This window comes from Enhydra lutris, unplaced genomic scaffold (assembly GCF_002288905.1).
Source record: "Enhydra lutris kenyoni isolate GAN:26980312 unplaced genomic scaffold, ASM228890v2 scaffoldscaffold6, whole genome shotgun sequence".
NCBI classification, from domain to species: Eukaryota; Metazoa; Chordata; class Mammalia; order Carnivora; family Mustelidae; genus Enhydra; species Enhydra lutris.
The window spans coordinates 23,472,169-23,615,227 of record NW_019154090.1 but is presented as its reverse complement, the minus strand read 5'-3'; the positions used below and the strand labels follow the sequence as shown (position 1 = coordinate 23,615,227).

At 46.6% G+C, this 143,059-nt stretch overlaps 3 protein-coding genes and 1 pseudogene across 3 annotated transcripts in view; 2 read left to right on the top strand and 2 right to left on the bottom strand.

Moving 5' to 3' along the window:
• The window catches only part of LOC111141336 (glutathione synthetase), a 29,806-nt gene extending 13,353 nt beyond the window's left edge, over positions 1-16,453 (bottom strand). Inside the window, exons 1-6 of the mRNA XM_022493800.1 lie at positions 16,399-16,453; positions 13,082-13,216; positions 6,636-6,781; positions 3,720-3,795; positions 3,298-3,437; positions 2,501-2,617 (exon numbers count right to left, since the gene is read on the bottom strand). Of these exons, the coding sequence (XP_022349508.1) occupies positions 2,501-2,617; positions 3,298-3,437; positions 3,720-3,795; positions 6,636-6,781; positions 13,082-13,210 (608 nt within the window). The 5' untranslated portion in view covers positions 13,211-13,216; positions 16,399-16,453. The remainder of the gene's footprint in view (positions 1-2,500; positions 2,618-3,297; positions 3,438-3,719; positions 3,796-6,635; positions 6,782-13,081; positions 13,217-16,398) is intronic.
• Positions 16,454-33,466: 17,013 nt separating this feature from the next.
• LOC111141650 (myosin heavy chain 7B) lies at positions 33,467-59,141 on the top strand. The gene is made up of 42 exons (XM_022494369.1): positions 33,467-33,507; positions 35,878-35,978; positions 37,239-37,345; positions 37,519-37,662; positions 38,052-38,208; positions 38,511-38,538; positions 39,592-39,688; positions 41,946-41,969; positions 42,149-42,241; positions 42,364-42,427; positions 43,405-43,503; positions 44,020-44,123; positions 44,239-44,377; positions 44,664-44,782; positions 44,874-45,023; positions 45,157-45,327; positions 46,639-46,818; positions 46,927-47,059; positions 47,146-47,222; positions 47,649-47,736; positions 47,937-48,054; positions 49,849-49,972; positions 50,062-50,198; positions 50,996-51,251; positions 52,234-52,476; positions 53,094-53,270; positions 53,358-53,503; positions 53,805-53,895; positions 53,982-54,371; positions 55,013-55,139; positions 55,232-55,350; positions 55,442-55,638; positions 55,764-56,113; positions 56,281-56,405; positions 56,516-56,631; positions 57,090-57,486; positions 57,569-57,694; positions 57,793-57,963; positions 58,069-58,173; positions 58,262-58,357; positions 58,783-58,920; positions 59,006-59,141. Exons 1-42 carry the CDS (start codon positions 33,473-33,475, stop codon positions 59,015-59,017), a joined length of 5,871 nt encoding a protein of 1,956 aa, XP_022350077.1. The 5' UTR covers positions 33,467-33,472; the 3' UTR covers positions 59,018-59,141.
• Positions 59,142-59,214: 73 nt separating this feature from the next.
• On the bottom strand, positions 59,215-129,893 carry LOC111141651 (transient receptor potential cation channel subfamily C member 4 associated protein). The gene is made up of 19 exons (XM_022494370.1): positions 129,729-129,893; positions 115,184-115,312; positions 112,274-112,390; positions 105,601-105,658; positions 103,203-103,258; positions 100,727-100,855; positions 94,539-94,746; positions 86,980-87,165; positions 76,405-76,547; positions 71,250-71,381; positions 69,239-69,297; positions 66,933-67,034; positions 65,743-65,826; positions 64,584-64,674; positions 63,367-63,507; positions 62,313-62,421; positions 61,400-61,512; positions 60,282-60,488; positions 59,215-60,141 (listed from the first exon to the last, which is right to left on the bottom strand). Exons 1-19 carry the CDS (start codon positions 129,891-129,893, stop codon positions 60,004-60,006), a joined length of 2,367 nt encoding a protein of 788 aa, XP_022350078.1. The 3' UTR covers positions 59,215-60,003.
• On the top strand, positions 104,129-104,790 carry LOC111141460 (annotated as a pseudogene).
• Positions 129,894-143,059: the final 13,166 nt, after the last annotated feature.

Genomic DNA, 143,059 nt, shown 5'->3' with positions numbered 1-143,059 from the left:
AACATTTGGGCACTTTCCAGAATTTGGTTATTACTGATAATGCTGCTATAAACATTGGGGTGCATTTATCTCTTTGAATCAGTATTTTTCTGTCATGTGGGTAAATACCTAGTAGTGCAATTGCTGGGTCATACGGTAGTTCTATTTTTGACTTTTGGAGGAACCTCCATTCTATTTTCCAGAGTGGCTGCACCAGTTTGCATTCCCACAAATAGTGCAAGAGGGTTCCCCTTTCTCTGCATCCTTGCCAATATCTGTTGTTTCCTGTGTTAATTTTAGCCATTCTGACAGGTATGAAGTGATATGTCATTATAGTTTGATTTGTATTTCTGTGATGATGACTGATGTTGAACATCTTTTCATGTGTCTGTTGGCCATCTGAATATCTTCTTTGCAAAAATGTCTGTTCACATCTTCTGCCCATTTTAACTGGATTATTTGTTTTCTGGGTGTTGAGTTATCTAAGTTCTTTATATATTTTGGATACTAACCCTTTATCAGATATGTTATTTACAAGTATCTTCTCCCATTCCAAAGGTTGCGCCTTTTAGTTTTGTTGATTGTTTCCTCTGCTGTGCAGAAGTTTTTTTTATCTTGATGAAGTCCCAACAGTTCATTTTTGCTTTTGTTTCCCTTGCCTCAGGCAACGTGACTACTAAGAAGTTGTTACATCTGAGGTTAAAGAGGTTGCTGTCTGTGTCCTCCTCGAGGATTTTGATGGTTTCCTGTCTCACAGTCAGGTCCTTCATCCATTTTGAATTTATTTTTGTCAATGGTGTAAGAAAGAGGTCCAGTTTCATTCTTCTGCATGTTGCTGTCCAATTTTCTCCACACCATTTATTGAAGAGACTGTTCCATTTCTTACCAAGTTTTTTCATAGCATTTTTCAAAGCCATGCTTTCATTGAATGGTCACTTCCACCCTTTTAGGTATTGTGATTATCATCCCCATTTTACAAATGAGGAAACCGCTGCTCGGAGAAAAGAATGGACTTAGTGAAGGTCACATGCTGGGTGAGCAGGAGTGCCTATCTGACTTTCAAAATGAGAGAAGCCAGTCCCGGCTCAGGCGCCCACAGCTCCTATGCACCAGAGCCCAGCTCTGGGCACATGAGTCTTTGCATGTCATTGACAGCCTAGTCGGAGAAACCCTCTGCAGCATCTGTCCGTTAGCAGTTCCCCGGCTGACCCTTCCTGGCTTCCGTCTCTTAAAATACAACTTGGCTAAGAGCTCTACTTGACAAAGTATTCATCTGATGCCTTCTCAATACTCAGAGTCCAACGTGTCTGGAGTCTCAGCGAGGCTTAGCAAGCCCAGAGAGGCTCTCTCAGAGGCAATAAAGTGATTAAGAATGAAGATTCTAGGGGCGCCTGGGTGGCTCAGTGGGTTAAAGCCTCTGCCTTCGGCTCAGGTCATGATCCCAGGGTCCTGGGATCGAGCCCCACATCGGGCTCTCTGCTCTGCAGGAGCCTGCTTCCTCCTCTCGCTCTCTGCCTGCCTCTCTGCCTACTTGTGATCTCGGTCTGTCAAATAAATAAATAAAATCTTAAAAAAAAAAAAAAGAATGAAGATTCTAGAGGCAGTAGACTCTGGGCTCTACCATCAACCCGCCATTTGACCTTGAACAATTCATTTCACTTCTCTGAACCCATTTCCTCATCTGTAAAATGGGAGATGGGTGGTATCTATCTCCAAGTGTTCGACAGGGCGATCTAATGAGATCATCCGTGTAAAGTACTTAGCACAAAGTGTGGCACTAGGAAGTGCTCATTAAGGGTTAACTATTAAAGCTATGTAAACATTGCAACAACTGTTGGTACAGTGGCCCCTCATTTATCCAGAAGTCACTTACCTGGCATCCTTATACACCTGGAACATGGCTGAGAAATAGGAAGGAAGCAAAAAATGCCTCTAAGCAGCTAAAACAGACACAACAGAATCCCTAAATCAAACCTTATGCATTTACTCATCAAAGAGGCTCTCACGCTCAGTAGACACTACATAACAAACCAGACACCTGCTTTCCCAAAACTCAGCAAATCAGAAAGGAGGTCTAGGGACAGGAAGCACACTGACAGCAGTATGAAATAAGAGCTGAGAGTAGAGAAATAGAAAATCTGTGAAGAAAAGGAACAGGAGCATAAAACCTAACAGTTGGGACCATTAGTGCAGGAAAGGGCCTCCCACACCTCTCTGAGTCTAGGTAGCTTCTCTGCCTTCTGTTACATCAAGGTTCAATAATTAACAGATACTACAGTCACTGACAGATAATGAGGACCTCTAGCCAACAAGAGAAGATTCAATTATAGTCTGCATCTCTTATTTAAGAAGAAAGCCCCCAAACCCCATTAAAACAATCTTGGCACTTGAAGGTGTAAGCTTCTATTTCCTGAAAAAAAAATCCCTTCTTTCCTAATGATGTTGGGCAAAGAAGCAGTTGCTGCAGCCATGAATACTGAATCTAAAGCAGGATTCTATGGCCACTTTTTGTCCCCCTTACTTGGCTGAACCATAGAGCTCCCAGGCTTTGGCGATCCCCAGGGCCAGTCCCTTGCTGGGATTATTGGAGAGGATCTTGGCAGCTTCTTTGGTCTTACTCAGGACATTGAGAACATGTCTGTTGGAAGAGAGACGTTTGTTCAGTAATTGGATGGATCTGGAAGACCGCTCTGCCGGTGACTCACAGACACTGATAGGAACACCACTTTTGAGAATTAGCTGAACCCTAAGAATGCATCTTATCACCGTGCTCAGGCTGGAATATACTGGGACACTCACACTCTGGCCCTGTGCACGTGCCCACAGCCCTGAGACCCTGTGTTCCTACTCTATACCAGCCTCTCATTGGGCTGGGACTCCTTTCCCTGAGCCCCAGGTGCTTGCTATCTGGAATCTGGCTGCAGACCATCTGGAATCACAGCAACATGGAGCATCACTGCTGGCCAGAAGTGGCTGCTGCTAGGGTCCCGCCTTCCAATGGGAAGTCACTGATCCCTCTCTACCACAGATCCTGAACTCTTTTCAGGCCTTCAAAGCTCCTTCTCACCTCAGATACTATTTCCTCAGCCTGGAATACTACCATGTACAATGAGGGGGCAGGACTAGATATATCACGAGGTCCCTTCTCTCCTTGACTTACTAAGACCTAATTACAAGTAGAAACTGCGTGAGGGGAAACACATGGCCCAGGTCCCAAGAAGGCACGGTCAGAATTGGAGATCCCTGCCCCCGCCTGTAATAGTAGGCCTACCAGGCTTTCACCCCACCATTGTGCCCAGTATTGCCCAAGGGACCCACCGGTGCACAGCTGGGGTGCGGGAGGCCAGGCCCCCAAAGCTGGCAGAGATGGTGTTGATTTCAATCTGTTTCAGGGCTGCGGAGCCATCTGCATTGCGCTGGAACATGTAGTCTGAACGATTCAGGCCCAGGAACACAGTCTGTGGGGGAAAACTGAAGGCTGAGTACATTTGCCCAGGGCCTGACTGAGGGCCTAACCCTGGAACAGACAGGTAACATGAATTCCACGTAGAGATCAGAGTTGCTGGCTAATGTTCCAAAACCCAGTGGAATCATTCTTATGGTCATCCCAAGATTGGTCACTGATGTACAAACCCAGTGGGGACCAATGACAGGCAGATTCCCCTGAGCTCAGGCCAAATTCTTCTGGTCAAAAAAGGGAGGGACACGTCCTGCATTGGGGTAGGATGGGGACTGGTTACCTGGGCAATGCCCTCTTTCAGGACTTGCTTGTGGATGTCGAAGAGATGAGCGGTGAAATTGTCCCTCTTGATGGTGCTGGAGAACGAAATAGAGCATTATCTAGGCTATATGGGACCATAAAGGTCAAGTAGTTCCACTCTTGTCTATTGCCTCGTGAATTTCTGGGTCTACTGACCCAAACTTGTACACCCACATCAACCCGGTAGAGAACAGTGGTTTAGAACCCAGCTGGAGAGCCAGATGAGCTGGGTTCAAATTCCAGCTCCACCACTCACTACTAGCAAATTTCTGGGTCTCAGTTTGCCCATCTATGAAAGATGAAAGTGAAAAATTAACAAGAAAATAATTACAGAGTTGTGGTGAAGGGTAAATGAGCTGTGACAGGTACAGAACTGAGCCTAGTGTCTGGCCCCAAAAGAAACTAAAAATGGAAGGTGATAAAACCATTCCATCTTTGAATAGGGCAGATAGTTGGTTAGCCTTCTGGCTGACCTAACATTAAGTCTCCTCATAGCTTCTCCTGCATTCTGGGACCTCCAAGGACAAGTCTTCTCCATCTCTTACACAGCAACTCTCAGAGATTAAAAGACAGCAGTTAGGCCTTGTGCCCCAAAGGTTCTTCTGATACATGCTAAATATCCTATTTTTTTTTTTTCCTTCAGCAGGTCCCCATATAATATGACTTCCTCAGGGTGGCCTTCCCTGTCTGGATCAGATTCCCCTGCTGTGTGCTCTCAGAGCACTGTGGACCTCTCCTTTATAGCACAGATTAGGTTGTAATTTTCCATTTGATTTCTGTGACGACCGGTGTCATTCCTCCTATTTGACTATAAACACGAGGGAAGAGCTAGCTCTGCCTGCGTCTGTCTGTGCCAGCTAATCATCATGGCTCAGTGTGCTGCTGGGACATGTGACACAATGTAGGAGCCCATCTAGTATGGTTTTTTCTGGAACCTCAGGAAGAGACACCCACCAGTAACCAACACCACACTTGTTTGTCAAGACTCAGGGCAGTCTCTGCATGCCTGCTCAAGCCTGACTCACGGGCTCACCTTGTTACAGGGACCCCACTGAGCCCATGTAGCTCAGGCCTGCCCTGCAGTTCCTCTGTTCCCCAGCCAGTTCTCTCCCAAGGGTTCTTTCCAACCCTTGATGAGGACAGCCCCCAGCTGGGCTTCAACCTCCAGGAAAAGTTAAGATACATTATCCCTTTTCTGAAGAGATGTTCCCCTTCAAGCCCAGACCCTATGCTGCAATTTGAGCATGTGTAATCCTGGAGCTCTATACCCTTACAAGCTAGGATTTGTGTGTGTTTCAGAGACAGGGAAATAGGGAATTCAGGGTTGCAGAGAAGGACAGCAGAGAAGGTCTCCATTATCATTACGTCTTTAGGGCAAAGGTCCTAAATCAGGCTGCTCGTAAACCCCACAATCCAGAATCACAGGTACAAAAGCCAGGCTCACCCCGAAAAAGATCTGGGGGGAAGGTGGTGGTAGGGTTTGTACATTCATAACTCACGGTTTGTTTGTTCTTCTTAACTCATTGGGTTTTTAGCTCCAAGACAATGGTTTTCAAACCTCTTACCATTAAGATCCCTTCTCATGTTCACCCTCACACCAATGGGCACTTTTTTTTTTTTTTAAGGAGAGAGAGCACGAGCAGGGGGTGAGCCTCAGAGGGAGGAGAGAAAGAATCTTAAGCAGACTCCATGCTCAGTGTGGAGCTCAACCTGGGGCTTGATCTCACAACCCCGAGATCATGACCTGAACCAAAATCAAGAGTTGGACGCTCAAATGACTGAGCCACGAAGGTGCCCCCACAATGTGCACATTTTTAAAAGATTTTGTTTCTGGGGCACCTGGCTGGCTCAGTCGGTGGAGCATACAACTCTTGATGTTAGGGCTATGAGTTTGAGCCCCACATTGGATATAGAGATTAGTTAAAAATAAAATCTTTTAAAAAAATTTCTCTGTAGGGGCGCCTGGGTGGCTCAGTGGGTTAAAGCCTCTGCCTTCGGCTCAGGTCATGATCTCAGAGTCCTGGGATCGAGCCCCACATCGGGATCTCTGCTCAGCAGGGAGCCTGCTTCCTCCTCTCTCTCTGCCTGCCTCTCTGCCTACTTGTGATCTCTCTCTGTCAAATAAATAAAATAAAAATCTTTAAAAAAAATTGTCTGTAATGAAATAAATTGTTTTCTTTTGGAAAATTAATCAGACATGCAGGTATGTATGTCTAGTCTTTCTCTCTACATATATACACATACATATACACAAATACACATACGTATATGTATTTAATTCTAAAATAAAGAATTTAATTCTAAAGTAATTTCCCTTGCCTCAGGGTCTGAAGAGAAAAAAAGGATCAAGGGAGAAGAGACAGAGAGGGGTGGGTGGGATGAGCCATTCAGGGGTTCTACAGCCTCAGTGCCCTGGGTGTGGTCCAGTCTATACCCCATCTCTTCCAGAGATAAGGGGCCTGAGGTAGCAAGAAAGAGTCAATGCTTAGGAAAAGAAGTAGGAAATCTGACTTCACGCCTAATAATCTTCTCTGTCCTTTGTTTTCTCTAAAACTGCACTGACCTTCCCTAATTCCAAATAGAACTCTGGATCAGAGAATCACGGAATGTCAGTGTTGGAAGGGATCTTAGATGTGGGCCCACCTCCCCACTTCACAGATGAAGAAATCGAGGCCCAGAGAAAGAAGGGGACTTTCTTGAGGCCATGTAAGTGAGGATTAGAGCCAGGATTAGAAGCCAGACCTCCCGACTTCTAGTCTACTATTTTTTGTTCTTCTGGGAATGTCTGTCCCCCACCCAGCCAAGTCAGCTGCCAGAGCAACACCTCATGGCTCCCCAGTCTTCTGGTCCCCTGGTTCCAGCAGTTCCCAGCCCTTAAGGCCCCAGAACCCAGTACCTGGAGAGCGTCTGTTCCAGAAAGGCAGCATTCTGGCTGACAGCATCCACCAGTGCGTTGAAGTCCATCTGCACGGCATAGGCCTGCTCCAGCAGGGCACTGGGGACCAGTGAGGGGAAGAGCGTGAATGGGGCATAGCTTACCACCTGATGGGAGAGAAAGAGTGGGCGGGGGAAGAACACCCGTGAATGGGTTGTCTTCCTGCAAACACAACCCCACGGAAAGTGCGGCCAGCATTTATGGAGGACACACAAACTGCAAAATAGCAGTTCCCTCCAGGAAGAGAGGGAGCAAACAGCATGATGAAGGGGTATAAAGGGAAGTTTTAGACTCTGTAATATTTCATCTCTTTACATTAAAAAAGAGTGGGAAGCAAAACATCAAAAAACAAAGACAAAAAAATAAATAAGAAATCACTGAGCACTTACTGGGTGCAAGGCGCTGTTTTAAATAACCTTACATGGATATATCATTTATCTCTGTGAGGCAGACATTAGCATTATCTATTCTTAATAAATAGACATGGGAGTTGAGTCTCAGAAAGATTGAGTAACATACCCAAAATGATATAATGTGCCATGTATTACACGGCACTAAGATTTGAACTACGGTGGTTGATAAACAACACACACATATACTCACAGCTCCCGGCGAGCTGATTATCTAAACCCAGGACCCTCTTCATGCCAGGAGCTCATGCCCCAGTCCCCTTGGCTTCTGGTTGGGGGAGAGAGACAGTCCTGCTGGTAAGGGGTGCAGCAGAAGTGAACTCCGGCCCCCAGAGTAGAAGTTAGGAGTGGTTTCCCCCAGGGTTGGAGATGGTGACTCACGTTGCCAAGCCGGGAGTTAAGCTTGGACTTGGGCAGAACCGAGAAACCCAAATGCCATCTGGAACACTATTTCTAGAAGGGCTAGTGCCTTCTGAGATTCACAACAACAAATGAACTGGAATTTGGGTAAGAGATGATAAGATGACTTTATGACTTATTTTATGAAGCATTCCCGAGTTTAACCGGAGTTAATATCCATTTGCCATTATGGTAGTACAAGTGTATGGCATTAGAACGTGGCACGATATATTTATTTAAAAATATTATTTTGAACAGATAATACAAACACATGATACAAAAGTCAAAAGAGACAGAAGGATACACAGTAAAAAGTATATCTCACTCCCGCCCTGGCCCCAGTGACTCAGTTCTCCCCAGAGGCAAGTGGTATACTAGTGTCTCCCATATCCTTTAGACTATATGTATACATTCGTATTTTGCCTTTTTCTATACACACAGAGGCACATGAGATATATATATATATACACACACACATATATGTGTATATATATAATGTCATATTATATATTATTATCTATTATATAATATTTACATATTATATATAAAGATATATTGATATATAAAATACATATCTATATATATATCATTCTGTCCTTTGCTTTATAAATATTTCAGGGTCATTTCCATATATGTTCAAATAAAGAACTCTCATTCTTTTTAATGGCTGTACAGTATTCCATTGGATAGAAATCAATTTATTGAATCTAGCTTTCTATTATGAACATTTAGGTGGTTTCCTTCCCCCACCCCTTTATAATCAATGCTTCAACCAATATCCTAGAATATATATTCTAGTTCTTTTGTGTGTGAGAAAGTCCATAAATTGTAAATTTAAAAGGTGGAAATAGCAGGTAATGAGGATAAATCCACTTAAAATTTTGGTAGATAATTCCCAAATTGCCCTACTCAGAATCTCAGAAGACAAAACTGAGGAAGGATATTTGTGACAGGAAGGTTTTTTCTAGCTTGAAGCTCTTATGTGTTAGACTGGGAATTACTGCAGACTACAGGAGGGATGATCTCATACCCTGAGTACATGCGTGACGACTATAGGGTGTTTCCTAGGTTTTGTTTGCTATTTTAAAAGATTTTATTTTTTTTTTATTTGAGAGAGAGAGAGAGCAAGAGTGGGTTGGAGGGGCAGAGGAGGAGAAGCAGACTCCCCCCTGAGCAGGAAGCCTGACATGGGGCTCGATCTCAGGACCCAGAGATCATGACCCTGAGTCAAAGGCAGACACCCAGCCAACTGAGCCACCCAGGCGCCCAGTTTCCTTAGCTTTAAAACTCAGAACTCTGCCTCTTCCAACAGGCCTTATTTGGCCTGAAAAAACTCTCGAAATATTTTTTTCTAATAAGAGTTCCCTCTGGGGTGCCTGGGTGGTTCAGTAGGGTTAAGTGTGCAACTCTTGGTTTGGGCTCAGGTCATAATCTCAGGGTTGTGAGATCAAGCCCCGCGTCAGGCTCTGTACTGGGTATGGAGCCTGCTTAAGATTCTCCTTCTCGGGACGCCTGGGTGGCTCAGTCGATTAAGCCACTGCCTTCGGCTCAGGTCATGATTCCAGGATCCTGGGATCAAGTCCTGCATCGGGCTCCTTGCTCAGCAGGGAGCCATCTTCTCTCTCCCACTCCCTCTGCTTGTGTGCTCTCTCTCTCTCTGACAAATAAATAACATCTTAAAAAAAAAAAAAAAGATTCTCCTTCTCTCTCAGTCTCTCCAGCTCATGCCCACACTCCTTCTAAAAAACCAGACTTTCCTCTTCCTCTGTCCCCATGACTCATCATGCCCACTTGAATTTGGGATCAATGGTATAGAGCTATTTCCTGCTGTGCATAGGCCAAAGGCTAAAACAGTATTTTCATTTTTTATAGAGACACAGACACTGGGTAATAGTCCTCTGCTGTAGTAAGGATAGCTATAGCACATGCATGACAAGAAACACTCCACTTCAGAGTCAGAGAAACAAAAAGAGTGATGGGAAGAAGAGCTCCCATCTCACCTAAGGGGCCAGAACTCCACACTCACCTCTTGGTGCCATGTAGCAAAGTGGGCAGGGTTGTCGGGGGATCTGACTTTTCCAGATAAGCTGGATATCTAGTGTTTTGTTTGTTTTTAAATTTCATAATAAAAAAAAAAAAACAAACCCAAAAACCAAATCAGTAGCTCTGACTTTTTAAAGACACTCTGGTGAAAAAACTGTTAATAATGCTTGCCTCTGGGGAGGGAAACAGTGGCTAAAGGAAGATTTATTCTACACTGAATACCTTTTAAATTTTGTACCCTGTTCACGTGCTTTTTAAAAAAATTTTTTTAATTGGGACGCCTGGGTGGCTCAGTGGGTTAAAGCCTCTGCCTTCAGCTCAGGTCATGTTCCCAGGGTCCTGGGATCGAGCCCCACATCGGGCTCTCTGCTTGGCGGGGAGCCTGCTTCCTCCTCTCTCCCTCTCTGCCTGCCTCTCTGCCTACTTGTGATCTCTATCTGTCAAAGAAATAAATAAAATCTTTAAAAAAAATTTTTTTAATTAACTCCCTAAATCTGCAGGAGCCTACTATTCAGTCCGCACAGGGCAAGTGTGTCACCCCAATCTATAGGATAAAGTTCACGTTCCTCTTCCACCAGTATCAAAAGCCTCTGCGTTATCTGACTTTGGACTGTCTTCTGTCGCACTCTTGAACATTTTTTGCTTTTTCCTAATTTGGGGCCTCTGCCATGCTGGGTTGTTTTTTTTTTTTTGATGTTTTTATTTATTTTAAGGAGGCTCCATGCCCAACGTGGGGCTTGAACTCACAACCCTGAGATCAAGAGTCACATACCCTACTGACTAAGTCAGCCAAGCATGCCTCTGCTATGCTGTTCTCTTCCCCTTTATTATTTTTTAAAGATTTTATTTATTTATTTGAGAGAGAGAAAGACAGCATGGACACACGAGCATCAGTGGGGGTGAAGGGCAGAAGGAGAGAAAGGAGAAGCAGGCTCTCCACTGAGCAGGGAGCCTGATGCAGGCCTTGATCCCAGAACCCTGGGATCATGACTGGAGTGGAAGGCAGATGCCCAACCAACTGAGCCACCCAGGCACCCCACCTCCATTTATTTTTTAAGATCTAGATCCGTTCAAATACAAATAAGGAGTTGCTCCATTTTCTAGGTGTCCCATACAATTTCTTGAGAGGGGCAGTAAAGAATGGAAGGTCAGAGCATGGACTCAGGAGGTAAACTCTTTGGGTTTCAATTCTGGCTTTGCCAATTACCCCACCATTCACGTGACCTCGGGCCAGTTACTTAACTTCTGTGGGCCTTGGTTTCCTCATCTCTATTGTGGTGAGACTTAAATGAGTTAGTGATTCCTAAGTGTTCAGAATAGTGCCTGGCACGTCGTAAATTCTCAATAAATGATAGCTAATGTTGTGCAGCAGGCTATCTATACTTCCTCATAGAACTGACATTACTTAATGTTGTTTTCTGGCACATTCTCCAACTAGACCATGCATTTCAGAGGCCAGGGCCTCTGTGTCCTCAGTGCCTAGAATGGTCTGGCATAGAACAGGCACCTGGTAAAGATCTGGAATGAAATCTCTCCCTCTCTTTCACACACACACACTCTCTCTCTCTCTCTCTCTCTCACACACACACACATTTCCTGTCTTTTTTCTCTGAATTGGGACTCTTGCTGAGGCCTGTGCCTCTTCTAGGTTCCATTAACTTCTAAAAGACCAAGTGTCAGACCTTTACACAATACCTACTGAATAGAAAAAAAAATCTTGGAAGGGAAAATGCTCAATTCTGGGTTCAGACAAGCAGTTCCCATAATGTACGGTTCACAAACCAAGCAATTATATTCCTAAAGCCAGAGGCAGACCTTCCACAGTATGAACCTACCTTAGGTGACAGCCATTCTCATTCACTGAGGCCTCACTAAACATTTACAGAGTCTGGACTCTCCACCAGACCCTTAACTAGGTTCTGGGCACACACAAGAAAAAAAGAATGTGACTTGGTAAAGAAAGATGGTGGCAGCTCTCTGATTACTAACAGGGACTGTCATAGGGCATACTACTAAGTAAAAAGAAAAAAGCAAGTCACCAAAGAGCTTGTCTAGGACACTTCTTTGTGTAAAAAGTGGGAAAAAGAAATACATACATTTTTTGTTATAAGTAAATTATATGAAGGAATAAATAAGAATCTGCCTTCAGATAGAACAGGTGGTTAGGGAATGTGGGAGGGAGGGTTAAACTGTAAACTCTGCCCTTTGAACCATGAAAATGTCTTACCTAGTCACAATTAAAGATTTTTTTTTTTAAAGGATGAGACCTTTAAAAGATGTGGTTTGGACTCAACATTTCTACTTTTATGTATCAACCCTAGAGAAGCTCTCATCAAGATACCCAGTAGCCGTGTATGCTGTTCCTGGAGTGCTGTTTACAATCACAAAACATTAGGAATCACCTAAACAGCCATCAACAGAGAAAAGTTGAACTGTGATCCATCCACACCTAGAACACCATGTATTAGAACGAAGCTAATCCTATTGGAGGGAGTTGCAAAGAGTCTAAAACAGATCATTAAATGAAAAACAAAATCCCAGGGTGCCTGGATGGCTTCATTGGTTAAGCGACTGTCTTTGGTTTAGGTCATGATCCGGGAGTTCAAGGATCGAGTCCCTCATCAGGCTCCTCTCAGTGGGGAGTCTGCTTCTCCCTCTAAGCCTTACCCCTCTCGTGCTCTCTCTCTTTCTCTCTCAAATAAATAAAAAAAATGTTACAGTCACCTGGGTGGCTCAGTTGGTTGAGCGTCTGCCTTTGGCTCAGGTCATGATCCCAGGGTCCTGGCATCGAGTCCCACAATAGGCTCCTTGTTCAATGGGGAGCCTGCTTCTCCCTCTGCCTGCCGCTTCCCCTACTTCTGCTCTCTCTCTCTCTCTAACAAATAAAAAACAGAAATCTTCAAAAAAATAAAAAACACATCAAACAGTAATTTGCATAATCTATATGATCCAATTTGTTTTTTAGAAAACCATGTATTTTGGGGCACCCAACTCTTGATCTGGGAATTGTGGGTTTGAGCCCTGCATGGGGTATAGAGGTTATTAAAAAAAAAAAATAAGAAACTTAAAAAAGAAAGGCACACACAAAAAAAGAAAGGCACGTCATTTCTCTATATACACAAATATGTATATAAATGCACAGAGAGGAATATACACAAACCAATTGTAGAGCTATACCCCCACACTGTGATTAGAGGGTCTTACAAAATAATAGTTCACTGGGCAAAGTGCTTCATGTAAATGATCTTATTGTATTACCAACTTAATGAGGCAGGTCCCATTATTATCCCTTTTTTGTTATTTGAAGAAACCACAGCTGAGAGAGGGTACGTATCTTGCCCAAGTCACACTTGAAACCCCAGACTTAAATTGATTACCCTGGCAGGTTACTTTTTACATATATTTAGAGATCAACTGTGTTACTGAAAAAAATTAAACAAAGGAAAAGCGATTTCTTGAACAGAAAGGGGCTGCCTTTAGCCGTCAGGGACCAGATAATGAGCTTTAGGCTCCAGAGCGGTGTGGTCGGGCTGTGGGGAGGAGTCAGGGGCTTACATCAGAGGAGCTGGGCTCCTGTGAGGTTCTCAGCAACACTCCCTCCGCCAGGGCCCGGTCCACAGCCTGCCGCGCCAGCTCCTCCAGCTGCTGTTCATCTTGCAAGAGGCTCCCCCAGCCGGTGGCCATCCCAACCTGCAGCAGGAGGAGAGGGGAAGGCTTGGGGATAGATGCCCGGGGCCCCAGCCACCAGTGAAACCTGCGGTGTGGTACAAGGGAGTGAACACTGGATGGCAGCTCTTAACTTGCATGAGTGCAGAATGCAAAGCTTGACAGAGTACTTCCACGGTCGCTCTCTCTTTTGGTTCCTAACACAAGGACAGCATGATTCTCACAGTAAGTGGAATCTCTGAGAGGTGAAATGACTTGTCCAAGGTAATGGCTAGTAAAACCTGCATTTGAACCCAGGTCTCAGGACTCCTAGCCCAGTGCTTTTCATTGGAGAAAGAGGCACTAATGTCATATGTGATTGGGGCAAGTTCCTTCCCCTTGTAGCTGCAGATTCCCTACCTGTGCAACAAGGCGTAAGCGTATGGAGTAGACTAGTGGTTTCCAAACCTGGCTGAATATTCTGGGGAGCCTGGTAAAGAATACGAATTCCTGGGCCTCACTCAGAGATTCTCACGCAAGAGGTTTGAGGGGAGGGAAGGTTTTTTGTTTTGTTTTTGTTTTGTAGCTCTGTATTTTTAACAAATTTAAAACCATGCAATAGATTATTAATTTCCCATCTGGGGCACCTAGGTGGCTCAGTCAGTAAAGTATCTGATTCTTGATCTCAGCCAGATCTTGATTTAAAGCCCTGCATTGGGTTCCATGCTGGGAAAGGAGCCTACTTTTACAAAAAAAAAAAAAAAAATTTTTTTTTTTCAAATTTTCCCTTCTAGCTCACAACCCATGTTGGCAGATCTCAAATGGGAGGGGTGGGTAGGAGAAACCCTTTGTAGAATACTATGAAATGCAGCTACGGTGAACTCCTCCCTCATATAACCAGAAGCAAACTCACTAGCTGGACATGACTACATTGCTTGTACGGACATCTATCATCACAGCACCAAGACAAAATATTTTTGAGAAATCACATTAGCAGGATAGAAACAACGAAAAGCCAAGTGCCCAATATAATAGCAGGAGGAGTCCAACAGGCTGTCCAGAGACATACGGGTATGAACCAATTTATCCTTGATACTCACTGATTTTGCAGTAGGCCTCAAGGATTTAAGATCTGAATAAAAATCTGGAAACACCGGTCACTCATTCATTTTGTTTTGCCCTATTGTTACTGGATTTTAGGAAAAAAACATGGCTATCCAGCTCAGTGGGCCCCAAAAAGGGAGCTAGAGAACAAGGAACCTCCATCACATTTAGCTCCACCTCCCCCTCCCTATAGCAGAAGAGGCGCTAAACCAATTATGAAAGTCTGTTGGCCTCAGCACAACATTTCAAAAGAAAATGACTACGTGATTTCAAGAGGGTCCTGACAACAGAGATAAGGGCAGTCATAGAGTCATAATAAAGCTCTGGGTTCAGTCAGATCTGGGTTTGAGCCCATAATAATACCACTTCCTGCATAAATAAGGTCGCCATGTGGATTAAATGAGAAAAAAAAAAATCTGTGTGTAGTTCCTTAGCAGGGTTTGGAGCTCTAAACATGGGAACTTCTTTTTTGGCTTTACCTACTTTACAGGTGGAAAACTTGTCAGGAGGTCACACGGCAGGCTGGTGGCAGAGCTGGGACAAGAACCTATGATTCTGGCATTAGAGCAACAGAACCCTCCATTAGCCCCCATCTCTTCACAACTCTGGGATTCCAACATCTCTGCTTGCCATTGGGTTCTTGTTTACTTGGTAAACACTGAACAGCGTCTAATGCCAGGCCCTAGACTAGGTACTGAGGACACAGAGAGATAAGACATAAAGATAACCACTAAGGGGGCGCCTGGGTGGCTCAGTGGGTTAAGCCTCTGCCTTTGGCTCAGGTCATGATCCCAGTGTCCTGGGATCAAGCCCTGCATCGGGCATCGGGCATCGGGCTCTCTGCTTGACTGGGAGTGCTCGGCGGGGAGCCTGCTTCCCGTCACCCTCTCTCTCTGCCTGCCTCTCTGCCTGCTTGTGATCTCTGTCTGACAAATAAATAAATAAATAAATAAATAAATAATCTTAAAATATAACCACCAAGTAAAGTACTGATTGGGCCCTTTGTTTTTCTCATTCTACAGTCTCAACCTTGGGGCTTTATTTGTTTTGCTGAGGACACTCTAATCTATTCCTTCACACTGGTGATTTCCTGACCTCCAAACTGTCATGACCTACTGCTGACTGGGAGACTCTGCAGAACCAGAATAGAATTTGTTGTTGTCTCCCCACATATCTGCTCCTCCTCTGATGAATCCTACCCAAGCACTCAAGCCTATACATACTTCTCTCCCAAATCGCAGTCTCCCCAAATTCTGTAGTTTCTATTAAATATAGAATGCTTTGAATTCCTTGATTTCTCTCCACCTCCGAGGTCAGGAGCCTCGTTCCGCCTACCATCATCTCTTCCCTGGACACTAAATAGACTCAGACTGAGGTTAATTTCACTGACCAGGATACACCTGCGTCTCTCCTGCTCCCAGGCTAGGCATGTGCTGCAGGCTTCTCTTTTTGGAACACTCCCCACCACTCTTGACTATATCCTTCATGACTCAGTGTCAGAAGCTGTCCCTGCTTTCCACCCAGGGCTTCTACAAACCACTAGTTTCCCCTGTACCATAGGAATAGTTGTGTGTCTTAATCACTTCTCTACGTGCCCGCCTACTACTGTATTCAGTGAATGTGAAATGAATGAATGATGAATGAATGACAGACTGTGACCAGATCAACAAAAGTCTTAAAACGCCCACGGGAAAATTCAGTCGGACTTTATCCCGAGGGCGAGGCCAGTGCCTGCGTGAGGCCTGGGGCAACTTCACCCGTCTGCTGCCCAGGCTTGCCCCAACTTCACGGGCCCGTTCGCTCCCCCACACCAGACAAAGTTTGGTTCTAATCGCTCCCAGGTCCCTCCTTTTTTTTTTTTTTTTAAACTCCGTCTCTGGCTCACCAGTACCCTGTCTCCGACACCGGCCCGATCGGGAGTAAGAAGATCTGGGAAATCTGGGATCAACACGCACCAGCCCAACCCCCTCAATGGACACCAGTTTCCCCTTCCCCACGATGAGTTTGAGTTGCAACATCTCTCTGCCTTCAGGGTTCCAATCATTGGCCAGACCCCTCCCTCACATCTATCCTCCCTAGGAAACGTGGCCCTTGCCGGCCGCCGTTGCCGCTCCCCAACCTACTAGTTCGCCGTCGTGCCAGCCGCGGTACTCAAGCCCCTCGCGTAGTCACCCGTGGTCCAGGGGGCGGGGCCTCAGTGCGACCCAATGCGCATGCGCGGGTCGCTCCAGTAAGGGGCGGGTGGGGAAGGATAAAGAACAGGGTGGGGGAGGAGACCGGTGCCTATGGAGCTGGACGGCGGCCGGGAAGGATCAGTCCGTGTGAGGGCAGCCTTGGCTTTAGGGGTTCATCGTCTGGAGCCAGACGGACAGGACCTTGGGAAGGAGGGCCGGAATCACGCTGTGTCGGCCCGGAGTTAAGGGTTTGCAGAGCTTGTAGGGCGTCAGAGCTGGTGAAGTCCATTGTAAGATGGGAAAACTGATACCCAGAATGGGACAGTCACTACCTCGGGGACGCACTGTGGGGGTAGGTGTGATAAGGGCGGTCCAGAGAGGGGCAGAGACCCGCGCAGGGTAACTTAGAACGTTCTAGTCTGAGCCAGTGTTGGAACCCAGGCTTCTGTTTTCCACGCAGCTGAGTCCCAGAAAAGACCACCTGATTTCTCGAACCTCAGGAAAACTGCCGGAGAAGCGGTAGAGACCAAAAAAAGCATTTTCATTTTTCCAGCAATTTAAAAAAATATTTTAAGTATTCTCTATACCAAACGTGGGGCCACTGGCTCTACTAAATGAGCCGTCCAGGTGCCCCTTTTCCAGCAATTTTTAAGTTGGGAATGTTTGAGGGTGACGCAGTGTTTCTCAAAATGTCTAAGATGATTTGTGTCAGTATCTAGGGCAATTTTTTTTTGAGAATGCAGATTCTTGATTCCTTATTTCCACCTTAGCTCTTGGCAGCCCTCCAGTTCTTTTAACTGTTCCTTCTTTCTGGGTTATGACAGGATCTTCTCGATGTGAAGCACCTCATATGAATTTTAATTAAAGTAACCTGAATTTATCAGTCTAGGCTCGGGGAAGTTAACCATGACTAAGAGAGTCATGCTTTCACAGCTTTCACATCTGATGAAGAAGGTAGACTGGTAAACAGTGCTTTTCTGGGGAATCAGGGAAGGCTTTGGGGGGTTTAAGGGGTAGGTAGGACTGTGTAAGCAGTCAAAGAAGTAAGTGTGGAGGTAAGAGTCAGGAACGGGGACCGTGTTCCAAGTAGTAAGAACAGAAATAGCAAAGGCAAATAATTCTTAGCGTGGCTACTCTTTTTAGAGACCTTGAGGAGTTTGGTACAGATACTGAGGAGGGCCTGGGGGTTGAGCAGGCTTAGGAGCTCAGCCTTGGAGAGGGAGTCTTGGATTCCACATTAAAGAGGTTGGCATATGTCCAGTGAGTGATGGGGAGCTGTCTAAGGGTTTTGAGCCGGGGAAAGATAGGGTCTATCTTATGTGTTAGCTGCTATCTTATGTGTTAGGTGCTGGCTACAGCGTGGCAAATGGTTTGGAAGCCCAGAGCGCATGCTCAGAGGGCATTAAGGTGTGAGACAGTGGCAGAAGAGGTGGAGAGGAGGGGACAGATTAAAGAAATGTTCAGGAGGGAAAACTACAAATGATCATAAATCAGTGGCCTAACCCAGGGGCCAGGATGTTTCCAACCCTTTAAATATAGCTTGTACATTCTCTGTCTACAGGACAGACGGAGTCCTCCATCTTTTTGGCGGGAGGGGAACAATAGGTAGTCTGGTTATGGGCACAACAGTGTTTCCGTGATGTCCTTCCTTTGTCTGCTTTTGTGCCTGGGGGACAGTCTGAAGCAGTGGTTACTGTAATAGGCCCCAAGTGGCAGAAGAACTCTGTGTTAACCAGGAACCAAGGAAACTATTTCTAGTGGAGCATGAAATTAAAAGTCAAAAAATCATGACCCAGGGTTCCCTGTACAGGTTCCCCACCTCCAGGATGGGTGCCAAATGACGAGTATCAGGTGTCTATTGGTGAGACTTGGGGAAGATCCCAGACCTTAACAGCCATTTGGTTGAGTCCCCTCACAGTGTGGCAGGTAAGGTGTCTTTCTTCCCATTTTGTAGATGTCACAGCTGAGCCTCAGAAGTTCTGTGACTTGTTCAAGGGGACTCAGTTTGTGGTGCAGCTGGGAGTGAGGGGCTCTTGGCCAAGGGTCTTTCAAGCGAGGCTTTGTCTTTCCTGCTCCCTCTGCCTTGATGCTTTGCCCCTAAATCTTGGCATAACTTGTTCCTTCTTGTCGTTCACATGTTTCCTCCTCAGATGCCATCCTCTCCCCTTCAGTATCACATTCTATGTATTTTCTTCATAGCACTTATGAGTATGTGAAATTATTAGTTTTGTCTGTTTCCATCTTGTGAGTTCCATGAGAACAGGCACAGTGTCTGTCTTGTCTACCACTTTACCACCAACACCTGGGATGATAATCTGCCCGAGTAGATGTTCAGTAACATTTGCTCAGTGATAGAAATCAGCTGGGGAGAGGAATGCAGGGGAAATCAACATTTGGAAAGCTTAGGATGTTTCAGGTACTTTTCATAAACTACTTCATTTAATCCCCTCACAGCCTTTTAAGGTAGGTACTGTATCTCCTTTGGGTAGGTAAGAAACCTTGCCAAATGAGGTCAAGTCAGTGGTTTGTTACTTTTGAGGTGATAGACTCCTTTGAATCTACATTAGACACAAGTTTTTTGCAAACCATATGGAGGAATTCACAGACCTCCCTGGGCCCACTTGGGGGTCCCAGATCAAGGGACCCAGGGTTAGGGAACTTGCCCAAGGTTTCTCTGGCCTCACGCCTTTGCTAGTTCCCCACTCCATGGCAAAGATAGATTCCACTGAGTGGACTACAGGGAGTCTGCTGAAGATTCTGGAGCAGAGGGAGATTATGATGCAGTGAGCCTCTGATGTGTCAGACCCGGGTTCAAATCCTGACTCCGAAACTGGCCATGTGACTATGGACAAGGCTTCTCACCTCTCTGAATCCTACTGCCCTCACATTGAAAATGGAATCTGTTTTTTCCCCCCTAACTATAACAAATCTTTATTCATCTGTGTCGGGTACTTGGTTAATGGCTTTACAGTAGTTGTCTCTCTTTTTACCACACCCCTGTGACATCAGTACTGTTATCTCCATTTTATAGCTGAGGATTTGCAGGCTTGCAGAAGTGTGCTGACTTGCCAGAGATCACCCCGCTTCCCACTGTCAGCCACTGTGCTCCCACATGGGCATCTGGGGAGGTACCATGAGCTCAGGCTTCCCGAAGTTGCCTTTAAGTATCTGCTCTTGGGGTTTGTGGGAACATTTGAATATTCAGATGTTCCCACAAACCCCAAGAGCAGATACTTAGGTAAGAGGACCAGGAGGTCCTAGCTAGCAGTGCGCATGGAGGCTAGTCCCTTTGATTTGTATGTGTCTCCCCAACCCCTGGTGCAGGCCTCTCGCCAAGCCTTTACTGGGTCTCTTGATTGGGACAGCTCTGTCATCCCGGGGTCTGCAAGTGCCCGTGGTCTGCATCTGTGCACGTGGCTGCTGTCTCTTTTTAGCAGTGACCTCACCTGCCTGGTATTGTTGTTCATGAGGCTGTCTCCCCACCTGGCTGGGGGCCATCGCCTGGCCATTGAGTGGAATTCCTCTGTCTTCTAGCCTCCTAGCACAGGCCTGGCCCAGCAGTGCTGCTCAGGAAATGCCTGTGGAATCACAGTGAGGGCTCTCCCATGTGTTGGGGATTTACTGTGTGCCAGGCCTGTCCCAGACACTTTATATGTGTTATCTCATTTACACCCCCACCATAATCCTGGGAGGGAGAAGTTACTGAGAAGAAATAGAGACTCAGCTGGGCTTTGCGTTAGGCCCACTTGTGATGATTGATGGCACCAGGGCTGACTCCAGGCCTGTACTCTCATCGTGCATAAGGAATTCTTGAAACTCTGGGCTGATAAAGGGAAGACACACTCCTCCGCCCCCAGTACCCTCAGAGACGTTTTACTAACAAACTTCTAGTCCAGCTCTCATTTCATCTACAAGGAGGGACGCCTGGCTGGCTCGGTTGGTACAGCATGTACCTTTTGATTTCAGGGTTGTGAGTTCAAGCCCCACATTGGGTGTAGAGATTTTTTTTTTTTTAAGGTTTTATTCATTTATTTGAGAGAGAGCATGCGCAGTGGGAGAAGCAGACTCCACCTTGAGCAGGGAGCCCTACAATGACGATGCAGGGCCTCACCCCAGGACCCTGAGATCTTAACCTGAAGCTGAAGCCAGATGCTTAACCAACTGAGCCACCCAGGCACCCTGGGAATAGAAGTTACTTTAAAAACATAAAATAATCCATGAAGAGACAAGCCCAGAAAGGAGAGATGACTTATAGCCCCTCTTTTCCATTTACTTCTTATCCATTTACTTTTGGGCAGGATGGGATCTGATTTTACCCACCACTGTAATACCCAGGTAGACCCATGCCTGGTCCAGGTTGATGCTCAGTAAATACTTATAAATTTTATTTATTATGAAAACATCAGGAAGGGTATAAAGATTAGTATAACAAACACCCATATTCCCACCACCCAGTTTGCAAAATAAAACATTGCTAATACAGCTGAAGGCCTCATGTGCCCCTGCGCAATTGCACTTTCCCAGGGATAAAGAGTCTCCTAAATTCGGTATTTATTATTTCTACGTAATTTTTTATTGAGGTATAATTCATGGGCTATAAAATCTAACCTTTTTAAAGTGTACAGTTAAGTGGTTTTTAATATAATCACAAGATGGCGCAACCAGTACCACTCTCTAATTCCAGAACTTTTCCATCATCCGGAAAGAAACCTACATTGGGCACTCTCCCAATCTCCTCTCCAGCCCCTGGCAGTCACTAATTTTGCTTCGTGTTTCTATGGATTTGCCTATTCTGGACATTTAATATAAATGGACTCCTGTATGTGGCCTTTTGTGTCTGGCTTCTGTCACTTAAGCCTTATGTTTTCAAGGTTTATCCATGTGCCAGTATTTCATTCCTTTCATGCCTGCACAGTATTCCGTTGTGTGGAGACATTGCATTATGTTCCTCTGTCAGTGGACATTTGGGTTGTTTCTACTTTTTGTTATTATAAATAATGCTGCTGTGGACCTCTGTATACGAGTTTTTGTGTGGATGTATTTAATTCTCTCAGGAATAAACCTCAGTGTGGACTTGCTGGCTCACAGGGTAATTCTGCATTTAACTTTTGGAGGCGCTGCCAGACTGGTTTCCGAAGGGGCTGCACTATTTTACATTCCCACCAGCAATGTCTGAGACTTCCAATTTTTACATCCTTACCTCTTGTTCTTATCTGCCTGTTTGATTACACCATCCCAGTGGGTGTGAAACAGCATCATGTTGTGGTTTCAACTTGTGTTTGCCTAATGACTGATGAGTTGAGCAGTGCTTCTCGGCTGTTTGTATTTTTCTTTGTCTATTCCCGTCTTTGTTTTTTAAATATTTTTATTTATTTATTTGACATAGATATTACAAGTAGGCAGAGAGGCAAGCAGAGAGAGGAAGGGAAGCAGGCTCCCTGCTGAGAAGAGATCCCAACACGGGGCTCGATCCTGGGACCCCGACATCATGACCTGAGCCAAGGCAGAGGCTTTAACCCACTGAGCCACCCAGGCGCCCCCTATTCCTGTCTTTTACCTTTTTTTTTTTCTTTTTAACTTAAAAAATGTATCCTAGGGGCCCCTGGGTGGCTCAGTGGGTTAAAACTTCTGCCTTTGGCTCAGGTCATGATCCCAGGGTCCTGGGATCAAGCCCCGCATCGGGCTCTCTGCTCAGCGGGGAGCCCGCTTCCTCCTCTCTCTCTGACTGCCTCTCTGCCTACTTGTGATCTCTGTCTCTGTCAAATAAATAAATGAAATCTTTAAAAAATGTATCCTAGCTAAGTGTACATAAAATTTGCCATTTTAACCATTTAAGGGCACATGTCGTTGGCATTAAGTACGTTCACATTGTTGTAGAAGTATCACCGCCATCTGTCTCTGGAACTATTTTAGCTTTCCCACTGAAACTGTATCCCTTAAACAATAATTCCCCATTCTCCACTTCCAGCCAGCCCTTGGCAACCACCATTCTACTCCCAGACTACTCATTGACTCCGTTTCTCTTTCAATTCATGAAAGAGAGGGTCCACTTTAAAATTAGATTGTCTTTTTATTGTTGAGTTGTAAGAAATCTTTATATATTCTGGACATTAGACCCTTATCAGGTACATGATTTGAAGTTGTTTCTCCCATTCTATGGGTCATCTTTTCGATTTCTTGATAGTGTCCTTTGAAGAATAAACATTTTTACTTTTGAGGAAGTCTGAATCATCTGTTTTTTCTTTGGTTGCTTGTGGTCTGGGTGTCACATCTAAGAAACTCACCTAATGCAAAACCATGATTTATACCTATGTCTTCTTAGAGTTTTATAGTTTTCACTCTTACATGTAGGTCTTTGATTCGTTTTTAGTTAATTTTTGTATATGGTGTGATGTAGGTCCTTCCTATGCATTCTTTTTTTTTTTTTTTTGAGATTTTATTTATTTATTTGACAGACAGAGATCACAAGTAGGCAGAGAGGCAGGCAGAGAGAAGCGGGGGGAAGCAGGCTGCCGCCAAGCAGAGAGCCCGATGCGGGGCTCGATCCCAACACCCTGGAATCATGACCCGAGCCGAAGGCAGAGGATTTAACCCACTGAGCCACCCAGGCGCCCCCTTCCTATGCATTCTTAATCCTCTTACTAGGTGTGTGTTTCTAAATACTTGATGCTATTTTTCCTGTTTTTTGGACTTTAGCAACATTGTATATGCTTTTTTAAAAGATTTTATTTATTTGACAGAGAGAGACACAGAAAGAGAGGGAACACAGGCAGTGGGGGGCGAGCAGGGGGAATGGGAAAGGGAGAAGCAGGCTCCCCGATGAGCAGGGAGCCCAATGCGGGGCTGGATCCCAGGACCCTGGGATCATGACCTGAGCCAAAGGCTGACTGAGCCATTGTATATATTCTTGTGCAGCTTGTTTTCTCATTCAGCCTTAGGTTGGGAGTGTCATCCATGTTGATAAGGGTAACTAGCTCATTCATTTTCATTGCTCTATAGGTTCACTGCATAAAAGCCACATCTCATTACCTTCTCTCCTGTAAATGGTCTGTTGGGTTGTCTCTAGTATTTTATGATTACAAATGGTAAACTAATATGTGCCTCCGTGTGCAGTGTGTTGAAGGTCACAAGCATATTCAGGTTTCCTAGATAATATAAAATATCTCTTTTACATGGTTTTATAAATTTGCACATCTGCCAGCAGTATATTAGAATTGCTGGATTGTTGGATTAGAATTACATCCTCACTAAGGCTGAGTATTGTCAGGCTTTTTTGTTTTTACCAGCCTAGTGGGTGTGGCGTGATACTTCATCGGAGATTCCCGGATTAATAGCAAAGTGTATTTTTCAGTAAATAGTTACATGGTTGCATGGGCAGGTGTGTGAAAGCAGAATGGATGCAGGTCTTTGAGGAATGACCCTTGTGACTCTAGCTTGTGGCTAGAATGGTGGCAGGGCTCTAGGTCTCCACTGTGCGGGCTGTTCATGGGAAGACTCTGGAGCTAGGAGGTGTTGGGTGAGACTGAAAACTCTGTATATGGGAAAAGATGTTTGTCACCTTGACACCAGGGATGGGACCCTCTCTCCAGGAGGAGGCTATCGTCTTCCAGCTCCCCAAACTTTCCCCAAGAAGGGAAGGAGCTGGAGAGAGAGAAGCCAGGAGGGAGTTATGTAAGAATGAGAATGGGGTCCCACAGTCTTGGGAATGACCCTTTTTTGAGAACCTTCTCTTTGTCTTTATATTGGTGGTATGTATCTCTCCTGTTTATTCTACTGAGTTTGGGGGTGATGATAAGGATAGTAAAAAGAAGAGTAATGATTGTATATTATATCCTTATTATGCGTGAGGCCTTGTGCTTTTTTTAAGTGAGTATTGTCTCATTTAATTCCAGTGGAGTAGGTGCTGTTATTATTCCTACTTCACAGAAGATGACAAGGCATCAAAGAGACAGAGTAACTGAGGGCTTTCACTCCAGCCGTCTCGCTGCAGAACTTGTAAGCACTATCCTGTATTGTTAGCCAGGCTCAGCTAAACCCAGGAGAACAAATCAAGGAGAGGTTTGCCCAAGCTTGGATGGGTGAGAGACACAGTCATGGTGTGAAGGGGGAAGCCAGGGCAGAGTGAGACGCCCCTGGAGAAGATGGCTCTTGAGAGGCTGGTGCCCCCACCCAGTGGACACAGTCCCTCTGGCAGGCCCCTCTTCTGTGCCAAGTTCTATACTGACTGCTGGGGCTGCAAAGTGGGATCTGCCCATCTCCAGGTCTCAAGAAGTCCCTAGACAGATGAACAAGAATTTGGAGGATGGGGGTGGCCTGGCACTTCAGACTGAGGGCGGTCCAGATATCTTACAACAGGTGAACTGTTTTTTTGTTTTTTAAGATTTTATTTATTTATTTGACACAGAGAGAGAGATCACAAGTGGGCAGAGAAGCAGGCAGAGATAGAGAGGGAAGCAGGCTCCCCATTGAGCAGAGAGCCCAATGCAGGGATCGATCCCAGGACCCTGAGATCATGACCTGAGCCAAAGGCAGAGGCTTAACCCACTGAGCCACCCAGGCACCCCACAACAGGTGGAAGTTTAAACAAACTATGGTACATCCATAATACAGACTACTGTCGGTAACAAAAAGGAACAAATTATTAATGTCAGCAACAACTTGGATTAGTCTCCAGGGAATTATGCTGAGTGAAAAAAGTCAGTCTTAAAAAGTTAGGTACTTTTTGATTTCATTTTTATAATTTTTTTAAAAAGATTTTTATTTATTTGACAGAAAGAGCACAAGCAAGCGGAGCGGCAGGCAGAAGGGGAGAGAGAAGCAGACTTCCCACTGAGCAGGGAGCCCGATGCAGGACTCGATCCCAGGACCCTGGGATCATGACCTGAGCCGAAGGCAGACGCCCAGCTGACTGAGCCACCCAGGTGCCCCCATTTTTATAACATTTTTGAATTGGTGATTTTATTTTATTATATATTTAAAACAAATTTATATATATTTTATTATATATAAAAATATAATATTTTAAATAATAATAAAATAATATTTTAATATATATTATATAATATATAATGTATAATGTATATTTATATATAATAAATATTTATATTTAATATATATTTTATTATATATTTAAAATAAATAAATATTATATATTTATTTATTTTAAAGGCTTTATTTATTTGACAGACAGAGATCACAAGTAGGCAGAGAAGCAGGCAGAGGGAGAGGGAGAAGCAGGCTCCCCACTGAGCAGAGAGTCCGATGTGGGGCTCGATCCCAGGACTCTGGGATCATGACCTGAGCCGAAGGTAGAGGCTTTAACCCACTGAGCTACCCAGGCGCCCCAGATTTGGCGATTTTAGAATTGGAGAATGGATTGGCTCTTGCCAGGGTTAAGGAGGACAGTGTAGTTATAAAAGGATAATACCTTTTTGTTGTTGGAATTTTTCAGAATATTGACTGTGGTGGTGGGTTCGTGAAACTACACAGGTGATAAAATTGTATATGACTGAATGCATGCACGTGCGCATGCGCGCGCACACACACACACACACACACACACACACACACACACACACACAAACAGGTATACGTCAAACTGGGAAAACTTGAATAAGCTTGGGGGATTGTATCAGTATCAGTACAGGCGATCGCTCTATTATTTCTTATAATTGCTTTTGAGTATGTAATTTAAGTCCCAAAGCATTGGCAGGACCGTAGAGATGTTTGTAACGACAGCATTTTCAACGCATATTAAAAATTCCAGAGGCCACGTGCACGGAGGCCTCTTGCCCTTATGTTAGCCAAGTCCAGCTCCACGGAGAGATGGCCAGTATACTCTGGAGATGTGAAGGAGTGCGCGGGGATCCTAAACACCTCAGGAGACCCAGGGTCGACCCACTGAGTTGGTTTCTGAGTTTAACTCTCTCTGCCCTTCACCTCCTGAGCTGACCCACCATGATTATAAGGGCAAGGGTAAAGCCGTGCCCACCCCTATTTCCCCCTCCTCCTCCCCTCCCCCTTCCCCCTCTAATTGGTCTTTTGAGAAGGACAGATGTTCTTTCCTCATTTTCTACTCCACCAGGTGGGGCTAAGTGCCCCTCCCCTGGGATGCCCTGTGCCAATTGTTAGTAACTGTCTGTGCCTCCTCCATGCCTGTCTGCTCTACTAGACAGACTCCTGACTCTTATTTTTGTTTGTTTGTTTGTTTGTTTATTTGACTGAGATCACAAGTAGGCAGAGAGAGAGAGAGGCAGAGGGAGAGAGGGGCAAGCAGGCTCCCCGCCAAGCAGAGAGCCCCATGTAGGCCAGATCTTGGACCCTAAGATCATGACCCAAGCTGAAAGCCGAGGCTTAACCCACTGAGCCACCCAGGCGCCCAACTCCCGGCTCTGAGAGGCAAGACCAGAACCAGTCCCAGTCTTGGGCAGGGCGGGGTGGGGGGTTGCAGGGGAGCATCAGAGAATGTTAGTTGTACTCAACTAAATGGGAAGCTGACCCTGGCTGAGATAAGCTTGTTCTGATCCTGAGATCCTAGCAGGGGCCTGGGCTGTGGCACAGGAATTTGGGGGTGGCATGGCTATGGTCTTATGAGATCCTGGGACTTTGTTTCCACATGGTGGTCCCTCTAGGATATCTCTCCGAGAATGCTGGCTGCCTTGGGCCCTGCTTCAGATTCCATTCCCAGAGTGGCAGACCCAAGGCTTACCACCCCAGCATACCCATAGTTGCAGAGCTCCCATGTTCACATTGTTCTGTCCTCTAAGCATGGGGTGAGCCCTTCGGTTTGTTGATTTCTCTCAGCAACATTCAAGGCAGGTAGTCTTCCTCTATCCATTTTGCAGAGAAGGAACCCAAGCTCAGATAGGTTAAGTAACTTGCTCAGGGTCACTTAGCTCGTGAATGGCAGAGCAAGGACTTGAGGCAGGCCTGATGTGTGCCAGTCTAGCCCCTGCAGGTGCAGAGCTGTGAAAGCATTCCTGCTCTTATGGAGCTAATGATAAAGTCACCAGACATCTAGATGTGCTCAGCTATGCCAGTCACAGGCCAAACTCGTCATGTACATTCTGTTGTCGGCTCTGCATAACAACCACATAAAATAAGATTATGCCCATTTTATGACGGAAATTGAAGCTTCAAGAGGAAAAGCAGGTAGACATATAGCAAGTAGAAGCAGACCTGGACAGCTGGATTCCAGAGCCGCTGCTATCAGACCCTCTTGTGCCGTCTCTTCCCCAGACCTATTTTTGGCTTTTTCCCTCCTCCATTCACTGGCTCTCCCAGGCCCCCCCTCCCCCACCCCACTATCATTTCTGCCCTCCCTTCACCCGAACCCTCCTGTCTAGCCTGTGTCCATAGACCCCACCCCTTTCAGTCATAGTCTAAGCATAGTTTGGACCCTGGGTTTGGGCCCCAGTATCTATCCTAGGGGGATACCCTGCACTCTGGCCCTTCCTGTTCTACCCAGCTGCCTGGCAACAGAAGTCCTGGAGGGACTGCCCAGTCCCCTTCCTCACCTGTGGTGGCCAGGAGATGAGCGGCCCGAGTGGTGCAGAGGGTAGGGCGGCGGGAGGCCCGCACCTGGCAGGGAGGCCCACACACCCCACAGGGGATGGGGGCGGCACTGGGCGGTTCTGGAAGCTGATATGAGCAGCAACAGCTGCTGGCATTATCTGGCATCTAAGAATAGCCTGGGTTGAAGAGTTGGGGGCTGGGGCCAGGGAAGAGGGCAGGGGCCTTTTTCCACCGCCCCTTCCATCTCTGCTGCTGCTTGGCCTAGAAACTGGGAAGCCTCCCTCTGGTCTACTTTTTGTTCTGGGATGGTTTGCATGGATGCGTCTTGCCTGCTATTGGGCTGGGGAAATGAGGGTGTCCAGAGACTCAGACACAGGGCTGAGGGCAACAAGCCCGCACCCTGAGGACCGGCCCTGACCCAGGCCCTCCCCACTGCAGAGAATAGGAGCTTTGCTTTTTCAAGGATCCTGTTGGAAGTGACCCTTATTCATGTAGCAAATCCTTAAGAAATAGGCAACATATACTCATTCAGAACTCAAAGGTATAAAAGGGTAAACAAGGAAAAAAAAATCAGTCTCTCCTTGCCTGAGCCCTCAGCCACTTCTTTCCTTCTCCAGAGGCAACTGCACTTGCCAGCAAAGGTGGTCCCACCATAGGAAGGCCCGAAAATACATGACTCTCCTCTTCCCCCTTTTTGACGTGAGTGATAGCACATCCCATCCATTCTTCTCCTCACTTTTTTCCACTTAATGGTATGTCTTGGAAATAACTAATTCATTGAGTCTTTGCTCAGTGGCATGCACTGTTCTAAGCACTTCAGATGTTCAGGCTCAAAGAATCCTGTGTGGCAGGTGCTTTTTTTAAAAACAAATTCCCGTTGTTACAAGTTTGAATAGTTTCCCAAGACTTCCTAGCTGGTAACTGGCTGAGCCAGGATTCAATCCCAGGCAGCCTGACTTTAAGTAAAGTGTTCTTACTACCCAGTATTGCCTCATACCCTTGAATCCTGTCACTACATAGCACACCCTCACTCTTCCTAAAGGCCAAGGTAAGAAATGGACATTGCACACCTGCCGTGGCCCATTTAGGGCTGGGAGACAGCAGTGAATAAAAAAGACGAGGTCTCTGCCCTTCTGGAACAGGCAGCCGTGCTCACGAGTGTCCGTCCCCCAGAGCAGGAAGAGGGAAACACACCTGTCATGCACACCCACATCCCCACGTACAGGTCCGCTGTTTGCACACACTCTTCTCCCTTACCCACAGGTCCTTTACTCACACAGCCTCTGAGCGGCAGGTGGAACGTGGAGGTCCAGACAGAGGTAGCTACTCACAAGAGATCACGACGTGGCCCTCGTGAGTCTCACTCATCCCCTGCCCCCTGGGATCCATTTCAGCAAGGCTGGTGGGGGGAGTGCCTGTAATCCAGGCCCTAGCGCTTGTTTGAAGTTGGGAACAATTGAAGGGCAAAGGAGCTATAGATAGCCCCACAGCTGCTGTCACCTGTTGCAGCCTGGGCACTGGGCCCCAGCATTGTCTACATGGGGGCACTCTACCAGCGAGGGCCCAGAGTGGGTGGGAGGTTGGCCCAGTCCGGCTCAGTTCTAGAGAGACTGAGTCAGAGGCCAAGACAAAGAAATAAGAGTCTCAGAAGACAGAGAAAGACAGGGTGATACAGAAGGACCAAGACCCTTGAGAGCTACAACAGACTCCCACCAAATGCTGACAACACTGAGACTGATGGGGAGTGTGGACAGAGACGGAGAACTATCCAGACAGTGAGGGCCTAAGGCAATGATTGAACTCAGGGATGTGGCAGATCAGAGCCCCAGACCACTTCAGTCCAGCACAGGGCTTTCTGTCCATCCCTTTATCTCTAGGAGCCTACTCATGTACACTTGTCTCTGCAACAGCTGTACCCCAGATTCTTTGAGGGCAGTCTGAGGTTCTCTTGGGAGTGATCTGGGAGGCTCCTGGGGTCTCGAAAGGGAGAGTTTGGGCTGCTGGGTCTAGTCCTAGCTCTCATTCACTATGTGACTTGGACAAGGATCTGTCTCTTCCTCTGTGCCTCAGTTTCCCTAGCTGTTCAATGTGAGAGTTGGTTTGCGTGATCACTAAAGTGTCCTTTCATCCTCTGATGTCTGTTAGGACATTTCCCCTCACGTGTCTTACCTCCCTCCCTCTTGGTGCAGCTAAAGCCACAGTCCCCTCCTTTGTTTGCCCTTTGTGAGGATGGGGGACAGCTGGTCCCCCTCCACCTCCCCCACCAGTAACCTTTTAGCCCTAAATCCACGCTGAGGCATCTCTCCTCCGGATAAACAGCCCTGATGCCTTTTGGCAGCCCTCATCCTATTTTCTGCTCAAGCATCAGAGCCGGGGCCCACTCGGGCCCTCTGCAGCTGCCCAGGGCCCCAGGAAGGGGACAAGCCTTGGACAAGCAGGGGCACCCTAGGCCCCTCTTTAGGGCCTCACCACTTCGCGTTTGGACCATTATGGCAGCCGCCTCCTAAGTCAGTCTTCCTGCCACCGGTGTCGCCCCTTCAGTCCATCCTCCGCACCAGCTGCCACAGGGATCTTGTGGACACATAAATCTGACCACACTGTCAGATGTCCTTGCTCAGAGTTCTTTGATGAGAAACACAAAATACAAATGCCTTGATGGCTTCCCAGCTCCTGCAGGAGTAAGTGCCAAACCCTGATCTGGGTTCTGAAGCCCTTCACAGTCTAGTCCCATCTGCTCCATCCGGTAGGCCCTCCCTGTGGGGCTGCCCTGGCCTTGGAGTCTGGGTTCCTGTTCTGCATCCCCTCTCCCCTGCCTTCGGTGACCTCCTCTCACCCGGACGGCCAGGGCCTCCTTACTGCTTCCAGTCCATTCTCCAGACGGCGGCAGGGGCAGTCAGCGCTCAGCCTCCAACCACTTCCTCTCCCGTCCGGACACTTTCTGTTGTACTTGCTGGAAGGTTCAGAGTCCCTTCCAAGTCCTAGACGACTCTCAGCAACCCAGCCCCTGACTACCTGTGTCACCTCACCTTATAAAACCCTCCCCCGTCCCTGCTCCAGGGACCCTAGCGTGGTGTCAGGGCCTCAAATGCACCAAGTCGTTTTCCACCTCACGGCTTTTGTAGTAACTGTTCCTTCTGCTCAGAATATTCCTCCTCTGGCTCTTTCCAGTCCTCAGGTCTCACCTTGAATGTCCCCTCTTCAGAGACCCTCCCTGACCAACCTGAATCGCGTACCCCCCAACTCTCGCACCGAGTTACTGTGGGCCCTACATAGCATGTGTCAGGATCCTTAATTCCCTTGGAAACCATTGCTTGTTTATCGCCGGCTGCTCTGTGAGGGAAGGGGGCCTTGTTGTCATGGCCCTCTCCTTGCCCGACTGGGTGTCAGACTTGCCCTTGTCCTTCAGACTCCTCCATTCTGACACCTCCTCTGGGTGTGTTTTCTTTCCTGGACAATGAAGATTGTGTTCCCGTCCTAGACACAGTGAAGCTGCCAGACGCGTGTCGTATTGGCTGAAGTAGCATTTTAACCCAGTCTTTTGATATCTTTATCAAAGAAGGACTTCTAGGCACTGAGCTATGTTGGTGACAGATGCATTTCTGACGGGGATGGGTCCCAAATCACATCCTCTCGGTCTCCGTATCTGCCCTTGCTTTTCCTAACACTCCGCACCCCCAGTGGCTAGAAGAACAGAAGCCAGAGAGGCCCGAGGTCCGATGTCCCTTTTGGGCTTTGCCCTATCAGCTCATCGCTCATGGAAATCTTCCCCAAACAGCCCCGGCTCAGTAGCTACCTCCAGTTCTGGCTGCTACTGAGCTGTGAGCTCCAGGACTCTTGGCAACTGCTGTTTGAGACCTTTGATAGAAACTGGGGACAGGGACGCCTGGGCGGCTCAGTTGGTTGGATGACTGCCTTCGGCTCAGGTCACGATCCTGGAGTCCCGGGATCGAGTCCCGCATCGGGCTCCCAGCTCCACGGGGAGTCTGCTTCTCCCTCTGACCTTCTCCTCACTCATGCTCTCTCTCACTGCCTCTCTCTCAATAAATAAAATCTTTAAAAAAAAAAAAGAAACTGGGGACAACTGGACCCCCAATGTCCAGCTTGGCCCCAGCTCCCCTATATCCCAAGACTGTGTATCCCTATCTTTGGCCACTTTGCTCTCTACCCTGGGTCTTGCCCTTCCTTTCCAACTCTGTTCCTAGCCAGGCCCAAGGTCCCCTGGCTCTGCTGTAGGATTGTAGGTAGGGGACTTCCAGCATTGTCACCTTGAAGGCAGCAATAGGCCCTCAGCCTAGGGAAATCGGAGCCGCCTAGGTCTGGGGGCCTAGGAGCACTGAGGCTGGAGTACCTCCTTGACAGTCCTTCCTAGCACTATCAGCACCTTAATGAAGTCCCTTGAGAACTGTGGTTCTCAGAGTGATTTCTCGGGAGAGTCCCTACAGCTCAGGTGGCTGGACATACTGAACGCCAGGCTGTGGGTGCCCCAGCGGCCCCCATGCGGTCCTCACCATGACTGCTTTCTCCTTTGCTGGCTTCTGCGGAGGAGGGGGGCCACGGGTAGAGCACTAACCGTGGGAGTGGGGTGTCTGTGGTGGGGGGTGGGTAGAGCACTAACCTTGGGGGTGGGGTCCCAGAGTCTGGGCCAGGCTCCCTCTGTCCCCATCAGGGCCTCCGTGGCTTCAGCTCAGCTGAGGGTCTAGACGGGATGATTTCCCTCTCAGCCTTGATGCTCGTGATTTTTCATGCCCTGCTGTCTTTAATTGGAGGGGGGAAAAAAAGCGGAGGTGAGGGGGATATAAAAGATATAGGAAAGTACCGAGAACAATTAACAAAGCATTGTACGCATTTTGTCGTATTTGCCTCCAGTCTTCTGCCCCTGGATTCTAGCACTTCAGTGTTCTAGTGACCCCAGTTTTAACACTCCAGGATTGTAAACCAAGGTGCACACATGTCTTGGCTCGGTACTCCTAATCTTGGGAAGCAAAGGCAGGAAGAAGGACTTTGGACTGTCTACACTAGCTACTCCGTGGGTGGGTTAGTTGGGATGAGAAGGTGATTATGAAGAGATGAAGCTTCCGGCGGTTCTAGAATCCTAGGGTCCTAAAGTCGGAGCAGCTGAGGTTACCCAGTCCAAAGCTGCAAGCCCTATGCCCCCTGTGCATGGTTCCTCACTGCTGTCGGCAGGGTCATTTTCTTCTTGGCAACCTCCTCCATTGCTGACTGGCTCCAAGGTTGCGAAAACCCCTTTCTGTGTGTGTATCCCAACTGCTGTCTTGTAACCACCCCATGGGCCTGCTTTGAGTCCACCACAAACCACACAGGCTCCCTCTGCTCCCAAACAGCTCTTCACTTACAGAAGTTCAGTTGCATATTTACGTCCTTGCAGATCGTGGCAGTTGGTGCCTCTCTCAGGTGCATCCTGGATCTCCCCAGTGCTTTGTCATTTTTGTCCGTGCGTCATCTCAGTAGAAGCAGACTTACGGAGCAATGCCAGACCCATTTCTTCTGGATGGTTTCTCAGCCCCAGGTGTATACACCGAGCAGGTAATTCTAGAATTCAGACCCACATCGTATTTGGTATAAGCTAGGCTCATTAGAGGTTCTGATTCTCCAGGCTAATTCGATTGCTCGGGCCCGAGGAAAGAAACCTTCTGTCTGAGCATCTCCGAACAGCGAGCAGGGTTTCCCCACCTCCTGAGCTTCCTATAAATTGCTCAAGCATAGCCCCTTTGCCTCTGACCCTGTGAGAGTAAAACCCTATAATCTTAAACTGTCCATCAAGTTCAGTTCTTATACTCATTCAGCAAAGATTTATTGACTTTCTTCTATGGGCAGATGCTCCGTAAGGTACTGGGGGACATAGATGAAGCTCTTGCCCTTTGGTTGGCAAAAAGACTGGGAAACAGTCTAAACGTCACCCAAAGGAGACCTGTATCATTTCATAACATGGAGAAGTCTCCGTAGGATATGTTCCAGAACGGGTCTGGGCGTTTTTAATTTTAACAGATACTGCCAAATCTGGCCATGCATTTTAAACATACTTTGCCTGTAACACACAAGCAATAAAATACGTAAGTCTTAAATGCACAGCTCTATTAGTTTCACAGGGTGAACGTATCCGTGTACCACCAGCCCCCCACTGCTGTGCTCAGTCTATAGTGTTTCCTGCATTCCAGAGGCTTCTCTTGTGCCTCATCCCTTCATTATTCTCCCCCAAAGGACCCCTCTTCCACTTTTGTCATCCTACATTAGTTTCACCAGCTTTGAACTACATACGGTGGAAAATGTATCTTTGAAATGATTTCTATATATTTTATTTTTTTTAAGATTTTATTTATTTATTGGACAGACAGAGATCACAAGTAGGCAGAGAGGCAGGCAGAGAGAGAGAGGAGGAAGCAGGCTCCCCGCTAAGCAGAGAGCCCAACGCAGGGCTCCATCCCAGGACCCTGGGATCATGACCTGAGCCGAAGGCAGAGGCTTTAACCCACTGAGCCACCCAGGCGCCCCATTTTCTATATATTTTATAGAGTATAGATATGTCCATGTATTTGGAATCGGTGGCCAGTTGGTATGGAGGATTTCTCTGTGGGAGATTTCTCTGTGGGAGCTCAGACATTGGACTCCTGGCTCCGCACCTGTGTGTTTCTACATGTTCACTGTCTCAGGTTCCAGGATCCTTTGATTCTCTGACTCTGAAATTCTGTGGTGTCACCAGGGCCTGAATGGGGTGATGGACAGGAGAGCCTGGAAGTGGCCTGGTGTATCCTGAAGCCCATCTAAAGCAGACTGAATGCCAGTGTGCTCAACCCTTGTTGAGAGTAGGGTGCGGGAGGGGGCCGAGAGTGAGAACTTGGTGTCCTGGGAATCTTGAATGTCTCCTAAGTGTTCTGATTTCCTCATTTTGCTTTCTCTTTAACCAAATTATTCCTTCATGCTTGTGGTCCCTGGTCTAGTTTTCTTCATGTGTGATTTCCCCTGGGGACCCCAGGGAGATGGGGTTAGAGGTGGGGAAGAAAGAGACCGCATCCCATATTGGAGATGGATGTCTCACTTTCTCTGCTTCTCTTTTTGCTCAGGTCTCTGCTGTGGCTTATCTGTGAGACTTGCCCATGATTTCTTTTCTCTGGGCCTCAGTTTCTCTGGATGTATCAAGAGGGTTGTGCCAAATAGTCCCAAAAGGCATTTTCTGGTTTCCTCTCTGAGTCTCCTTGCTCTCTGTTTCTGGGGATATGAGTCTTTTTCTGGGTGGATCAGACTCCCTGTGACTCAGTTTCTCTCTTTGAGCTCCTCAGTTCTCTCAGATGTCTCATGGCTTTGTCCCTGCCCCTTTGGTCTCTGAATCCCAGCCTCCCTATCACTTAGTAAGAGTGTTTCTCTCCGCCTTTGTGATCCCATGACAATGGGAGGTAAAAATAGCCCAGGGGCTGTGCTGGTAGAGATAAAAGGGAATTTGCCTTTTGTGTCCTGTGGCCAGGCTGGGGGGGCTGTGACACGTGGAGATTGCTGACATAGCTCTCCTCCGCTGACCTTGACAGTGGCAATAAAAGGGGTGGCGCAGCTCCCAGCCCTCACCGTGGTGCTGAGGTGGGTGATCAGGGCTGAAGTTGGAACCAAGGGGTGAGGGTCCCCATGGGTGGGCACGAGTCTCTGTATCTGTGGGAAAGGATGCTCTGGTGTTTGAGTGTGTGTGTGTGTGTGTGTGTGTGTGTGTGTGTGTTGGGGGCTCACCAGGGAGGCTGAGGTGGGGACCCCAGGGGAATCGCTGAGTATTAGGCCTTTTGGTTTTGAATCATGTCCCAGTTTGGGGCCCCGGGGCCCTTAGTTCCTCCGTTGCTGCCATCTTCCAGTGTCTGAGGCCTTGGACTGCCTTGAACCTCCAAAATTTTTAGTCCCTTGTCCTCCACCTCTCAGTGCTACCGCCATGATGGATGTCAGTGAACTTGGGGAGTCTGCCCGCTACCTCCGCCAGGGCTACCAGGACCTGATGAAGGTGCACACTGTCCCATGGGATGGTAAGTGGAGGCAGGAGAGCACAGCTGCAGTGTAGCCCTTACGAACTCAGACCGGGAGTGGGGAGGGGTGGTGGCACTGAGCTCAGGGCTGAAGGAGCACTCTGGCATGACCGCTTTAGCCCTGGCCCTTTGCCTCAGAGTCCAGGGTCCTAAGGCTACATTCTCAGAGACCCTGTGTACATCACGGCATGTTTGTGAGCAAGCCTCAGTTTGCTTCTCTGTAAAATGGGACAGTATTCCCTGTCTCCCGGAGCAGCCGGCTGTGGCTGGAGCCCTAGGCCTCCAAGATGAGAGCGATTGTTATGTATGTAGGCTGGTGTCCATAAAACCTGTGCTTTTTTAACCTGAGTTATTTTTAGTGCTTTCCATAGAGCCAAAGACAGGAATAAAGACTACTATTTATGACTTGGTTTGCTCATAGGACAATAATAAGAATAGGCAATGTGTACCAAGTGCTTATTTTATGTCATGCTGAGTGGATGACTTCCCATGCATCATCTCAACAACCTGGGGAGGGTGGGGACCAGGGCCAAAGCCAGCTTCATGGGCGTGCAACCTCTGCCGCTGAAGGGTCTCCTGCTTGATTTAACACTCTGGAATTACCATCTTGAAATTCGTAATAATTTTTTCAACAAGGGACCTGCATTTTAACACCAGGGCCTGCAAGTTATGTAGCTGGTCCTGACTAAGGCACTTGGCTAGAAGTAGGACAGGGAACAGAATCTCGCGGTCTGCAATCTCAGTCCATGCCTTTAACCACCATGACATAGGGGCTCCCTGAAGCTTGGGGACCAGCTGGCCAGGCAAGACACGGAATTAGGAGAAGTGGGCTTGAGTTTTCAGCAAACCGGGGGAGGAAGAACCGAGAATTATGTTCCTGACGTTGAGGGCTGCTCCATATGGGACCTCAGGAGATGCCCGTAACATTTTGCCTTGGAGGGAACAGACCCAGAGAGAAAGGGATTTTCCCAAGGTCGCAGGGCAGATAAGGCAAAAACAGGAATCTGAACCCAAGTGGGTGGTAAGGGACTGTTAACTCAGTCAGGGAAGCCCTCTGAAGAGATCCGGATAGACTCTCCCTGCTCTACCCTTCCAGGATCCTGGGTGTGGAAGGATCTTCTCTGTGTATTCCCTGCATCCTGGCAGAGGGGCTCATGGGAGGGGCATAGCTCTATTGACATGGCTTGGGAACTGCAGCTGGGCCTCCAGCCCCAGATGTGCCTCAGCCTTCTCAAGCCCCAGTGTTCTCCCCCCAACCAGGGAAGAAGAGGGTCTGGGTACCGGATGAACAGGATGCCTATGTGGAGGCCGAGATCAAGTCGGAGGCTACTGGGGGCAGAGTCAGCGTGGAGACCAAAGACCAGAAGGTTTGGCTCCCCTCTTTTGGGATTAGCTTCTCTGTCTCCTGGGGTGCAGCTACCGCACTGAATGAAAGGAGGTGGAGGGGTGCACAGGGGTGAGAGGCTGAGGTTAGTCGGCTCCTGCCGGTCTGCTACCCCACCCTGTGTTAAGGCCTCCCACGATATGGCCTCCTGGACAGATGCTGATGGTGCGCGAAGCAGAGTTGCAGCCCATGAACCCGCCCCGCTTCGACTTGTTGGAGGACATGGCCATGATGACGCACCTCAACGAGGCAGCAGTGCTGCACAACCTGCGCCAGCGTTACGCTCGCTGGATGATCTACGTGAGCCATGGTCCAGGCTGCGGGCGGCGGGGGTGGGGCCACAGAAGTAGGGGCGGGGCTAGGGGGAGAGCCCTTGCGCTGTGGGGACTGGGCCACGGGGAAGGGGCGGGGCTAAGGGTAGGACAGGGTGATGTCATGGCCCTGGGGAGGCGGGGCCCCAGGCAGGGGCGGGGCCAGAGGGGGTTCGGCTCCTGGAGTGCAGGGGCGGAGCAGGAGCTAGAGGCTTGGCGTGGCAATGTGGAGGTGGGGCCTCGGGCTGCGGGCCGGAGTGAGGGCTGGGGCGGGCACCGGTTGGGGCATATTGCAGGGGCCAGGGAAGGTTTCTTGAGGGCTGGGGCCGGAGGGTAGGAACTTGGCCTTCAATAACCCACCTTACATTCTCTCCTCAGACGTACTCGGGCCTCTTCTGTGTCACCATCAACCCCTACAAATGGCTCCCGGTGTACACGGCCTCCGTGGTGGCTGCTTACAAGGGAAAGCGCCGCTCGGAGGCCCCACCCCACATATATGCAGTGGCAGATAACGCCTACAATGACATGCTGCGCAGTAAGCCGCTTGGACTCCTCTCCCTCACCCAAGACCTCTACCCCCAATCCAGGGAGGCCCCTGTAAAGGACCCCTTCCCCTCCACGTGTACTGCTTCCCTTTTGATGCTGCTGGACACGCCCAGCATAGCGTTCTGTCTTTCCAAGTGGGAGCTGGGCACAGTCTGGATGATCGCACTTGGTCCTTCCCTTTTTAGCCCTGGGTGGTGGAGGGCCTGCCCCAGTGCCATGGATATGCAGTGTTGCACCTGTGACTGGTTCCCTACCTTGGCTAACTTCTCTATCTCCTACCCTTTCCTCCAGACCGAGAGAACCAGTCCATGCTGATCACGTGAGTGTGGGGCTCTGGGGGTGTGGTGGGAAGTGCTGGCAACCTGGCAGGAGGGGAGTGGAACTAAAATAATTTCCCAGGGTTGATTTCCAAAGCACTTAGGGCAGGGCCTCTACCACCTGGAGCTGGTATCCAAGCTAAATTAGAGCATTTTCTCTGTCCCCTTTCTGGGCAGATGCATTATGGGGTGGTGGACAGGGAAGGGATACCCAAGCACCAGAGTGATCACCAGCCCTGATACTCCCTCCCCACCAGGACCTGGAATTGCCCCTGCCCCCCTTGATCGAAAATTTTGAAAAATTACGGTTCTGGCTTGATGGGAGGGAGGAGATGACTTTCCCTTTCCTCCTTACAGTCTCTTTACCTCTAAATCTTATTTTGATTTTTCATTTGCACCTATGAGAAAGTGGTAGAATTCGTACATGCCGAGTTCATGCCAAGCCAGTATGAACATTGTGTGTGTGTGTGCATGCAGCCTGGTGGTTAAAAGCAAGACCTGTAAAACCAGAAGGATCTGGGTTCAAGTTCTCACACATCCATTTCGTGCTGGTACCCTTGGGCCCCTGAGTCCCATCAGTAAAAGCTGAACAATCCTACCTACCTACCATGCAGAGCTATAAGGAGTTGGGCAGTTAACGTATGTGCCTGGCACACAGCGCAGACATTTACATAACTTCCCTGAGTCCTATTTCCTTACCCATAAAATAGGGGCTGTGATGGTGCCTGCTTTACAGAGTTTCTAAGGCTTCAACGAGCCAGTGCAGGTAAAGCACTTGGCCCAGTGTCTGGCACCGACGTTAGGGCTCAGTAGACAGTGGCATCATCATGTGTGTTCTCATCTCCCACGGGTGTTCTGCCCTGACTTGCTTTATAAATCCTTAGCACCTCCAAGGGTTGATCTGTCCCTGGAGGGTCTTGAGTGGGGTTCCTGAGTTGGGAGCTGGGTGGGGCGAAGTAGAGCGTGGCCCTGATTGTGGGGTGGGGTATTGGGGGGGGTGAGGGGAATTTGAGTGGTCAGATGGGCTTTGGTGACTCATGTTTGTGTCGTCTAAGCGGAGAGTCGGGGGCCGGTAAGACGGTTAACACCAAGCGGGTCATTCAGTACTTTGCCATCGTCGCTGCCCTGGGAGACGGGCCGGGCAAGAAGGCCGTAAGACTCGCCCACACGGGTGCCGCATCCCACTCTCCCCACTGCTTCTCACTGTTTCTCTTTTCTTTTTCTTTTTTTTTTTTCTTTAATTCCTTTTTAGAAAGTTGATCCCCCAGAGCCTCCAGCCCTGCCTGAGCCTCCCACCCCGGTGGCAGACTCTGGCCTGAGCAAGGCTTGACCAAGAGAGAGGCTGTGATCGCCTCTTCCACACCGTGGGACCCAATTCTGGGCCTGCCTCAGTGGCCCCATCTGTAACACAGAGGGGCAGGACCACAGCTGTTCCTAAACTGTTTATGTAATTTTCCCTTCCCTTCTTATTTTTGAAAGTTTACCAAATAGGCAGCTTTTAACTCCGAGGTGGTTGTTTTCTTGGTTTTCATGCACCAAAGACCGTAACCTGCTGTCAATCAAAAAGCAGGCTTATGGAGTCTAACCAGAGCCAGGGCCACTTGGCAGTCCCTACAGCCAGGGTCAGGGGGTGGTTTCTCACCCTGTGATTTCTGTATGGATTTTTGAAATTTCTGAAATAATGGGGGACCAATGTTTTGTTTTATTTTTGTTTTCCGGGTATAACATTCATTCTTGGCCTCCAGGGCCAGCTGTTCAGAGCTCTGTGTGTGCTCCTCCACCCCCAAAACGGGCTGCCTTTTCTTTCCAGAAGCCCAAGGCCACCTCCTACTCAGCACCCACTCCTGGTCCTGTTAAGCCTTGCTTTATTCTGGGGCATTTTTCTTTCTTCTTTTTCTTTTTTCTTTTTTTTTTTTTTTCCATTTAAAGTTGTTTCTCTTTTTACCTTTTCCTTTTTCCCCCCATTTGATTTTCTTGCTTTTGTTTTTTTGTTTTTCCTTTCAGTTTTGTTTTTTATTTTTGTTGTTGTGGTGGTGGTTGTTTTTGTTGTTTTGTTTTTGCTGTTGACTTTTTGGTGCTCTTTGCTCCTTCCCTCCCCCACCCTGTTTTTGAACCCCCCACCCCACAGTGTCTCTGAGGATGCTGCAGAAAGTTGGGGCTTGGTCCAGTAACGGAAGGGAGGGCAGGGAGAGGCCAGAGCTGGCAGGGGTGCAGCTGGGAAGGGGGGGGCAGAAAGGTGCTGTGCAAGGTGGTATGTGGGGCTGTCAGGCAAGGGAGTTCGTGGGAAGACAGGCTGGCTCACGGGGTCCATGGATGCTGGAACTTAAGAAGCTTTATCAATCCCCTTCCCTTGGCCCCAGATTTGACCACATCTGCCATAGAGAGCCCTGTTCAAAAGGCCCTGAATGTGAGTGTGGGGGGCGGAGCTCGGAAGGAGGGGTTCTTGCCGCTTCCCTCCAGCCTTGGTTCCCCCAGCAGTGTCTTTGGGGGGATTTTTAAGTCTTGGGCTCCCTGGAGGTGAGTGACTAGCCAGAGTCCCTTGGCTGGCTGGCACCTGGCATTCCAGAGTCCGCCCCTTCCTTCCTCTCCCTTTCTTCCCAGACTGCAGGGAGCCAGGGTGGGGAAGGGAAGGAAGGGGACATGGGCAGAAGACAAGATTGAGGCTGGGAGAGGAAGGGAGGGAGATCCCCTCAATTCAGCAGGTCCCTCTAGATGAGAGGTGCGGTGGATGTGGTGTCCTGGGAGACAGGATGCCTGGACTCAGTTCCTGCCCTGCCCCTCACTCACTGTGTGGCCTGGAGGTCATTTCCCTGCTCTGAGTCTTAGTTTCCTCATTTGCGAATTAGGGCTAATAATATGCACCTGCCAGGGCCATCTTGTCTAATAATCTACGGGCAATTAATTGCGTGATGGGATGCAGCTCGTCACAGGACAAAGGAGAAGTGTGAGGAGGGCTCTTACCGAGAGAGGTGAGGGGTGAGAAGGTTCCAGCCAGAATGGGGCTCCTCTAGCCTCAGAGCACAGGGAATCCTTCCTGGAAAGGGGCGTTTGAGCTGGACTCTGAAGGGGAGGAGATTTTAGTCAGGAAGCCCTTGGGCTTTGGGGCAGGGGCTGCTTCTTGGAGTGGAAAATGAAGGGATATGGAAGCGGCCAGAAACAGAGCTCGGGGAGGGGAAGGGCTGCGAGCAGGAGACCCTGAGACACAGCCCCTTGCCTCAGGCCGCTGATCAGGGCCAGGCTTGTTCCCACTTTCTAGCATTTCTCCTTCTAACAGTGCTGACAGGGTTGGGGAGGGGCGTGGGGGTTACACGCTGGGGTGACTAATGTTCACTGTCCCACTAACCACTGCCGCCCCCGTCCACCAGCCCGCTGAGACTGCATACTTTCTCATGTTGTCTTCTCTCTGCAGCAATTTCCGGCCACGAAGACTGGGGTAAGTATAGGGCCAGGGTCAGTGGGGCAGGCAGTGATAATGAGGCCCCAGGGATCCCCCTTACTTTCCCCCGACCGAAGAGATTGTCCAGTTTGGGCCAAACTCCAGGACCGTTGGGCCCCTCGGTCTCCCATTCAGGGACACCGGGGATGACAGACCCCTCACACTGCTGTCACCAGGGCACCCTCGAGGATCAAATCATCGAGGCTAACCCTGCCATGGAGGCTTTTGGCAACGCCAAGACCCTGCGGAATGACAACTCATCCCGCTTTGTGAGTGGCCATGGTGGGGGAGGGGTGGGGTTGGCCCAGGGAGACGGGGGTGGTGGGAGCTTTCAGCAGCCAGTGCTGGGCAGATGGCTGGGTCCCGGCTGAGCCTGCCCCTCTGCCCACAGGGCAAGTTCATCCGTATTCACTTCGGCCCCTCTGGGAAGCTGGCATCCGCAGATATTGACAGCTGTGAGTCTCGGGGAGGGTGGGAGAGGGTGGAGATGGGGACGGAGGCCTGGGTCTTTCTGCTCAGACTGAGCCTCCGTCCTCAAGTCCTGGGGCTCCCACCTGTTCCAGGCACTTCTTTCCATCCCCTGGCCACTGCCCAGTCCTACCCACCTCACTCTCACCTGGATCGTTCCACCAGCTTCTGCTTGGTCTCCCAGCCTCCATGCCTTGCTTGATCATCCAGCCAGAGTGATACTGTCTCAGATACTGATCTGATCACATCATGTTTCTGCTTAAAAACCTTTTCGAGATTCCATTACCTTAAGATAGAGACCCAGATCTTTACTGGGCCAGTCAGGATCCTTGTGATTGGGTCCTTACCCCACCTCAGTTCTTTCTCTGGCCTCCAGTAGGGCAGGCCTGTACCCCCGACCTGCCCCAGTCTCATGTGCACACAGAGTCCCTGTCCTTCCGGAAGCCTCCACTCCCACCTCTTAGGGGTGGTTGCCCCTGACCCGCCCCTCTACTGGGACACCAGGTCCCAGGCTGCAGCAAAGCCCTGCACTGACCATTCCCCACCTTGGGACACATGGCCAGACCCCGACGGATGAGCCACAGGCACGTGTGACCAAGGAACGTCATCACTTACTCCTTGACCGACCCCTTTGCAGACACGTGGGAGCTCAGCTCCACACGTCACTGACACACCAGCTCTGCTCTGAAGGGAGGGAGCATGGTCTGTGGATGAAGGAACGAAGCACAGATGAAAGACAAACATAGATAACCCCCACCCCTGACCCCTGCCAGATACACAGACCTATAGACGCACATTCCCACGCTGACACCCTTCAGTATCTGCAGGCTTGTGTGTGGACAGAGCGGCTCTCGACTCACCCTTGACCCTCACTGGTACCTCCTCGCTGCCACCCTCAGCTCTGCCGGGGTGTCCCAGTCTGGGGAGAAACGGGATGGTAGGCCAGTGCCCCTCTTTCTCCTAGATCTCCTGGAGAAGTCGCGAGTGATCTTCCAGCTGCCCGGGGAGCGAGGCTACCACGTCTACTACCAGATCCTCTCTGGGAAGAAGCCAGAGCTACAGGGTGAGAGGCAGGGGTGGATAGAGCCAGCGTCAGAGCCCACGAGGCAGCGTGGGACCACCTTCCCCTCCCCCCAACTCCTTGGCTGGGACTTCTGGTTATTGTTGAGTTCTCTCCTTCTCATACTGGGAAACGGGCCCTTGGGTGTCATCACCCTGGTTGTCCCTTCTGCTATCCTGGGACTGGAGAGGCTTTGTCTAGCACCAAGGCGGGAGCAGTGGCTCCGTCTCGGCCCAGCTTCCCTTTCTCACAAACCCCAAAAGGGCAGAGTGTGGTCCTCCCAGTGTCCTAGCATGCCATGTGGAGCTAGGCCTGGGCTCATTCCTCAGAGAACCATGAAGAAAGCAAAGCCATGGGCATGGGGGAGGGGGTGAGAAATTCAGCCACAGAGAAGTCCTGGGAGGGCCCCAGAGTCTCCTGCCAGGGTGGCCCCCAGGACCTCCCATGTGGGGATGTGGGGGAGGAGACTAGCTGAGTGAACACGACCAAACCCCCCGTGATCCTCCCTGGGCCCCCCAGATATGCTGCTTCTGTCTATGAACCCCTACGACTACCACTTCTGCAGCCAGGGAGTCATCACTGTGGACAACATGGATGATGGGGAAGAGCTCATGGCCACTGACGTATGTCTGTGGTGGAAGGGGGCGGAGCGGGGGGCCAGGTGGAGATCGGGGCAGTCCCAGCGCCCTTCACTTGGCGGGCCCAGGCCTTCTCCGATCCTTCTGTCCCCTGCTATAGCACGCCATGGACATCCTGGGCTTCAGCGTGGATGAGAAGTGCGCCTGCTACAAGATCGTGGGGGCCCTCCTGCACTTTGGCAACATGAAGTTCAAGCAGAAACAGCGGGAGGAGCAGGCCGAGGCTGATGGCACTGAGAGTGAGGGATCCCGACCCTGGCCTGACTTGGCCATCAGGCTTGACCCTGATCCCCGTGTCTTATCCATGACCATCAACCCTAACCCTTGTCCACAACCTTTGGCCTCAGTTTTACCTGGCCCTGGTTGTAACCCCTGACTTCTCAAGTCCCGACCCTCACCCTCCCGAGCCATATGGTTTGCCTGGTCTGAACTCCACCTCTCCCAACCCCAGCAGAGGCTGGTAGAGCCCCCAGGTGCCCATGTTCTTGGCTGCCTCCTTCTTAACCCACCTGTGTGCCCTGCCAGGTGCTGACAAGGCTGCCTACCTGATGGGAGTCAGCAGTGGGGACCTCCTCAAGGGCCTTCTGCACCCACGAGTGCGTGTAGGGAACGAGTACGTGACCAAGGGCCAGAGTGTGGAGCAGGTGAGTGGCTCACAGGCCAGAGTCCCCTGGGGACGGCTGGGGCAGGACCCCCTCCGTGTCGGGTCCCAGCCCCGCCTCTGCACACGTCCAGGTGGTGTTTGCTGTGGGGGCGCTGGCCAAGGCCACCTACGACCGGCTGTTCCGCTGGCTGGTATCGAGGATCAACCAGACCCTGGACACCAAGCTGCCCCGGCAGTTCTTCATCGGGGTCCTGGACATCGCAGGCTTCGAGATCTTTGAGGTGCGCGCAGGGGCCCTGGGCTCTGTTCCCCGCAGGGCGGGTCCCCCCAGGTGGGTGGGGGTGAAGTCACATGTACCCCGGTCCTCTGCGGGTCCCCGTGCCCATCCACTGAGCCCAGCGCCGCCCCCCGCAGTTCAACAGCTTCGAGCAGCTGTGCATCAACTTCACCAACGAGAAGCTGCAGCAGTTCTTCAACCAGCACATGTTCGTGCTGGAGCAGGAGGAGTACAAGCGCGAGGGCATCGACTGGGTCTTCATCGACTTTGGCTTGGACCTGCAGCCCTGCATTGACCTCATCGAGAAGGTGGGGCGCAGGGCAAGGGGGTGTGGGTGTGGGGAGTGAGCGGGAACAAAGGTGCGCGTATGCGACTGCGTGGTGACATGTGGGGGCGAGGCTGTGACGTGTCTCCGTGTGTGTGCGTGTGTGCGCGCATGCATGCGCATGTGTGAATGGCAGTGTGCGTCGCCGTGAGGTTTGCTGGAGGCAGTGTGAATGTGTGTTGGTGAGCACGTGTGAGCCTGCACCCAGCACCGCTGACCATGGTCCCGTGGGTACACACGGCTCTGCGTTTCCCGAGGAACTCCTGCGGGGGGCAGGTGGGGTAGGGTCTGTTCACTTTTTTTTTCTTTTTTTTAAGATTTTATATATTTATTTGATAGAGATCACAAGTAGGCAGAGAGGCAGGCAGAGGGAGGGAGAAGCAGGTTCCCTGCTGAGCAGAGAGCCCGATGTGGGGCTCCATCCCAGGACCCTGAGACCATGACCTGAGCCAAAGGCAGAGGCTTAACCCACTGAGCCACCCTGGTGCTCCGGGTCTGTTCACTTCTTCATTGGATTGGTTACACCTATTTCCCATTGTACAAAGACCGGAAGAAAGAAAAATCAAAGAAAATTTGAAAGATCAGAAGTAAAGGGGGGAAGAAAACATTTCCCTCTCATCCTCTACCTTGTATAGCCTATAGCTGGCAGCTGGGTAAGCCTCCTCCAAACCCATTATCCTGGGTGCACATTTTCTTTTATAGACACACACTCATTTCTCATCTTACTTTTTCTCTGAAAATGTATTTTGAACATTGAACGTTGTTGAAGACCCCACAAGAGTTCGTGCACCAGGTGGTTTTTATGCATTTCTGTGATCTCCTGCTTTGGCGCATTTAGGGGGTCAGGGGTGTTTTTGCTTGAAATATTCATTCCCCACTTTGCAGGTTAGGAAATTGAGGCCCAACGGCCCCCCCTGCTAGTAAGTGAGGAAGCCAAAATTTCAACTGCTTTTTTTTTTAATGGTGCTGTGTGTGTGTGAGAGAGTGTGTGTGCAACAGAGAGAGAGACCACAGATGTCGGGAGGCGAATAGCAACAGTTTGAGTTTGTGCAGCTGTGAGTAAAGAGGACAGCCCAGAGTGTGACTTGTGCCCAGGGGCGCTGGCAGCCAAGCCACCAACTTCTCTTTTGGAAGACGGGACTCCTGTGCACCTGTGTGGTTTCTGTCCCTCCCAACAGGTGGTTGGGGCATCTGGGAAGGCTTCCAGAAGGAAGGGCTCTAGGATATGGGGATGTGGCCCAGGCAGGATGGGCTGGCCTGAGGGCAGCCCTTCAAGGTTATTCCTTGTCCACAGCCACTGGGCATCCTGTCCATCCTGGAGGAGGAATGCATGTTCCCCAAGGCCTCAGATGCCAGCTTCCGGGCCAAGCTCTACGATAATCATGCGGGGAAGTCACCCAATTTCCAGCAGCCACGGCCTGACAAGAAGCGCAAATACCAGGCCCACTTTGAGGTGGTCCACTATGCGGGTGTGGTAGGTGCCTGTTGGAATCCCAGTGCTTGACCACCCTCCTCCCTTCTCTCAGCTCTCCGTCCCTCACCCAACGCCGCCTTTGCTCAGCACCTGTCCGCTCTCTGCCAGGTGCCTTACAGCATCGTGGGCTGGCTGGAGAAAAACAAGGACCCACTGAATGAGACGGTGGTCCCTATCTTCCAAAAGTCGCAAAACAAACTCTTGGCTACCCTCTATGAGAATTATGCAGGCTCCTGCTCCGGTGAGTACAGAGGGACAAGATCTTCATCCTGTAGGATACTCACAGAGTGGCGTCCCCTAGAGTGACTGGTCCCCTGTCTCTCCTAGCCGAGCCCCCCAAGTCTGGGGTGAAAGAGAAGCGTAAGAAGGCAGCATCTTTCCAGACGGTGTCCCAGCTGCACAAGGTGAGGCCCAGGGTGGGCCCCGTGCAGGTCCTCCCCTTCCAGCGTTCACCCCGTCCCTGGTCCCTGCTCGGTCCCCTGCACCCTGGGCGGGCGGCCGTTAAGACTTGCAGTGATGTTTAACTCCTCTCCACGTGAACATCACAGCAAGTCTGTGCTGCTTCCCGTCCCCACGCTGCCTGGGCAGGGAGCCGCGGGGTCTGTGGGAGGAAGGGGATTGGGTGGGGTTGGGGTGTGAAGGCTTCGGTGACAGTGACAGGGACCCGGTCAAGCAGAAGAGGGAAGAGGGTCACAGGGACCGGAGTGAAAGGACCGATGCGCAGCGGCATGCTTAGACGCCGGCTCACCAGTCCTTAGCGGGCTGATCCGCTATGGTTTCCAATTCTGCTTCTTGCCCCTCTTGTGCCTTCTCCCCTCTTCCACTGCCAGGAGAATCTCAACAAGCTGATGACCAACCTGCGGGCCACACAGCCCCACTTTGTCCGTTGCATTGTCCCCAATGAGAACAAGACCCCAGGTAGTCTCCCCAGGGCTGGGTTGGTGGGGTGGGACCATTGGAGGGAGGGGACAGGGCCGACTGAGAAGCTGGGTCTTCCCTCCCCTTGGGGCCCACACGGTCCTGAAGAAAGCCCTTCTGTGGGCCGGTGGTCTTTCTCTGGGACATGCAGATATGTCCATTGACTTCTAACCTCTCCCTTGAACCCCCACCACGTCCAGGGGTCATGGATGCCTTCTTGGTGCTACACCAGCTGCGCTGCAACGGGGTTCTGGAGGGGATCCGGATCTGTCGCCAGGGCTTCCCCAACAGGCTGCTCTATGCTGACTTCCGGCAGCGGTGGGTGTCTCCCTGCCGCCCCCCCACCCCAGGTCCTACACAGCTCCCTTCCCCTTTGCTCTCCTCCAGGTGGAGGCAGCAGCCAGAGGGAATGGGAAGGGCATACATTTAGAGCCGAAGGGATCAAGGGTCCAAGGACTGAGATTTTAGTCACTGAGGGGGACACCAGGGACACCGGGACCGAGGAGGGGATTGGGCAGGCCTCTCAGGGCAGGTGGTGGTGGCTGAGACAGCAGCAGGCTGGGGGAGTAGCCAGCAGGCTTGCCCTGAGTGTTTGCGGCACAGCCAGTGTGCTGTGTTGGTGGGTTGAATAGGGAGTAAGAAAGAGGAGGATCCTAGGTTTGGGGCCAAGCCACCGGGAAGTTGGTGGTTTACTGAGATACCAAGACAGGGTTTTTTGATATTTGGGGGGATGGAGGGTAGTGGATTGAGCTCCACTTTAAATAAGTCAAGTTTGAAACGTCTTCAGCAGATACCTGAGGGGAGATGTCGAAGGGGGGTCAGGCAAAGCCGGGTGTGGATTTGGGGATTGAGTGAGGGTCCCCGGAGACTAGACTTTATGTAAAGCCAGTCAGCGCTATTAGTTCCCCTTGGTTTTGAAAGTTTGAGTTTGTCAGGCTCTAGGTGTGCATAATTCCCTCCCTGTCCTGAAGTCCCCGGGGTCACGACATACCCACGTGTGTTGACACGGAGACTGTGGGCACGCTCACATGCGTGCTGTCTCGTGTGTGCACGCTCTCAGCCCCCCAACCCTCCACCCTTATTTTGTGAGTTTGTTCTGTAGAAGAGAAAGAGATTGCTCTTTGTCCTTAGACAGAAAGTCTGCACCGTGACTTCTCTTTTCTTTTAATTAAGATTTTTTTTTTTAAGAGCAGCTTTAGGTTCACAGCAACGTGGAGGGGAAGGTACCAAGATTTCCCATATACCTGTGCCCCCCACATGCACAGCCTCCCCCACAATCAGCATCCCTCACTGGAGTGGGACCTCTGTCACGTGGATGACACACCGTAACCACCCATAGTTTACATCGGGGTTTGCGCGTGGTGTTGGGACACCGTGTGGGTTCAGGTGTATAATGACGTGTGGCGTCACTCATTTTGTTACGGCTGCAAAACATCCCATAGCCTAGTGAAACGCGCTTTGTTCCTCAGTGCCCTTGGGAGGGAGCGCTCATGGTTCTCCGGCCTTCACAGCGTGATCACAGCCACCGTGAGCCCTTGCTCTAGAATCCTCTCCCTCAAATGTTCCTTCAGCTTTGATACACTGTACCATATCACCTTTGTTGTATTTTTTGTCTTCTATTTTAAAAAATTTTTAAAATTTTTATGTATTTGACAGAGAGACACAGTGAGAGAGGGAACACAAGCAGGAGGAATGGGAGAGGGAGAAGCAGGCTTCCCGCCGAGCAGGGAGCCCATTGTGGGGCTCTATCCCAGGACGCTGGGATCATGACCTGAGCTGAAGGCAGACGCTTAACCAACTGAGCCACCCAGGCGCCCCTATTTTTTGCCTTCTAAAAAAAAAAAAAAAAGAATTATAAAAAATTATAAGTTAAAATATTATGAAAGTGCTGCACGCCCATTGTAAATACAGTTTCTTAACAAATGTAATGAAAAGATGCATTTACACGCAGCCCAAGCTTTTTAAGCAGTGCACGCTCCGGCCCCAGGGCCACCACGCTGCCCACCAGCTGGTTCGGTGGGCCAGTCTGCAGCCTCCTCACTGGCCCAGCGATGATTGTCCTTCCCTCCCTTGCCCCGCCCCCTCCTCACCAGCCCTTCCCTGCTCCCCCAGGTACCGTATCCTGAACCCCAGTGCCATCCCGGACGACACCTTCATGGACAGCAGGAAGGCTACAGAGAAGCTCCTGGGCTCTCTGGACATTGACCACATGCAGTACCAGTTTGGCCACACCAAGGTCGGGGCACCCAGGATGGAGGGTGGTCACAGAGGACGGACAACACGCAGGCGCTTGGGGTTCCACCTGGTGCCTCCCCCCACCCCCAGGTGTTCTTCAAAGCTGGGCTTCTCGGGGTCCTGGAGGAGCTTCGTGACCAGCGTCTGGCCAAGGTTCTGACGCTGCTGCAGGCCCGGAGCCGGGGCCGCCTCATGCGCCTGGAGTACCAGCGCCTGCTGGGTGGCAGGTGTGCGGGGGGGTGGGGGGGGGGGATGGGGGGGGGGGGGGGGATGGGCAAGAGCTGGCTGGGGAGAGGGCGGGACCCCCAGGCTCTCCACAGTGCGTCACAGTATCTGTCGCGTGGGTCAGCTTAGTCCCTGGGGCTGGTCGGGTGGCTCTGAGGGGCAGGTTCTGTGTTGTGCTCCTCAACTGTCCGTCTCCATTTCTTCACCTCAAAAATTGGGGTAAGAGCACCTTTCCCTGCGCTGCAGGCCACCGGGAGTGTGGCCCAGACGGGTAATAATGACACCTGGTGTTTTTCAACACTCTTGAAGTGCCAGCCCCAGGCAGAGGCTTTATTTGCATAATCTTGGTTAAGGTGTGCGACAGTCCCCTGAGGTGGGTGCTGTGATTATCTCCAGCCCCAGAAGGGCCACCATATGAGGCGGAGACCCCATCACAGCTGGTTGGCAGGGGGGCAGGGCGACTAATGTGGGGTGTGAGCCCTGCCTAGTCTGACCCCAGAGCGCAGAGCATAGCAGGATCCATTCCTGGTGTCTTCAGGACACTTGCAAGGGCCACCAGGACAGTTAGGGCTTGTGAGCCCCTGCCCTGGAGGCAGCCCTGTTGGTCCCTGGACCTCTTTGTCCAGCTCACCTAGAAAGCAGAGGCGTCAGACCTACCTACAGGGCTGCCGGGAAGGTGAAGGGAGATCACCCTGAGAGCGTGTAGTGCCGAGCCTCGCCCAGGGCCCCCGACTGTCAGGGCTGTCACTGCGAGGGCGGCACTGAGCCTCCTGGCCCCCCGTGGCTTCCCCCCCTGCAGGGACGCCCTGTTCACCATCCAGTGGAATATCCGTGCCTTCAACGCTGTCAAGAACTGGTCCTGGATGAAGCTCTTCTTCAAGATGAAGCCGCTGCTGCGCTCGGCGCAGGCCGAGGAGGAGCTGGCCGCCCTGCGGGCCGAGCTGCGGGGGCTCCGCGGAGCTCTGGCTGCTGCTGAGGCCAAGCGCCAGGAGCTGGAGGAGACCCACGTCAGTGTCACCCAGGAGAAGAATGACCTGGCCCTGCAGCTGCAGGCAGTGAGTGGGGGAAGGGAAGGGAGGGGATTCCCTTGGTGACCTGTGCCCCCCACCCCGCCTCCGGCACCCCAGAAAACCGCAGGCTGCTTTGAGGAAACCACCCTGCCACGTCCCCTCCCTCTGGGCCGGGGTGGACCTGGTATGCCCCAGGTGCTCAGGTTCTGGATCTTTCTTCCCAGTCCCAGATGTGCGGTGACAGGAGGCCTGTGGGCTCATGTCCATGCTTGGCTTCCCCACCCTCGGAGTCCGTCTGTCCACACGTCCTGATTCTCCCACCTCCCGCTGCCTGGGCTTCCTGCGAAACCCGCAGTTGAGCCCCATCTCCCCAGCCCGCCCTCCTTTGCCCTCCCGGAGACACACCTCTGCTCCCTTCCCCTGGGAACCCAGGTGGCAAGTAACAGTAATAGCCAGAGGGCAGGGATCCAGGGTCTGGAATCTCTCCCAAGTCCAAAGAGGCATTCCTGCCTTCCCCAAACACTGAGTGTCACCTGTGCACCAGCCCCCATGGTAGCTCTGGTGACGCGTTGGTGGGAGGACAGGGTGTGGTCACCAGACTCACCTGCTGGTGCGGAGACCGTCAGGCAGCCAGGTGGTGAGGAGGCGGCGAGGTGGGAGAGAGGACCCCAGCCGAGCCGGGGCACTGCCGCCCGTCCTCCCGGAAGGCCTCAGCCCGGAACTTCTCTCCTCGAGCCTGTGTTCGGGTGTCACTCTGGGTTGCCCCCTGCCTGTCTGATGCTCCCCTCTGGATGTTTCTGCCTCAGCGCCTGCCTCTCCCTCTTCCTGAGCCCTCATTCCATCACACCCGGGCCCCTTCAGGGCCCCGAGCAGGTGGGTCAGGAGCATTCCTGGTCCCCAGAGCCCAGCTGAGCATGGGGGTCAGGACTTAGCGTGGACATGAGCACTTTCTTCAGGGCCCAGCCTGGTCTCCCTTGGCTGGTTTAGCCGGCCCTGGCTCTGCCCCATTCCCCACGTCCCTCTCCAGGAGCAAGAAAACTTGGCGGACGCGGAGGAGCGCTGCCACCTGCTGATCAAGTCCAAGGTGCAGCTCGAGGCGAAGGTGAAGGAGCTGAGCGAGAGGCTGGAGGACGAGGAGGAGGTGAACGCCGACCTGGCCGCCCGCCGGCGCAAGCTGGAAGACGAGTGCACAGAGCTCAAAAAGGACATTGATGACCTGGAGCTGACACTGGCCAAGGCCGAGAAGGAGAAGCAAGCCACGGAGAACAAGGTGTGGGCCCGGCTGGCTGTGGGGCCAGGCAGCTGCTGCTCTCCCTCCGGGCTCTAGGACACCCCTGCTGGGTGGCCGCGGGAGGGTCCCCTCCTCTCTGTGGGCTTCAGTTTGCTCATCTGTCAAATGGGGTCAAGAACAGCACTTACGTGGTTGGATGGTTGAGGAGTCCGTGTGAGTAGCTCCCGCGGGCACTCAGCGTGGGGCCTAGGCGCTCAGCAACTGCTAGCATTGGGCATCCGCCCAGGACTGTGGCCTCTTGAGGGCAGGAGGCCCATTGCCCAGCTCTGCGTGCCCCGCCTGCCACTGCGTGCCTTCTGCCATCGGGCCCTCCCACAGCCCCAAGCGGGAGCGTGGATGCTTTTACACAGGGAGGGAGGCAGGCGCGGGGTCGGGTGCCTGCCCGGGTGCTCACGGCGGGGAGCGAGGGAGCCAGGACCGCCCAGACCCCCTGTTACAGTGAAGGAAACTGGCGTCTACTGAGAACTGAGGCTGAGTGGAGTGACTTGCCCAAGGCCCCCTAGCTGGAAGAGCTGGTCACTGTGACCTAGAGGGTGGCTTCTCGGACCAGAGTGTGGGTGGGGGGCGTCCTCATGGTGACCCCACCACTGGCACAGGTGAAGAACCTGACGGAAGAGATGGCAGCCCTGGACGAGTCGGTGGCCCGACTCACCAAGGAGAAGAAGGCGTTGCAGGAGGCCCACCAGCAGGCCCTGGGCGACCTGCAGGCCGAGGAGGACCGTGTGAGCGCTCTGGCCAAGGCCAAGCTCCGGCTGGAGCAGCAAGTGGAAGACGTGAGTCCTGGCCCCAGCGGAGGCCGGCGGGGGTCGGGGGGTGCGGCAGCTGGTCCTGGCGGCTGAGCCTGCCCCCCCGCCCCCCAGCTGGAGTGCTCCCTGGAGCAAGAGAAGAAGCTGCGCATGGACACGGAGCGGGCGAGGCGCAAGCTCGAGGGTGACCTCAAGCTGACGCAGGAGTCGGTGACGGACGCCGCCCAGGACAAGCAGCAGCTGGAGGAGAAGCTCAAGAAGTAGGCATGCAGGGGGCAGCCGACCTGAGCCCCTGGCCAGCAGGCAGCATCGCTGCAGAAGTTGAGCGTCGAGGACTGAGATGGGGGTCGCCAGGGTGCAGGCGGAGTGTCCTGCCTTCTTTGGACCAAGGGCCCAGGCCAGGCTCAGGGCTGGGGGGTTTGAGAGGGACCGTGGGGTGGGGGCGGTGCCTTAGGGCTGGGTGCCTTGGGCCGGGAGCCAGGAGACTGGAGGGCGGGGCGCCTCCAGGCTGGTCAGTGGCAGTCCGGCCCTGGCCTGGCTCATGCTCCACACCACCCCCAGGAAGGACTCGGAGCTGAGTCAGCTGAACCTGCGGGTAGAGGACGAGCAGCTCCTCGGGGCACAGCTACAGAAGAAGATCAAGGAACTGCAGGTGTGTGGAGCACGGGGGTGGGCGGTGGGTAGGGCCAGGGCTAGTGTGCACGGAGGAGGTGCCAGCTGCTGTGTGCCTGTCCCCAGGCTCGGGCGGAGGAGCTGGAAGAGGAGCTGGAGGCAGAGCGGGCGGCCCGGGCCCGCGTGGAGAAGCAGCGGGCAGAGGCGGCCCGGGAGCTGGAGGAGCTGAGCGAACGGCTGGAGGAGGCTGGTGGGGCGTCGGCGGGGCAGCGGGAGGGGTGCCGCAAGCGCGAGGCCGAGCTGGGCCGGCTGCGGCGGGAACTGGAGGAGGCGGCACTGCGGCACGAGGCCACCGTGGCTGCTCTGCGCCGCAAGCAGGCTGAGAGCGCTGCCGAGCTGGGCGAGCAGGTGGACAGTCTGCAGCGCGTGCGGCAGAAGCTGGAAAAGGAGAAGAGCGAGCTGCGCATGGAGGTGGATGATCTGGGCGCCAATGTGGAGACTCTGGCCCGCGGCAAGGTGTCTGCCCCCTTACTGACCCCTCCTGAGCTCGGATCCCACACCCACACCCATCTCGATTCTGAACCCATCCTGACTCCAGCACTCTCCCACCCGCTGGCCCCTGACCATCCCCGTGCCACTACCGACCCACACTGGGCCTGACCCTGTACCTGAACCTGACCCCTGACCTATTCACCTGTCATTCAGCCCCAACCCCACACCCGTCCCGACCTCAAACCTTGACTCCTACTAAACTGTGCTCTGACTCTAGGTCATTTTTGACCCAGCATCTAATTTTAACATCTTGGTCCTTGATCTCGATCCTGACTGTTCCTGTCCTGAACTCCAGCATCCAACCTTGGCCCTTGACCTTTGTGCCACCAGTCCTGACAGCTGACCTCTGACCATCTGCAGCTGACTTCAGGCTCTAGTATCCTAACCTCACCCTGGCCCTCTCATTTCTGACACCTATCTTTTAAAAAACGGTCCAGCAATAGAATCTCTTTGACGCTGAACTTGGGGCTCTGCTTTCCCTTTGTTTCCTGAGCCCACATCTAGCCTTTTAGTTCACAACCCCAGCGTCCCAGCCTCTGGCTGGCAGCCCCAGACACTGCCTTGTGATTGACACACTTGTTCTGACTCCTGACCCTGGATCCCAGGCCAGCGCAGAGAAGCTGTGCCGCACCTATGAGGATCAGCTGAGTGAGGCCAAGATCAAGGTGGAGGAGCTGCAGCGGCAGCTGGCAGATGCGAGCACTCAGCGTGGGCGGCTGCAGACTGAGAGCGGTGAGGCCGGGGGCTCGGCTGGGCCACCCGGGGGCCTTGGTGCCACCCCTCGAGGTCCTGCCTGACCTGCTGGCTCACCCCTTGGCCTGCAGGGGAGCTGAGCCGCCTGCTTGAGGAGAAGGAGTCTCTGATTAGCCAGCTGAGCCGGGGCAAGGCCTCGGCCACCCAGAGCCTGGAGGAACTGCGGAGGCAGCTGGAAGAGGAGAGCAAGGTGGGCTGGCCGCTGGCCGCCCCAGAGTGGGCAGGGTGGGCCCTGGGGCCACCGGCCCAGTCCCATGCTGAGGTCTCTGAGGTCCCTGCAGGCCAAGAGTGCGCTGGCCCATGCTGTACAGGCTTTGCGGCACGACTGTGATCTCTTGCGGGAGCAGCATGAGGAGGAAGTAGAGGCCCAGGCCGAGCTGCAGCGGCTGCTGTCCAAGGCCAATGCTGAGGTGGCCCAGTGGAGGAGCAAGTACGAGGCAGATGCCATCCAGAGGACCGAGGAGTTGGAGGAGGCCAAGTGAGTGCCTTACTCACTGGGCTGTCACCGTGTGGGGGTGGTGTCCGAGCCTCCGAGCCATCAGGGGGCGAGGGGAGACGGCGCACTGTTGAGCCGGCCTCGCACCGTCTGCTTCCATGGCCCAGGAAGAAGCTGGCCCTGCGGCTGCAGGAAGCAGAGGAGGGAGTGGAGGCTGCTCACGCCAAGTGCTCCTCCCTGGAGAAGGCCAAGCTGCGACTGCAGACGGAGTCGGAGGACGTGACCCTAGAGCTGGAACGGGCCACCTCAGCGGCAGCCGCGCTGGACAAGAAGCAGCGGCATTTGGAGCGGGCGCTGGAGGAGCGGCGGCGGCAGGAGGAGGAGATGCAGCGGGAGCTGGAGGCTGCCCAGAGGGAGGCCCGCAGCCTGGGCACTGAGCTCTTCCGGCTGCGACACAGCCACGAGGAGGCGCTCGAGGCCCTGGAGACGCTTAAGCGGGAGAACAAGAACCTGCAGGGTATGCTCCACCCCGGGGTCAGAGAAGTGCTGTGGGATCAGCAGGAACCCCTTGGAGTCATTGAGGGTACCCTGGCGGGGTCCTCCTGGAGTTAGGAGTGAATGAAATGACCTGGGTTAGAGCAGAAGGCATGGGGGCGGCCCTTCAGTGTCCTGTTTCCTCTGCAGAGGAGATCAGTGACCTCACAGACCAGGTCAGCCTCAGCGGGAAGAGCATCCAGGAACTGGAGAAAGCCAAAAAGGCTCTGGAAGGGGAGAAGAGTGAGCTCCAGGCCGCACTGGAGGAGGCTGAGGTCAGGGGCTGACCACAGGGCCGGGGTGGGCACCGCCCTGCTCCTGGGCCTCTGCTCTCCGGTAACACGCTTGTGGCCCCTGTGCCCATACTGCCTGCTCTGCGCTCCAGGGAGCCCTGGAGCTGGAGGAGACCAAGACTCTGAGGATCCAGCTGGAGCTGTCCCAGGTCAAGGCTGAGGTGGACCGGAAACTGGCTGAGAAGGATGAAGAATGCACTAACTTGAGGTAGGGGGGCTAGAGTCATCCCTGCAACCCAACCTGTGTGCCACCTCCCATCCACTCCTTCTCTGGAGGCTGCCATCCCTCCAGTCCCAGCCACCTGAGGGCAAGAGAAAGGCAGGCAGGCAGAGTTTGCCAGGCTTGCCCCTCCCCTAGAGCTCTGTCAAGGTCAAGACCATCGTCCCCAGTCTAGAGGCGAACTTCAGAGACTAAAAGACTTGCTCAGGGCTACAAGGTGCAGGTAGAGCCAGGATTCAGCCCACATCTGTCTGGAGCCTTGGTTTTGCCCGTGAACTTGCTCTGAGGGGTAACAGGCAGTCGCAAGGGGCTTGAAACCCGGGAGGGACGATTCATTTATTCCCACAATGGGTTTGCGTGTGCGGCATTCCTTGGGTGCAAGAGCAGGTCCAGCTCCTGTGCCCAGCCCCTTCTCCTGTGCCCACTCTCCTCCCCACTTCCCACAGGCGGAACCACCAGCGGGCGGTGGAGTCCCTGCAGGCCTCCCTGGATGCGGAGACAAGGGCCCGCAACGAGGCGTTGCGGCTCAAGAAGAAGATGGAGGGTGACCTCAATGACCTGGAGCTGCAGCTGGGCCATGCCACCCGCCAGGCCATGGAGGCGCAGGCAGCCACGCGGCTGCTGCAGGCCCAGCTCAAGGAGGAGCAGGCGGGGAGAGATGAGGAGCAGCGGCTGGCGGCGGAGCTCCGAGAGCAGGCGCAGGCTCTGGAGCGGCGGGCTGCGCTGCTGGCCGCGGAGCTGGAGGAGCTGCGGGCCGCGCTGGAGCAGGGCGAGCGCAGCCGGCGACTGGCGGAGCAGGAGCTGCTCGAGGCCACAGAGCGCCTTAATCTCCTGCACTCACAGGTGGGGACAGGAGGGGCCCAGGGAGGCTTAGGGCGCCAGCCAGCAGGCCCCCCACCCTGAGGCTCTGCTTCCCCCTCCTCAGAACACAGGCCTCCTGAACCAGAAGAAGAAGCTAGAAGTGGATCTGACCCAGCTGAGCGGGGAAGTGGAGGAGGCCGCCCAGGAGAGGCGGGAAGCCGAGGAGAAGGCCAAAAAGGCCATCACCGATGTGAGGCTGGGCTGGGGCCACGGGAGGCCCGGATCGGAGCTCCAAAGGACTTTCACCTGCTGACCATGCCCTCCCCCGGCCCCCCACTCCACCGACAGGCGGCCATGATGGCTGAGGAGCTGAAAAAGGAGCAAGACACGAGTGCACACCTGGAAAGGATGAAGAAGACGCTGGAGCAGACAGTGCGGGAGCTCCAGGCCCGGCTTGAAGAGGCCGAGCAAGCTGCCCTCCGTGGTGGGAAGAAGCAGGTGCAGAAGCTGGAGGCCAAGGTTCGTGTGGCCCTTCCAGTCGCCCTTCCAGTCCTTTCCCTGGCAGGGCGGGCCAGCCCGACGGCAGGCTCCGGGCAGCAGGCCCATCCCTGGATCTGCCTGCAGGTGCGGGAGCTGGAGGCCGAGCTGGATGCAGAGCAGAAGAAGCACGCCGAGGCCCTCAAAGGGGTGCGGAAACACGAGCGCCGGGTCAAGGAGCTCGCGTACCAGGTGGGTGACCAGGTCTGCCTTGGGGCGGGGGGTGGGCCCTGGAGCTGGCCAGGTCTGGCCAAGACCTGAGTTGCTTTTGCCTGCCCAGGCTGAGGAGGACAGGAAGAACCTGGCTCGCATGCAGGACCTGGTGGACAAGCTGCAGAGCAAGGTCAAGAGCTACAAACGCCAGTTCGAGGAGGCGGTGAGTGCACCGGAGTTGGCCCGCCGGGGCCCTGCAGCTGGGAACTCCCCCTCAGTGCGGCCAGAGGGCAGCAGCGGCCCGGGCTCCCGAGCTTGGCTCTGTGTGTCTGTGCCGGCTTTGTGTGTGGGCAGGGACCCCACCGTCCCTGGGGATAAGAAGGACAATTTCTTTTCAGCTTGGGCTCTAGACAGGACTTAACTCTGTCTCCAAGGGAACCCCATGTGCTTTCCCCTTCTGCGGACCTCTGGAAGGAGTGCTGCCCCCTACCTCCTGGCTTCCCGCCTACTGGTCATGGGGGAAGAGGGGAGCAAGGAGCGGTGGAGCCGCTGAGGGCCAGAAGCCAGCCCTCGCTGGGGACGGGGTCAGACCGGACTGATCCCCTCTCTCAGTTACCAAAGAGTGACCAGGCCTGCCTGTGCCCCCAGGAACAGCAGGCCAGTACCAACCTGGCCAAGTACCGCAAGGCCCAGCACGAGCTGGACGACGCAGAGGAGCGGGCAGACATGGCAGAAACCCAGGCGAACAAGCTGCGGGCGCGGACCCGGGATGCCCTAGGGCCCAAGGTGAGGGGCTGCACGGGGCACCGCTGCCCTCTGCCTGGGGCGGGGGCGCGTGGTGGTGCTCACCCAGCCACTCCTTTCCCCTTAGCACAAGGAGTGACGCCAGAGTCTCTGGGTTCTGAAGACACTGCCTGCCGCGCACCCTCTCCTGCTGCCTCTTCTTCGCAGTCTGCCCCAAACCCTGCTGGACCCTGAGTAAATGCCAGTCTGCAGCTCTCGCTGGGGCCTTCTCCTCCTCTGAGGTTCAGGAGAAGAAAGGAACACACGGTCCCTGGACAAAAGTCAGGTCCACATCAGTCATTTAAAATAAAGTTCTTTAATAGTCTCCACTTAATCGGTTTATTTGTTGTTAATAAATTGGCAACACAAGGAGGGGCCGAGGGTGTGCTCCTAGCCAGGCTCCTGTGTGTGCGTGCTCAGGCAGGAGACGCTGCCCCGGGGAAGGGCACAGGTACCCTGTGCCCCAAGGGATGGAAGAAAAAGGCCCCCACTTCTAGGGGAACCCCCCTGGGATGAACACAGCGGCCAGTGAGCAAACAGAACCAGAGGAACTAAAGGAAAACAAGGGAGGGAGGGACAGAGGGGCAGGTGTGGGGGAAGGCGGCGTCCTCTGTAGCCCCCACCCCTGCCCAGGGGGCTCAGAAGCCTTTGCCTGGGTCCAAAGGCCGGAGCAAGCTTGGCTCACAGATTGGAGGAGGGTGCCCGTACCTCCCTCCCCACCCCAGGACTGCCAGCCAAGAGACTGGGCAAAAGCTCAGACAGAGCTATTTTTAAAAGTTCCTTTACCTCTGGGTGGGCCAGGGCCCCAGGGTTCTGAAGGAAGAGTGGGCATCCCGTCCCTGTCCTTATCATGGGGAGCTTGAGGGAACCGAGGTTCCCCCAATGACCTGGGGCACTCTGACCCAAGGGCCAGGGGTTTCTAGATGCTCCTTCCCACCAAGCCTGTACCTGAAGATGTGGGGCAGGCAGAGTAGCGGGGAGGCGGGGGGTAGGGGGGGATGCAGCCAGGGCACAGCGTGTGGCACACATCCCCACGCTCACCCGCACGGGCCCTGGCCCAGCAGCCTCCCGAGGCCTGGCCCAAGGTCACTCCTCGGTGAAGTCCCTGTCTATGTCCATGTAGGGCTCCTCAATGTAGCTGACAAGGGCAGAGGGCGACTGGCGGTCTGGGTTCAACAGGATGGACACGGTCTCCTTCCAGTAGGAGAAGCTGATGCAGGAGCTCTGGGCAGAGAGAGAGGGGCAGAGGACCCAGGTGGAACCCAGCACCATGCAGAGGGCCTTGATAAGGGGACAAGGAGCTGCCCACAGCACGGCCCAGGCGGGGGCCACGCCCCACCCGCTGGGGCTGGGGGGGCACTCACGTTCTCCAGGCAGGTGCTGTCCTTGTCCTTGTGCAGGTAATGCTGCTGCCAGAAGCGCAGCAGGTTGTGGAAGTTGTTGAGCAGGAAGCCGGGGTACTTCTTGCTGTGCTCCATCCGCTGCAGCAGCCGCAGGTACAGCGGCAGCCGCTCTTTCCGGCGGGCCAGCATCAGGATCACCAGGCTGGTGTTGAGGCAGCTGACATTCTCCTGCCAGGTGCCGGGCCATCCCAGTCAGGGGTGGGCGGGGAGCCCCGGCAGCCCCTGGCGAACCTAGGCTGCGGAGGGGCAGGGAGGGCGCCCTGCGCCCAGACCCTGTAGGGCCCCCGGCAGAGCTCACAGGCCACGCACCGAGCTGCCCCCTGCCCAGGCCTGAGAGCGGACCCGCCCTGAGTACCCGAGTACCTGCCTGTCCCTCCACCCACCACCCGTCCCCACCCTGGTGCGACCCTGGTCGTCGGTCCAGCTGGAGTCCACTCCTCCTCCAGAGTCAGCTGAGGCATCGCTTCTTCCTGGGAGCTCTGGATCCCCGCACAGGGCAGGGGGCCTGCCTTAGGGGCAGCCGCCTCACTAACTCCCACTCGGCACTAGGCCGGGGCTGCACGAGGGAAAAGTCTCGGCCCGTTAGGCTCACTGTGCGGCCCCGGCCCAGCTCCCTGCCTCAGCAAGTGTGTGTTGGCTGAAGGAACAGAGGACAACCTTTGAGGGGTACAGCATCACCCCCATTCTAGAAAAGGAGTGTGAAGCTTGACGAAGGGACAACCATGGTTAGTCAGGGAGGGGGTGGGAGGCAACATCAAGTCCAACCCCAAAGCCTGCGCAGAGGAGGGGCGCTGAGAGCACTGGACCGAGAATCAAGAACTCAATGCCAATGCTGACCCACCCATGACTTTGGAGACTTGCTACCCCCTCAGGCCCTGTCCATAAAATGGGGCACTGCTCCCTTACTGAAAAAGTCCTCAGAATAGCTGGCAGGGTTTTCTAGGAACCAACAGATGGATCAAGATACACTTCTAGGGAAGGTGGGACAGATCAACCATCGGGCTCCAAGACGAGGGAGCCACCTCCCATATCCCTGCCCTGCCTCGGGGCCCTACCGCAGGGGCCACATGGCATCTCACCTGGGTCAGTGTCTGCACGTGGATGATGTTGATGAGGCGGAAGAGGAAAGACATCTGAGTGGGGACTTGGGATATGTAAGCGAGCAGGCGGCACTCGGACAGGACCTCAGCAACTGGGGACAGAAGAGTCGAGGCTTGGAAGCTGGTCTGTGGCTCAGGACCAGGGACGCGCCACTCAGGCTTCCAGCCATGCCCTCCCTGGGGTCCCAACCCCGGAGTTGGGAGCCCAGGTCGTGGAAGCGGCCACAGGAGCAGCGGCTGCAGCAGGAACACAGGCAGGTGCTGCCTCTCAGGAAGAGCCCACGTTCTCAGGAAGGCCCAGCAGGAGTTCACCAGCCCTCGTCCCTCAGTGGGTGCAGGGGCCACCTCCCTCTGAGGCCCTCCCTCCCTTCGGCTCACTACCTGGCCCCTCTCATCCCAGGCAATTCCAGCTGGGGGGGCGGGGCGTGTCTGGTTTCTGCATTTTGATTGCAACAATAGTTTCTTCATTTTTTTTTTTTTTTTTTTTTTTTTAAAGATTTTATTTATTTGTTTGACAGAGAGATCACAAGCAGGCAGAGAGAGAGGAGGAAGCAGGCTCCCCTAGAGAGCAGAGAGCCCGATGCGGGGCTCGATCCCAGGACTCTGAGATCATGACCCGAGCCGAAGGCAGCGGCTTAACCCACTGAGCCACCCAGGCGCCCCAGTTTCTTCACTTTTATTAAAATGCATGTCTTATGAAAGGAAGCACAGATGTCAGAAAAGTCAAACCAGCCAGGAAAATCTCCCAGAGAGCCACGACCTTGACCCCAGCCATGTGGGCATTTGGGACAGGTGCCTCTAGCCACTGGTGTGTCCTTGTGAGACGCTGGGTGTTTGACACTGGTGCGGCCACATTGGGCCGATTCGCCCAGGCAGGACGGGTTTTTCTTACCTTTCATGTCCACCTGGTTCTCAAAGCGGTCCAGCGACAGAGTGACGCAGCGCACCAGCATGTTGGAGTCTACCAGAGAGCTGTTGATCTGCTTCAAGAACACCTGGAACTGGAGTGGAGCCCAAGCTCAGACAGGTGCTGGGAGGCTCCCGCTGCACCGAGCTGTGGCCCCGGGGCTGAGGGGTTGGTGGTGCTCACTACGAGGGGCACCCCTTTACCCGGGCCCAGTGGTTTCTGGTCAGACCAAGGCTGTGACAAAACCTGGGCTCCTCTCTTTCCACCTCTATTGGCCTGAGCTGTGTTTCTGTCAGAGAGCCCAGGAGGTGAACAACCAGGCCCAGTCGTGCCCTTCTGGAGCTCAGCCCGGCACCCACCGCACCACATCAGGGCCAGGTCAAAGCCCCGGGCCCCCACCGTCTCACTGACCCCCAGCAGCTGCACCGACCACCCCTGGACACCCACAGGGTCTAGCGCAGTCCCGGCACAGAGCAGGGGAGAACGACTGTTCACTGAAGACTGCCCACTGACTCCCCAGGGCTCTCCAATTAAAAACCAGCACCCGAAGACTAGCAAGGACCAGGGCTCAAAGGTAACTTCATCTTCTTTTTTTTTTCTTTTTTTTTAAAATTTTATTTATTTATTAGACAGACAGAATCACAAGTAGTCAGAGAGGCAGGCAGAGAGAGGAGGAAGCAGGCTCCCCGAGGAGCAGAGAGCCCGATGCAGGGCTCGATCCCAGGACCCTGGGATCATGACCTGAGCCGAAGGCAGAGGCTTTAACCCACTGAGCCACCCAGGTGCAGCCCTTTTTTTTCTTTTTAAAGACTTTATTTACTTGAGAGCACAAGCGAACATGAGCAGGGTTGGGGGCAGAGGGAGAGGGAGAAGCAGACACCCCACTGAGCAGGGAACCCTATGCAGTGCCCAATTCCAGAACCCTGAGGTCATGACTTGAGCCAAAGGCAGATGCTTAACTGACTGAGCCACCCAGGCACCCCTCCATGACAACTTCTGAACACCGTGGCAAACCCCACAGAGCCTGGGCTAGTCTTACCTTTGCATCAGTGTTGATGTATTTGTTGAATCTCTTGAACGCGTCAACGTTGAACTTCATTAACTCCCCCAGAAGGTCAAAGTAACTCTGGAGCACATCCCTCGACTTGCACTCGCTGTCCACAATGCAGTACAGGATGTGCTGGGGGAGGGAGAGGACAGGGGAGAGGACAGGATGAAGGCAGGAAGAAGGCTGAGCCCTGGGGCCAACAGGCAGACGTGGCTGCCGCCCCCAGGCTGTGCTCATCCAAGCTGCCCGCTGCCTGCCCCTCCCTACCCTCCCCAGCCCCCTGCCAATGCCCGCCAGGGCCAGGCACAGAGCCCCGACCACATGACACCTGCTCCGAGTAAGCATCCACGTCAGTTGATAGAACCAGTTCCCCTGTCTAGATTCTCATCTGGGGATGCTGGGAGCTCCAAGGGTGGGGCCAGGCCTGATACACCTCACCAGCAGGTTGGGGGCGGGTTGGGGTAGGCAGCCATGAGCTCTCCTGCTTGCCCAGGGCTCCCCAGTTGCAGGCGAGGGGAGCTGTTTCCAGAAGGAACATCGGCCACTGCCTGAGCACTGAGGCCACTCAGGTAAATGAAGCATAGGGTTTAAGGGCACGGGACACATTTTGACCCCATGGTTTGTCTTCATATTTATGAATAAGAAAGTTTATACTAAAATTAATGAATTTTTATCAGGAACATAAAGCCAATTTAACTTTTTAAAGTTTTCTATGATAGTTCAACTGCTTCCATTTTTCATTTTCCTGAAGGAATGCTAATTTGGATCAATTTATTATGGATTTACAGTTCATGGGTCAGTTCCTTGTTTGTATCCCTTTTTGATTTTTTTAAAACCAATTATAACTTTGGCCATTTTGCTCCCTGCCTTTTATAAATTTTTCTTTTTCTGAAGGCCATTTTATAATAAAAGGAAATTAACTTTTGGACAACAGCAAAATATCCTCAGGGTCAAAAGGCCTTACTGGGTAACTTCAGACTCTCTCACTCTGCACGGGCACCCCCAGCTCCCTCCAGCATCCATTAAGCACCTACGGGAACCCACAGCTCGAAGCTCGGGAGAAGTCCTAGGGCAATCTGGATTGGCATTTTAAAATAAAGAGAAGTGGTCTGCTCCTGACCAGCTGTCTAGGGCTCAGGAAGGAGAGCAACGCATGGGGCTGCGGGGAGAACGGGACACCCAACACCCTGGCTCCTCCAGGCCATTACCTCCAGTAGGCCTCGCTTCAGCAGGAACATCTGGTCTGCATAGGAGGTGGTCCCTCGGAGGAAACTCTCCACAGCCCGGGCTTGCCAAAACCTGCGACCCAAATGTTGACCCCTGGCCCAGGTGGCTAAGGCTGCCCTCTTCTGTCCCATATTCTATTCACCAAGGGGCTGGGAGATGTTTGCTGTCTCTTGATTTATCGACATTTACTGCACATCTGCTAGGCATCAGACCTCACACTAGGCATTGGGGACATGGTAAGGATAAGTCCTCACGGAACAGACAGTTCAGTGGGGAATCGTCCTCTATTTGGCTCGGTCTGAGTCTCTGAGCAGGGGGATCTAGGACCAAAGGGCTGGCTACATAGGACACATATGAAAATGCACTCTAGGTTTTGACCCTTCAGAAGAACAGGGGGACAATGGAAAGTGGGGCTGGGAATGCATGAGGAACTGGATGGACGTGTGCAGATGAGCCACTGAGCTCACTTCTGATGGGCTGTCCTAGAGAAGATGTACCCCCAGAGGGCAGAGCTGGGATCAATGAGGGGAAGTCTGGACAAGTCGGGCTGAGATGACCTGCAGGGGGCGGTGCATATGAGGGCACAGAGCCTACTGACGCTTCACAGCCCAGCCCTGACAGAATGCCTCCCTTAGCCAGCTTCTGCCCACAGCCTTCACGACTCATCTCAGGCGAGCAGGAGGAGCTCTGAGAAGCCCTCCCCCTCCCCGCCCACCCCACCAGCCCCCACCTAGGGAAGGGGCTTTCCTTTGATCCCTCAGTTCCAGGGGCAGGTCCTGGCTCCGCTCCTTTTCATACTACATTCATGTAGTATGAAAGAAAACTACCGGTTTCTTTTCATGCTTGTTTCCTGCAACCCAGGGAACTCCTGTGGGCAGGGGCTATAGCTCCTATTTCCCTACCACCTGTCTGTCCAACGCCAGCACAGAGTAGGCGCTTGGTGAATGCCTGGTCAGTTCTTGAAATGCGCTGCTGGTACGCAGAAGCTCACACATACCTGCTGAGTTGGACCCCCTCTGCCCCACAGCAGTCAGATGTCCAGGGTGGAAGCTGGTAACTAAATGAGGTATTTCTAACCACCTGGGAAACACTAGGTTTCTGGGCCCTTCAGGAGTGGCAGGTGCCAGTCCCCAAACCTACCTGAAAGAGGACTCGGCTGGCTCCTTCTTCATGACCTGCAGCAGACGAGTTAGTAAGCCCCTCTTCCCATCACACACCAAACTCCTGGAATAAAACAGGGACACTGGCGACAGACCTGAGGCTGACAGGGCCCAGCCCCACTTGGCCGAAGGATTACTGTTGTCCTGGGGCCATGGGGCTGGGTCTCTCTGCTGCTTTCGGTGGGTGAAAACACCTGGAGACATTTCCAAGGCGACAGGAGGCTCCCCTGCTCTGCCTGGACCCAGAGCACCCCAAGGACTCCTGCAGTCTTAGAAATGAAGAGCCAAGTGAATTCACACCACGTCTCAGGCCAGCTTTCCCTTCCCAGACCCACTAGCGGGTGATCAGAGGCCAGAAAAACCCAGAGTCCATGCTCAGAACTGCTAGAGGGAGGGCTGTTTCCACCCAAGTGAGTCTGAAATGCTGTGACAGTCTCCCAGATGGGGCAAAGTCTGTGCCAGTAGGGTGAGAAAGGGAGTACCCTAGGCCCCATGTTCCACTCCAGCTGGCTTTGGACAAGTCCCTGTGCCTCTGGGCCTCAGTTTCCCAATCTAGGAAGCAAAGACATTAGATGAGGAAATGACTCGGACTGCATCACAGGGGAGAGAGGGTCAAGCAGGCAGGGGTTTGGGGCCCTTAAGTTCCCTCTTCAATAGAACAGCTCTACTTTTATCCCCTACAGACATTATGGAGTGTGCATGGTTTCATTTGAACAGATTTCTCCTGCTTAAAAAAAAAAAAAAAAAAAAAAGGAGGCTGAGAATTATGCCTCCTGTTGCTGGTTATAGTCCTCCCTGCCCAGACCCCCATGAGCCTGTGACCTCCCTACTGCTCAGAAGGTGACACAAGCATAACCTCGTTAATGGGACTTGACAAAGGGCAAGAAAGAAGCATGTCTGCAGAGGTGAATGACAAAGGAGCAGGCAGAGCACATGTGACTTTGGCACGTGACCTCTCCGAGTCCCTGCTCCCCGCTCTGTGAAGTGGAAGGGATGCCGGCACCCCCCTCCGAGGGTTGCTGGGGGCCCCAGGGAGGTAAGGCAGGTGATGCCCCTGGGACACTGCAGTCGCCCATCAGTGAGAAACCACTGGTACCACACCTGTGGGCACGCGTCTGTGGGCGCGCACCACCCCAGGGCACGTGTGCAGCCACAGCTGCCGCCACCCACCTGTCAGTGTTGAGGACGGCTTCCACCTCAGGGATGTTGGCCTTGAGAGAGATGGCGCTGAGTTCATTCAGCTCCTGGTTATTGAGCAGTAGATACTTGTTCCTGAAACACATGGTTTGAAGGGGATAAAGGACAGGCACTGGGCTAGTCACCTTCCCATGTCCCACGATGAGAATCAGAGAATCCTCTAAGTGCCCTCCCTGGACACCACCTGCCCCTGAGGCAGCAACAGGGCTCCGGCCATGGGAGCCTCTCTGCCCTACCTCCTACCTCTCCACCTGCCGCATTCACTAACAAGGTCCCTCTCCTCAACATCTCCAGGCCTTTTGTTTGCCCCTGAACATTCCTATTTGACCTCTCAAAGGCACTTCCAACTCAATGATGTCCAAATCAAAATCTCCATTTTGCTTCTCAAACCTGGCCCTATTCCAGCATTCCCAGCAGGGGCCCGAGTCCGCTGTGACACTCCATCCTGGGCCCTTCACCTCTAGGCCTGGTATCACCCAAGCCAGCTTCCTAAATGGTCTCTCCCAGGAACTGATTCAACACACAGCACCCAGAGATCCTTAGGAAACAGGACTCTGATCACGTCACTCCCCTGTCAAAAACGCCCCCACAATTTTAAACTTTTGATGATATAAAAGCCAAGCCCACCAACACAACCCACAAGGCCCTGTGGCTCAGCCACCAACCACCTTCGAAGCCTTGCTCTGAGCCAACTCCCCCTTCATTCACATCACCTGCCACACTAGCCTTCCTATATACACGGCATTCCCTCCTGCAGTAGATTCTTCTGGAATAGTCAGCCTCTCACTCTTCCCTTTCACCCAGTTTATTACTGCCAACCCTTCGGATCTCAGCTAACAAGTTAACTTCTGCAGAGAAGAGCTCCTGACAGCCCTCTGGCCAGGTCACGACCCCTGTCAAATGTTCTCAGAACCATGCTCCTTCCGCCAGAATACTATCGTCATCTGTCACCATACATTCAATGATAACATTCTCTGATTCATGTCCTTCTCCCTTTCAGGACTGTGCCCTTCATGAGAGTGGGGGTCACAGCTGTTTCCACTGCTCACTGTCTCCCCAGAGCCTAGCACATACAAGTGCTCAGATTTAAGAGTCTGATGAAAGTTAGGCACCCAATTCCTCAGAAAAAACAAACAAACAAAAAGTGCACAATCAGAACAAACTGGTGCCATTTTCAGAGGGTTCACCCACCTCCTGGAGAACCTCAGACAGAGAACGTCTGAAAGAGGATGGTCAACGTGACCCAGACAAAAGCAAAGTGGAGGCCCTGGACCACATCTGTTCTCAGGCACATTCTGGTAGCTTATACAACGCTTCAGAGGAATTTAAGCCAATGTTTAAAATTAGGACCTTTCACAGAAATCTTAATTTCGAGCTTCCCTTGGGGGAAAAACTCAGAAGCTATGCGACAGCGGGTCCAGTTTCCTATATAGCCATAGTGGGCCAGAGCGGAGCAGTACTGCCTGTGTGTTCCAGCTCACCAAAGTCCCCACTACACTGTCCCTAGTGCCAAGGTCAAGGGTCAGCTGCTACTCACTCCTCCCCTGCACTGTTTTTCCTATAGCAGAGAATCATTCTCTTATATATTCTCCATTGAAGGTTGGAAAACAAAAAAATGAGAGGGCGAAATGTGTTTCAAAAAAATGGGAATGCTGGGACGCCTGGGTGGCTCAGTTGGTTGGACGACTGCTTTCGGCTCAGGTCATGATCCCGGAGTCCCGGGATCGAGTCCCGCATCGGGCTCCCAGCTCCACGGGGAGTCTGCTTCTCCCTCTGACCTTCTCCTCGCTCATGCTCTCTCTCACTGCCTCTCTCTCAAATAAATAAATAAAATTAAATTAAAAAAAAAATGGGAATGGGTACATCTCTTCGCGCAGCTGAACACTATTTCCCCTGTTCAATAAACACTCAGCCCACTCTGCCCACCTGAGGTCCCCGTGAAGAGCCACACTGTCAGCTCCTCGTTCAGAGCGGCAGACAGTTGAGAGATGTATCAACTCCAAGGGTAACAAGGGTAACAAGGGGCCAGCGACATCCGTACTCACTTCCTAGACTGGCCGTGAGGGCCCGGGGCAAGCTCAGCACCGGGCCGCGCACAAAGGAAGGGCAGTGCCAGCAGCAGTGCCCAGCAGCGCGTCACGTGAGTGCGGCCGCCCACACTGGGTGAGGTGGCTGAGCCCTCGCAGGGCCCCCGGGTCCTCCCAGGCTGTGAACGATAGGACAGGGAGATGAGACAAGCTGGTGCAACAGCTCTCCTTCCAGGGACGGCTTGTACTTACTCGTGGTGGTCGCTGAAACTCTGGAGAAGCCGCAAGAACTGTATCTTCAAGGTGATGTCCTAAAACACACGTGTACCCTTGATGTTCAAACCATGGTCATGCTGTTCCCAGAGAAAACAGAACACTCTGCCGAAAGCCTGGGCGTGTCATTGATTCTCTGAGCCTTTGTCTTCATGCACAATGAGGACTTCTCTTGAGTCAGAAACCCTTTGCTGACCTCCACATCTGGCCAATAGCAGAGGAAGCTAATGGGGACCCCTCCTGCTAACCCCTACCCCTGCCAATACCTTGGATAAAAAAAATAACTGAAATTCTTTAAAATGTGAGGTTAAGTTCTTAACAAAGGAAAATCCACAGGAATCAGAGATGAAGAAAGGACTGGGCTCAGAGTAGGAAGCATGAGAGCAGATGGTAGGCAGCTCGGGGAGGATGGAGAAGTGGAAATGACACTTACTTACCCAGGAGCTGGGTTTTAAATGCCCTGCAGGGACTAGACAGAAACCTGAGCCCATATAAAGCCCAGGAAGCATATACATTTCGTGAAAAGAAGGGTTAGGAAACCCCCACTTACCAGCCCAGGGAGCTAGCATGGCTGCCTCTTTCTGTGGGGATAGTGCTGGTGGTGGAGGGAGCCCACAGGAGAAGGCTGCTGGGCTCACACCTCCAGGGCCAAGGTGCTCAACGTAAAAATTTGCCCTGGGACATGTACACCTAGTGTACCCAGCAGACAAAAGCAAAGTGTTCTAAAGAAAAACCTCCAGGGCCCAGGCTACACTGCAGAGCATGAGGCAACTTTCCACCCCAAGATGAGTCTGAATACTCAAATACAAACATTAGCACCTCACGAGCAATCCGAGACCGTAAAAAAAGTATGTTACAAGCAATAAAAGAGATGGAATGCAATAGTACAGAACATTAATGTAATGAATAAATACCAAGTAGCTTTTGACAAACAGTCAGCTATCTCAAAATGCAGAATATATTCACTTGAAATTAAAAACTCAGATGCATGGGCTGAGAAGCAAAATCTGACAAGGCTGAAGAGAAAACCAGTCAGCTGGAAGATAAGGCATGGAGGAAAGTCCCCAGAGCATGGCACAGGGACCAGGGAGGACCTACAGCACTGATGGCTGTGTGGCACTTTCAAGTCCCAGGGTACCGGACCCTTCGTGGTGGTGACCAGGCTTCCACATGGCCCATGAAGATAGCAGGCAAGGGAGTGGGACCTTCCTTTTGCAAGAAATAGGCTCAGAGATTCAGTGACTCGCTCAAGCTCTCCTAACAAGCTGAGCGGCACATGGGCCTCCTAACACCCAGTTCAATGCTCTCTCCAGTACACCATAAGAGAGGTCAGGCAGAGGCAAGCCCTTGGCCCCTTTAAAAAAGAAAGCATCCTAAAGCCCTTTTTGGCTACAGACCATTGGTGGTGCATGGTTTCAGGGGGCAAAACTACTACCGATGGATAGACGATATAATGGGGGAAGAATACAAAACAAGGGAAAACTTTCTACTAGGTCATGGTGTGACGAACCCTTCCTAGAGAATAGCGAGCGCCCCATTTCGGAGGTATGCAAGAGAAAGTTGGCCACAGGGCCTCCAAAAGGATTTCTGCACAAGCGGAAGGGCAGGAGCAGACCCTTCTCCAAGGCAGTTTCCACTTATGGGATTATATAGACTTTATGAATTAAAATAAATAAATATATATATACATATATGAAATTGTGTGTGTGTGTGTGTGTGTGTGTGTCTGGGTGACTCAGTCGGTTAAGTGTCTACCTTCAGATAAGGTCATGATCCCAGGGTGGGATCGAGCCCCACATTGAGCTCCCTGCTCAGCGGGGTCTGCTTCTCTCTCTCCCTCTGCCCTTCCTCTCTGCTCATGCTCTCTCTCTCTCTCTAAATAAATAAAATCTTTAAAACTCAAAAATTAAAAAATGAGATTTCAAAGGGTCAACAGCAGATCTTGAAAGAACTCAAGTCAATCTCATCTGTTGCCATGCCCCCTGCTCACCGGGCTGCAGTCACAGTTCTGGTTGTGACCGTGGAGGACAAGGGCAGATGCTGAGTGCTTCCTCCAAATCAGCTTGTCGAACAAATTATTGAGCCCAGGGATCAGCTTGAACTCCGCGATCATTCTGTGAACCTGGATGGGGTAGGAAGATAAAAGCATTACAACAACCGCGCTGCAAATATCCATCAAAGCCTCATGCTTGGCATGTACAAACAATCTTTAGGACAAAGAAAGAGATAGTCAGTAGGGACTGCTGAGGTTTAAAGAAAATCCCCCGCTTAGCCTACCCCTCACTGCACTCTCACTATGCACAGATACACTTTTACTCTCCACTCACACATTCCCCACAATACTCCTAGAAGACATACTATACGGTGGGTCCTCTTTTAAGAACATGAGTTTGGATTCAGAGAGCCCTGGGTTTGACTCCCACCTCCAGCACATATGAACTTTGTAACCCTAATCAAATCTCTCAGTCCTTCTAGTTTGTTCCCTCCTCATATCATTAAAAAATAAAAATAGCCCTCATGCTTCGGAGTAGGATAAATTTCAACTGGAGGCAAGATAAACATTAAAAAAAAATTAAATACTAAATATCCTAGAAAAATATACGCAAAGAATTTTTTTAAAAATGACCACACGGGGTGCCTGGGTGGCTCAGTGGGTTAAAGCCGCTGCCTTCGGCTCAGGTCATGATCCCAGGGTCCTGGGATCGAGCCCCGCATTGGGCTCTCTGCTCAGCAGGGAGCCTGCTTCCCTTCCTCTCTCTCTCTGCCTGCCTCTCTGCCTACTTATGATCTCTGTCAAATAAATAAATAAAATCTTAAAAAAAAAAAATGACCACACAATGAGAGAGACTTTCTAAAGTATTAAGTCTATTAAGTAAATCTAGAAGGCAAAACAGAAAACCATTCAATTCAACCATGTATGTAAACCTTTAAAAATGCTCTGTGGCAAAATTCACAATAAGCAAAGTCCATACCATGATTCAAAGTCCATACTGTGACTCTCAAGTCACAGGCAAAAAGCTAATTTCCTCTCTAAGGAATCCTACAAATCTCTTCTTTTTTAAAAAAAATTTTATTTTATTTTATTTATTTGAGAGAGTGAGAGAGCATGAGAGGGGAGCAGTCAGAAGGAGAAGCAGACTCCCTGCCAAGCAAGGAGCCCAATGTGGGACTTGATCCTGGGGCTCCAGGATCATGACCTGAGCCGAAGGCAGCTGCTTGACAACGGAGCCACCCAGGCACCCGGAATGCTACAAATACCTTAAACTAAAAGACCAACCTCACAGAAAAAATGGGCAAAGGATAGAGACCAGAAAATATAAGATATTCTTCAATGTATACAAAGTAATAAGCCTCACTTATAATAGTAAGAGAAATTCCGATCACCACCACTTTTTTTCAGATTAGTAAAGAAGAAAGTTTTATAACACTGTGTCGGTGAGCTTGGCCTCAGGCCTGCTCTCACACTGCTGCTTCCGGGAGGGCATACTGGGGTACCACCTGCAGAAGGAGGACATTTTGGTCATATCTCTAAAAATTACAAACACATAGTCCCTTTGTCCAGCGATTCTTTTAGGAATTTATTCTCAGATCCACATACATACTAAATGACATATGTATAAAGTCACTCATGGTAGGATTATTTCCAATACCAAGAGAACAGATATAAGCTATATTCCCCATCAATGAGGATTAGTTGCATAAATTATGGTATATCCATTCAGAAGGATATAACGTACCAGTAAAAAAGAATTGAGCCTTTTCACATTTAGTGAACATTCACCAAGAATCAATACTAAGAAAGCAAACATGGGGGCGCCTGGGTGGCTCAGTTGGTTAAGTGTCTGCCTTCGGCTCAGGTACGATACCAAGGTTCTGAGATCGAGTCCTGTGTCAGGCTCCCTGCTGAATGGGGAGTCTGCTTCTCCTCTCCCTCTGCCTCTCTTCCCCTGCTTGTGCTGTCAGACAAATAGATAAAATATTTAAAAAGAAACAACAACAAAACAAGAGAGCAAATACATACATGCTATACTACTGATTGTGTTTAAAAAAAAAAAAAAGAAAGAGGAATACATTTGCTTTATTATAAGCATAAAATGTCTCTAGAAGGATACATGAGTAACTGGTAAACTTAGATGCTTCATGGAAAAACCAGAATGTTCAGGACCAGAGAGGAGAAAGGCTTCACTGATACTTATTTACACATTTTAATATAGAACTATGTAAATTATTTACCTATCAAAAATATTTTTTTTATAGAAAACTAAGCTATTACTTCTTCTTCTCAGGGCTATTTTAAGGACAAGGTCAGAATATATATGTAAAGTCCTGAGCACAGCACCAGTGCATACTAAATCCCATTTTATAAGGGGAAGGGGAAGTTGAGCAGGACCAACCTGGGCAAGTCAGTGGTGGAAATGTCACCCTACCTACCTCAGGTGTTCTGGTCCTAAAGCCCAACCCTTTCGGGCCCACCACAGTTGTGTGTTTATCTCAGGAGACCAGAACCTGACAAAGATGTGACCCTGAGCAACGTTCTTCTTTGAGCCTGAGTCCCCTGACAGAAAATGAGGGATATCGAAGCTGCTGAAAGGATTTAATGTGGTAATATGGGGGAAGCCCAAGGCCTGACGGACAAGAAGTACTGGAGGGATTATTTACATTTGCACCAAATGCAACTCCCAACATCTGGGGCAGGTTTCCAGTCTAGTGATTTCAACTTAGCCAAGACTGGCCAGAGAACTTGGCCTGAGGGCCCAATAATAAGCACTCTGAGGAGGAGCCTTCTGGGAGGCCTGGCCAGGGAAACCCTTCCCCTCGCTGTCCCAGGCTCGGAGAGGCGCATGCACACAGTGCAGGGCACACAGGAGGAACACAGTAAATGCCAACTGTGCAGATGAGGCTGCGACAGCCTAACACTGGCTCTCGGGCAGGCAGGGGCCTGCGGCGAGGCCATGGGCCTTCCAAGGAAGCAGCGGCTGTAATCACGCAGTTTAGAACTAGACACCGCAATGACTGAGTCGTAAAGCCTTAGTAACAGGAAGGCTCAGGGAGCAGGGGACAGTCATGGGGGGACAGAAGGCAGAGTCATGAGAGCAGAGTCTAAATCCTGGCTCTCCTGATGCCTGGAGCCTGAGAGCACACCCCTTTTTGTACCTGGGTTTTCTCAAGCATCAAGTGAGGAGACAGAGAGTTACCGCCTGTTTTATAACTTCCCAAATACTTGAAAATTCAAATAAGTGTGAGATTTTCTCAAAAATGGTAAAAGCACTCAACACATGTAAAGCACAGTGACTATTATTTTCTATATATCGTCCATGCTGAAGGAAGGAGCTTTGATACTGTGAAGGTCAGGGAGATATCTCACCCATGGTCCTGGTTTTAAATACCAACCATATACTGACAACCCCCAAAGTTCTAGCTCTACACCGGACCTCTCCCCTAATTCCAGGTACAGATAATCCAGGTGCCGGCCAATACTTTTTTTTTTTTTTTTTAAAGATTTATTTATTTATCAGAGAGAGAGAGCATGAGCAGGGGGAGCGGCAGAGGGAGAGGCAGAAACAGACTCCCTGCTGAGCAAGGACCCTGATGGGGGACTTAATCCCAGGACCCTAGGATCATGATCTAAGCCGAAGGCAGATGCCCAATTGAGCAAGCCACCCAGGCGTCCTCAGATGCCGATTCTAACAGACACTTCAATCCTAACTTGTTCAAACTAAATCCCTTGCCTTTCTCCCTATGCCTCTGTCCCTCACCCCCAACTTCCTAACTCACAGTCTTAACCATCTCAGTCAATGGCCAATCCATCCTCCCACCTGCTTGGGCCAAAAACCTTGGAAGAAGTTACAGGGTGCCTGGGTGGCTCAGTGGGTTAAAGCCTCTGCCTTCGGCTCAGGTCATGATCCCAGGGTCCTGGGATTGAGTTCCGCATCAGGCTCTCTGAGTAGCGGGGAGCCTTCTTTCCCCCCACCTCTCTCTGCCTACTTGTGATCTCTGTCAAATAAATAAATAAAATCTTTTAAAAAACAAAACAAAAAAACCTTATAAGAAGTTAAAGAAGTTACCCTTAATCCCTCTCTCACGCCCACATTCAAACCTGCAGCAAATTCTATCTGTTCTACCTTCAGAATATATCCAGAACGCAAGCACTTGTCACCACCCCCCTCCGCCAACATGCAGGTCCTGGCTACGATCATCTCTTCCACAAAGCAGCCAGAAGAAAACACCACGTGTCCTGAAAATGGCCAATTAAAGTCCGACACGGTCTGACCCCGCACAGTCCCTCCCTACCTCCGCCTTGCTGCCTGTTCCCTACTGTCCCACCAACCCACTGGGTTGGGGGGCCACACTCCCACTTCGGCACTTGCTCCCTCTACCTGGTAGGCTGCCAGGGGGATCAGTGTGCCCCGCCCCCTCACGTTCCTCACAACATCTCCATGCTGCATGTCATCTTTTCAGTGAGTCTCCTCCCTGGCTACCCTGTCCAAAACGGGGATGACTGCACCAGTCTCACACAGAGCCGTTGTGACCGTCCAGTGTCTGACTCAAAAAGGAGCTTAAGGACTACTGAGTGCCCCGCCCCCAACACCTACCTTTTCTCATCCACAGGACAATGATTGGCTGGTGGAGAAGGCCATTTCTCTGCCATCTTGAAGAAGAGCACTATATAGTTCCAGGGCTCTCTTTCTCCCTTTGGAGATTAAAGACCCTTGCTCCTCCCTCTTAGAACTGCTTCAAGGGTCAGGGAACCCCAACATATCCAGAGCCCCCCAAAGCTGCCCAGTTTTTGTAATCCGACACAGCTCCGGGCTCTGGCCATCACCCTGAGCCCCCACTGGACTGGCAAGTCCTCTAGTACATCTCCAGGGCAGTCACCTTGCCACAGTAACCTTTACTCTTCACATTAACAAGGTCAGGTAACATGGCCAAGCCACCAGCTCCTGCCCTGGGAACCAATGCTCTGCCCAGAAATGCTGCCCCACGGCAAGCTACGGTGGAAAAGGTTCTGGACTCTGGAATGAGACCAGTTTCCTGATGCGTAGAACAGAGAGAAGGAAAATGAGCCCCATGCCTAGCGGGGCTACAGACACAGTAGTGGCACGCAAGTGGCTCCTCTTATTCTGAGACGTGGGGGAGGGGCCCACCTGGTTTCGCTGACGCCCCATCAGCAGCACACAGAGAACATAGAGCACTTCCAGTTTGTACATGATCTCATGCATAATCTTCATCGACTGCGGCAGCTGGGTCCTGGTGGAAGTGTGAGGCAGGCCATTCTCCTCAGAGGCCCCTGGGGGAGGGAACACAATGGAGGCTGGGACAGCCACCGAGAGAGAAGATTGAGTCACTGCTTGTGAAGAAACATGTTTCTGCCCCTCAAAGCCAGTCTGGACAGACCTGAGGTAACAGAGCCATGAGACTGGCCCCTGAGGCCATGACAGAGACTTGGAAAGCCACAAAATCCCTTCCAGCTCCCCAAGGGCCAGGCAAGCTTAGAAACTTCGAAAAACTGACTCTGTGCATCGTAAGGAAAAAAATTCTGTAGTATGGGGACAGGTGTTAACTAGACTGACAGCAGAGATCATTTGGCACTATATGCAAATATCGAACCACTATGTTGTACACCTGAAGCTAATACAATGTTGTATGTCAATTATACCTCAACAAAAAAAGGGGGAAAAATCGACTGCAGTTTCATTGTATTTTATCAACTTTAACACACTAGAAATGCTCTGATGCAGCCAACACAGTGACGCGATTCATCCCTTCTCCCGCCGCCAACAGCGAGTGCCCCACGCCCAAGTGCCCACTTCCCTAAGCCACTAATTGTGCCAAACTCTCTTCGGGTCACAAATGACTCTAAGTACGCGGTTCCTCTGCCTCAATTCTACGAGGAGGCACTGCTGAAAGACAGAGGGATCCTTCTCCGAGACTTCTCCTGTTTTTTCGAAGAACCATCTGAAGTTTTCCAAGGTACAACTTTCTAAGGCAGACTGGGCACCACCATCACTGTGAGTGATACAGACGAACGCATCATCTACTCACAGACCATGTTACCCAGTTTCATTATTAGTAACAACGGCAGCAGCGAAGTCGTATTTCTGGAACACCTGATATGTGCCAGATATCGTGTTTTGGGCATTAGTCAAGCATCACATTTATTCTACTACCCCATTAACAAACAAGTCTCAGTGAGTCATGCAGGCTGGTGAGGTGAACTCACAGGAAGGCGGCAAGCGCTAGAGGCTGAGGGTTCTGGAGTTACGACTTGCTAGCTGTGTGACACTGGGCAAGTTACCTCCTCACAAGGCCTCGAACTGCTCTGTAGAAGGGCGGGGACAGCAGTGCTGCCGTGGGTGGCTAGGGTAGCTGTGAGGAGTGAATGAGAACACAAGAAAAGCCCAGCACCTGGTTCTTGGGAAGCCTCCCTCTTAGGTCCTTTTTATTTTATTTTTTTTAGGTCCCTATTATTTTAAAAGAGCACTGGTCAGAGTCAGGAGTACTTAGGGTTTATGTCCCCTCAGTTTTCCTCATCCTTAAGGTGAAAGAATGAAGCAGTTAACTATTAAGATGCTTCTAGGCTCCCACTGGAACTGCTGCCCTAGAGACCTTTTGGCAAAGGGCCAGAAAAACCACATGGAGCAGAGCAGTGGTTATCAAATCATATTTGGGTAAGGAGCACGCGCAAGTCTGGTGACTTCTGCAGGGTGATACCATGCCTCAAGAACCCTAGCTACTCTGCCCTACAGACGTGGGACTATTTTTTCCAGCCATATTATGGCACTAATACAAAGTCACAATGCTGGGAGACGACCAGTCGTGGGGTGAGCAAGACTGAGGGGCAGCGTGGCACAGGACTCAAGAGCACAGCCCCTGAGCCAGGCCGCTGGGTCTGAACCCCAGCTCTGCTGTTCACCAGCTGGGTGGCCTTGGGCAAACCGGTGGATGTCACTCTGCTTCAGTATCCGTCCTCACCTGTAAAACTGGGATGACGGCAACAGTACCAATCTCTTACCCGTGATGCCAAGATGAAAGGATTTAGTATATTCAAAGTACTGCAAGCTATGCCTGGCACATGTCAGGAACACGTGAGTATATGTTAAATAGAAACAAAACACTTGCGTTTTTCTGCGAATGCTCGCTTGCTACTTGGTTTTTTTCCTTTTCATCTGCAACTAAAAATGGCAGTGGGCAAAGACTTAAGAAAAATTTACTGGAGAAAACTGAACTGAGAAAACGCTATCTCAAAAAACATGTATTTGCCTGCATGTTGGGAGAAAAATCATAATTACTCAATTTCCATGTTGGGACTCCTTGGCCCAGCTCCCAGAACAGTTTAAGAGTCAACTGATTTGTGGAGAGACTGAGAAGAGCTATCATGTAGATCCTGCCTCCGCGGCACACTTGCTGCGTGGCCTCGAGAGCCTCAGCGTCCTTGTCACCTAGCTCAGGGGGCTCGGGGCGACTGCAGGACAGGAAGTCTATGGGAGGAGCAGGCACAGCAAATGGCACACAAGCCCTCCTCAGTAATAAACATCTGTGGAGAAACAGAAACACAGGCAGCTCGGACTCAACCCTGAGGAACTGCCAGTCTTCGGTGCCTGGTTTGCACAGGCCTGACAAGGAAGTCTTTGGTAAGTTTTTTTTTTTTTTAAATGCAGTTCTTAAAGCGATGGCCAGAGCTTAGCAACAAGGTTCATTCCCAAGGATGAGGCTGGGCAAACTAGTTTGAGAAGCCAATGCTTCCCCCCGAATCTCTTCAGTGCCACAAACTAATTCAAGGGGTCTTCAACCTTGTGTCTGTACCGGTGCATAGGCATTCTTTTTTTTTTAAACAGCTTTGGGCTACAATTCACATACAATTCACCCACTTGAAGTGTACGATTCAATGGTTTTTAGCATATTCAGCCATCACCACAACCGACTTTAGAGCACCTTGTCACCCCAAAAAGAAATCCTTCACTCACTGGCAGCCAATCCCCATTCCCCACCAAACCCCTCATCCCTAGGCATCCACTAAAGCACTTTCTGGCTCTACGGAACTGCCTGTTTGGGACATTTCATATAAACGGAATCACATATGTGACCCTTCACGCCCGGCTTCTTTCGCTTAGCACGATGGTTTCAAGATTCACTCAGGGGGTAACATGTGTCAGGACTCCATTTTTCAGATCGCTGAGTAACACTGCACTGTACACATAGACCACATTCTCTTATCCATTTACCAGCTGATGAACACTTGGGTTGTTTTCAGATACTATTATAAATCTGCAGCTGTGAGTACTCATGTGTAAGTTTTTACGTCAATATGTTCTCATTTCTCTTGAAAACATAACTAGGACTGGAACTTCTGGGTCATATGGCAACTCTGTTTAGCCTTTTGAGGAACTGTTTGAAAACTGTCAAGACTGTTTCCCAAAATGGCCGCACCACTTTACACACCCACCAACAGAGAACAAGGGTTCTGATTTCTTCACATCCTTGTGCCAACACTTGCCATCATCTATCTTTTGATGATAGACATCCCAGCAGGTATGAAGTAGTATGTGATTGTGGTTTGGATTTGCATTTCCCTGATGATTAATGATGTTGGGCATCTTTTTAATGTGTTTATTGGCTATCTGGTCACCTGCCATGGAGAAATGCCTATTTAGGTCCTATGCCCACATTTCGAAATGCATTGTCTTTTGATCATCGAGCTGTAGGTGTTCTTTACAAATTCTAGATTCAGTCCCTTATAACTATTAATTATTATTAGACATATGCTTTGTAGCTAGTCCATTTCTGCAAAGAAGCCAGTCGGGATTTTGACAAGGGACCGTGCCGAATCTGTAGATAGACGTATAGCTCAACATGTGGAGTATGAACCTTAACGATACCGAGCCTTCCAACCCAGGAACACGAGTATCTTTACGTTTATTTAGGTCCTCTTTCATTTCTTTCAATATTGAAGATGTTTTGCAATTTTCAGAGTGTAAGTTTTGCATTTCTTTGTTAAATTTATCCCTAAGCTTTTGACTCTTTTTGATGCTTTTGTATATGAAATTGTTTTCTTAATTTCATTTTGGTTTGTTCATTGCTACTGTATACAAACACAACTATGTATACTGACCTTGTATTCTAAAACTTTTCTTAACTCACTTATTAATTTAATGTTTTTTTTTTTACTGGATTCCTTAGGTTTTTCCCTAAATAAGATCATGTCGTCTATGAAGAAAACACAATTTAACTTCTTCCTAATCCGGATGGTTTCTATTTTCTCTATCTTGTCTAACTGCCTATCCAGAACCCCCAACAGAGCATTGAGCCGAAGTGGCAGGAGCAGGCATTCTTGTCTTGTGCCTGTGTCTGATCTTAGTTGAGGAGAAGCTTTCAGTGTCAATGTACTATGAAGTACGTTGGGTGTGGGTTTTCGTAGATGTCCTTTAACAGACTGAGGCAGTTCCTTCCTATTCCTAGTTGGAGTGTTTTTATCAGGAAGGCATGTTGGATTTTGTGTGAAGCATTTCTGCATCTACTGAAATGATCATGTAAATTTTTGTCCTTTGTTCTACTGACACAGGGTATACATCAACTGATTCATATTGAATCAACCCTGAATAAATCCTACTTATTCATATATATATACATGGTCAAGTGTATAATCCTTGTACGTTGCTGTATTTGGTTTGCTAGTATATTCTTGGGAATTTTTACATCTAAATTCATAAGAGATATTGGTCTGTGCTTTCTTTGTAGTGTCTTTGGTTTGGGTATCAGGTTAATAATGACTTCATAAGATGAGTTGGGAAGTGTTTCCTCTTCTATTTTGTGGAAGTCTGTGACATACTGGTGTTGATTCTTCTTTAAACGGTTGGCATAACTGACCAGTGAAGCCATGTGGGCAGTGCTTTTGTTTGGGGGTAGCTTCTTCATTACTAGTTCAAATTACTTGTTATAGGTCTGTTCAGATTTTCTTTCGTCTTGAGTTAGCTGCAGGAGTTTTTGTCTTTCTTATCAGCTGTTTCATCCAAGCTGTCTAGTTTGCTGGCACACAGATGTGTATGGTATTCCCTGAGTCCTTTCTAGCTTTGTAAGCTTGGTTGTCATGTCCTCTCTTTCATTCCCGGTTTTAGTAGTTTCAATCTTGTCTTTTTTTTTTTTTTTTTTAATCTTGGTCAGTGAAACTCAAGGTTAATTTTGTTGACTTTTTCAAAGAATGAACTGCTGGTTTTTGCAGATTTTCTCTATTGTTTTCTATGCTCTGTTTCATTAATTTCTATGCCAATTCTATCGTTCTTTCTATCTGCTTGCTTTGAGAGTATAGCTTGCCTCTTCTTTTTTCAATAACTTAAGGAGAAAAAAATTAGGCCACTGACTTGGGATTTCATTTTGTCAGTTTTTTAAAATGTAGGCATTTATAGCTAAAGACTTCTCCCTTATCAGCAGGCTTTAGTTGTATTCCTTAAGTTCTGTATGTTGTATCCTCGTTTTCATTTGTCTCAAGGTATCTTTTTAAAAAAAATTTTAAAAATTAACATGTATTATTAGCCCCGGGGGTACAGGTCTGTGAATCGCCAGGTTTACACATTTCACAGCACTTACCATAGCACATACCCTCCCCAATGTCCATAACCCCACCACCCTCTCCCTACCCTCCTCCCCACCGGCAACCCTCAGTTTGTTTTGTGAGATTAAGAGTCTCTTATGGTTTGTCTCCCTCCCAATCCCATCTTGTTTCGTTTATTCTTTTCCTATCCCCCAAACCCCTTACGTTGCATCTCCACTTCCTCATATCAGGGAGATCATATGATAGTTGTCTTTCTCCGATGTCTCAAGGTATCTTTTAATGCTTTGTGATTTTGTCTCAGAACCATGGTTAATTAGAAGCGTATTACTGATTTTCCCGGTTTCTAACATCTGATTGCTAATATCACTCCACTGTGGCTGAAATACATGGTTTGTACAATCTTAATCCTTTTCCCCTTACTGAGGCTTTTTAGATGGCCTGGCGTACAGTCTATGCTGGAGAACGTTCCAAGTGCACATGAGAAAAATATGCATTCTGCGGGGGCTGGGTGGTATGTTCTAAATGCATCTAGTAAGTCTAGGCAGTTTACTTGCTGCTCAAGTCTTCTGTTTCCTTCTCGATCCTCTGTCTAGTTGTTTGCTCCATTATGCGAAGTGGGGTTTTCCAGGCTCCAACCACTACCTCTGGTCTGCTTATTTCTCTCTTTAAATCTGTTAGTTTTTGGGTTTTTTTTTTTTGTTTTTTTGCTCTGTTGTTAGATGTATGTTTATAACTGTTACATCTTCTTAACAGACTAATACTTTTATTATTATAAAATGTCCTTTTTGTCTCTGATAACATTTTCTGCTTTAAAGTCTCTTTCAGGGGGTGCCTGGGTGACTCAGTGGGTTAAAGCCTCTGCCTTCGGCTCGGGTCATGATCTCAGGGTCCTGGGATTGAGCCCCACGTTGGGCTCTCTGCTCAACAGGGAACCTGCTCCCTTCTTCCCTGCCTCTCTGCCTACTTGTGATCTCTGTCAAATGAATAAATAAAATCTTTAAAAAAAATAAATGAAGTCTTTTTCAGTATCAGCCACTCCGGCTTTCTTATGGTTGCTCTTTGCAGGACAAATCTTTTTCTATCCTTTGCTTTCAACCTATTTCTATCTTTGAATAGAAAGTTTGCCTCCTGGGGGGTACCTCCCTGGCTCAGTCAGAAAAACTCCTGATCTCAAGGTTACCTGAGTTCAAGCCCCATATTGAGTGTGGAGCCTACTTAAAAAAAAGGAAAAAAGAAAAAAGAAAAGAAAGTATGCCTCCTGCAGGCTGCATAACAACTGGATCTTTTTTAAAAAATCCAATATGACAAATCTGTTTTTTGGATGAACTACTTTAATCCATTCATATTCAAGGTTATTACTGATAGAGCTGGATTTACTTCTGCCTTTTTAATTTTTGTTTTCTACATTATCTCATGTGTCTTTTAATTCCCCTATTTCTCTTATAATACTTTCTTTTGTAGTAAGTGAACATTTTCTGGTATAACATTATAATTCCTTTAATGACTTCCTCACTGTATTTTTAAAGTTACTTTCTTTGCAGTTGCTATAGGGTTTGCCACATACATTTTAATTTGACAGAATCTTTCCAGATTTATACTAATTCCAGAGTTCCTATACAACTCTATTCCTTCTCCCTTTTCTGTGCTATTATTGTTACACATACTACATCTAAGACTCTAACCACCCAACAATTTATTGTACAATACGTTGCATGCATTATTACACAATACAGTGTTGTAATGATTACTTATTATGTCTGTTCAAGAAGCTGAGGAAAGAAAGTAAATATTAATAGAGTTTGTTATATTGATCCTCTTACCATTTTAGTTTTCCTCATTGATTAGCGTTGATTCAAGTTACCATCTTGTATAATTTCCTTACTGCAATACAACTCTGGTCCCACCCAAGATCCCACAAAATTTGGTCCCACAAAGTTTCTTTGTGCTGTTACTGTCTCAAGTACATTTCGTATGTCACAGATTCAACAATGTAATTATAAACCTATGGTTTTACCTAACCGCTTTTTAAATTCGTTAATGAAAGGAGAAGAAATGGGCATTTATATTGTCTTTTATGATTATGTAATTGCCTGTAGTAATGCTCCTTGCTGTTCTGTGTAGATTTAAATTACTGTCTGAGGTCACTTGCTTTCAGCCTGAAGAAATTCCCTTGGTATTTCTCAAAAGGCAGGGCTATTAATAACAAATTCTCTTTTTGTTTATCTAGAAATTTCTTTATTTCACCTACGTTTTGGAAAGAAAGTTTTGCTGCTGAGATTTTCTTTCAGCACTCTGAATAGGTTATCTCACTGCTTTCTGACCTCTGTTACTTCTGAGAAGTCGGCTATCAATCTTACTGAGATATTCTTGAACACAGGAGTTGTTTTTCTCTTGCTACTTCCAAGATTTTCTCTTTGTCTTCCAACATTTTTATCATGATGCATCTGGGTGTAAATCTCGGAGTTTATGTTACTTCCAGTTCTTTGGGCTTCTCAGATGTGTACATTAATGCTTTTCAAATTTGGGAAGTTTTCAGCCACTATTTTTTTCAAACATTCTTCTTGCTCCTTTCGTTGAATTTTTTACTCCAGTTACTTATAATTTAATAAACCACAGGATTTCCATCTGGCTCTTTTTTATATCTCCTATCTCTTTACTGATATTCTCGATCTGATGTAGTCACAGATTCTTTAGCTTCTCTTTTTTTTTTTTTAATTTTTATTTGTCAGAGAGAGAGAATGAGAGAGAGAGAGCAGAGCGGGGGTGGGGGGCAGAGGGAGAAGCAAACTCCTTACCGAGCAAAGAGCCTGATGTGGGACTCAATCCCAGGACTCTGGGATCATGACCTGAGCCAAAGGCAGATGCTTAACTGACTGAGCCACCCAGGTGGCCCTTCTTTTACTTCTTTAAGCATAACTTCCTTTAGTTCTTTGGCCATCCTTATATTGGGTGCTCTGAGGTCTCTTAGATCTGCTTTCTGGGCTGTCTCACAAGCAACTTCTGTTGCCTGTTTTCTTCTGTGTATGGGCTGTACTTTGTTTCTTTGCATATCCCCAATTTTATTTAAAAAATGACATTTTAAGTAAATAATTCAGCAACTCTGATTCCCCTTCCCTTTTTTCAGGGCTTGTTGTTATTTCTTTGTTCATTTCTTTAGTGACCTGGGAGCTTATTCCAGTGAAATCTATTTCTCCATGGCTTAGGGAGGTCTTTTGTGTTTTGTCTCAGTGTGTGCAGCCGTGGGCATGTTTACAGTCTCCCTGGATGACGGTGTTTTAGCAGGGCTCTCTATGGCTCTTCCCTTGATCTCTCTGTTAAGATTTCTGCATCTGGTATGAAACCCAGCTGTCAGACTCCACTAATTGCTGACTGAATGCTCTACTTTTGACAATGCCTTGGGGCATAAAGCACTCCAAAGTCTAATCCAATTAAAATTGGGCAAAGGTAGTTTTTGAGTCTGAGTTGGTTTTGATCTCAGAAGAGCTCTGCTAAGTTGTTTGCCTGGTTCTTGGGGGTAAACTATATTAAGCCTATAGTTTAGCTTTTTGTTCTCACTTAAGAGCTAACAGCCTCCTTTTATTTGCTTACCACCAAAATCTACACTGTTTTTGAGAACACCCTTAGCTTTGAACTTCCCTACTTTCTGTTCTTACCTATTAATTCTCCTCCTGGCACTCTTCCGGTGCCACTACTCTGAGCAAGGTCAGCAAACTCTTAGCCTTCTCAGCTTGCATGCTGCATGGAGATCCTCGCATGGAATCTCTCTGTCCTACAAGTGAGTTGGGGCAAGGGCAATAGGGTCACAGAATTCTTGCTTGCCAGGCCTCGGGCACAGCTTGTGCACTGAGTGTAGTACAGAGGCAGGTGGGGGAAAGGGGCCCCTGGCATTATGTGAAATAAGTGAATTAAATGAAATAAGTCAGAGGAAGACAAATACTGTGTAATATCACTTATATGTGGAATCTAAATAAGTCAAACTCAGAGAATTAGTAGAACACTGGTTACCAGAGAGGTTGGGAGAAATAGGAAGATAGTGGTCAAAGGGTATAAACTTTCAGTTCTAAAATTAACAAGTTCTGGGCATCCAATGTACTGCGTGGTGATTATAGCTAGTAATATTTGAATGATGCTAATAAAAAAGCGGATCTTAAATGTTCTCACCACAAAAAAAATGATAATTATGTGATGGATGAGGGGCTAATGCTCTGCTGATAATCATTTTGCAATATATAAATGTATCAAATTAACATGCTACACACTTTAAACTTACACAAGGTTATAAATCTACTGTAGCTCAATAAAGTTGGGGCAGGGAGCCCCTGGCTTATAGGATACACTCATCAAGAATTCAACCTCTTCAACTTGGAATTGGAGGGGATGAGAAAAGCTGGTGGTCTGCCCTCCTCCTCAATGGTGAGAAACCATATTCCTTGTTTGGAAATCCTGTCCCCTGTTGAGGGTTGTACCCTTTTGGCCACACCTGCCCACAGTGGAACTTCCAACACGCAGGACTTCAAATGTCACAGACTATCACTGTTCTGAGTTTTAGCAGATTGTGTGGAGGATCTCCTCATTTACTGTATGCCCTTAGAACAACTTCCACAGACTTTACATGGATGGTTTTTGTTGTTTATAGGTTTTGTTTATAGTTGCCATAGAGAAAAGGTCCACAGAGCTCCACACACTGCCATCCTGGAAACAAAACTCCTCTTCACTTTTACAGTGAGAATTCCTCTATTTGTACAATCTGACCCCATCCTGCTGGCCAGAGTCAAATGTTTAAGGGTTGAGCACCTGACCCAAGATGGGCCAGAGCCCTTCACCAGGAAGCTGTTGCTAAAACTAGAAGTCCACTCATCGGAGTAGAGAAGAGAATACCGGAACCATGGAGAATGAAGAGACTTAGAAAGGACTCTCTGAGTTCCTAAGAATGTTCTGGTTATTAGATCCAGCCAATCCCTTCACCCTGCTTTCAGGTCCACTCTGAGAGAGTTCAAAGAGGTTTCTGTCACTAGCTTTCTAAAGTGTCTTAACAGTTATGATCTAGGACTTTCCTGAGGAAAATTCTACTTTGAGCAAATTTCAATTAATCCTCATTGGAAAAGAGGTCAAGAATGGCTCCAGGCGCCTAAGGGAAAGATCCCCCCCCTCACAGAAAACCCACCCCAAGTACCTTGATTGTGTTCGGATTCTTCATTAGCTACTCGCATCAGGGCGTCCAGCACCAAAGCATTGTCTAGCCATGTGTACCACTCCTCCAGCTCCTGAAGGAAGCTAGCTGTGCCTGTTGACTCTGATACCTTTCGGGTCGCAAGCTTGCAAAGTCGCTCAACAAAGCCAGGGATGCTGAGAAGGGCCGCTGCCGAGGAGAGAGTGAAAGAGTGCATTTTCAAAACACAGACCGGCTCTGAAACCCTGAACAGTGAGCCTGTTCTTTACCTGCATGATGGGAATGATTTCTAATTTGACAGTAGCTAGTCAGAGTTTCTCTGCAAAATGAAATGCTAAGCCAAAGTAAAATAGTACTTAAGTTAGAGAAACAAGTTCGATAGCAGGTGCAGGGAAATAGACTCTTTTACAAGTACTGGTGGGAAAAGAAATTGGAATCACTTTAATTTCTTAATCCTGTGTGTCTTTGAGCCAGGAAGCTCATTTCTGGAGATTTCCTGCAAAGAAATAACCGATCACATGTACAAAGATATTCACTGATGTGGATTCTACAATAGCAAAAAGGTAAAGATAACTCACGGTCATCAACAGCATATCGATTAAACACAAAATATCCCAATACAATAGAATACAATAGACACTGAGAATAAAGACACATATATCTCTACACAGAGATATCTCTCAAAAAAAATGTTTAAGTTTTACTTGTTAGAGGAAAAATTATTAAACAGTACCGGCGTAAGCCCATTTTCGTTAAAAATTTGCTTCCTTAAAATATCCACATAATATACAGGTAAAGAATGAAAGCTATACAACAAGATGTTCACTGTGGCCATTCCTGAGTAGGAGAGGATATAAATGCTTCTTTTAAAACTACTTCTCTGTAGTTTGATTTTCCTGTAACAAACATGTCCTACATGTACTAGCAGAAAGAAAGGAGGTGTTTGTTTTTTTTTTTTGGTAAAGAAAAAAAATGAATAATCACTCTCTTATAATCACAACTCTTATTTCCCTTAATCTCATTTTGCTCACAACAGTAAGATGGAAATTCTGATCAGAGTAAGAGAACATAAATCACTGTGGAGGCAGGGAAATCCAGGTGGTAGATCATGGATCTATCATTTAACCTTCTTTAAAAACAAGGGCTAATATCTCTATGTATTTCCTTATACATGTATTAAATCTTCCTGGAAGGATAGAAAACACCAGTGGCTACCAAAGGCAAAGAGAATTAGGCCACTGGAAATAAGAGTATGGGAAATCTTTTCAATGAACACCTTTTTAAATCTGTAGATTTTTTTTGGACCACACGAATGCATCATCTAACTGAAAATTAATAAACAGGCATTTGATAATACCAAAATATTACTATTAATTTGGGGGGTATAATATGGTATTGGAGTCACTTTTAAAAAGAGTCCCTATCTTGTGGGAACACCGTGATATATGCAGGTTAAATTTTATGGTATCTGGGATTTGCTTCAAAATAGTTCAAAGTAAGGTGGGGAGGAGTGAATGGGGATACAGATAAAGAGACACTGACACTTGGGGTGCCTGGGTGGCTCAATGGGTTAAAGCCTCTGCCCTCAGCTCAGGTCATGATCCCAGGGTCCTGGGATGGAGCCCTGCATCGGGCTCTTTGCTCAGCAAAGAGCCTGCTTCCCCCTCTCTCTCTCTCTGCCTGCCTCTCTGCCTACTTGTGATCTGTCTGTCAAATAAATAAATAAAATCTTTAAAAAAAAAAAGAGACACTGACAGTTGAAGCTAGGTGATGGGGAAATAAGTATCATCATAATGTTATATTGTCATATACTTGTCTCTGTGTGAAAAATTTACATGAAAATTTTTAAAGTAAAATTCAAAAGAAAAATAGGAAAGAAAATTCTTCAAAAATAAAATAAATTACAACAAATTAGTTAGGATTATATAAAGTCATACAAATTCAGTTCCAGCGCAATGCTCAGCAAATAATCTTAGGCCCCTTTCCATCCTCTATAAATTAGTAAGTGACTATACTGTCTGACCTCATTTTTTAAAAAAGCTCATTAAAACTATATTAAAATTAACTTTTCCTCAAACAGTTGAACATGGAGCGCCTGGTGGCTCAGTCAATTAAGCGGCTGCCTTTGGCTCTTGGGGCCCTGCGATCGAGTCCTACATGCAGTGGTTTCCCTGCTCACAGGGAATCTGTTTCTCCCTCTCCCTCTGCCCCACCATTGTGCTCACCTACTCTCTCAAATAAATAAAATCATAAAAAAAAAAGTTGAATGTAGAATTAGCACATGACCCAGCAATTCCACTCCTAAGTATACCCACAAATTACTGAAAACAGGTGCCAAATTCATACACACACATTCATAGCAGCACTGCTTCAACTGCCAAAATGGGAAACAACCCAAATGTCCATCACCAGATGAATGACTAAACAAATTGTGACAAATTGTGGCATATACAAATAATGAATATTATTCAGCCATGAAAAGAAATGAAACACTGATGAGCTACAGCATAGAGGAACCTCAAAAACCTCACGCTAAGTGAAAGCATCAGGATACAAAAAGTCACGTATTCCAGGATTCCCTTTATAAGGTTATCTAGAACAGCGACATCCACAACAAAGCAGGTAGCTGCCAGGGTTGGAGAGAATGGGGAAGGTCACCTGTCTGACGTGTATGCAGTTACCTTCTGGGGTGATGAAAATGTTCTCAAAATAGATGGAGGTGTGCTTGCACGCACTGTAAATGTACTAAATGCCACTGAATTGTTCACTTTAAGTGGTTTGTTTATGTGACATTCACCATAATTTAAAAAAATACACGGGGATAGCTTTTTTGTTTTGAGATACCATTTTTTACTTACTGGTTTGGCAAACATCCGTAAGTTTAAAAAGGCCCTAGACTGGGAATGGTATACAGGATGGGAGAAAATGAACCGGTAAGTTCTTTGCAGGGTTAATCTGTCAACACCCATCAAAGTGTAAAAGGCAAATATCCAGCACATCATACTCCATACACAAGCCTGTTATTTGTAAGAACAAAAATATTAAAATAAGCAAAATTTCCATCAATCAGGGATGGGCTAGTGAATTGTGGTATGCCCATATATTAGAATACTATGTAGTTGTGAAAAGGCATCACACAATTCTCTAGGTACTGGAATAGAATGCTTTGTAGGATAAGTGAGGGGCACCTGGGTGGGTCAGTGGTTTAAGCCTCTGCCTTCAGCTTGGGTCATGGTCTCAGGGTCCTGGGATCGACCCCGCATCAGGCTCTCTGCTCAGAGGGGAGCCTGCTTCCCCCTCTCCCTCTGCCTGCCTCTCTGCTTACTTGTGATCTCTCTCTCTGTCAAATAAATAAATAAAAAATCTTAAAAAAAAAAAAGATGAAGTTAAGTGAAAAAAGCAAGGGGCAAAAGGGTGCTTATTTTATACTACCATCTCTACAGACAGGGAGGAGTCAATCGCTTTCCCTCCTGCATCCCCTGGACTGGTCATGTAGAGAATTTCTTGGGAGGGACACATGAGAAACAGGATGCCATGGGAGAAGGGAACAAACTTTCTACTATATACCCACTCTCTTCTTATTATTATTTAAGAAACTTTTAGATATATATCTTACCTTTTTCCAAAAATAAATAAAGGAGTAGATTCTACATGAAAATCCTCCCAAAGCCAGATTTTTACTCTCAACCTCTTTTACGCAGGATGAATGGCTGCAGTTTCTCTGTTCCTCACAGGACAGTTCCTAAGACCTATTCTTCCCACCCTGCATACTCAACACAGCCCTTCAGATGTGACTGCCCAGCATTCAAGCTTCTGAGACTCCAATCCCCACCCTGGAGATTCCTAAGCCTTTGTGAATCAACTACCTCTTGAAAAAGTGATGAAAGTGATGAAAGAGAGCTAGGGGCTCTCTCCCAGAAAAAAAATCATTGGCCCAATTACGCTCATCAAATTATACATAACCTCAGGGAACTGGCACCCAGTCTCACAGTGTCCTTGTAACTCTCACAGCCTTACTGGCAGTGAGCCACAATACTGGTTAATGTTAAACTGGTTGACAACTGAAACACAACTTCTGAGAATTTCTGCAAAAGCAGACCTTCCCAAAAAAACAAAACAAAAAAAAAAAACCACAAAAAACAAAAAAAAACAGACCTTCCCTCTACTTGTTAACACATCAGTATTTTGAAATATTCCCATAAACTTTCCTCTTCAGTTTAGGCCCTGCTTTCCAGCTGAGAGGATTCTATCTATCTATTCTATTCTATCCTGTCCTAGCTGACAGAAATCAGCGCTTCTTACTTAGCTCACGTCACCCACAAATTGATAATTATCTGGCCTGTGGCTTCATCCACATTTTTGACTAAAATCTTGAATGATTTTTCCCCCTGATGAAACTATCTGTTCCCTTCTGAATGGACAGAAGAATAACTGGTAGTTCTGAGAAATCCAAAAATTTGTTAGAGCCTAACATTTTTATTATTATATGAGCTCCAGGAAGACAGTATAAATCATTTTGCTGGGCAAGAAAACAGCCACAGCTTATGAAAAACGAAACAAAAGCATGTCTACTTTCCATACTCTTATGGTCCGAATTGTGTCCCCTCCCCCAAATTTGTATGTTGAAGCCTTAATTCATAATATGAATGTATCTGGAGACGGCAGGCTTTAGGAAGGTAATTAAATGGCGTCATTAAGAGTGGGCCCTAACCCAACAGGGTTGGTCTTCTTATATGAGGAAGAGACACCAGAAATTGCTTTCTCTTTGTACATACACAGAGGAAAGACCACCTGAGGACACAGTGAGAAGGCAGCCGCCCACAAGCTAGGAAGGGAGACCTCACCAGAAACCAATGCTAATCGTGACCTCTAGCCTCCAGAAGGGGGAGAAAATGAACTTCTGTTGTTTAAGCCACCCAGTTATGGTACCTGGTTATGGCAGCCTGAGATGATTATTATACATGGCTCTATTTAAAAGTATTTAGTACTGGAGTTCAACTGAAGCATGCCAACATTGAGGACTAAGATCTTTCTCACCGTACTTGTGATTTAATTATGTTCACCTTGGCCTTCCCAGGGCATGTGACTAGAGAAATGTGTGTGGAGTGGGGGGCAGGGCAACAGGAATTATGGTCAGAGAGCTGGGAAAGGTCAGACCCTGTACAACATGTGCCAAAATACAACATTAACTAAAACTTCAACCCAAAAGCTATAAGCAGACATCACATGTAGATTATCTCATGGATTAGCCACACAGGTATACAAGTGAACTTAGTTATTTTATGAAGACTTTCTTTTTTTAATAACCCAAATCAAAGAAACCTGGGTTTGAGGTTAACTCTCAGTTAATTAAAAAAACCAACTGACTAGAATACCTTGTCCTCCAAGAATGATGGGCAATGCTGGTTTCACTTAAAGCAGCTTATAAACAGGTATGTGAAGGTAATTGATACTAGCAGGATAAAAATAATCTGCCAGAACAGTTTCCTTAAATGGGAAACTGAGATGAAAGTGACCTAGTGCCACAGCACACACAGGTATCCAATAGTGAACATTTAAGACCCTCACCTTCCTAAGCTGTGCAAAGGGGATGCGAACCTCTATTTCACAGGGCTACTTGGAAGGTAAATAAAATCACTCCTAGCTAATGCAGTTAGCTCAGTGTTTGCTACATAGCAGGAACTTAACAAATGTGAGCTTTCGTCAGTGTGTTTAAATCAGCTTTAAGGTATAATTTAGTTATAATAAAATTCGTATGTTTTTAAGAATGTATATTTTATGATTTGCTAAAATGAGCACTCCTTAAAAGTCATAAGAAAGGAGGGGGGAAGGGAAGAAAAGCCTACAAAGACCAAGGGAGGGCCTCGGATCTATGTAATCAGGAAGAAAAACGAGCCTGGAGGGGGAACCATGAAACTGGGGTTCACAGAGTCATATATTTCTGTTTTTACATATGACTAAAATGTGTAAAATTATATTCTTTAATAACTAGAAATACAGTTCTGACCACTTGGTGCTCGTAACTCCAACACTCAGAGTTAAGGGAGGACTCACATTCAGTAGTCAGAAGCGAGGCTGCTGTGCGGCACTTAGCAAGTGTGCAGAGCCGGGCCTGGGAATGCACACATCCAGTCACCCAGATTTCAGAAACAAAGTATTGTTTTCAAAGCATCATCAGGGCTGCCACAGGACGATCATGGCTCTCTACTGCTGCTTTTTAATGCTAAGTTTTTATTATTTCACCTCGGTTATTCAGTTAACCCTGAGGCACACGGCTATATGTTACTGCAGTCTGTTGATGTTTAAGAACTAGGTTTTAAGACACATAAATATTATAGTTCAAATATGGACCATCTATGCTCTTACAACCAAAATAGATATATGCCAAATTTCCCCCAAATATGCTTAGACCAGCATAGAAATAGAAAAAAGTTATCTTGCTACCAAAAAAACAGTAAGTAGGGAACTAACTAACATACTCACATGGTTCTAAAATCAAATATATAAACAAATACATTAAGAAGTCCTACTTCCGGGGCGCTTGGGTGGCTCAGATGGTTAAGCTTCTGCCTTTGGCTCAGGTCATGATCCCAGGGTCCTGGGATTGAGCTCTCCCTCTGCCCCACCCCCAATCATGCATGAGTACATGCTCTCTCTCTCTCTCTCTCTCACACACACACAAATCTTAAAAAAAAAAAAGTCCTACTTCTGCTGTTGTCATCTACTTCTCTTCTAGCCACCCCCAATAGGTAACCATTTTCAGTTTCTTATGCACGCTTTCAGTTAATGCATACTATATATGAGCAAACAAATACATCTGATCATATCCCCCCCATCTCTGCTTTACCACACAAAGTATCATACTATACACACAGCTCTGCATTTTCCTTTTTAACAGTAATACATCTTGAAGATATTTTCCTGTATCAATACACAGAGATCTTCTTCATTCTTTTTTCTTAACAATTTCCCATTACATAAATATTCTAGAAATTAAGTGGCCTCTTGTTTCTGGTCTTTTTGTTACTATAATGTTGCAATGAATGACCCTGAATATACATATCCTATATATCTGTAAGATAAAGACCCAGAAGAGGCTTAGTGATCAAAAGGTAAGTGTATTTGTAATTCTGATAAACAATGGTTCTTAACTTTTAAAGAGAGAGAGTGTGGGGAGAGGGAGAGAAAGAATCTTAAGCAGGCTCCATGCCCAATACAGAGCCTGACATGGGGCTTGAGACATGACATGAGATCACTCATGACCCTAAGATCATGACCTGAGCTGAAATCAAGAGTCTGATGCTTACCAACTGAGCCACCCAGGTGCCCCTGGTTCTTAACTTTTTCTGAGATTCTGAATCAATTCAAAAATCGGATAAAAGTTACGGACTCTTGCGGCTCCCTAAAATAACGAAGAGATACACGCCCACACAAAATGTACATACTCTAAGTGGACCTTGGAGCCTTTACATGAATCACCCTAGAGATACTGAAAGAGTAGATAATTTATGAAGGGGTCTCAGAGCCATAGTCTCAAAACTCTGAAAACTTAGAGACCTTACCTTGGTTGATTTCAGCTGCAGAAGGCCCCAAGCTCAAGCTCTTCTTCTGCTGAGCATTTTTGGCAAGTAGTGTGTGCTTGTCATCATTCCCTGTATCCATCTCTGAAATGGTGACAGCCAGAATCCGGCAGAAATTAGCAAGCTGCTGCTGATCAAAATTGGATACTAAAGAACTCAGATTGGGGACTTCATCTAGTCGGATCATTTCCTACAGGAGACACAAACAAAACAATCCCCATGCTCAGTTCATTCGAGGCTGGATGCGTCCCTCTTCTGCAAACCCCTAAAAATGGGACCTGGTAGCTAAACCACTTAGGTCCAAATCCTGGCCCTGCAAACTGCAGTTGTGCAAATGTAGGTAAGTTATGGAACCTCTCTGAGTATTTGCTCAACTGTCAAATGGGACTGACATGCTTCATAGGACTGGTCTGAGGATTAAACCCTTTGGAGCACCACTATTCTCATTTCTCTTTGTTCATGTGACTCATTTTGCCTATTTAAAAAAGGAAAGAGAAGAAATGCCTACCACACAAATTTTATCACTCACTCACAAATTGCCATTCCTGCTACAGACATTTTCTTTCTAAGAAATACAATATTTCAAATATAACTGAAGGCCCCTATGTACTCCTACCCAGTTGTATTCCCATCTCTCCCACCGGAGGTAACCATTATTTTGAACTGTTTATTATTTCCATAAATGTTCTTATATTTCCATAAAAATATATGGTATTAAAGCAAAGGAAACCACCAACAAAACAAAAAGGCAACCTACTAAATGGGAGAAGATATTTGCTAATGATACATCTAATGAGGGGCTAATCACCAAAATATAAAGAACTCACACAATTCAACACCAAAAATAATCTGATTAAAAATGGGCAAAGGACCTGAATGAACTCTTTTCCAAAGACATCCAGGAGGCCAACAGACCCATGAAAAGATGTTCAGCATCACTGATCATCAGGGAAATACAAATCAAAACCTCACGCCTGTCACAATGGCTAATATTAAAAAGGCAGGAAATGAGAAGTGTCAGAGAGGATGTGGAAAAAAGGAGCCCTCATGCACCACTGGTACAAATGTAAACTGGTGCTCCCTCTGTGCAAACAGCTGGAGGTTCCTCAAAAAATTAAAAGTAGAAATATCATATGATCTAGTAATTCCATTACTGGGTATTAACCCCAAGAAAACAAAAATGATAATTGGAAAAGACATATGCACCCCCTACGTTTACTGCAGCATTATTTACAATAACCAAGTATAGAAGAACCAAGTGTTCATCCATAGATGAATGGATAAAGAAGACATGGTATACATATCTGATGGAATATTATGCAGCCATAAAGAATGAGATCTTCCCACTTGCAAGGACGTGGATGGATCTAGAGTATAATGCTAAGCAAAATAAGTCAGAGAAAAGGCAAATACTCTATGATTTCACTCATATATGGAATCTACAAAACAAATGAACAAAACAGATAAAGACTCAAATACAGAGAACTGGTGGTTGTCAGAAGGGAGGGGATTGGGAGGAATGGGCAAAATAGGTCAAGGGGATTAAGAGGTACAAACTTCCAGTTATAAAATAAATAAGTCGTGGGGATGAAAAGTACAGCATGGAGAATACAGTCAATAACACTGTAATAACAATGTATGGTGACATGATGGTCAGCATGGCTTCATGTATAAAATCACTGAATCACTATGCTGTAGACCTGAAACCAATATAATATTGCATGTCAATTATACTCCAGTAAAAAATAAACCAAAAAATTAAAAAACATATGATAGTGTTCTATATGCAGTGTGAATGCTACATTATACCTTACTTTTTGTCAACACTGGAATTTTTTTTAAATTTAGGTCACTTCAGGTAAGAAAAAGTTAGTACTTCTTTTTTAACACTTATTTATTTTTAAGTAGGCTCTAGGCCCAATGTGGGGCTTGAACTCAGGACCCCGAGATCAAGGGTCACACATCCTACTGACTGAGCCAGTCAGACATGCCTCAACAGTGGGATTTAACTACTCTGACAGAAGTAGCTCTAATTTATTCATTTTTTCACTGATTTACCCCACCATGTATTTAAACATACATCCATATATATGGATGTATGTTTAGGTGGACTGTAATTTTTCACTATTAAACACTGTTGCAATGACCATTCCTATAGGTGTCTCCCTGTGTATGTGCACATGTAACCAATTACCTAGAGTAAGTGACAGCAGGCGTTCTTGTCTTTTTTTACTTTAACAGGAATATTTCCAAAGTTTTAACATGAAGTTTAATGTCTACTTTAAGTTTTGATATCCTATGTCAAACTAATGAGCTTTCCTTTTATTCTTAGCTTTTATCATAAATGACTATTGAATTTCATGAAATGCTTTTTATTTGGCTACATTCTTTTTTTTTTCTTCTTTAAAATCTGCAAATGTGGGACACCTGGGTGGCTCAGTGGGTTAATCCTCTGCCTTTGGCTCAGGTCATGATCCCAGGGTCCAGGGATCGAGCCCCGCATTACGCTCTCTGCTCAGCAGGGAGCCTGCTTCCCCCCTCTCTCTCTCTGCCTGCCTCTCTGCCTACTTGTGATCTCTCTCTCTGTCAAATAAATAAATAAAATCTTAAAAAAAAATCTGCAAATGTGCATTAGATGAGCTTCTCTTCTTCTGAAACATCCTTATATCCTCAGATTATAGCTACTACCCTTCATCTCACTAATTCACTTCCACTAGACTGGGTACTTCTCTATCACTGCACATGTCACAGGATCTTGTGATACCTGTTCCTCCATTTTCAAACAAACTCATACTACATTGAGGGAGTTGTGTGTCTTACTTTCTTTCCAGAGCCTCAGCACATAAGACTTGGTAGCAAGGGTCTCAGCAAATGTGAACTGAACAAGTGAACGATTCCCAGAAGCCCCCAGGACCTCCGCTCCTAACTCTGGTAATGAAGAACAGGAGTTTGCTGAGGGGCTATTTGGGAACAGCTGCTTCGACCTTTGCCTTCTCCTTCCCCCAGTACACAAAAGTTAGCGATTTTTTTTTTAAGATTTTATTCATTTGACAGAGAGAAACACAGCGAGAGGGTGAACACAAGAAGGGGGAGTGGGACAGGGAGAAGCAGGCTTCCCTCTGAGCAGGGAGCCCGACGTGGGGCTCGATTCCAGGACCCCGGGACCACGACCTGAGCCGAAGGCAGACACTCAACAACTGAGTCACCCAGGCGCCCCAAAAGTTAGCGACTGTTATGAGAGGAAACTATAACTTTCAGTCCTGTTCCTCTAACCCTAACTTAGTGTATGGGTCACAAACCAGGTTCCACTGCCCTCCAAGCCTACTTCCTGTGTCATATTTTAATATCTGATACATACAACATATGTTATGAGGCATAACCAAGTGAACAGCTGTGTATATCTTTCCTATCACATCTTCCACACTCTCTGCCAGAGGTAACCACAATCCTGAATTACTTTCGTTTTGCTGTTAAAAAAAATAGTTTATATGTATGAGTTGAGTTTGCTTATTTCAGAGCTTTATAAGAATGATAGACTAGGGGCACCTGGGTGGCTCAGTCAAGTAAACATCCAGCTCTTGGTTTCCGCTCAGGTCATGATCTCAGGGTGATGAGATCAAGCCCTACAGTGGTACCTCCGTGCTGAGCTTGGAGCCTGCTTAAGATTCCCTCTCTCTCCCTGTGTCCCTCCCCTGCACACACTCTCTCTAAAAAAAAAATAAAAATAAAAAGATACTACGGTCTTCTGCAACTGACTTCGATCTATTTCTACGATTTAGCTATGTTGCTGCTTATAGCAACAGCTTATTCACTTCCGCAACTCTATAATATTCATTGTGTGAAAAGAGAAAATTTATCCATTCTCCTGTTGATGGATCATGGATTTGGCTTCAGTTTTTAACTCGGAAACAATACTATAAACATTCTTATGCATTTCCTGATGGACATGTGCAGGAGTTTTTCTGGAGCGGTGGCTTCTAAACCATTCTGACAATGTCCAAGAAGAAGAAAAAATTTCCATCACAACCCAATAAAACATACATAACTATGTAACAAAAACTTAAATAATACCCTTACATGACACACTTGAATCTTTTCTTTTTTAGCTGGTAGACTCAATGAATGAATTGATTTCACAACCTCTTGGCTTTGATGTAGTGTTTTCACTTCTGAGAACTACTGTTCTGGGATTGAGTTTATCCACAAGCATGCCTGGACATAGACTATAGGTGACCCAGGCACAAGAATGAAGTCTCAGCCCTCAAGGTAGTGCTTCCCTAGGTGCTGGGTCACAGGGAATGCACATATTCAACCAGAAAACAAAGAAAGATGAATAGATTCTGCAGAAACAAAAAGGTATCAGCAGTACATAAGTGATTGCAATGATACACATTCTTGGGGTGCCTGGGTAGCTCAGTTAGTTAGGCATCCGACTCTTGATCTCAGCTCAGGCTTTGATTTCAGGATTGTGAGTTCAAGCCCCATGTTGGGACCCCATGCTTAGCATGGAGCCTACTTTAAAAAAAAAAAAAAGCCAAAGAAGGAAAGAAAGGCTGATGATACACATTTTCACCAACATTTGCTCGCTCTCTCTCTCTCTCTCTCTCTCTCACTGTGGTCTTTATTTGCATTTCCCTGATCATCGATGAAGTTAAACATACTCTTTTTATGGATTGTTTCTCTTCTGTGAAATGTTTGTTACTATCATTGCCCACCCCCCCACTCCCTTTTCTTTACCAGGCAATTTGTCTTTTTCTTGGTGATTTGTAAGACCTCTTGATAAATTCTGAATACCAATCCTTTGTTTGTTACATGGGTTACGTATACCATTTCCCAGTTTGTGGCTTGGGTTCCCATTTTCTTTATGGTGTCTATCCCCCTTTCAAACTGGACCAAGGTAACCATGCCTAGCAGAACTCATCACTGTTTTTGGTAACACACAAAAAATGAGCATGTCAGGGCACAAGGGACAAGTGGGAGAAGTCAGAAAGGAGCAATCCCAGACTCCCATGCTCAGACTGCCAGGGAGTTTGGTGTTTCCGCCCTGGAAGCCCTCTTTCACACACTGGCTGGAGCATACAGTCATTGGAAAAATAACAAAGCCTTTTTATCAAAGGGTACAAAGGGTCTGTCTGGGACCTGCACACATCTCCAGTGTGTTCCTACAGACAATGGGCCACTTGTGCATCTTCCGCCTGTGCATGACAAGCAGGGCCCGGGGAAAATGCAGCAGAAAGACAGAAATGAAAGCTGGGGTAACCACAATGCATGTGGGTAGCCTTTTCCCTGCAATAGCAATTCTAAGAGGCTGCTCCTGCCTCCTCAGTTGTAAGAGGAAGAAATATGCCAGCCTGCAACCAACATGGAGGCATGGAACAAAGACTGATCTTCACCCAACGTGGGGCTTAAACTCACAACCCTGAGATCAAGAGTCCTATGCTCCATCGACTGAGCCAACCAGGTGCTCCTTTGTGTGTGCGTGTTTTTTTTTAAAGCATATTCTGGATCTTTTGAATGTCCATCTTATGACCAAGTGGCAGGATGTCAGTGCTCACATCTGTGTCCTCTATGCTGATATGAATTAAATTTTAACTGTTGAAGACTAATGAGAATAAACAGAAGTGGACTTAATAAATAAAAGTCAAACATCACCATCTAATGAATGAAGGTTTCACAGCATTCAAATAAAGAAAAATGGTAGGAAAATGGAGTCATTACATAGCATACAGCAGTGTAAGTATGCTACAAAGATCCTGCAACATAATAATTAATGAGGGGCAATTTGATTTTGACAAAGTGGCATTAGCCGTCATATTAAAAACAAAGTCAATCTGAACTTTTGAGTCTTATCATTAGATCGATTTCAATTTATATACTGATTTATGTTTTATTGTCATTTAAAAACCACCAAAAGGAGTATGACCTAGGTTTGTACTTGAACATATTTAAGTAAAAAAAAGTTAAATATATTCTTATTATCTATATTATATTATATAATATATATTACCTATATTATATAAATATAACATGAATAAATATATATTAAATATATTAGGAATATGGAAGAATTTCCTTTAAAAGAGCTCTGTACATCATTCAGGTTTGAGAATCCAATTGTCTGACACACCCTCCCCCGTCTGGTCACCCACCTGCTAGAAAACATAGCTTACCTTTTTAACCCCCAAAATATCTTCAATGAGGGTTGCTGTTTGTAAGAATGTTTTCTTACTTGTCATCAGTGTAAACAGGAAGATCACAAAGTCATTCTTTTCTGCCAAACGCTTTGTAACTCCTTCCGTCTATCACGAGGGAAAAGGAGAGAAATGGCAAAATAGGTTATAATCACAAAATAAAACAGGAAAAACAAGGTATCCTCCTTCTAGAAACCAGAAAAGCAATTCCAACCTAAATCTGGAATTCTCGGCAGAGGCCTTAAATCACTAAAACTATATACAAAACACTGTGTGCAAATGCGTTTTGGGGGGAGAGGTTTTTTCATGGTAGGTCCATCCTAGGGTCTTGACCTAGTATCTGCCTAGTAACCAAACGAGGAGCTACAAACAAGCATCCAGTAGGCCAGGTTTTATTTGGCCAGCGGTATATTTTAAATTTGGAATGTAAGGCAGGACACGCTTACTCCAGGTCAGCAACAATTTGCACAAGTTTCCACCCCAAAGCAGGCACTGTCAGACATTTCTTGGTTTCTGCCTAATCCCTGAAATTAAGCCACATCAGCAGAGTTAGACCATATCATTCTATGTTCTTCACATTTTTGTTTCCTTTTCTTTCTTTCTTTCATGAACTGTGTTTTGCGGGACTATTATTAAGTGTCATTAATAACAAACAGCCTCATAAAACTAATGACTATAGGGAAGTTGCCAATGATGGAGTCATTACATCATACACATATTTTTTAAATTAAGGACAAGTTCTTACTGACCTTAGCTGCAAGAGTAGTTGTGTGTTAGCTGAACAACTAGTTAGTTTACTGTTATCTTATCGGTCTGCGCCTATCTGTCCACTACAGACACATAGCTACTGAGCACCTGAAACATGGCTAGTCTGAACTGAGATGTGCTCAAGGTATAAAAAACACACTGGATTTTGAAAGCTTAGCACGAAAAAGGAGGTAAATATCCCATTAATAATTACATTATTTACATGTTGGAATAATCTTGATATACTATGCTAAATAAAATATATTATTAAAATTAATCTCACCTATTTCTTCCCACTTCTTTTCTTCCTTTCTAAAAAAAATGTGGCTATAAGGAAATTTATAATAATCTAAGTGGCTCACTCTGTACTTCTGTTGCATGGGACTATTACAGATGCTGAACTGTGTAAGTGTTGAAACTTACTTCCCTATTTATGTTGGTTGATAAAAAGCTTAAACCAAAATGTGTGCCCCATCCAGACGACAGAAGATTTTTTGGGCAGCCCAATTCCTGCATACATGTTATACCCTCAACTTGTTCTATACTCTTCTTTCTTACCTACTTCTAAATATATGATTCATGATCTTGGTAGATTTTACATATCACTACAAGAACGCCTGACATCTCCTTCTGAATGAGGCAAGAAATGAAATGGAATTAAATGTTCCATTGTATTTTCATAACATGTAAGTTTCGCTTCTATAGGAGCCTTTGTTTCATTCTGGTGTGTATTATGATTCACTGCGTACCGGTGACCACGTAAGTTCACCGGTGACCACGTAAGTTCCTAAAAGATAGGTACTGTGTCTTACAAACACTAGCACTTGTATGTTGCTTTACAAAGTGCTTTCACATCTCACTTAGTCTTCACAACAAGCCTACGATACTAGTAAGATTACTGACTGCACTCTCCCCTATGAGAAACTAAAGCTCAGGGAGGTAAATTAATAATCACTGAGCCAGGCGCCAGAACTCCAAATCCAGTTCTAGCACTAAGTGCCAGGTTTTCTCCTTTCTACCAAATTGCTGTTTTATTCACTATTCTTTCCTTTTTAGGGGTCAATCGAACAGAGTCTCCTACTTACTACGCTGGTGGGGCTTTTGCTTTCTAACAAGGAAAATGAAGGAACAGAAATAATGGAATTAAAAGGAATCTTAGGGTTGCCTGAGTGGCTCAGTGGGTTAAACCTCTGCCTTCGGCTCAGGTCATGATCTCAGGGTCCTGGGATCGAGCCTCGCATCAGGCTCTCTGCACAGTGGGGAGCCTGCTTCCCCCTCTCTCTCTGCCTACTTGTGATCTCTGTTGAATAAAAAAAGAAAAATCTTAAAAAAAAAATCTTAAAAAAAAAATAAAATAAAGGAATCTTAAAGATTGATAAAATAAAGAACCTTAAAGAGTGACATACACTCTTCCAGTGTATCTATAAATGATAAATGATAAATGATTGTTCAGTATCTGCTTGGACACCTCCAGGGCTAAAGGAGATTGCTATCTGCTACAGGAGCCCTGATTCTGAATTTCTATAAAATTCTGCCTCCCCACAACTTCCACCTGCTGGTCCTGGTCCTCAGGCCCATATAAGTCAGTCCGATCCCCGCATGTCTGAGGACAGCTTTCACGTCCACCCCCGCCCCTTGAACTTTCCCTTCTCAAGCACTGCAGATGCGGTAGGAACATAACTGGGCCCCCAAGGGCAGGTGTACTTACACAGACACACGTATTATACAGGATGCTCAAACAGTCCTTGGACATTTCATCACTTACTGAAAGTGAAGGGAGGATAACTGGTTATTTTTCTTACTGAAAAGATGGCATAATAGAATTAAATTTTTCAACCTAAGAACTGTTCCTCACAATCCCCTTCAAGATGCTTCTTTTCCTTTTAGCATACCTCTTTACAGTCCTTGCTTACCAAAGATTTTCGTGATGCCCATCAGAACCTACAAACCAATTTGTATACTGATTTTTGGTTTGATGCAGTAGCTGTTTTCTACTTAAGCTCCATGGTCTTCATACTTTCAACCTGTGTATCATCTCTTAATAGCCATGTTCCCTTTGTAGTTTGCTTAGAAGATATCCAGGGTTTTGGGGGGATTTTTGCTATTTAAATAGACTAAAAGCAATCTATTTATGTAGCCTTTCTATGCCTGTGTTGCATTGGTTCCTCAAGATACATTTCAAAAGCAGAACTGCTAGAATCCAAAGTATAAGCTTCCTGATTGCATGTTATAATTTCCACTGAAGGTTGTCCTAGCAGCAAACAAGGGTATTATTTTTACTAAAGACTCACAAGTGTGTTTTTGTTTTGCTTTGTTATTTCTGTTGGGGAAATGTCTTTTAATACCTGACCTACTAACTCCAACAGAGAACTAGCTACTTCTCCGTGAGCAAGAACAGAGGAATACGACAAAAAGGAAACATTTTTATGACACCTGAGCCTGGAGAGGATAAAACTGAGTATGAACCATCAATAAAGTGTTTTTGCTCAGCATTACTTTTAAGAACTACTTTCATTCATTCCTATGCTGCCACAAACTCTGAAATGTTAGGTCTCCCTCTGAGATGTCAACGGGTAGCCCTGCCAAGCTAGCTTGACCGGAAGGGTTATCTGATAAAATCTGAAGACAGTGCAGATGTCCCGTATCCCTTATCACTACCTTTCAATCTGTGGGGGCTTTTTTGTTTATCTCATGACTTCAGAGCAGGATGGAATATCAGATCAGTTCATCTCTGCATTTCTAGACCTTTCATTTTCAAAGGGAATTGCGATTCACTCACTCATCAATTATTTATTCAGCACCTACTCTACAGATGATAAAGAATCCACAGTGGTTGGGGGTGGGGGAGAGTCTCTAAACCTAGTAGGAGAAAGGGAGAACAAATACACCAACAAGTAATTACAAGATGCAACTTGCTATCAGCTTAGACAGAGAACACGAAGAACCAATTTAGATAGAGTACAAAGCTGAGACATCAAAGATGAATATGAACCTTCTTAACCACTGCAGCACATAAAAATGAGGCCTTACATAAGATGTTCTGGTTAACGGGGGGGATTTTTTTAAATAAAAAAAAAAAAAAAATATGTACTTTTCCTTTTGCCTCATTACATCCAAGAGAGCAAGATGGGTCCCAGCAGCTCTCCAGGAGCCATGCTAGGAAGTTTGCCCAGGGTTCTCCTTCTTGCCGCCTATGCTCAAACTGGTAGAGTCTGATCAGGATATACAGCCTCAATATGGGCCACCAGTGTTTCTGTCAGTACACAAAGGATACAGGCTTCATTAAGTTGGATTAAGTGAACTTCTTTGAATGGGTCAGCCAAAATACCTACCTTACCTGCAGATATCCAGGATACCTACCTTAATGCTACCTCATTGTATATAAAATAAAAATACTTCAATTAAAAAAAAAATGTATGATGTTTGTAGAAGGGCATTCATCAAGTGTTAAAAGTGATTTCTGGCATGTGGTAAGTATGTATGTATGTATGTATCTCTGTGACCTCTGGCTTATGCCAGAGCGCTCTTACTTTTTTTTCTTAATTAAATACTGAATACCTAAAAATAGTATTTGTAACATGTATAAGTTACAAAAAGGAATAACAGAATACCCACAGACCCATCGCCCAGCTTAAGAAATAATGTGCTGCCAAAACACTGACTTTCTAACCTTTACCATTTCCGGTAACGACTAAATTTTCTTACCAAGAGCATGTATCACCCTTACGACAAAAAAAATAGATATACTTTTTAAAACAAAACAAACAAATATCTTACCAGGTTATTCGTTACTCCCTCAATAAACTAGATAGGAGAAATAAGACTTTCCAGAGAAAACACAAAAGCTGGGCCCATGACAATTAGAAACTACAACGATGCAATTCATTTAGCCCAGTGGCTTTCACACTTTTTCTTTTATAGCCCCAGATCTGTATTTCTACCTAGTACAAAATGAAGAAAGAGAGCTCTTAGGTCGGGGGTGGAGAGCACATGCTGGAAGGCAGACCCTCACTGCTGAGCTAGGAATAGGAAGAAGAGAAGTCTCTGGAACCACATCACAATCAGCAAGCTGGGAAGGAGGACCAGTGGCTCACAAGTATACTTACTTTTCAGTTTCTGTCCCCGGATAGAGATCGTAGGCCTCATAAGAATTTCTACAAGGAGCTATATATTTAAAAAAAAAGAAGAAGAAGAAGAAGAAGAAAGGAAGAAAGAAAGAAAGAAAAAAAGGAAACAAAGAAAGAAAAGAAAATTGGGTAAAATGTTCAAAATAAACTCCAAGCACAACTTATAAAACAATCTTTGCCATGACAAATGATGACCCAAATACCTGTCGCAGCACTAAAAGACCCTCTGGTTCCCAACACAGACACAAGGCAGTGAGGCTCGTGGGAATGAGCACTGTACCAAGGGTCAGGAAACCTCAGTCACAGTTCAGCCACCTAGTCCCCATGTCAACTTGGGCAAGTCAATATCCCTCCATGGCCTCAGTTGAGATAATGAGATATTTAAAAAAATAAGCACGTTGGACTAGATAATCTCTGGGATCCAATGCAGTTTTAATTTTTTAAAAGCTATAGAACGTTATCACTAGGATTCCTCTTTTGCTTTAAGAACATTTACATTCTTTTACAGACATAAGTTAATAAAAACAGAATCTCAAAAGATACACCTATAAACGTTAATACAGATTTCTACAGAGGATGGGGATATTATGCATTCATTTTACATACTTTTAATACAACACATAATTTTTGCTTAAACTCTTTACAATAAGCATGCATTTAAAAACCCATTCGACTGAGACAAAGGACAGTTTATTATGAGAAAAGGGTCAATCCATCAGGAAGATAGAACAATTATAAATACATGCACCTAACAACAAAGCCTCACAATACATGAAGCAAAAGCCGACAGAAGCAAAGTACAGACAATTCAAAAATAACAGACACTTCAATATTCCACCTTTAATAATGGACAGACAACTAAGCATCACCAAAGAAACAGGAAGACTCGAACATTATTAACCAACAAACTCTAACAGACACCTATAGGGCATTTTGCCTAGCAACAGAATATACATTCAACTCAAGCACACATGGAATATTTTCCAGGATAAATCACATATTACACCATAAAACAAGCCTTATAAATTAAGAGGCATTGAACTTATCAAAGCATATTCTCTGAGCACAAGGAAATGAAATTAAAAATAACAGAAGGAAATTCACCAATGTGGATAACTAAAAAACAAATCCTAATTTATCAATGAGTTGAAGAAGAAATCACAAGGAAAATTGGAAAATATTTTGAGATAAAAGAATACAGTTAAACTTATGATACAGCTAAAGCAGTGTTTCGAGGGAAATTTATAATTTTAAGTGCCTATACTTAAAAAAACAAAAAAGAATTATCTCAAACCAGTAACCTAACCTTCTACATTGAGACACTGGATAAAGAGGTACAAACCCAAAGCAAGCAGAAAAAAGGAAAAAAAACAGAATTAGAGTAAAAACTAATTTAGTAGGGCACCTGGGTGGGTCAGTGGGTTAAGCCTCTGCCTTCGACTCAGGTCATGATCTCAGGGTCCTGGGATCAGGCCCGCATCAGGCTCTCTGCTCAGCGGGGAGCCTGCTTCCCTCTCTCTCTCTGTCTACCTCTCTGCCTACTTGTGATCTCTCTCTTTGTCAAATAAATAAATAAATAAATCTTAAAAAAAAAAACTAATTTAGTAAAGACTGGAAAATAATAGAAAATCAACTATATAACCACTGACCTTACAGAGAACAAAAATTACCTTCCTTCTGATGGACACGTTTAACTACTATACATGAAGCTACACTAAGCATCTTCGTATACAGAGCTTCATCACATTCTGACTTACATCTTCATGAGAGATTTACAGAAATGTAAACAAGGCAAAAATGGGTAATGATCTTTAAGGACTAAGCCATATTACACAGTTTTCAAAAGAGATGCCTCACCTCCCACAATTATCCAAAGGTGTAAGATGCTCAACTGCACAGAATATAAATTCACTCCACATGGAAGATAAACCAAGTCAATGAATAAATTAAAAGTTCTTGGATGTCAAGCTATGGATTATACCTGGCCCACAGACATTTTATTTGACCCACACCTACTGAAAAGCTGGGAGATTTTGCAAAAGAATCTAGATTTTCCCACGTGCTCCAGGGCAACAGCAATCAATGGGCATGAAAGAGTCACTTCCCCATAAAAGGGGTCACACTCTGGACTTCTCCACAGTCCCTGCAGGCATTTAATTTACACAGGTCAGCTGACTTGGGCCTCCATGCTCCAGTAATTACCTACCTGACCCTGACGCATCTAGGATGCAAAGTCTAGGATACAGTTTTCACTGTCACGTCAGGGTTGACAAAGGAGTGGTCTACCCAGCAGAACTCCCAATTATTCCAATTCAGCTGAGCTTTGGGCAGCATACTGAAGAGAGGGTTACCTGGCTAGTGACTGGCAGAGGAAGAAATAAAGAGCTCAGTCTCAAAAATACTTCCAAGAGCAAGATGACAAGGGAGTTCAACAAGAACAAATGCATCCAAGTTAAGGTAAGTGAAGAGCAAAAGGTCCTAAGCAAAAGCTCATATTTATGAACAGACTGAAATTCCTGGAGAAGCTAATCTTCTCCAAAGCAGACCAAAACCAAACAAAATCAAGAAACTTGGATGCAAAGTGTCCATGACCGGCACCTGCAAGAGAAAACCACATTGTCACTGACAACGGATAGCTGGCTAGAAACCCACGTTATTCTTTTTTCCTCCCATAAATCTACTGGTTTCTATTAAATAAATTCCTTGATGAACAATTCAGAGGTGAAGGGCCCCTCATGCTGGCCATTAAGGCCATGCTGCGAGACCACTAGAGCTAATAAGGAGAGGCAATGAAGAGCAACAATTAGGGAATGAAGGCGAAGGTTGATGCTATGGCTGCAAATATGCAATGATCTTTACTTTCATGGCAAATGGCATCTTTAAGGAAACCATTTTTAAATTGCAATATAACGGTGCCTGGGTGGCTCAGTGCGTTAAGCCTCTGCCTTCGGCTCAGGTCATGATCTCAGGGTCCTGGGATCGAGCCCCGCATAGGGCTCTCTGCTCAGCAGGGAGCCTGCTTTCCCCTCTCTCTCCACCTGCCTCTCTGCCTACTTGTGATCTCTGTCTGTCAAATAAATAAATAAAATCTTTAAATAAATAAATAAATTGCAATATAACAAACGGAGACAATAAAGTATAAACCATAAATATACAGCTCCAGTTTATACAAAGTAAACATCATTCCTGTACAGTCACCAGCCAGATCAAGATAAGAAAATAACCGTAACACCCTGGGAATAAGGACAGATATGGGGGATTGGAGGAGTAGGATCCCAGTCCCTCACTCATTACATGGTACAAAAATTTAAACATATATGATAACAACTTTAAAATATTACCAAGAAAGGAGACACAGCTTATAATCCAACAGCAGGAAAAGCAAGAAACAAAGCTCTGAAGCCATAAAAGGAAAGACTGAGCAATCTGATAACCTAAAAAGTAAGGCCCCCTACCTACATTTAAAAGTACCATAAACAAAGTCAAAATTCATTTCTCCAACTTGGAAAAAAAATACAGCACATATAACAAAGGACCTTTAAAAACTGAGTAATCACAAAGTGCTACAGTCTAAACCTCTGTGTCCTCCCAAAATTCATGTTAAATCCTAATGCCAAATGTGGCAGCATTAAGCTGTGGGGCCTTTTGAAGCTGATTAGGTTCGGAGGGCAGAGCCCTCATAAATGGGATTATGCCCTTCTAAAAGAGGCTCCTGAGAGATTCCCTAGCCCCTTCCACTATAAGAGGACACAGGGAGAGGCTGGCAGTCTGCAACCTGGAAGACGGCCTTCACCAGAAACCAAATCTGCCAGTGTCTTGACCATGGAATTCCCAGCCTCCCGAACTATAAGAAATAGATTTCTGTTGCTTATCAGTTACCCAGTCTGTGATGGTCTTTTATGGCAGCCCAAAGAACTAAGACAGAAAATCAGGAAAAGAAAGACCCGATAATCAAATAGAAAAGGATGCAAAAGCTACAAAGAGGTAATTGGCAGAAAAGGAACTACTTATAAACACACACAAAGATATTCAATCCCACTGACAGAAGAATGCAAATTTTAAGAACTATGAAGAGAATATATAAGGTACTCTTAGAATGCATAAGACAACCCAGTTAAAAAATGGGAAAAGGAGGGGTGCCTAGGTGGTTCAATTAAGTGGCCGACTCTGATTTTGGCTCAGGTCATGATCTCAGGGTTGTGAAATCAAGCTCCTTGTCAGGCTCTGCGCTCAGCAGGGAGTCTGCTTGAAGAGTCTCTCCCTCTGCCCCTCCCCCACCACGAAGTGTGAACCCTCTCTGAAATAAAGAAATAAATCTTAAAAAAAAAAAAAATACATTCCTATGTTCCAAGGAAGACCTACAGATGACCTGTGGGCACATAAAAAGATGCCCAGCACCATTAGCCATTCAGACAACCCGTATCAAAAGCACAGTGAGATACACACTCGCGAGGATGGCTATAACCAAAACACAGGTAACAACAGATGTTGACAAGGATGTGGAAAAATAAGAACCTGCATACACCATAGGTGGGCATGTAAAAGAGTGCAGGTGCTTTGGAAAACAGTCTAAAGAGTCCTCAAAAGATTAAACTTAAGAGTTACCATATGACCCAGCAAACCCACTTACAGGTATACACCCCAAATTAATAAAAAAAATGTGTCCTTGGTGCATACCAAGGGGGACACAAAGTTAAGAGCAGTATTATTTTTTTTAATTATTTTTATTAACATATGATGTATTATTTGCCCCAGGGGTACAGGTCTGTGAATCATCAGGCTTACACATTTCACAGCACTCACCATTGCATATACCCTCCCCAGTGTCCATAACCCAGCCACCCTATCCCTCCCCTCCCACCACCAACAATCCTCAGTTTGTTCTGTGAGATTAAAAGTCTCTTATGGTTTGTCTCCCTCACAATCCCATCCTGTTTCATTTTTTCCTTCCCTACTCCCACCATGCCCCACCCTGCCTCAAATTCCTCATATCAGGGAGATCATATAATAATTGTCTTTCTCTGATTGACTTATTTCACTCAGCATAATACCCTCTAGTTCCATCCACGTCACTGCAAATGGCAGGATTTCATTTCTTTTGATGGCTGCATAGTATTCCATTGTATATATATATATACACCACATCTTCTTTATTCATTCATCTGTTGATGGACATCTAGGTTCTTTCCATAGTTTGGCTATTGTGGACATTCAGAGCAGCATTATTCTCAACAGCTAAAAGGTGGAAGCCCAAAAGTCCATCACTGACAAACATATACAAAATGTGGTATATCCATTCAATGGAATATTCTTCAGCCATAAAAAGGAATAAAGTACTGATACATGCTACAACATGGATGAACTCAAAAACATTAAGCTAAGTAAAAGAAGTCAGTAACAGAAGACCACATATTACATGATTCCATTCAGATGAAATGTCCAGAACAGGGATATCTATAGAGAGGGAAAACAGAGTAAAAGTTGCCTATGATAAGGGTGTGTAGGGGAGTGATAGCTAAAACATAAGGAGTTTTTCCTGGGGTGATAAAAATATCCTAAAATTGACTGTGCTGGTGGTTGCACATATCAATGAATTTACCAAAAACCACTGAATTGCACACTTTAAATGGGTAAACTGTATGATATGTGACCTATATCTCAATAAACCTTTTTAAGAAACTAAAGAAATACCATTTTTCTCTTATCTACTTAATTAATACTTAAAATTTACTTAAAATGTACCATTAGGTAAAGGAGGCTACTGGGAGCCAATAATGTTCCATTTCATGATTTGGGTGGCAGTGACAAAGGTGAAGTTACTTTGTGATAATCACTGGTGTACTTTTATACCAGCCAGACTTCAATAACACAGTCTATAAAGACACACACATATACACTGTGTTGGTGATGGTGTGGAGCAACAGACACTCTTACACTTTGTTACTGGGGATGTAAGCTGATAAAACCTCTTAGGTATATAATTAATGAGTTTATAAACAATAAAGCACACATATATTTTAGTCCCATATGTATATACTCCCATGTATAAAAGCCTTTACTGCAACTTTGTTGTAAAAACAAAGGTGTGAGAAAACTCTACATGCCTATCAGTTGGGGCCTGGGGAAAATAAATTATGGTACAATTATACCAGGGAATACTATAAAGCTATTTAAAATAATGAGGCAGATTTACATATACTGAATCTATCCCCAAGCTAGAGAATTACATGAAAAAAGCAAGGTACAGAGCAGCGCTATCTGTATACGGGTTATGCCACCTCTGTGTGGGGAGAAAATAAACCTAAGGTGAGAATAGTGGGGTTATTTATACACACACACATTACCACAGAACATCTCTGGAGGAACACAGAAAAACTAGAAATCACAGCTGCCTCTGAGGAGGGATGGGGGAGAGGAGACATACCTTTCACTTGTGCCTTAAAAAAAAAAAAGGCGGAAATATTATCAACTCAAATAAATCAATTCTTCTCACGTAAAAGCTATGGTGCTTCAACAGAGGTGAGTGCCCCTGAACTTCTAAAGATTAAAATTCTGAACTGTTTGCTGTAAATTCCACAATGTCTCACTTCTCCCATTTTAAGAATTAAATACTCAAGCCATTAAGCAGTAGTAGTAATGAATAACTACTTACATCAACACCTCCAAACAGGTCGAAAATATAAGTATTTGGATAAGTGGTTTCTTGGGTAAGTTTCCTCTCTTCAGTAACAAATGCCATAGCCTCCATGGAGAGAAGAGGAGAAATTTCCTAATTTAAAAAAAGTATACAGAGAGACTTTCAGTTTTAGTATCCAAGAGGAACCACACACCAAAACAACAGTTTGCATTTTAGTCACAACCTGAATGCCCATGAGCCCAAAGATAGCCCCCAGCGACAACAACAGAAAAAGATAATAATCTTAGAGAAAAGCTAATATGATGATCAACATTTAAGTAGTAACAATAGTTCACGTGCTTAATGATTATGTACCAGGTATGGTTCTAAGTACTTCATGCCTGACCCCTTTTAATCCTCACAAACCTACAAGATAACAATAATTTATCACCCCAATTTTATAGATAAGCAAACTGAGATACAAAGAAGTTGTCAAGGTCACACAGCTGCTAAGTGACAGGGCCAGGATTTAAATGTCGGAAGTCTGGTTCCAGAGTTTGCACTTAGAGAAGAAAAAGTAACTATTTGGGGTGAAACAACACCCCACCCCTGGGTGGGAAGAACCCAGGACCCTACTCTTACGCTCTCTCTTCAGGGATCTTGAGGGAAAAAGGAACACAATGGTCGAGGGCAGTAGTTCTCACACAGTGGTGAACATCAGAATCACTTGGAAGGACTTGTTAAAATCCCTCCTGCTGAGTCCCATGGGCAGAGTTTCGATTCAGTAGGCATGGAGTGGGCCTGAGAATGTGCATTTACAACAGCCTGACAAGGGCTCCTGATGCTGCTGGTCCAGGCACCACATACCAGGAAAAAGCAGAACTCTTACAGACAACCGGTTTTATGTTGGGCACCAGGCTTTGATACTTCAGCCCATCTAATCCTTAAAATAATTCAATGATGTGAATATAGTTTTACCCATATTATATGGGAAAGCAAAATCACAAAGTTGCCCAGGCTCACGTAATTAGTGACTGAACCACTTCCGAGAGACTGAACCACTTTCCCCAGGTCTCATTTTTCTCAACTATGAAACTAGGATGTGATTCCTGCTGGCAACACGGTACAGTTCAAGCTGGTCTTAGGAGGAAGACAGTTCTGGGCTTATCATGTGATAGCCACAGGCTTTGGATGGGTTGGTTACTGCTGAGGCTGTTCTTTCAACTGAAAAGGGGAATTATAGAAGACATCTGGGTTTGCCTGCCCACTATCTCATTTTCTCTTCTTCAAGTAAAAGCCCCAATTCCTTGGGGGAAAGGCCCCTCCCCACTTTCCATAGAGTTCTGTTGGGGCTGCCACCAAGCACCTCAGTGTGAGACCCAGGAGCAGGTGACCAGGCCTCGCCAACAGTCTCTCATTCCCTCACCTCGGTGGCTGGCCCAAGTTGTAGAAATGTCCCCCTAGCACTGTGATCACACGGAGCAAGATAAGACCACACGCAGATGTCAAGGTAAGAAAAGGATAGCTTAACCCTGTTTAGCCCCTGAATTCACACATGTGCTCTCCAGTTTGTGAGACAATAAAGGATCTTTTTTGCTAGTCTGAGTGGGCTACTGTCATTCACAATCAGAAGTATTCTGGACTAAAACAAGTAAGTAGACCACCTGTGTCATAGAGTTACCATAAGAATTAAATAAGCCTGCTACAGAGGCTTCAAAGAAGCATGTGTTGGATGAAGAAAGAAATAGTGACTGCACAGCAAGTACTCGCAAACCTTAATTTCTCTCTTCCTTCTACCCCGTATCTCAGAGATTTTGCAGGAATCAAGTGTAATGTAAAATTCTTTGCACAGAGTTTTCAAAGTGTAAAACACTGTAACTATTTCTGTCCCATTCAGACTATAATATCAAGAATACAAAACACCTTTTTTTAATTAAATAAACTTATTTGGAAATGATTTTAAATTTACAGAAAAGTTGTACAGACAAAACATCTCTTCTTAAAGGCAAAGCTCATTTGCCGCCTACTGTATTTTAGAATGACTTACATGATAATCAAAACTTTACTTCCAAAGAACATTATATCAAGTTTCATTACAATCAACTGTAACTCGCATGAGTTTTAACTGCAACTAGTATTGGTCACCTAAATTCAAATTTGGACCCACCCCTGACACTAAAGTTTGGATACAGTAACTCGAGACCTAGTGAACCATAAACTCCGGGTAAGCACATGGGCCTTCCAGGTGATTCTGATGCACACTCAAGTTTGAGAACAAGTGCCTTAGCATCTCTCTGTACTCTTCCATCCCTCTCCCAACCATCAATCCCAGTTCCTTCATCTTCTTATGTTGGTCATAATGGATCAACAACCACAAAGTCACTTCCCTGAACCTTTAGCAGTATGGGAGTTTTAAAAATCCTTCTCAAAAAGAAGGTCATCCCAATCCCAGGACATAGGGTCGGCCTCCCAAATTAAGCAAGCACTGCCACAAAACAAGTGTGAATAAAGCCCAGGAGGGCAGACACAGGGAACTTAATGGTGATTATCTCTGGGTAGTGGGATTATAGTTGATTTTTATTTTCTTCTTTGTAATTTTTCTGAACTTTCCAAATTTTCTACAGCTTAAACAATAAAAACAGGCTATTTTTAAAAGCAGACTGAAGGGGGCGCCTGGGTGGCTCAGTGGGTTAAAGCCTCTGCCTTCAGCTCAGGTCATGATCCCAGGGTCCTGGGATCAAGCCCTGCATCAGGCTCTGCTCAGCAGGGAGCCTGCTTCCCTTCCTCTCTCTCTGCCTGCCTCTCGCCTACTTGTGATCTTTGTCTGTCAAATAAACAAATAAAATCTTTAAAAAAAAATAAAAAGCAGACTGAAGGAGAGAAAAACAGACATCTGCGTCAGCTGGAGGCTTTGAATGCAGCCTTTCCAAGGCCCCTAACAGTTACCTTGAGGATGTTTTGGCACTCAATGAAGTCACTGTGGAGGTGGCTGGTTGCATACAGCTTCAGGAGCAGCTGAGGAATCCCACTCCATTTGGACTGTTTGTCTCTCTCTGCCAAAAACGTCTCTGTGAACTGTGAAGCAAAAGAAAAAGGAACATTTCGCTGATGAGGACAGAACGACTAGCATGCGTGGCAAAGGCATGCAGCTGCCTCCTAAACATACTCAGGAGAAATAATTCAAAGGTCTCTTTCTAGAAACCTTCAAAAGCTCCCCAACAGCCTACAAGTGAAAAGTCCAGCTCCTCGCCTTGCGACACAGCAGCCTTTGCATCCTATTACCGACCCTCCTCTCTAGCTTCATCTCTTTCCCAGTGCACACTTCGGGCTCCAAACACACACGTTCTCTACGTCTCTCTGCACATATTCTTCCTTGCCTAAAATGTCCTCTGTCGTAACCTGGAAAGCTCCTTCTCCTTCTTCAAAGTGTGAGACAAATAACCAGAAATGTTCCTTGTTGGGTCTTCCCCTCTCTCCTTTTTCTTTCTTTTTAAAAGATTTAATTTATTTATTTGAGAGAGAGCAAGAAAGTGCATGCACACATGCACACTAGGAGCGGGGGGGAGGGGAGCAGGGGGTGGGGGGAGGAGGAAAAACTCTCAAGCAGACTCCACACTGAGCATGAAGCCTGACATTGGGCCTGATGCAGGGCTCAATCCCATGATCCTGAGACCATGACCTCAGCCCTGAGATCAGGGTCTGAGTTGGATGCTCAACCCACTGAGCCACCCAAGTACCCCTGCTCCCCTCTTCCTTTCTAAGTGAGTAAGTGCCCCTCCTCTGGGGCTTTATCTTAACATCATAATTACTGACTCACTTGTTCCTCTCCTCCTGTAGACCACAAGCACCTTCAGAGTAGGTACTAGGCTGCATTTATCATGCCCACCTTCTCTCTCTCAAAGAATGCCGGGCACAGAACAGAGACTCAGTAAATGTATGAAGGAGTAAGCAATAACCTTCTAGTCTAATGACAGGTTCATTAATCAACTATGGCACAGTTCCACTAATACTCTTATGATGTTATCATTAACCAGGGGCCGGATGTGAATTATTTTCACATACACTTGTCCCTCGATCAGATCAAAAGCATCTTATGACTGTTATTACAGGACATGCAGGTCTTCAATAACATCTTAGTCTATCCTGGCGCATACCAGTTCTATGATTTTGGACGAATCCCATTATCCTTCCTGAGCCTGTTTTCTCAGATTGGAAAAATAAGATAATACAGAAGTAACAGAGAGATAATGAAATGTTTGTAAGAATAATCTGTGTTTGGGTGAACCAAAGGCATTACTATTTCTGTAGGTTAAAAAAAAAAAAAGACTGAATATCAGCAATTTCCTATCATTCAAGCCAGTTCAAATCAAGGCAAGTCCAAAAACAATGGGAAACCATTTTTCTTTTTCTTAAAAGGAAAAAAAAGAAAAAGAAAAACATGGTTTCATGGGACTCAGCAAAAGTGGTGTTTACAAATTTACAGGTATGTACATTTATACTAAAAAGGAAAAATGTCTCAGATAAATTAACTAAACTTTCACCATGAGAAACTAGAATAGCATAAACCAAACCCCAAACAAGCACAAGGAAATAAATACTACTACAAAAATAAATGATATGGAGAGTAGAAAAATAATCAAGAAAAATCAACAAAATCAAAAGTTGGTTCTTTAAAAGAGCAACAAAATTAAAACTTCAGTTATGGTGACCAACTTAACACTGACTCAAATAACTAAACTCAGGAATGAAAGAGGGACATTACTACCAATAATACAGAAATAAAAAGGTTTATAATGGGGGCACCTGGGTGGCTCAGTGGGTTAAAGCCTCTGTCTTCAGCTCAGGACATGATCCTAGGGTCCTGGGATCGAGCCCCACATCGGGCTCTCTGCTCAGCAGGGAGCCTGCTTCCTCCTTTCTCTCTCTCTGCCTGTTTCTCTGCCTACTTGTCATCTCTGTCTGTCAAATAAATAAAATATTAAAAAAAAAAGTTTATAATGAAGTAGTAGTAACAATTATGTGCCAACAAATTACATAACCTAGATGAAATGAACAAACTCCTAGAAAGACACAAAACACTGAAACGGACTCAAGAAGAGGTGAATCACTGGTTTAGTAAGAAAAAAGAAAACTACCCACAAAAAAAAGTGCGCCCAAAACCAATGCTTCACTGGTGAATTCTATAAAACATTTATTTTATTTTTTTTTAAGATTTTTTATTTATTTGACAGAGATCACAAGTAGGCAGACAGGCAGGCGGGGGGGAGGGAAAGCAGGATCCCCACTGAGCAGAGAGCCCGATGCAGGGCTTGATCCCAGGACCCCAGAATCATGACCCAAGCTGAAGACAGAGGCTTTAACCCACTGAGCCACCCAGGCACCCCATTTTATTTTTTTTTTAAGATTTTATTTATTTATTTGAGAGAGAGAGAATGAGAAAGTGAGAGAGCACAAGATAGGAGAGGGTCAGAGGGAGATGTAGACTCCCTGCTGAGCAGGGAGGCTGATGCTGGACTCTATCCCAGGACTCCAGGATCATGAGCTGGGTTGAACGCAGTCGCTTAACCAACTGAGCCACCAGGAACCCTCTACGAAACTTTTAAAGAAACTAAAAATTTTCACAGACTCTTCCATAAAACAGAAAAGGGGACACTTCCCAACTCATTCTGTTATCCTGATACCAAACTCTGACAAAGATGTCAAAAGAAAACTACTGACCAATATCTCTGATGGATACAGACACAAAAATCCCTAGCAAAACCCTACCAAACCAAATCCAGCAACATGTAAAAAGGATTATACACCATGACCAAGCAAGGTATATTCCAGGAATTCAAGGTTGGTTCAACATATGAAAATTAATCAATCTAATCAACCTGTTAAACGACATTTAACAAAAACCCACAACTATCATATCATAATTAACAGTGAAAGCCTGAATGCTTTCTCACTAAGATCAGGAAAAAGGCAAAGATGTTGATCCTCACAACTTCTATTTAACATTGTACTAGTAATTCAGGCCAGAGCAATTAGGTAAGAAAAAAAATAAAGGCATCCAGATGGAAAAGAAGAAAAACTATATTTGCCATCCTATGATCTTGTATATAGAGTACATTATGGAACCTACATATAAAACTACTAGAGCTGACAAATGAGTTCAGTAAGGTTGCAGGATAAAAATCGATATACAAAAATTAGCTAAATGTCTATACACTTACAATAGACAATCCAAAAAGGAAATTAAGAAAACAGTCCCATTTATAATGAAACCAAAAATAAAACACTTAGGAATAAATTTAACAAAAGGAATATAAGACTTATAAAATGAAACTACAAAATATCATTGAAAGAAATTAGAGGAAGTCTAAATAAATGGAAAGCCATCCATGTTCATAGACTGGAAGACTTAATATTGCTAAAATAGCAATACTTCCTACATAGAGTCAATGCAGTTTCTATCATAATCCCAGGTGGCTTCATTGAAGAAATAGACAACCTGTTACTAAAATTCATATGGAAATGCAAGGAACCCAGGATGGCCAAAATAAGCTTGAGGGAAGAGAACAAAGTTGGAAGAATCACACTTTCCGACTTCTAAGTTTATTACAAGCTTATAATAATCAGGTAAGGATAGACAACTAGATCAGTGGAATAGAACTGAGATTCCAAAATTACATCCCTACATTTATGGTCAACTGATTTTTGACCATAGTATCAACACAATTCAATGAGGGGGTAAAAAGTCTTTTTAACAAATACTGCTGGGACAAATGGTATCCACAAGCAAAAGAGTGAAGATGGGCTCCTTTACACATACCATAGACAGAAATTAACTCAAAATGGATCAAAGACCCAAATGTAAGAGCTATAACTATGAAATTTTAAGAGGAAAACAGGCATAGATTTCATAACCTTAGAGTAGGCAATGATTTCATAGATAAGACCTCTAAAAAACAAGTAAACAAAGGAAAAATAGGTAATTATCACACAAAAAACATAAAGAACAATTATATGAACATCTCTATTGATGCAGAAAAAGCATTTTGTAAAATGCAGTATCATAAACTGAAAAAAGAAGTGAACAAATAATGGTTATCTACAGAAAACCTAAAGCAAACATCATACTTAATGGTGAAATGTTTAAGGCTTTCCTTCTTAGATCAGGAACATGCCACTTCAACTCAGCACAGTTAGGCAAGAAATAGAAAAAAATATAAGATTGGAAAGGAGAGGGGCGCCTGGGTGGCTCAGTGGGTTAGGCCGCTGCCTTCGGCTCAGGTCATGATCTCAGGGTCCTGGGACTGAGCCCCAGTCTGGCTCTCTGCTCAGCAGGGAGCCTGCTTCCCCCCTTTCTCTGCCTGCCTCTCTGCCTACTTGTGACCTCTGTCAAATAAATAAATAACTCTTAAAAAAAAAAAAAAGTAAAAATGTACAAACTCATTCTAAAATGTATATGCAAATGGCAAAGGGCTAGGAAGAGCCAAGGAACTCTTGAAGATAACTAAGCAGGAAAAGCCACTCCTATTCAACACACTATAGTCAAAATCAACACACACAAAGTTACAGAAAATAAAACGAAGTGGTACCAGCACAAGGCTAAACAGACCAGTGGGAGGGGGAAAAAGACAGGAAACTGACATGAGAACAGATGCCACAGAGCACTGGAGTAATAAGCAACTTTTCAACAAATAATATGCAGTCAACTGGATATCTTTATGAACAAGCTTACACCACATCCAAAAATAAATTCCTAATGGAACATATATTTGAATGTAAAAGATAGAACAACAAAGCTTCTAGAAAATAAACAGAATTTCTTCATGATCCTTAGGGTAGGCAAAAAGTTCTTAAATTGAATACTAAAAGCACTAACCATAAAGGAAAAGAGTGATACAATGAGCTGTATTAAAATTAAGCACTTGTGTTCATCAAAAGATCTTTTTATAGACTAAAAAGGGAAGCTACCAAATGAGAGAAATATTTATAAAACATCATTATAAAGGCTCATACCCAGGAATTGAAAAGAAGTTCAAATCAATAAGAAGGGGAAAAAAAAAACCGATAGAGGAAAAATATGCAAAAGATCTGAATAGGCCATCCACAAAAGAGGATGCTTGAATAGCCAACGGACTCCTGAAAAGGTGCTTAACTTCATTAGTCATGAGGAAAACACAAACCAAAACCATAATGAGATGCCAATACACAAATACTAGAATGGCCAAATTTAAGAAGACGGGCCACACCACGCATGGATTAGTGAGAACATGAAACAAGAACGCTCATACACTGCTGGTGAGAATGTAAAACTAGTTACAACCACTCGGGAAAGTGTTCAGTAATAGCTACCAGTGTTGCACGTATGCATATCCTATAACCCAGCAATTCTATTTCTAAGTATATACCCCCCCAAAATTGTGCATATATGCATTAGAAGACACGTACAAGAATACTCATATAAGCGGTACACATAAAAGCCCCAAACTGGAAAGATCTCAGATGCTCATCAGAGGTAGAATGAATTGTGGTTAACTATATAGCAATAAAAATTAATGAACTACAGCTTCACCAACAGCATGAATCTAATAAATACTGATTGAAAGGAAGCAGATTCAGTACATACTGTTTAATTCTATTTATATAAAGCATAAAAACTAGTACACTTAAGTACAATGTTAGAAGTCAGGCTAGTAATTTCATTTGGAGAGGAGGAAAAGAGCTGTAGACTAGAGATATAGAGATGATCTGGTTGGCTGCTACATAGCTGATGGTTTATTACTCTTCATTGAGCTGTACACATATTTTTGGTGCATTTTTATTTGTATGTTATATTTCAACACAGTAAGTTTTTTAAAGGCCTGAAACAAAATAGATTTGTACGTACTGATTATGGAAGGATCTCTATGATAAATTTTCAAGTGAAAAAAGATAAATGCACAAAAGTATGTACATTATACCACTTGCATAAGAAAAAAAAAGTTACATAGACACATTTGCTTTTCTGAATTTAACATGTCTGTAGATAGATATGTAAGTAATCAATAATCATAGCTGCCTCTGGGAGTAGAACTGGAGGGCGCTAGCAGAGGTGATAGTGGGTTATTTGCAGGGAGACTTGAAATTTTCTCTGTAACCCATGTGTGTATGTGCGTATGTTATCCATTCAAAACACATGTTACCTCTGGTGAGGAGGGAATGAGATGAAAGGACATTAAATATACTGGTACTGTCTTAAGTTTGGTAGTAGGTACGTGGGTATTGTAATATTGTGGGGCGTTACTATATAGGTTTTTATAGGTCAAATATTTAACAAACAAACAGGTTTCTGCACAATGGCACCAGTAGATGCTCAATAAATATTAATTACCTTCTCCTTCCTATTCCCAACGTATCTATACTTGTCTCCCACTATCTCCCATACAACCATTTCATTATCTCTTCGCTGTCTTCCAATGGCCAATTAGGAAGACTTTCTCACCGGTGTTCTTAGTGCCAGAAATCTCTCTGCAACTCTGTTCACATTCTCTCATTCAGAACCAACTCAACTCTCCCCATTCCATAAAGTTCTCTAAAGCAATCACAGCCAACATAATCATAGGGGAGAAAATGGCTTTTAAAAAATAGGAGGGCCTTTAAAAAGTTTAAAAATTAAAAAATAAAAATAGGACCCTAAGAGAACAGTGTATTTTTCAGAGGAAATTAATGCCAGGTGATGGACATGGCTATTTAATAGTTATTGTTACATATTTATTTTTTAGTCACACATTTTAATGTGTACTTACACAAAATGTCCAGCACAATGAATAAAAAAGAAAGGCTCTCACCGTGATTAAATTTCAGAATGCCAGAAAGAGATGATCCTAAAAACTTTGAGGGGGTGAAAGATGGGAAAATAGGTCATATACTGAGGAATGGAAATCAGAACAGAACCTCTCAACATTTACACCAAATGCTTAAAGACAATGGAATAACACCATTAAAAAATTTAAGGGAAAATAACTTCCAACTTAGAATTCTATATCCTGCTAAACTTAATATACCAGTATAAGAATAAAAGACATTTTCAAACATGCAAGCTTAAAAAAAAAAAGCCACCTCTCACGTACTCTTTCTTAGGAGGCTACTAGAGAATGCACTCCCCCAAGAAAGACAGGATTCATGAAACAAAGGATCTAAAACATAATAAAAATAAAACACCTTGAATTTGGTGAAGGGAAATCCCAAGAACTCAGATGTATAGCTGTCCTAGCAAGGAACTAATCCAAATTGAAGGAAGATGGAGTATTCCAAGAAGGATTTCTTTTAAAAAGAAAGTTTTAGGGATGCCTGGATGGCTCAGTTGGTTAAGAGTCTGCCTTCAGCTTAGGTCACAATCCCAGGATCCTGGGATGGAGCCCTGCATCAGGCTCCATGCTCTGTGGGAAGCCTGCTTTTCCTCTCCCACTCCCCCTGCTTGTGTTCCCTCTCTGGCTGTCTCTCCTCTCTGTCAAATAAAAAAAAAGAAAGAAGGAAAAAAAGAAAAGAAAGTTTTAGAATTGGGACTAAATTATAAGCACACAAAAACCAAAGCAAATTTTAAAAGAATGACATTATTCTAGTGAAAGAAGCCAGACCCAAAGGCTACATATGGTTCAGTTCCATTGCAATGAGAATGTGTAAAAGAGTATAGGAATAGGACAGTAAACAGATGAGCAATTGCTAGAGGATGGGGCTAGGGAAGGGGTTAACTACTACAAGGATATTTTCTATATCCTAACCCTAGTGGTGGTCACACAACTGCATTTGTTAAAACTCATAGAACTAACTGGCATACCTCGGAGACATTGTGGGTTCCAGACCATCACAATAAAGTGAGTCAAATGAATTCTTTGGTTTTCCAGTGCATGTAAAAGTTATGTTTACATTATACTGTAGTCAATTAAGTGTGAGATTACGTCTAAAAAATGTACATGTCTTCATTAAAGAATAAAGTAAAAAATACTTTATTGCTAAAAAATGCTATCATCTGATCTTTCACAGATCACTATATTATAATAATAATAATGGAAGTTTGAAATACTGTGAACATTACCAAAATGTGACAGAGACACCAAGTAAGCAAATGCTGTTGGAGAATGGCACCAATAGACTTCTTTGATGCAAGGTTATTAGAAACCTTCAATTTTGCAAAAATGCAGTATCCATGAGCACAACAGACAAAGCACAACAAAACAAAGTATGCGTCTATACACTAAATAGGGTGAATTCTATATTTATAACTCAATTCAAACAATGGGGAGGGGGACAGCGGCTTTTAACTCAAAAGGAAACAAAAAAATATATAAAGCATATACTGTCATACACTATATGGCTCTACTATAACCAATGATATCATCATGATCATATAAATATTTAACACCAATAGCCCAAATTGTGACTTAACTACATTAGAAGAATCAAAAAGAAACATGTGGCATAGCATGTTGTGAATTAAATCCTAGTTTACAAGGGAAGAAAACAGATAATGTCTAAAACTGAAGTCAAGAAATAGCCTTAAAAACATATTACTTAGAAATACTGGCTATTGGGGAGCCTGGGTGGCTCAGTGGGTTAAGCCTCTGCCTTCAACTCAGGTCATGATCCCAGGGTCCTGGGATCGAGCCCTGCATCATGCTCTCTGCTCAGCAGGGAGCCTGCTTCTCCCTCTCTCTCTGCCTGCCTTTTCTGCCTACTTGTGATCTTTGTCTGTCAAATAAATAAATAAAATCTTAAAAAAAAAAAAAAGAAAAAGAAAAAGAAATACTGGCTATCCTGTTTCCTGCAGGACCCTTTCCCTGCAAAAAAAGCAGCTACAGTGTGGGCAGTGGTTGTGTGGGGAGGGCAGAATTTGGGGGCAAAAAGTGGGGCAGGGCACAGCTGTTTTTAGTTACGAGGCTCATGATACCCAGAGAGCTTCCCTATCATAGTCCAAATATTCAACTACTCAAGGAATTTCTTTTACCACATCTACATTGTCTTACAAGGCATTTACTCCCATTTAAAAATAATCATTTGGATTTTGTTTTCCTTGTGAACAGCTGATTACTATGATGAAAGAGCCACCAATCCAGTCATCTTCAAAGCTGAATTACTGGCAGGAGTTGTATGGGTTTCTTCTCTTGGAGTACTTGTGGTTTGACAGTTTATAGCAGTGATAATCTCTTACATCATGCTGCCTAAGCTGTCAACCTGTTCAGCGGATGTGGCATTTCCAGACACTCAGTTTTCATTGACTTATTTTGTCTTTACTGCTTTTCTTTTTAAATAAAGGCTGAATTTCATAAACATAAATGTGTATCTTATTTGTTTAGTCCTAAGTGTAAGATATCTTTTTTAAAATTCATTTTTTTAGAAAGAGACAGCACATGAGCCAGGGGAGGGGGGGCGGGGAGAGGGCGAAGCAGACTCCCCGTTGAGGAGCCCAATGCGTTACTTGATCCCAGGACCCTGGGATCATGACCTGAGCCAAAGGAAGATGACTGAGCCAGGCACCGTAGTCCTAAGTGTAAGATATCTTATGTCTTATAATATCATATTAAATTCAAGTAAATAGCTGTCTTAAAAAATAATTCATGAAAATAAAATACTTTGTTAGGTTATTCTTTAACTTTTTAAAAAAGATTTTATTTATTCATTTGTCAGAGACAGAGAGAGCACAAGCAGAGGAGCAGCAGGCAGAATAGGCCAGGGAGAAGCAGGCTCACAGCCAAGCAAGGAGACCGATGCAGGACTCGATCCCAGGACCCTGGGATCATGACATGAGTCGAAGGCAGACCTGAGCCACTCAGGGCCCCAAGGTTATTCTGATTATAACTGTTAACCAAGGAATACTTGTGTCCACTTTAATGGGATTTGTTTTAATATCATTAGGAGTGAATCTTATGGTTTATAAATACAAAAACTTCTTGATAAAATGAATAGTATTTCTATTTTTAATTTATGAGAAGTTATCATATCCAGGGGTTTTTCAATACCAAATTACCCTTGACAGGCAAAGGAAGACTGTATTTGACTTAAACCCCTAGGTTTCACAAATACTAATGCTTAGGATGATGAGGTCAAAACAACTGTGCTCAATGAAATCTTAAAAAAAAGAAAAAACAAGGGGGGGGGTCAATCTAAAGTATGAGGTAAGTAATGTTCGGGTAGAAATTACATATGCCAATAATCATGAAGGAAGCAATGATTAGCATTTGGGAAGTAGAACAAGGATGCCATAACCTAGTTTGTCACCAGATTGCCATACTGAAGGACAAGCTCTAGGGGTGGTGGGACACAATCTGAGTTACTCTGCCTTGAACCTAGGGTTTGCCTAGTCTATCCCCTTCCCTCAACTCCTACTGATCACGCAGGTCCCGTGTACCCACCCACCGTAAGGAATGTAACTGCAGAGCGATGCCACTGGAGGGCTTTAAGCAAGGGATTTGTAAGATCTGATTTGCTGTAAGGATCAAACGTGCCGATAAATGTACGCAGGCTCTGTAAACACTAGAGCATTTTACCAGCATTACTTTGCTACCCTGATAGAGGACAAATTAAACGGGAGAAAAGAAAATACACAAAAATCCACAGAGCACAGGCCCGTTCTAAATCATGCAGTCTGGAGTCTTCTCCCAGACTTCTCCTAAATCCCATGTAGGGAAATGGGGAAGACTTGGGGATGATCAGGTTTGGTGAAGGAGGAATTAAGGAATCAGGAATTTTATATTAAGTTTGAGATGCCCACTAGACATCTAAGTGGAGGTGTTGAGAAGATATCTGGATATACCCATCTGGAGCTAATGGGAGAAATCTGGATGGAAATATAGATTTAGGATCCATCAGAATATAGAGAATTTGTTAAACAATACTCGCTAAACTTCACAGCATGCTTACTACGTTTTAAAACACCACTTTAAGTGCTTTATATATACAAACTCACTTGATCCTTACCACAGTCTTATAGGCTGTCTCATGATTAGCCCTATTTCACAAATGAAGAAACTGCAGCATATAGAGATTAAGTAACTTGCCCAAACACAGACAGCAAGTATGTACCAGAGCTGGGATTCAAACCTAGGATATCTGACTCTAGAACTCTTTAAAACCCTGAGACTGTTCAGGAGTAGAGACAGAATTGAGGACAAGGAAGACTGAGCCCTCACGATTCAATTCAAACAATCTTCTGAGTCCTGGGTATCAAGAGCCTGACAATGTTTCCAGGCTCTGCAGACACAAAGTCCCTTAAGAAACCCAGTCTAACAAGCTGACCGCAACTATTTACCGAACATCCACTATCTGCCCCACACTGGCCAAGCTTTTTATTTATTTTTTTATTTTTTTAAAGATTTTATTTATTTGACAGAGATCGCAAGTAGGCAGGGAGGCAGGCAGAGAGAGGAGGAAGCAGGCCCCCTGCTGAGCAGAGAGCCCCACATGGGGCTCGATCCCAGGACCCTGGGATCATGACCCGAGCCGAAGGCAGAGGCTTTAACCCACTGAGCTACCCAGGCGCTCCTGACCAAGCTTACTAGACATATGATGTCACTTCATCCTCCAAACAGCCCTATGAGATAGATATTATTATTGCCATATTAGAAATAAGGAAACAGAGCTTCAGGAAGTTTAACTAACATAACCTAGGACACTCAACTAGTAAGTGAGGGAACTAGGGTTCAATCCAGGTCCACCTTCCTTTAAAATACGGTCTTCTCCAAGGAAATCCTGTTACATGCTACCACACACATGAACTTTGAGGACTAATTGGTCTAAAAAAGCTAATTGGAATAAGCCAGTCACAAAAAGACAAATACTGCTTGATTCCACTTCCACGAAGTATTTAAAGTAGTCAAATTCATAGAAACAAAAAGTAGAATGGTAGCTGCCAGGGGCTGGGGGCGAGGGGGTGGGAGGGGACTTGTTTAATGGGTATAGAGTTTCAGACAGGCAAGGCGAAAAGTTACTGGAGCTCTGATTCACAACAATGTGAACACACCTAATACTACCAAATTGTACACTTAAAAATGGGTAAGATGAGGGGCACCTGGGTGGCTCAGTCATTAAGCATCTGCCTTCAGCTCAGGTCATGATCCCAGGATCCTGGGACAGAGCCCCGCAATGGGCTCCCTGCTCCTCGGGTAGCCTGCGTCTCCCTCTCCCACACTCCCTGCTTGTGTTCCCTCTCTCACTGTGTCTCTGTCAAATAAATAAAATCTTTTAAAAAAAGAAAAACAGGGGTGCCTGGGTGGCTCAATGGGTTAAGCCTCGGTCTTTGGCTCAGGTCATGATCTAGGGGTCCTGGGATCAGGCCCTGCGTTGGGAATCTCTGCTCAGCGGGGAGCCTGCTTCCCCCTCTCTCTCTGTCTGCTGCTCTGCCTACTTGTGATTTCTCTCTCTGTCAAATAAATAAATAAAATCTTGGGGAAAAATGGGTAAGACGGGAAACTTCATGTTATGTGTTCACAACAACTTAAATTTTTTTTTCAAGCTGGTCTTTCCCAGTATACCATATGCCATAATGGACATGCTTACTGTGCTATGGAAAAGCTTGTGTGCAAAGAATTTACCTATAATGTGGGGAAAGTGGGGTATGTGAAGCAAGGAAGAGATCAGGCAAAGTCACCAAGAAAGGATACATTTGAAAGATGAAATTCCCCACTTTATCCTGACCAGAGTTTTATGAAGATCTCTCCATCTTAACCTTGGAAAGAGCTTCCACACCTGCATACAACTACTGATTACCACAATACTCACCCTAAACCAGGCTCAAGAATATTCTAGCACCCTTCTATCTGGTGAGCTCCTCAATCTCCTCCCATTCCAAGTCATCCATCACTGGAAACAAATTAAGTGTCCTAAATTGTCTCATTTATTATGCCAAATGACCTTTGTGGCTCCCTACTGACCTCAGAATGTAAAGGATAAGCAAGACGGGTGTTTAGTAAGAGATCACCTAAATTTTCTGAGCCTCAGTTTCCTCATCTGCATTGAAACAGGAGTCCTGCCACCTCATTCAAAGACTGAAGATTAAATGAAGACACTGTTTGAATACCTTCCACAATGTTTGATCTGAAGTATGTGCTCAGTGATGGTGAATTAACTCCCTTTCTGCATGTCCCTACAACCCTGCTAGGTAAGGCATTTTGGTTTAAAGAGCAAGTCTTTCCAGGATGTTAAGACAGAGAAGAATGCAGGGGGAAAGAGTTGCTCAACTACGATTATCTGATGTTCAGGAAAATACTGCTCACCCAAAACTGGTTCTTCATCTATAACCTGTTAACACAGAGACCACCTGGTTTTTATCTTTATTCTGTCCTTTTAAGTATATGAGTAATACTGAAATGGCTCAAGTTTATATATAGATATATATAGCACAATGCAAAAAATCTCACTCCCATTCTCTCCCCCATCTACCCAATTGCCACTGATTCCCACCAACCACTGTATTAGTTTCTTCTGCATCCTTCGAAAAGTTTCTACATGCTAAAGTTGTCTTTAAATTAAGCTAATGTTTTCCAGGCGTATTTGTAACCTAAGTTGTGGGAATGAAAGGGGGGTAGCAGAGGGAGAAGCCTAGGTCTTTCCATCCTGCCTTACCCTAAAGCAATGTCCTTCATTCATTCAAAAAAATACTAATCATATATTGGGCGCCTATTATAAGCCAGATACCATTAACTAACTGATTACCCTTCAACCCTTACTAAGCAACAAAAACGTACTTAACGCTTTACAGAATGGTCTCCATTGATCCTCACAGCACCTTAAGAGGCAGGTTACTAATTATCATCTCCATTTCACAAATGAGAAAACTGAGGCACCGAAAGATAACTTGCTCAAGCAAGGTTTTGAATCCAGGCCTGACTCCAAAGTCCTCACTCTTAACCATGACGCTCTACACTGCACCCTTTGGAGCTCAGCCTAACGTGGGATACAGGCGAGAAAAAGGGTAGACAACAAAGAAATATGTAATTACAGACTAAGAAAGTAATGTGAGCAAAACGAATTCAGGGCTGTGACTGAATAACAATGGGGACCTACTTTAGATGTGGAGTAGGGGGTAGGGTCAAGGAAAGGCCTGAGAGAATGACATTTATGATAGGCTTAGGAACCGTTCGGGGGCTGCAATAATGACCCACCACCCAATTCACGGAGGACAAACTCGAGGCCCTTAGAAGCTAAAGCAAACTCGCTCAGGGTCCCCCAGACGTGCAGACGTGGCGCAGGGTTGGGAGGATCCAGGAGCTGGGCCCAGGGCTCGTACACGCCATCGATGCCCGATGCAGCCAAGGCCCGCTCGGCCCCTAACCTGGGCCTGTAGCCTGCGGCTGCCCACCGCTCCGCGGCAGCTGACAGCAACCGGACAGCCTGCAGGGAGGCCCCGCGGCCGGCTAAAAGGGGTCGGGCCCGTACTGCGGCGGCCTGGAAAGGCCTCTTCTCCGGCCCCCCGCCAGCTCCCGCCCGGTCCGCCCCGCCCCGCCCCTCTGGGCCGGCTTCGTACCTGCACGGCCCGGACCAGGCCCCGGCCGGTCAGCTGGCCCTGCCGCAGCTGCAGCAGAATGTTACCGGGCCGCGGCCGGCCGCCCCATCCGCCCCAAGCCGCCACCGTTGCCGCTGCCCGTCGCCCTCGGCCGGCCCCAGACCCCGCCGCCGGCGCCGCCGCCATGTCTCCTCGTCCGACAAACAGGAAGCAAGCGGCCCCGGGGCCGCGGAGATTTCTACGGGGCGGCGGAGGGGTCGCCGCAGCGCCCCCAGCGGGCCGACGGCGGAGGCGCAAGCCTCGTGGCAGAAACCGTACGCGCCGCGGGGCCTCCTGGGATATGTAGTCTTGCTCTCAGTCGGGGCAGGTGCGAAATTGAGATGTGGCGTTTCCTGCGCCACTTGCTTTTGGGGACCCTGGATCCAGCATTTCGGTGAGGCCCCCCGAGGTCAAAGACAAGTCCCTGCGTGCGCACTCTCCCATTTCTTGCCTGTTTCGGGGAGGTTACAGCCAATTGGTTAGGAAAAATACTGGGCTCCTGTCCAGGAATCAAGCCACCGCCCCCCCTCCCCGCCCCTTGATTCCTGCCTGCCTCTCTCCGCCCCTTATTCAAGCAGATGGACCTAGGCTTTCTGCTTCTTAATTGCCTTGTTAGTTCATTCAATCAGTAGTTCCTGGGAGCCTAGTCAGCCAGTCTAAGTAGTTCTTAGAGGCCCCGAACCAGTCACTGTGAATACAGTGGAGAGCAGAACAGACTTAACAAGGTCCCTGTTTTGGACTGCAGGTTACTGCAGAAGACAGAAAATCCATACACAAATAAACGCACGATAACAGACTGGCTAAGTTGTGTTAAGTGGGTAGGTTGTTGTGAAGTTAAGTGAAATAATTGAAGGGAAAGGGATCGGTAAATTATGACATCATATCCTTTGTCAGAGGAAACTTGTCCTAATTTTTCCCCACCTCTACTCTGAGCCCATGTAATCATTGTTTTGGCAAACCTCTGCGTCAGGATTGCATTCTTGCCTCCCCTTTTCCTTTCCTGCAAGGGGTCTTGTGACATAAATGAAAGAGGAGTGCTGGGTATGATGCTATAAGGCATGGTGGAGATAGTGACTTATCATTTATCGCCCAAACCAAAACACTTTTAGGAGAAAAAAGACTAATTATGCTGGGACAGCAGGCATGGTGACCATTATCCCAGTTTGCCTGGAATAGTCCCCATATATGCCTGCTGTTTATATTACAAGACCCCTCCCAGGAAAGGAAAAGGGGAGGCAACAATGTCCTTCTAAAATGAGTGGTCCCTACTGGCCTCCGGCAGATAGTTGCTGTATATTCTGGTTTTTCCAGAAAAGCCAAAAATCTAGTCTTTTATGAGAAATCCCCAAATTTTGAAAACTCCATGAACTAAATAAAACCCTGTCTCTTTTAGACCCCTGGAACAAAGAGAACAGGAATAGGTCCATGGATATATGGAAGTTGAGCATGTGGTAAGGCAGATAGTTCAAATCAATGCGGAGAGGGATGCCTGAGTGGCTTAGTCTATTAAGCATCTGTCTTTGGCCCAGGTCATGATGGGATGGAGGCCCACACTGAGGCCCACATGGAGCCCCATGGGGCTCAGCATGGAGTCTGTTTCTCCCTCCCCACTTGTGCTCTCTCCCTATCTCTCCCTCTCTCTCTCTCAAATAAATAAACAAATAAAATCTTAAAAAAAAAAAAAAGAACAAATCAATGGGGAAGGGAAAAAAATGTTAAGGTCTTTCACTTCACACCAAAAGCTAAGATGAATCTTAGACATATTAAAAGCTATTTATAACAGGTTCACCTGGGTGGCTCAGTTGGTTAAGTGCTAGACTCTTGATTTCAGCTCAAGTATTGAAGTCAGAATCATAGGCTTGAGCCCCAAGTTGGGCTCAGCCCTCAACGGGGGAGTGTGATGAGTGTCTCCCTCTGCCCTCCTCCTCAGTTGTGCATGTGCGCTCTCTCTCTCTCTCTCTCTCTCTCTCTCTCAAATAAATAGATAAATAAGTAAATAAAAGCTATATATAATAAAATCAAAGTATAGTTCTAAAACTGGATAATGGGGATGATTATTCAAGTCCAAGTTTACTAAAAACCATTGGATTGTACATTCAAAATGGGTGAATTTTATGATACATGAATTATACCTTAACAAAGCTGTTAAAAACCAAAGCATAAAAATAATAGAAGTGAATCTATGAAAATACTTCTATGATTTGGAGGTAGAAAAGTTCTTATTCATAAAACCCAGAAATCATGAATATGAAAAGATCAACAAGTTTGAGCTCAACAATATTAAAACTTCTGTACAAGACACTATGAACAACCATAAAAGGCAAGAGATATTCTGGGAAAGAGTCAATATCCAGAATTCATGAAGAATGTACTGTGCCCTCTGCCTTAAGTTCTCATTCCCAGGAAGATATGAATGGCTTGCTTCCTCATGTACTCCAGGTTTCTGTTCAAGGGGAGACCTTCCCTGACCATCCATATAAAATAGCATTTCTTACACTCTCTATCTTACTACCTGCTTTGTTTATTTGCTTGCTTTTATAGCACTATTTCCAACGGACATCTAGTTGTTTACTTCCTACACCCCTCCTCCTGACTAGAGTATAATTTTGGTCTATTTTGCTCATTGTCATATTCACCTCCAGCACCTAGAATAGTATTTAACACGTAGCAGGTGATCAAATATTTGTTTATTGGATCAATGAATGAGCCAGCAGATACATGAACTCCTACAAAAATACAAAGAAATGCCAAACAACCCAATAGAAAAATAGATAGAAATGAACAGGCAATTCACAAAAGAAAAATCGATGGCCAGTAAATGTGTAAAAAGATGTCCATCCTCAATTTTACTAACAGTAGAATTTGGATGGTCAGAACATAAATTGATATACCTTTCTGGAAAGCAATTTTTAGCAATATGAATTAAGTCCTAAGAAACCCAAACTTTTCACTCAGTAATTACTTCTTTAAGAATCTCTCCTAATGGGGGTGCCTGGGTGGCTCAGTGGGTTAAGCCTCTGCCTTCGGCTCAGGTCATGATCTCAGGGTCCTAGGATCGAGCCCCGCATCGGGCTCTCTGCTCATCGGGGAGCCTGCTTCTCTGTCTCTGCCTGCCTCTCTGTCTACTTGTGATCTCTCTCTCTGTCAAATAAATAAATAAAATCTTAAAAAAAAAAATCTCTCCTAATGATATTATTTTATATGATGATGATTCACAATATAAAAATGCTTATTGTATTATTTGTAATTGCAAAGACAGAAACAATGTCACCATAAAACAGGAGCATGTTTAAATAGATTCTAGTATTTCAATATATTTGAAATATAGCTGAGTCATTGAATATTACTGCTTACAAAATGAAATTAAATACTAAGATTTTGGGATACCTGGGTGGCTCAGTGGGTTAAAGCCTCTGCCTTCAGCTCAGGTCATGATCCCAGGGTCCTGGGATCGAACCCTGCATCGGCTCTCTGCTCAGCAGGGAGCCTGCTTCCACCTCTCTCTCTGCCTGTCTTTCTGCCTACTTGTGATCTCTGTCAATAAATAAATAAAATCTTAAAAAAAATAAAAATAAATAAATACTAAGATTTCAAATAAAATTAAACATGCATATCCTTTGGTCTGCTTCTAGGAATTTATGTTTTAGCAACAATGAAAGAAGTATAACAGGACATATTATTAGAATATTCAGTGATGAGGAGCTTGGGTGACTCAGTCGGTTAAGCATCTGACTCTTGATCTCAGTTCAGGTCTTGATCTCAGGGTCGTGAATTCAAGCTCTACATTAGGCTTAAAAAAGAATAACAGGATAAAAAGGAATAAAAAAAGAATAAAAGAATACTCAGGCAGTTATATATCAAAATATTGGAAACAATCAAAATATCCATCAAGAGAAGTCACTGGTTAAACAAACTGTTTCATCTTTACAGTAGAATATTCTGCAGTTGTTAAAAGGATTAAGTACACACACACACACACACACACACACACGTGCTGACACAGGAAGATGTTCAAGACACAGTCAAGTGAAAAAAACTCACAGAAGACCAACATGCATCATGTGATCCCACTTGTGTCTAAAATCATCTACTTACAGAATTTATGTTTATATTGCAAAATCTGGAAGATTATGCACAAAACAATTAAAAGTAGTTACCTGGGGAGTGGAATTAGGAAGATGGGGGGAGAATGTTCATTTTTCCTAACTTTGACACTGTTACTTGCATGTTTATTATGAGCATATATAGCTTTAATCATTTAACACTTAAAAAGTTTTAAAATCAGTATAACTGGATTGGAAGATGCTCGCCACACATTGTTGAAAGAAAAACAAAGCTAGTTATAAGGGAATAGGCATATTGTGATCCCATTAATGTATAATTCGACATTCCTACTCTATGTGGTTATATGCATAGAATGACCTGAAGAAAGCATCATCAAAAATGCCAAAGGTGGGAGGCACCTGGGTGGCTCAGTTGGTTAAGTGTTTGACTCTTGGTTTCAGCTCAGGTCATGACCTTGCAGTCATAAGATCAAGCCCCATGTCAGGGTCTGTGCTTAGCACAGAGTCTGCTTCAGATTATTTCTCCCTCTCCCTCCTGTTCACTCTAAATTAATTAATTAATTAATTAATTTTTAAAATGCCAATGGTATTTATCACAATGTAGACAGATTTCAGGTGATTTTTACTTGAATATTTTTAATAATTTTTTATATAGGCCATGTATCATTTTTTAAAGTTTTTATTTAAATTCCAGTTAATGTAGAGATGTCTGTGTGGCTCAGTCAGTTAAGGGTCTGCCTTTGGCTCAGGTCATAATCCCAGGGTCCTGGGGTCGAGCCCCACATCAGCCTCCCCACTCATTAATGAGTCTGCTTCTTCCCCTCCTTCTCCTCCTGCTTGTGCACTCTCTCTCTCTCTCTCTCTCTCTCTCTGTCAAATAAATAAATAAAATATTTTTTTAAATAAATAAATTCCAGTTAGTGGGATGCCTAGGTGGCTCAGTCGGTTAAGCATCTGCCTTCAGCTCAGGTCATGATCCCAGGACCCAGGTCTCGAGTTCCACATCTGGATCCTTGCTCAGTGGGGAGTCTGCTTCTCTCTCTGCCTGCTGCTCCCCCTGCTTGTGCTCTCTCCCCGCTCCCTGACAAATAAGTAAATAAATCTTTTAAAAAATTAAATTCCAGTTAGTTGACATACAGTGTGATATTAGTTTCAGGTGTATAGTACAGTGAATCAACACTTCCCTACATCACCCTGGCTCATTACTCTCTCTCTTCCTCTCCTTCTTATTTTTTCCCCTTTGCTTGTTTGTTTTGTTTCCTAAATTCTGCATATGAGTGAGATTATATGGAATTTGTCTTTCTCTGACTGACTTATTTCACTTAGCATAATACCCTCTAGATCCATCCATGTCATTGCAAATAGCAAGATTTCATTCTTTTATGGCTGAATAATATTCCATTGCATATGTATAGACCACTTCTTCTTAGCCATGAATGATTTTTACACTCAGGGGGAAAAAAAAAGATCTTTTAATATTAGAAACTAAGAAAAAATAAAAGATGTTTCCACGGACACAGGCTGGGCATTTGTGAGCTGTTTGGCCAGCATCCAGTCTTCCCTAGGTAACCACAGCCTGGGATTCTGCCCAAAGTTGTTCCTGAGGTATATGGCGGAGTATACTCTCATTTTTTTTTTTAAGATTTTATTTATTTATTGGAGAGAGAGAGAGATCACAAGTAGGTAGAGAGGCAGGAGAGAGAGAGGAGGAAGCAGGCTCCCCACTGAGCAGAGAGCCTGATGTGGGCCTCGATCCCAGTACACTGGGATCATGACCTGAGCGGAAGGCAGAGGCTTAACCCACTCAGCCACCCAGGTGCCCCTATACTCTCATTCTTGTCACGATGAATGAGGAAACAGGATCCTGACAAATTTCGCAGTTCAAATGGACTTTCAGGTTTCCCGTGGCACTCGTGATACTGGGAACAAGTCTTTCCACTAAGCTTTAACTCAACTACAAAAGTCACCTGCCATTCCTAAATTTGTACTTTGTTCAGCCCAGCCTGGCTCGGGCATTCCCCAAAGCTGGCTATTCATTGAGTCAAAAATGATCTCATCAAATTCAGACTGTAGGGTCACCATGTGTCTAGGAAGTGAGGGGGTAAGTTTTCAGAAATCTCTGGGTAAAGCCATTCTTCCCACTGCATCCCTGTTCTGCGGGCCTTTTCCATAGAAACCAGATGTGTATCTCTCACCACCAGAGGGCGTTAGCACCCCTACCATAAGAAGTCAGTTGATGTCAATTTGGGTCAGGGTTAGAAAAAATGAAGCTCTTAAACCGGCTAATTCCCCCCCCCCCCCCCACAGTAATCCCAAATGGTTTAACCAAACACGCTGATGTTACTAAGAGAATATTACTTCTTGTAATTGAGTTACCAAACTCATCTCATTCAAGCAGAAAGATTTTCTGTTTAAGTCATATTTTTTAATCATAGAGAAGTCATTTTAATGAAAGCAACTGGCACAGCTATATACTCAGACCATAGAAACAGCTGTCCCATGAAGTTATACATTGTCCTGTGGTGGTATTTCAATTATATTTTTTTCATTTTACATTTCTAATGTACAATCATACCAGTGATTAGTTTCTCCCCCCCGCTTAAGAATCTATTTATTTGAGAGAGACAGAGCGCAAGCAAGAGCAGGGGGAGGGGCAGAAGGAGAAGAAGAAGCAGGCTCCGCACTGAGCAGGGAACCTGATGTGGAGCTCAATCCTAGGTCCCCTGATATCATCACCTGAGCTGAAGGCAGACGCTTAACAGACTGAGCCACCCTGGTGCCCCTCAGTGATTTGTTTCAAAAATGTTTGTTGAGTACGATCTTAAGTGCCAGGCACTGCCATAGGTACTAGGAATACTGTGCTAAATTAAAAACACCAAAAATCTCTGTTCTCTTAGAGCTTATACTCTTGTGTAAGACCCACCCTTTTTTGGAGCACATACCGACGTACCATTGGCCAAGTACTTTATTCGCACTGTCTTATTTTCTCCGCCACTTTTTAGGGGAAAATTTTCAAATCTATAGAAAGCTGGAAGGGTGATACTATGAACACACATTTCCTTTGCTTGGACTCACCAATTGTTAACATTGTGTTTTACTGTAGCTATTCTTTCTCTCTTTCCCTATCAATCTGCATACATATACATATATATATATGTACACATATATTTTAGCATATATCTCCAAGAACGAGGACATGCTCCTAATAACCATGACACCACCACACCCAAGAAATGTAATATTGATATAATAACATCACCCTATATTCCATATTCAAATGTCTGCAATTGCCCCTAGAATGTCCCTTATAGTCATTTTCCCCTAAACCTAGGATTCAATCAAGGATCATGCATTTTTTTTTTAAAGATTTTATTTATTTATTTCACAGACAGAGATCACAAGTAGGCAGAGAGGCAGGCAGAGAGAGAGAGGGAAGCAGGCTATCCGCCGAGCAGAGAGCCCGATGCGGGGCTTGATCCCAGTATCCTGGGATCATGACCTGAGCTGAAGGCAGAGGCTTTAACCCACTGAGCCACCCAGGCGCCCCAAGGATCATGCATTTTTGAACACCACATCTCTTTAGTGTCTTTTACTCTAGAAGAGTCTCTCATCTTTTCTGTCTTTCATGGCATTGACCATTTTTAAGAGTCCAACTTTGCTGAATGCCCTACCACCTAGATCTTCCTGACTATTTCCTCATGACTGGATTAGGGCTTAGCTTTCTTTTTTTTTAATGTATATAAAAATAGAGATATATGGAGAAAAAAATTTATTAGGTAACAGAAAAATAAATAGTTTCTACAAAACAAAAAAAAAGTTGACATTCTATGTAATAATTACCATCCAAAAAAGAAGAGAATGGGAAATCACATCTCACAAAGACATCATTTGACAATAATAACTAAGATCTGGTTAATAGTCACAAATTCCTTTAGTGCTTGTTTGTCTGGAAACTCTTGATCTCTCCTTCCATTCTGAATGGTGCCCTTCCTGGATAGAGTCTTGGTTGCAGGGTATTTCTCATTCTTTTTTTTTTTTTTTAATATTCAGTTAATTAACGTATAATGCATTACCAGTTTCAGAGGTAGAGTTTAGTGATTCATCAGTTGCATGTAACACCTAGTGCACATTCCATCAATTGCCCTCTTTAATGTCCGACACCCAGTTACCCCATCCCCCCCACCTCCCCTCCAGCAACATTGGAGAAAAAAAGAGAGAGAGAGAGAGAGAGTTTGTTTCCTATAGTTAAGAGTCTCTTGTGGCTTGTCTCCCTCTCGGTTTTCATCTTATTTTATTTTTCTCTCCCTTCCCCTATGATCCTCTGTTTTGTTTCTTAATTTCCACATTTGTCTGGAAAACAGTATGGGGCTTCCTCCAAAAGTGAAAAATTGAGCTATCCTATGAACCAGCAACTGCACTACTGGGTATTTACCCAAGGGATACAAACACAGTGATCCCAAGGGGCACCTGCGCCTATGTTTTCAGCAGCAATGGCCACAAGAGCCAAACAATGGAAAGAGCCCAGATGTCCATCCACAGGTGAATGGACAAAGGAAGATGTGGTATATATAGACAAGGGGATACTACTCGACCATCAAACAAACAAACAAACAAACAAAAACAACCTTACCATTTACCATCAGAGTTTTCTTCCTATTCAGCACCTCCAAGAGATCATACCCCTCCCTTCTGGCTTGCCAAGTGCCTATGGAGAGATCTACTCTTTCCATCCTCGTGTTCATTGCATCAGCCCGTTTTCCGTCTTAGTTATTGTAGTTTTCATTTCTGACAAATTTTTTTTAAACTCTTTTCTCTCCATGGGATGGGCCTACCTGAAGTCCTCCATTCTTTTCTTAATCCTAGCGAGTATCCTTAGGACTGCCTTTTGTACTCTCCATCGGGCATGTTCTGTCTATCCGTCTCCCTTAGATCTGTGGCCATGACTTGATCTTGTCCTCTCATTTGGGATGAATTCCTCTGTCTTGGCATGTTGTGTAAGTTACTGCCTTCTTCCCGGTACAAGAACAGTTCGTTTGCTTCCCACTCGGGAGAGAAATGGCTTTATGAAGCAGAAGGTATGTAGTGCCCGGCGCCGGGCCCTGGGGCGGTGGTCTCTGGTGAGGGCTGCGTGCCTTCTGCTGCTCTGGCCTTCAGGCAGGTCACCTGCAGAGGCTCTCCTGGCCGGTTGTGGACGGTGTTTGGTCCCTGGTCGGAATGTGGCGAGTTTGCACCAGGCGTGCTCTGCTCTGCTTGTGAAATGGGACCTGAGGCTCCTTGCACTAGGACAGCAGCCCCGCAGAACTCTCTAGTCGGGGGACGCGGTATGTGCAGGGGCTGGTGCTGCTCTCCTGGACAAGGGGCCCCGCCATACCGGGCCGGAGGCAAGCCTGGCTGAGCAGGGCAGCAGGCCGGAGCGCCAGGCGGTGGGCCTTGGCGTCCCGCAGGCTGGACAGCCCGCGTCCTCGCTGTGCTGCTCACCGCCCCAGGTGGCTCTGTGTGGATGCTGACCCGCCGGGGAGGAAAATGGCACTGGCCTCCTCCTTAGCCCCGAGAGAGCAGCCTCTGAGGCCGCTGCCTCTAGGGAAAGCACTCTGAGAAGAACAACTCATCTGCCCTCCCGGGGGTGTCCCAGAGATTTTCCAGATCGCTCTTTCCAGGCCGCCTGTCCCTGGCTTGCGGGCCTGCCTCCTCTCCTCGCCCGGAGCGGCACGGGGCCCTGCGGCTTCTCTCCCAGCCAGGCCAGCCACCTTTTCAAACTCCGGGCTTTAGGGACCCGTTGGGGGCAGGGGCCTGAGGGGGTCTGCCGGGGGAGGGTCTGGGACCGAGGCCGAGCTTGGCCTGGAAAGACAGTCCCACCAGAGTGCCAGGAAGTGGGGTTCGTTGGAAGCCAGGGAGGCAGCCGGCGTTGGCCCGCTGCTGCCCCCTGCTGGTGCGCCTGCGTTTGTGCCGAGAGCCTGCGAGGAAGATGGCGCCCCTGAGTGCTCGCTCTCTGCGACTCCTGCGAGAAGGGCAAATCATCTTCCCGCCCTGTGCCGCCGGCACTTCAGATGGCTGTTCTCATGCTCTCTGCTCCCTGTGTTTGCCAGCCTTCTCTCCAGCAGCAGGGCAGCGCCCTCGGTGCTCTATCCCAGCCAATCCCACCGACTCCAAGCTTGAAGCCCCACGGGTTGCAGGAACTCAGGAAAATCAGCCCCTCTCTTTTTCCCAGCGAATGGCTTTGCGGATATGTTCTCCTTATGGGTTCCCCTGTGTGCCCACCCCCTCTCTCTGTCACTTCCTCGACCATTGCTCCCTCCCCCCCCCCCCCAGCAATCACGATCCCTTTCCCCGCCAAATCACGTTTCTGCCCTTCCTACCTCCTCCATGAGGCTTCTCCTCTCCCTTTAGTTGTGGAGTTTGTTCTGTACGTCTTTGCGCCGATGTCTGGGGTATTTAAGATGATTTAATAGTTATCTCATTGTGTTCCACGGACAAAACCAGTCTAGGGTCCTCCTACGCGGCCGCCACCTTAGTTCCTAGGACTCAATTTTTAGCAAGAATACAACAGAGGTGATGGCCTGTCTTTCCCATTGCTCACATCAGGAGGAAATAACAATTTATCCTATTATCGATGATGCCAAGTTTGATCTCTTGGCTCATGTGGTGTTTACCAGCTGTCTTCATTGAAAAGGTACATTTTTGGGGCACCTGGCTGGCTCAGTCCATACAGCATGCAACTCTTGATCAGGGTTGTAAGTTGGAGTTCCACATTGGGTGTAGAGTAGAGATCACTTAAAAATAAAATCTTAAAAAAAAAAAAAAAAGGAAAGGTACATTTTCTCCTTTGTAATTAATAAGTAACTGGCCTTTAAGATTGAGAGTATCTTGTTCTCCACCTTTCACTCAGTAGTTTTTACATCCTTTGGCAGTCTTTGCCTGGATTACTGTGCTGGTGGTTGCAAAATGGTGATTTTTCTAATTTTATCATTTCTTCCCCCTTATTAGATTGTATTCTCCTGAAAAAGGGAGTGCTTCCATTTTTTTTATCTGGGGTATCACTATGGACTCACAGATTCTTTTTTATGTAATGGGTTACAGTCCTTTACTGTTGTGACTTTATTTTCCTTAGGTTATCATTTACATATGTGAACTACATAGATATTAAGTGTTTAGTGTGATGAACTCTGACATATGTATATACTTATGTAACCAACACCCCAATCTAACCAATGCTCCAATGGATATAGAACATTTCTATCACCCCATTAAGTTTCATCATGCTCCTTGCCACTCAACTCCTGCCCTCTAGGCAACCACTGTTCTGATTTTCATCATCATAGGCTCATTGTCACTGTTCTAGAATTTTATGTCAACAGAAACATACAGTATATAGTCTTTGCATTTAGCTTCTTTCACTTGGCCTAATGCTTTTGAGATTCATCCGTATTGTTCTATGTATCAGTGGCCCAGTCCTTTTTACTGCTGGGAAGCATTTCACTGTATGAATATACAGTTTATCTATTCATTCTCTTGTTAATGGATATTCGGGTTTGATGGATGTTTCTAGTGTGTGGCTATTATGAATAAAGCTAATCTTATACAAGTTTATACAAGTTTGAACATTCTTTTTTTTTTTTTTTTTAATTTATTTGACAGACAGATCACAAGTAGGCAGAGAGGCAGGCAGAGAGAGAGGAGGAGGCAGGCTCCCTGCTGAGCAGAGAGCCCGATGCGGGACTCGATCCCAGGACCCTGAGATCATGACCTGAGCTGAAGGCAGAGGCTTTAACCACTGAGCCACCCAGGCGCCCCAAGTTTGAACATTCTTATGCAAGTTTTCAGGATGTATGTTTTTATTTCTCTTTCATTATTCCTTTTAATGCTCAAATTGCCTCAAATTTGACCAGTGGTAGTCCTTTCAAGCCAGTTCTGTGTTCTTTTGGTATCCTCTGGGATAATCCTAATTTTAAATAGTCCCTGTGAGGCTTGAATTAAATACAGTCTCTCTAGACCTCTGCTTCAATCTTCACAGGTGTAGATTTTAACCTCATTCCCATAGCCAGTCATTCATTAATCTGTGACAGTGGCTCATAGCCTTTTGGGGGCTTTGGACCTTTTTATAATAAAAGCTTGAAGCCTTTCTCTCCAAAAGATGTATGCGTGCGCACACACACACACACACACACACACACACACACACACACAAATTTTGCCACAGGGTTCTTGGATTGGCCTCCAAACTAGTTGTCTCAAGTCTGTTTACTGAACACTTAATATGTACCAGAAATTATAGAAATGCAAAGAAAGAAAAAAAAGCGCATTAAGAAAGACCTAGTATGTGTCTTCCAGACACCGTATCAAAAGTTTGTCAACATAGGGACATAAAATAGGGGGTTCATAAACAAATTTTCATAATAAATGAAATATATGCAATTATAAATAATGTATGTGGTCATTAAGTTTCATGCGTTCACCAAATCTTTGCTGAGACTTACTACATCCAGGCACTCTCCTGGGAATTAGGGATATATCTGTGAATAAGAGAAGTTGATCTGTGGCTGCTAGGGCCCAGAATATAGTGGAGAAAAACATATAGATAAACAATTACATATATAGTTGTGTTTTATATATATATATTTATATATACATAATATATATATATATAAAGCTTACATATAGCCTCCAATTCACACATCATGACCTTGAACAAGTTAGAGGAGGCTACGGGGGATACGTTCCAAAACCCCCAGTGGATGCCTAAAACCAGAATAGTACCGAGCCTGTACACACCATGCTTTTTCCTAAACATATCCACCTATGATAAAATTTAGCTTATAAATTAGGCATGGTAAGAGATTAACAACAATAACTAGTCATAAAATGGAGCAATTATAACAACATGCTGTAATAAAAGTTGTGTGAATGTAGTCTCTCTCTCAAAACATTGTATTGTGCTGTACTCACCCTTCTTGTGATAATGTGAAATGATAAAATGCCTACACGTTAAGATGAAGTAAAGCACTGTCACGTAGCATCAGGTCACTGTTGACCCTCTAACCATGCTCAGCAGAAGGATCACCTGCGTCCGATCACAGCTGACCACTGGTAACTAAGCTGTCGAAGAGCAAAACCCAGGATAGAAGAGAACTCCTGTACTTAACTTTCTGAAGCTTCAATTTGTTTATGTGCATATGGAGAAAATACGTCAATGGATCGTTCAAAGTTGCATATGAGATAATAAATATAAAGCACTTAACAAAGGGCCCAGCA

Coding starts and splice junctions, on each gene's coding strand:
- LOC111141650 (XM_022494369.1), top strand. CDS start 33,473: ATGGTTTCTCAGCCCCAGGTGTATACACCGAGCAG. Junction 47,060..47,145: donor TTATGCAGGCTCCTGCTCCG/GTGAGTACAGAG, acceptor TGTCTCTCCTAG/CCGAGCCCCCCAAGTCTGGG. Junction 55,351..55,441: donor AGCTGGAAGAGGAGAGCAAG/GTGGGCTGGCCG, acceptor AGGTCCCTGCAG/GCCAAGAGTGCGCTGGCCCA.
- LOC111141651 (XM_022494370.1), bottom strand. CDS start 129,893: ATGGCGGCGGCGCCGGCGGCGGGGTCTGGGGCCGGCCGAGGGCGACGG. Junction 105,659..112,273: donor ACCTGTTTGGAGGTGTTGAT/GTAAGTAGTTAT, acceptor TTAAATATATAG/CTCCTTGTAGAAATTCTTAT. Junction 64,675..65,742: donor CCAGCCGAGTCCTCTTTCAG/GTAGGTTTGGGG, acceptor TTTGGGTCGCAG/GTTTTGGCAAGCCCGGGCTG.